Here is a 127,595-nt window from a genome sequence, read left to right as displayed (position 1 = left end):
CTCCAGTGAAGTACTTCAGGGATCTGTGCTTGGCCCTATGTTGTTTAACATGTCCATCAATATGCTTGTCAAATTCATGAAAGATGCAAAGTTAGGATATATATATTTAACATACTGGATGACCATCAAGATACAGAAGATCTTGACTAAACAATAGTCTTGAATCTAATAATCTGAAATTCAATAGGAATAAATTAAAAGTCTTACTGCTGCTGTTGTTCAGTTGTTTCCAACTGTGACCTCATTTGGGATTTTCATGGTAAACCTCTGATTTGCCATTTCCTTCTCCAGCTCATTTTACAGATAAGGAACTGAGGCAAACAGGGTTAAGTGACTTGTCCAGGGTCACACAGCTTGTGTCTGAGGCCAGATTTGAACTCATGAAGATGAGTCTTCTTGATTCCAAGCCCAATGCTCTACCCACTGTACCACCTACCTGCCTCTTGGCACACAGACACAAAAATCAACTTCACAAGTTGCTTATATGACATATCTAGGGATTTTAGTGAATTGCAAGCTCAATACAAGTCAGCAGTATAATGTGGCAGCCAAAAACTAAGGTAATCTTGAGCTATACCTAATAAAAAAGTTTCCAGGAAGAGGGAAGTGATAGTCTCACTCACTCACCATACTCTGTCTTCATTAGGCATTAACTGAAGCATTGCCTTCAGTTCTGGAAACTGGAATTTAAGGACAATGACAAGTTAGAGTGTCCAAAAGACAGGAATTGGGATGGTGAAAGGCCTTGAGCCAATACTGTATGAGAAACTTCTCACCGTTAGCCTACAGATGATTTATGGAGGACACAACAGCCATCACAGGAATTTGAAGGACTGTCATGTAGAGGAGGGATTAGATTTATTTTTTGGCCCCAGAGGGCAGAACCAGGAGCATCAGGAAGAAATTGCAAAGAGGCAAGGGGCAATTAGGCTTGTTTTCTGGGGGGAAAAAAACTTCCTAAGAATTAGAGCTGTCCAAAAGTATGATGGGCTACCTTGAGAGGTGGTGGATTTTCTCTCCTTGGAGGTCTTCAAGCAGAGACTTGACAACTACTTAGAAGATCTGTCATAGTGGAGATTGCTTTCCTGTGTGAGTCTGGCTAAATGGCCATTGAGGTCCCCACCAACTCTCATATTCTGTGATTCTGCTATTCTGTAAAAAAAAAAGCTTTGATCTGTTTTCTTTTATAAGGTGAGCAATTTTTTAAATAATAATAGTTAACATTTGCATTGCCCTTGCTATGTGCCAAGCTGTTTATAATATTTCATTTGATCCTCACATTGAGGCAAACAGAGATTAAGTGACTTGCCCAGGGTCACATAGCTTGTAAATATCTGAGGCTAGTTTGAATTCAGATCACCCTGACTCCAGGCCCAGAACTCTTATCTACTGCACCACCTAACTGTTCCATATGAAATATAGCCCTTCTTTTTTATTTTAATATTTTTAAAATAATTTTGAACTTGATAATCACTCATTCTCTTAATGGAGTACCAACACCAATTAAATCACACTGATCCTTGAAATACTGATATTTTCACTACTTGGACATGTCTAATTTACACAACTGGATGTTAGCTTTACCTGCTTCTGTTAGCTAAAACTTATACAATAAAGAGTGTTACATCAAGGTAGAATTAGAATGTAAATTAAATGAACACCTGTTCAAAGCTCATTTAAGAATCTGACACCTGACAAAGGTAGTTTAATGGGTATTTTAATGATCCTTCCATAAACATTTTATGAATTCTATCCCCGCACTGCTGAACCACAGGAAAGCAAGGTGCCTGTATAACATTATCTTGACCCCTCACCAAAATGTCTCCATTATTAGAGTCACAATGTAATGCTATATTCTCTGCTTTTATATAAAGTCAATATGAGAACCATCTGGTTGAAGAGTCTCTCTGTATAACTTGTAAAACTATGTTGAAGATACTATCCACCAAATTCTTGAATATCTTTTATACATAAAAGAATCACAGGACAAATCCCTACCTTAGTTCCAGGAAAAATTCTTCTATAGACAAATTCATATGTTTTCTATTTTCAGAAAGTAAAAATCTCATTACCCCAATATTTCCCTTTTTATTTTTCCTGCCAGAAAGTCAGATGTGGTCATCCATTCAATTAAAGGGCCTCAAAACATCTATTCCTTTGATTTCCTTCAGGAAGTCCCTCTTGTATTTTGTCATTTTGTTTTATCTGGTTTCTTTAAGCTACTTCAAGTTCTTTTGGGGACTGATGAAATAGAATCCAGAAATTGAGTACAAGTCAAATACACAAATACACACACACACACAATCATAATCACAGCATTTAAGAACTAGAAGGGACCTTAATCCTACTATTAAGATACTATTATTAAGTTTCGCGTACAACACAACAATTAGCAACCCCATTTACAATAATGGACATAAAAGATTGCTCTAAGTAGCAACACTTTCCATGAATGGGATTTTTAAAGTAAATCAGAGACAAACCTTTTTTTCCTGGAAAGATGATGGCAAAGATGACAGATTATTTTAAACTCTGTAAGCTTTAATATATGTTGAATTATATGAAGAGGGCAGACACTGACCTGTCCAAGTCCCAAAATACTGCAATGAGGGGGGGAAACTTTGCAATTTGAGAGTTCAGTTTACAACAAAGGAAATACTTTTTCCACACAGGACATGGGAATCATGTGAGTCATTAGCCTCGATGTGCTAAAGCCTAATAATACAGATTCAGGGAGTTCTAGAATTGTAAACTAGATGGGACCTTCAAGCTTATCTAACCACCCCATTTTATTGATGAGGAGACTGAAATCCAGAAAGATTCGATAATCTGCTTGATATCACATAGCAAGTTCATTGCACAGGCAGAACTACTATTTCTTCCAAACCTTCTTTTCTCTATTAAGACATCACCATCATCTTTCCAGCTATCCTTGAAGTCATCTTTGATTCTTCTCTCTCCCCCTATATCTAATTAGCTGCCAACTCCTGTCAATTCTTCCACTACATCCCCTTTCCCTCTACTCAATTTCTATCTACTCTAAAGCAGGTTTCATTATTTCTCTCCATGACTACTGCAATAGCTTTTTAACCATGCTTCTAGTGTCAACATCCATCATTCTTGTTTCTGCCAAAATAATAGTCCTAAAGCAGATTAAGTCAATTCTTACAAAAACAAACAACTTCAGTGTTTCCCTATCACCAGAGTAAAATACAATCTCTTCAGCCACATTCAGCCCTCCAATCTGGCTCCAATCTACCTTTCCAGATTTATTTCATATTACTCCCCTCTACATATTCTGCATTCCAACAAAATTAGACTACTTGTTATTCCCAGAATTCAACATTCCCTTTCCACCTTTCTGTTTTCATATGGCCTGAGAGTCTCCCTTGCCTGACAGCATACTCTCCTCACCTCAACATCTTAGAATCCTTAGCTTCCTTCAAGGTTTGGTTACAGTGTCACGGACAAAGTCTTTCCTGATTGCCCACAGCTGCCAATGCTGCCTTCCTCCTCAAACTGTCTTGTATTTATACTTTCTACATATATATATATATATATATATATATATATATATATATTCCCCAATAGAATATAAGCTTCTTAAGGGCAGATGTTTTCCATTTTTTTTCATTTGCAACCCCAGTGCCTAGAAGTGCCATTGCATAAAGCAGTAATTTAATGTTTGTTTAATTTCCACTACTTCACGCCCTCAAAAGGTTAAGATTAACTTGTGACAGAGTCATACCAGAAATTAGGGTGTTTTAGGATACACCTTAACATCCTGATAGTTAGCTTTGAAGTTGATATTAAGAATGACAAACAACCTTACAAAAGACTTTTATGTGCCACTATCAGCCAGAATCTCTGGCCAGCTGAATCTAACCCAATTTGGCAAACTTGCTTATGTAGACAATGTATAAAACATTTTGTTCCAGAAACAAAGAAGTGAAATGTTTTGCACATGAATTGCATGACTAGTGCCAACTGGGCCTCCTGAATCTGAGTCTTATGCTCTACATCATGCTGCTTCTCTCAAGACTCCCCTTTGTACATTCTAGGGTCCAGCTAAACTGACCTTTTTGCTTTCCTAAAACACAATTTTCTATCTGGGGAAACCCATGACAGAAACCATAAACAGACCCATGCATTTGCACTGGCTGTCCCTCCTCACTTCTCATGAAATCTCCACTTCCCATCAAAGCCCAAGTACTACTTTTTATATGAAGCCTCTCCAAACTAGTAGAGCCTTCCCTCTTCACCTGTTTCTGAGAATCCCTTACTTGATTCAAGGCTCAGTTCAACCACAATCTCTAACACTAAATCCCTTTCTGATTGCAAATACTAGTGCTCTTCCTTCTTAAACTTCATGTTTGTTATTTACTCTGTATATCCTTCATGTTACACATCGTCTCCCTCAATAAACACATTGTGCCACACTGGCACAATGACATCAGTCAAATCAGAATTTCTATATTGCTCTTCCATAAATTAAAATTACTTTTCTTAAGAGTTGTTTAGAAGTAACTCAAAAATATTGTTATAAATCAAAGGAGAGCTTTAGACTTATCATAAGGAAAGGTCAAATACTCAAGTATCTAAACAGTCCTGTGTAAAGACAACAAGATTCACTATCGATGAGCACTTGGCCAATATGGCTGTCTGAATGAAGGCAGACAGCCTAACTTCCACATGTCTACTACTGAGACAGAAACTTGAAATTTGCACCAGACCAAAGAAATCCAGTAAGAACCTACATTAACTATACAAAAAGTCAGTCAGAAGTCCAGGAATTATAGGAAAGGGCACCTACCACCAAAAAAGCTAGTACCAATGTAAGCAAACAAGTCAGTGGCCTCTCACATAGCCAGACATGAGCCAGATACATAAAGCCTGCAACGCTGTGTCTGGAGACAGCTAGAGTTGAAGGTAAGGTTCTCACTAGAAAGGCCCAGGATGGTCAGAAATCCTGAGTTCTAAGAAAATGAATCTTCAAAGCCTCAGGAAGTAAAAGCTACCAATGGCAGGACTAAGAGGAAGACAGCCCAGACACTCCAAGATCCCCAGCACTCTCTCCTGAGATGCCAAAGGTGGCCCTGAAGATTCAGAGCTCTGAACCTCAAAAGATTCAGGGGGACCTAAAGGAAAGGGAGGTGGAAGTCAGTGCAGGAACCCAGGGACCCATGGACTGACCACACCACTCAAAAGCACTGAAGACAAAATATGGTCATGGAATAAAGCCCCAATTGAGCAACTAAAGCTGGAAAGCTCTGAGAAAAACAAAGACAACATCAACTAGCATGAAGTTAGTAACTCAGTAACTCTGTAACAACCGCAAAGAAAGACTCAAAGGGAAAAAATCTTGATTTCCTACAAAGACCACACAAATACCTTAAAGAAATAGAGATAGAAGTGAAATAAAAACTCTGGAGAAAAAAATGTAAAAATGAATAGCTTAGAAAAGAAAGTAAGGGGCTAGGTGGCACAGTGGATAGAGCACCAGCCCTGAAGTCTGGAGGACCTGAGTTCAAATCCGGCCTCAGACCAAACACTTGACACTTACTAGCTGTGTGACCCTGGGTAAGTCACTTAATCCCAACTGCCTAAAAAAAAAAAAAAAAAGTGGTCAACTTTACCTAAAAGATTCTCTGAAAACTTGGGGAAAAAAAAAGCATAAATGAGTAACTCCACAAGAGAGACACTCTGGAACAAGAACAGTAAAAGAAAACAAAATGCAAGGCATCTAATTTTCAAAACTGACCCAAGATAACAGATCAAGGAGAGATCATTTAAAAATAATTAGATTCCTAAAAACATGGAAAAAAAGGTCTGGATATTATATTTCAAGAAATCATAAATGAATACTACTACCCAGATCTATCAGAATCAGACGGCAAAATGAAGATAAAACCTACAGATGATCTCCCCAAAATTCCAGAAATGTCATAGCCAAAAGCCAAGTTTCCTGTATCAAAGAAAAACAGTACTGCCAGAAACCAAAAAGGGACAGTTCAAATATCAAGGCATCACAGTCAGGTTCACACAAGACTTTACAACTTCTACTAAAAACAGGAGGTGGTCTTGGAATACAATATCCCTAAAAGCAAAAGTTTACAATGAAGAATAATGTACCCTTAAATGCTGAGCATAATTCTACAGGAAAAACAATGGATCTTTAATGAAATAGAAGACTTTCAAGCATTTCTGAGCTAAAGACCAAACCTGAGTAGAAATTCTGAAATACAAACCCAAGTCAAGAGAAATAGAGAAAGGTAAATTAATTTCATTAAAAGTGGCCATAGCTAAGAGCATCAGCCTCTTGAGTTCAAAGCCTGGCCTCAGATACATTACACTCATTAGCTACCTGACGCTGGGCAAGTAACTTAACCTCAATTGCCTCACCAAAAAAAAAAAAAGTGGCCATATGATATGTTAACATTCTAATAAGGAAGAAGAAACAAGTGTCCCTTCAGAACTTGACGTCCTTACTGTCTTCAAAGGCTATTTTTAAGGAGTTAAATAAGAAAAAGAGAGGCTCTAGGGGTGGAATGTTCTGAGGGTTTTAAGAGGAGAAAGGGGAGGGTAAAAAGGAATAGTGTAGAAAAGAGGGTGAAGGGATAGAACTTCTCATATTAGAACTGCATTAAAGTATAGAAACATGAAGGGGGTTGGGAAGCAGACATCAGAAGAATCTCTTACCCTTAAAGGAAGGTTAGCAAAAGAGTTTGAGGTAATGGACTTGAAGTGCAGAAAAAGACACTTTTTTTCTTTTTTGGACAAGGTCACCATATGGATTCATCCCTTTGCTTGGTTAATGCTTATTTGAGTTTTTTTTTCTTTCCTTTCTTTCTTGGGTTTTAATGAGGGCGTGGGAGGTAGCATCAGTGAAAAGAAGGTCACTGAAACATTTTTTTTTAATGCATAGAAAGAAAAGAAGTTCAGATGGAAGCACTCAAAAGCAGGATAATTTTTAAAGTAATATGGAATTTATAATGTACTACTTATTCAGTTTCATATACAATCCTCTTTGTTTTGCTATATGGTAATGGTTTTTTGTGTAAGTTCAGAATAAAAAAAGATTTTTTAAAAAATTCACCATAAACAACAACTGGGAAAATGAGCATGTCTCTAGATGGAAACCTGTATAGTATTAGGGTGATTTATTCTTCAGTGAACATTCTCCTTCTGCCCTGAGACCTCCATCTACAATACTGAAAAGGAAAGCACAAGCCTGGAGGGTAGAGAATAAAAAAAAGAGAACAGAAAATGTTTTGGCAAATGAGTGGCCATGAGGTAACTAGATTCACAGGAAAAATGTTGTAGAGAAAGAATTGGTCATAATTATACCCAACATCTTTATAGCATATACCACATGTAAGGCACTATCCTAAGCACTTTTCAATTATTTTCTCATTTGATCCTCACAACTATTATTGTCCCTATTTTACAGAGGAAATAACTGAGTAAACAGAGCTGAAGTGACAAATCCAGGGTTACATAGCTATTAAATGTCTGAGGTCAAATTTGAACTCAGATCTTCCTGATTTTAGGCCCAGTACTCTATCCCCTATGCCATGTGCTGACTATGTGCTCAAGATCTTACAACTGTGTAATCTAGGATAAATCATTTAAGTTCTATGAATTTATTTCTAGATCTATAAAATGGGAATAACACATGTACCTCAGAGGTTATAGGATAGTGCTCTGTAAGCCTTAAAATACTATGTAAATCTAGATTATTACTATAACAAACTGCTTCTGATTATTCTGACTGGCTATTTAGCATCTAGGTTTATAGTGGATATGAAATGTCATTCTATGTTCAAAGTGGGAGAAACATTTGAAAACTTTTAAATTACAAAATCATTTAATAAAACATATTTAGGACTCAGGGACAATAGACAGTAAATTCTAAAAGGAGAAGTGAAAATGACTACTCTGCATGGGTCACTGGTGTTAATAAGTTTAAGAAAATGCATTAAAATACAACCCAACATAAAATTATACCTCTGGAATTCACATATTCCTTTCCCATAATGCCAGAATCAGATACTTTGTTAAGACTGTAGTTGAAATTAACTGACTCACAAAAATTCTATTTTCTTTTTAAAAGCTTTTTTGTTTATAATAGATACACCATTTATTTACAGCTTAAGAAGTCCCCTTTTCTATCACACAAAGTCAAAACAATTTAAAACTATCAGTTAAATTCATAATCTGACTTACCTCTCCTTTGGAGATCATCTTTCCTGTCTTAAACAGGTATTAAAAATAAAGTGTAACATTTAAAAGGAAATACAAAGTCCCTGCTAGAGCATGACCGTTCTGAAGTACAGCACAAGCCAATGAGCAGAGCTAATACAAGTTAAAAGAATGGACAGGAGCTTCATGTAGCAAAGGTTTTAAAATCATATACACTCATGTCAAGAAAATAAAACCCTACATGTGATTTAAATGAGCAAGGCCAGAATTTCATGTGTTGAAAAGTAACAGAATAGTAAGGTAAACTTTCATCTGTCTCAGATAAAAAATTTACACCAAATCTCTTAGTTATAAAAGTGATTATTTACTTCAAATACTTTTGAAATGCTATGATTTCATCAATAAAGACATTCACTCCACCAATGCAGATCAAAACCTTCTCCACACCTTCATGAGCTTATGCAGCCAAAAAACTTAATCACAGCCAATACTCTGATGATGAACCCCTCTGACAGAAGCTTAAATAGTCATTAGATGACAGCCATACAATCAAGCTTTGGACATCTCAAAGACTTGGCAACTCAGTAGAACTTGACAAAGCTTACACTCTCCTACCATAACCTTCAAGAATTAGGGTCATCATCTATGCCCTGATGAGGTAGAGGGAAAACTTAGTGGAATCCTATGACTCATCACAAAGTGGTTAGTAAGGTATAAAGAAGGCAACATGGTTTAAAAGGTAAAGGTGTCTAGAATGATTTGCTATTCTAACTTAAGATAAACTGAATAATCTCTAAAGAAAAGCACTGTGTAGATGCAGAAAATCAGACAGTTTGTTAAGAGTATACATTATTAGCCAGTAAACATTAAGTATGCCTAATTCTTTAAGTCTAAAAGTATTGTATTAGTTAATCCCTCTATCCTAACATATCACAAAGTAACACTAAGATTTAAAAGGCTCAAATCATGACACAGGAATGCTCCTTTCTGGTTAATCTCAAACAAGCAAAACACTGAGATACAAGGAGAAAGAAATCAGTGCTAGGTGAATTTTGAAGATGATCATTACAATGAGTCAACATACGAATATTTGGAAGAAAGTGAAAGAAATAAAATCCTAACAATTTTATTTCTGAGAACAAGAGAATTTTTGAAAAACCTAACTCAATAAAATGCTTTGCCGCAATAATCACATGAGCAAAACATAAAATCTTCAAATTTAAATTTATTAAGACATTCAGCTATGTCTGTCAGTCTACATCCAAATTTGCTACTAAAAATAAAATAATGTCACATCTCACATTAGGAATACCAACTCTGAAAAACACTTTTTTGAGCCAAGCCTATTGTATAAATAAATGACTAGTTTCTTTTCATATCAAAATTCACATAAAAAATTGCCAATCCCCCCCACCCCAGTTCTACCAGAAGCCATGATGAATGTAAAAATTTAAATATGACACAACCTTGTCAAAGAAAAGGTGCAAAGTCTATCAACAGCTTTAAAAGTGGCATTTGCAGCATTTGATCATACAATTATGTACTCATTCCCAAAGTGCAAATATTGCCAGAATTTAACACTGTTTTGATTTCAGTTGCAAGAATTAAACATTACACAGGATTGAAAAGTACACATAGGGCCTTTATCTGTTCCCTAAAGCTCATCCCACTTTGAGCCCCTAAACTATGGAGGACTCCAAAGTGTTCATTAGTGCTTCAGTTTACTTCACACAGGCAACACAGTATACAGTATATTAACAAAAGTTTCATATACATCAAAATATTAATGACTCCATCATAAAGTTCAAGAGTCACAGATTACATGAATGCAAACTGCAATGCCCACATGCCCACCCCGCCCCCACAAACACCTAAAGCACATATGATGTATTAGCGTGCTTCAATTTTTCAATACAATCAACGCTTTTTACATCTTTGATTTTGCTTCAGTGCTATACAAAATTCAATAATCACCTGACTGAGTTCCATTTAACTGAGAAAAAAAGGGGACAGGAAGAAGGGCAAATAACTCTCTGATACTCTGGGAAAAGATTAATCTTTCCCATATAAAGTTAAATGTCCATTCAGCTTCTTCCCATGCTGTCTTTATGATTTTATTTTCCTTTTCTTAGCCCTCAGAAAATACTCAAATATCTATCTGATTTATCTCCTCAAATTCAGTTTCTCAAGTAGCTGAGGTTGATTTTCCTTGGCAAACTTCCACAAAATATCAGCATGGGACATATAGATACTTTTTGTTTATTATAGATTGCCAAAACTCTTTCTCAATGCCTAGGGTTTGTAAAAGTAGGCGGTCTCTACTGAGAAAAGATTATCTTGGATTCCTGGAATGTCTCTGTTTGCTATATAACCATCACATGTTCCTAAAATCTAGACATGACTTCTGTCTTGAATTAAATCATCTTCTAAGACTCCAGGTTGTTCTTCTGTCTTCATATCTTCTTGGTTGACCACAATAGCACACATCTCAACATGGGGGTTTGGAAGATGTGCCTGGGTTTCAAAAGTCCCTTCCTGGTGACCTATCACTCTGGTCACTTGCTCATTACTGTCTCTAGGGTCTTCTTTCAAACCAGCCCCTCCACAGTGCTCTTGAACTGAGGGGTCAGTTCCTTCTTGAACCACAATATTTTGCTCTGTTCCAGGGTGTGGCTGTGGAGCTGGTTCTGGTCCTAATCCTGGAGGATGGGAGGAATTCTTAAGGTGGCAGTGGCACAAAGGGCAAGTCTCTTGTACATACAACCATTTCTTAAGGCAACCTGCATGGAAGAAATGGCTGCATGGCGTTATCACAGCAGATTTCATGTCCTAAATGAGAAGGAAAGAAGAGGTTAGATAATTGCCCATAGTTTATAAGTCTTTAGTGCTACTTCAAAGTTTCTTTGATCCCAATTTTCCCTTTCCATATCATTAAAATGAATTAGAATGTGGAGTACCAGGGCTTGGGATAGGATACTTATGTAAGTAATCTTTTTACCACCAGAGGGCCCTCCACACCAATAAAAGAGCTGCATAGAGTAATTTTACATGTACACAGAAACAAAAATGAATGGAACAAAAATGTTTTTAAAAGCTTTCTAAAATGACTTGTCTTAACCTACAACTGAATGGTTAAATAATTTCAGTAGTATCACATCAATAAAATTATACTTTTAAAAATCAGAAATTTCAAAAATATCTCCATACCTCCATTACAGTACTGAGAATAGACTTATAATGATGGATTTTTTTCCATGGGGATAAAATCATCTATAAGGAATTTGCTTATAACTACAATCATAACAGTAGAATATTAGGAGAAAAAGTGGTAGATCTGTGGGATTTCATGAGAACTATAGCATGCCATGTAGTAGTTTTCAAGGCTCCGTCTACATACAAAGCCATTTAGTCTAGATTAATTCTTTTGGAAGAAAGTATTGAAGATATAAAATGAAAATCTGTAGCAATCTATGTTGTTAAGTAGTTGCCAATTGATCTTTTTTGTAAATATAAGAGAAATATAATAAATATTTTTTAAAAGTGCTAGAACTACTCCAAGCAATCTTCTATACCAAGAGCTGGTAACACTTGGGAGTTACTTGCAAGCAGAAAGTCATACAATGAAAGCAGCAAATAGGAAGCTTAAGCTTTTTTTGTGTTATCAGCAGTTGATTTGAATCTCTCAACAAAAGAAATATTAAAATGACAAGCAAGGAAAGGGGGAAACTAAACAGTTCTAATGAAATGTCAAGAACTTCTAGGGAGGGCTTCTGAAGCCAAAGGACCATATCTTTTTAACATATATTTTCCTAAATATGTGCAGAAGGTAATAATGTTTGCTGTATGATATTGCAACTTATTTCCTGTAACTAAGAAAGTTAAAAGTAGAACTACTTGAATTAAAATCTCTGATTTATAACTTTTTGTACATTCCCTATCACCTTCTCCCCCAACCATAACTAGTAACACACAAAACATTTTGAAAAAAACAATTTTAGAAACATATTCAAGTTCTAGGAGGCATGTTGTTTCTATTTATCATAAGAAAAAACTGAATGACCAACACACCTTAATTATATTTAAAAACAACTTTGGGGAAAAAAGGCATATGCTATGTATGCCTGTTTCCACCTCCTCCTCTTTATGCTACTAGCAGCCTAGAAAGAACAAAATAATTTAGACTATAAGCCATTCTCAACCGGTGACCTTAACTATTGTCCCCAGTGCAATGTCATGTGTGTATAAAGTACTCTGTTGTATATGTGGCTAAGTTGTAAGTCCATTTTCCATTGCAAAGTTGATTGCAACATTAACTTTAATTTATCTACAGCAGGAGCCAGCAACTTACAGCACATATGCCAAAGATGGCAAACAAGCCAATTTTCACTGGCATGCAAGTTGACTGCTAGCATCATGCACTTCCCTGAAGGGAGAAAAGTTAGGCGGGGAAAAACTTGTGAGTCACCAACTACCCACTAGGAGGATCAGCAGTTGGCATGTTCTCATCAACCTCCCTCTGATGAAATCACATATCTCCTCACCCCCCAACACGCCAGAAGGAAAGGGGGGTCAGAACCTTGGCAAACACCATTTTTCCAAAGTTCCCAATCCCTGATCTATAGTATATGCACTCATGAGTGAATATAATATACATCTGACCTGTTTTTCCTTCATTTGTGGGTGCACAACAAGTATCGAAAACAATAACAACAACGTATTAGTATCACAGTGGCCAAATGTTAAACTTCTAAATATTTTTAAAAAGACAAAGTATTTCCTAAAAGTTGTTTAAGGTGCTTAAAGTCATTTAGTTGCTTAGGAGATATTCATTTCTTCTTGGGAATTTAAATTAAATGGATTTTAATATAAACCTGAAGAGTAATTATACCACATTTCCCCAACCACTTAGATTTTTATGTTGCGCTGGGTACCTGATAACAGATGGCACAAATATCATTGTGTTTCTCTAGCTGCTCTTTTGTAGCAATGGGCAACGATTTTATTTTATTCACAGCATCCCTGCGGAGAAGAAAGCTCTTCCACCCCAGCTGGGCCCGAAGCCACACATTGTAGTAGGAATGAATAAAGATGATCATGGAGCCCATCACAGTCCATTCTCCAAAGATGGTCTCTGAAACACCATATGCTACAACACAGAGTGCCACAAGAAATTCCAGCAGACGGTAAGTGCCATTCACATAGTAGATGACATCATCCATGTTATCCACTGGCTCTTTTCTGAATTCTTCAACCATAAACAACACATAAATAAAAAGTGTACCCAGAACCTGAAAGCACAAAGTTTAAAGGCTGAAAAATTTTGTTCACAAAATACAAAAAAGAAGCAAGAATCATTCTTATTGTTTGTAGGTTGTCACATTTCATCTTTGACAGGGAAAGCTAGATTACTTAAAATGAGTGCTGCTCTTGATATTTAATTATTTATGTTAAAATTATACAAGGAAAAATGTGCAGCTTATTAACATCTGAAACTTACTAGTGTATTATCATTTTCTCAACTGTCTTTTTGTTTCTTACTAAATACAAAGGCTTTGGATACTTAGGAGAATAGTAAGATAACAGGAAAAATTGGCAGGCAAAAATTCAAACAAAAGTTTCAATTTCCACAGACCTTCAAAACAAGAAAAATAACTCCAAATTCTCTAAAGGAAGTCTTTTCAATTAATTTTAGTTTGAGTGATATGGGGGTTGTACCAATTAATCAACCAATTAGTACTTATTGAGTTAGTGTAATGTGTGTTTAGTATAGTAAAGAATACAGTTACAGAAAAAGGTATGAAGGGCCAGCTACCAAAAAAAACTTACTAATCCACAGTTGGGATAACAAAAAAAAAAACAATACCATTATTAGACAACCTAATGAATCATTAAAGTGCCACATTTTGCCAGAAAAACTGCAAGTAGAGTATTCTGAGATGAAGAGCAAGGAAGGCTAAATTATGGGCTTGTGATAATACTGAAAGCCACAAGTACAGATAAGCTCTTTAAAGTAGAGTATAGAGTGATTACTACACAAGGACTGAACCTCAGGAAAAACACACAGGGTAGGAATGACAAAGAATCCAGTGAAGAAAATGGAGAAGTAACGTTCACAGGGTTGAGAAAAGAAGCAGGTTAATGTAGTATTTACAGAAGCCCAGGGAGAAGACAGAATTCAATGGAATTAAAACATTACAGAAGTAAAGGAGAATGAGATGAAATAAAAGATTTGTTTCAACAAGAAAGTAGTCACTAGTAGTAACCTTTGACAAAGACAGGTGTTTCAGTGGAGTATTAGGGATGTAAAATCAGAGCACATATTTATCAATTTTTAAGGTAAATTTACTCTCTTAGAATGATGAATCAATTTAACCATTTTAGAAAGCAATTTGGAATTATACAAGAAAATTTACAAGGCTACTCATAATTTCTTATTCAATAAGATACTTTTTAAAAGTAAATGTCTGTCTTTTAAACACATTCAAAGCAAAAAGTTAGTGACAACCCATCCAGTTATTGAAGAATGGCTAAACAAATAATGAAATTTTAATATTCAAGAATATTATTGTATCATAAAGAACGACAAATGTAAAAAATTGAAAGAAATAAGGGAAGACTGGCATGAAGTGATGTAGTTAAGAAAACAAATGTAAAAGAATAATACAACACAATGACTACAGTCACGTAAATGAAGACAACATTAAACTAGCAAGACTATCTTGTCCAAATACAATGGATAATGCTGATACTGACAAAGTTAAAGGACAAACCCTTCTCATTCCTTATTACTAAAGTATATTACTAAATTACTTAAGAATACTTGTTATACCTACTACCACTGTCTTATGCTTCTTTTCCTAACTGTTTTCAGGAAATATACTGTGTTAATGGCTTGTGTATTTGTTTAGACTTATCACCTCCTATGTCAAAACAAAATTTAACATAAAAGATTATAAGAAGTTTTGGAAGGAGTGGGTGGTAAGGAAAAGAAAAAAGGTTGTAGGAAGAGACCATTTGTCTGAAATGTTTCACAATGAAATACATTTGATGATACATTTCATATACATAAATATTACAGTGTACTAGAAACTGTCTTTCAATAAATATGGATCTTTGTGCCACAAGAAGGCTACTAAAAAAGTATGTAAAACAATTACTAAACTATAAACTCAGAAGCTTAAAAGATAGTGTTTTTTTAAATAAAAACTGTTAATAATCATAAACTATTACATCAAGTAATAAATACATACAAAAAGGCAAATAGCAGTTTGTCATTATCTAGATTTAAAAAAAAATCTATGGCAAATTCAAGAGCTGACATCTTATAATAAAAGGCAATAATAAGGGTTCTTAAGTTTTTGATAGACTGATTTGGTCCTCTGTATTTATAACTCATTCATATTGGACTGACTTTAAAAAAAATAATCATGAAAATGCTTACATGCAAAAAAAATAATAAAATGATAAATTGTCAAAATGGCAAAATTATGTGGCCATTTGAGACATAACAAACTACCAGGTAAAAACATTACAGTAAGCATCTACTCATGAAAAACAAAATCCATAGAGCTGTTGGAGCTTTGGGAAAGGTTCAAAGAACAGCAATTTGGCTGATGTAAAGCATATGCAAAGGAAGAAAATCTTAGTAGGGCAGTAAATCTTAAGCTTGCAGCAATGAAAACTGTTAACCAAAAAAAAAAAAAGAAAATCACAAGTCCATGAGACATGCATTGCAACTGGATTTATTACAAGAGAAATGAACATGTATGTAGAACTCCAAGTGCAAGGAGTTACAAATAGAAGCTTGCATATTTATGACATTGCAACAAAGGGAAGAGGAGGGACAGAAATTTCCTCTGAAGTGGGAGTGGCTTGGGAGGAGCAAAAGAGCAGTAGGGGTAGGGAAAGGACTAATCCCCCTCTCCCCACAGGAAGGGGAAGACAAAGAGGGATGGCAAAAGTAGTATTCTTTTCCCTTGGGAACTGCTAGACCACAAATGGTCTGTAGTCCCAGCTGCACAAGCAGTTTCTCAGTCTAGTGTAGACTGACTGGTGCCTGTCTTGACTCCCAAGGACACACAGGGAGTCCAGTGTGGAATGCAAACAATATATTGTCAGCTCAAGCAGGACTTGACACGTTCAGGGTCTCTTGCATACTCCGGGTCCAGCCTGGAAAATATAGCAACTAAAGAAGACAAATTCAGGAGGTTCCTTAACAAAACAGACCTTTCTACAAGCAGTTTTTGGACTCTTTTTTTTTTAAAGTAACCTAGGTCATTTCTAACTACCTAACATTCAAATTCTAATCATCTTTTCTTCTATTCTTATAGATTCTGTGCTGGGAAAGGGAAGACACAAAAAGGAAGGAAACCAAACTGTGAGAACATTAAAAAAAAAAAAGGATTAGTGACTTTCAAAAAACAAAAAATCATAAGAGTGTTACACTATCTTCTTGACAAAGATACGGAAAATCTTAGAAGTGAAATTGCAGATGAAGATCGTGCATTCCACTTCCTCTCTGCCAAGCCAAACTAATCTTCAAGCATGAAGGTTATCTTATTTTAGCCTCTCCATGGCATTATTGATTCCCACATATATGGGTCTGATCTCTTCCTCTAGTTCTTCAATGATAGCTAGAAATTCTGCATATTTGCTTTGGGATATCTGGCTACCGCTCCCTGTACTGAGTGTAATCTAGAGATGGAGGTCAATTTATCACTGATCAACCACTAGTATTGGATGGATGCCACCATTCTGGCAGTAGGAAAGCAGAAGCTCCCAGTGGGGTTTAGGGGAGCTCCTGGCACATAAGTGTTCAAACTGAGCTTCAAAGATGTCTTAAAAGGTTGCATTTAATAAAATATATTAATGTTATTAGCCTAGAAGCACAAAATGCTTAAAAATTAACAATGTTTCTAATTACAAATTAGAAATGTCTTTTTGCAATATTATATTTGTTGCTGACATCTTGAAAAAAATCAATTAAAAAAACACTGAAAACATTGATTTTTCCAAGGGTATCTATTTCTCAAGTCATTTTACATGGTAGCTCTGTATCATGCCATTTAGAAAAATAGAAATGGGAGTAGAGGAGGAAACTAAGGGGGAGAGGAGAGATACTCAAGAAGAATACAATGGCACTAGAACCAGAACACTAACATCATATATCCCGATTATTGTAATCAAATGACTAAAATGCAAAAGAATGTAACTTACATGATAACTATACCATCTACAATAATTAACCCAAAGGAAATTCATTCCTTCATTCCTTCATCCCAAAAGAGAAAAAAATCAAGTAAAATGTCACATGAATTTATTCTTGGGCTTACCTGAAGAGAAGTGAGGATGCTACTGGAGATAATGATGAGAAGCCAAAAATCCATGTGGAAAAATTGGCATATCATGTAAGCCATATAAGCAGGGAACACTAGTAAAAATAAACAAAGGCTGACAGCACGGAAGTGTTTCCATAAGCTCCTACAGAAAAATAAATATACATTTTTTGGTAAGATACCTGCCATCGAGTATTTCACAATTTATCAATAGTAACTATAATGTAATATAACATTTGCATAATACTTGTCCTTCTGACTTTCTTGTTTCTATCATTGTAATGGCTGGTATTTCACACTCATTTTTTTTATTCTTTTCCCTCTCCCACATCTAAAAATCACTGAATGCTCTACATTTTCTATTTGTACTATCTCACCTCATGTTTTATTCCCTTTCCCACTGCCAATACTGAGAATGGGCTTTTGTCGCTTTAAACCTAGATTATTATAATGCTCTTCTAATTTATTGGTAACATTTTTATCTATAATGCCCTCCCTCCAATTTGATCAGCACACTGCTGCTAGATAATTTTCATAATATAAATTTTTTTACATTATCATGCCTCCCCCAAATAGTTTAGTGGATCTCCATTTGCCTTTAACTTACCACAGGCAATGCATCTATTATATGAATTCAAGCCACATTTCCTATTTTTCTGTTCTCCTCAACATTAAATCTCTATTTTGGCTAGGGTAGTATATTTACCAAATATGATGTACATATTCCTCCTTCCTAAAATGTGCTTTTTGCTACACATCCAGATGTTTTAAAATCTAGCCAAGTTCCACATCCTTAAAAATCAAGCCTATAGTAATCTCTGTGTATAACTCACCTGACACTTATTGCATTGTACTACATTATTTACTATGTCTTATCTTGCTAACTATAGTGTATATTCCTTAGCTTCAGGGAATGACACAATCACAAATTTCAAGTTGGAAGGGACCTGAGAGGTCACTGAATTACTATTCATTCTTTGTACTTTAAACATGAGGAAAGGAAGACTAAGAGAATTTAATTGACATGCCCATGATCACAAAGTTAGTTAATATCTGCGGCAGGATCTGAACTCAGGTCTTCCTAACTCCAAGCCCAACACTCTATCCCCTGTACCACCTTTGTATTATACGTAATATAGCATATCACATCAACTGAAGTGTCCTGAGAAAGACATGGAAGTTCTGCCCTTTATCATGAAAAGTGGAAAGGAGGTATGTAACTAGACAATTAAACAGAGCCTTGCTTATGATTCAATTTGTTTGAGGATCTCAGGCCAAGTGTCTGTTTCCATTAGGATTTGATAATAAGTGCTAATCACCGATCAAGGCAAGCCAGCTTCATATCATAAAAAAAAAAAAACAAAAAAAAAAAACCACCAGAGTAATTCAATATGAAACTGAGCCTTGCTCAGGAACTGCCAGCATAATTAATAGCAGTTTAACTACCAGAGCTACCAACAAAGGACTGAGGATCTTTCTTCTTACAAGTACAGGGTTGGGGGAGAGGGAGGGGAAGGAATTGTTTAGGGATTTGCAGAAAATATAAATAACTATTTCTGCCAGTACCAAATAACAGCTATATAAGCAAGATGATATTCATTCCTAGAGAATATATGGTGAAATTCAATTCAATTTAATGAACATTTATTATGTGCCAACTACACAAATGGCCTCAAGTTAGGTACTCTGGACACAAAAATGAAAAAGATCTCTCCTATTAAGAAGCTAACATTCGGCTCTGATTCTTAAAATCTAGCCACTGCTTAGATTCTTATAATCTAGCCACTGCTTACCCATGTTTAGACTCCTTAAGAGTCTGCCCAATACGATGGATGTCCTAACAAACCTTTGTCTTGGGCTGAAAGAAGGCTTGGGTCGAATTCTTTCGGGCAGGACCCATTGTGATTTTGCGGTCCCAGGACCCCTGAAGCCCTAAACCGCATCATTTTGGTAGCCTGTACGGGGAACTGCCTCACCCCAAGTTTTTCTCCAGCCAAGACTGGAAGATATGTAAGTCTCCCCCCTCCCCTCCTTTCTTGCTCTGCAGTTGGGGTTGCTCTCTAAGCACCAAGGCTTGGAGGTGCTTTTCTGGCAGACAGTTATGAGGCTGTCTCACACTCAGCCTGACGCTCTCAGGCTCTCGGTCCACTGGGTTGGTTCAAGGCCATGGACCTGGGTACACCTTCCGCAGCATAGAGGACTAGGAAATGTATCTGTTAATTCCCTCAGCGCTAGGGAATTAGAGAAAACTGCAGTTGCTTTTTGGTTCTCTGAGGCTTACTTACTCCCTTCCCTCTACACCGCTGAATTCTCCTTCATGGAGGTTACAGGGGAAAGTTAGAACAGCTAAAAATATCTTGGCATATTCTGGAGGTTTTGTGGAGTTTTGAAACACCTTTCATTTGCCCTCCCCCACCTGGGAAAGGAAGGGGGGGGGCAGCAGCTACAGTGTAGGCCCCCCCTGGCAATGAATGGCCTAGGGCCCTAGGGCAACCTTTGCCTGGAAGCATCACCCAGGTTCAGCACATCCTGCTCAAGGTAAAGAAGCTGGCCTCTTAATTTGGGTAAGCATGCTCTTTTAAATCTGTAGTTTTAACTGTTAAGGAGGAGATGTTGATACACTGTGTAAAGTAATTTGAAAGTGCATTTAACAAAACTGAAGTCACCTGATTGGTAATGGGTTTGTATCAAGTTTCAAATTGGTGAACTTTCTGTATCAGTTATGTACGGCTTGCTGAGAATTTGCAAGTGTATAGAAATCTCTAATGATTGGCTTTTTACATTAGGATAAATTTAAAAACTTAAAGTTTTTCCTAAGCTTAGTAAAACTTGCTGTTTGAGGTAAAAGCTCATAGAATTTTATTTTGAGTTGTCTGATAGGTCATAATCCATCAATAATCAATAATCCACCATCTGAGAGAAATGCCACAAGCTACTCAGAGAAGGTGATACTGGTGGGAAGTCAGCTTGGGGAAAAGCTGAGAGGACAATTTTAGCCTCAGTCTAAGATTGGATCCTCCTGGCTCAGTTTCCCCATTATGTTCCTTTGAAAGGGAATATTACCCACCGGGCTATTCCTGAGTCTGGCCATGAGGTGGATTTGATACTGCATGGTTGGAAAACTGAATCCAAACAGAGCTAAGGATGTTTTATCCTCTCAAAGTTGGGCCCTAAATCTAGCCCCTGCTTTATATCTTGGCCCTGCAGTTTTTTTCTGTCAGATTTATGTCTTCCAGACTATGGGCCATTCACCTACAGTTGGTAGCAAACAGCAAGTACCAGCCAATTTCCCCCCATAGCTCCCTGGACGCAGCTTGTGCTCGGTTCCAGTCAACCTCCTCTTTGGGACCCCCTCGAGGCAGAGACAGCTCTATGCCCCTTGCCAGCAAGAAGCAGTTTCAGAAGCTGAGACCTTCACCCCTTACTCCAAAAGAATTTCGGTCCCATTTGTTTGAGGGGGGGAATGATGGGGTTGGGATCTGGGCCCCAGAAAGGAAACACCCTGACCTTTCCCACATGGCCAAATCTCTGGCATTCCCCTGAGGCTATAATCCCATCAACTGGCCTTTCTTTTTGGACCTCCCTATGGCCCCAGGCCATTTCTCCATTCTCCCTTGGCCACGTGGTCCAGGTCCCTGGCATTCTATTACCTCACAGACTACTTGGCCGCTCCTAGATCCCTCCCATAGTCTTTCTGTATATAAGGTCCATCTTGTCTCCATTAAGATGCTCTGATTCTTAAAATCTAGCCACTGCTTACTCATGTTTAGACTCCTTAAGAGTCTGCCCAATATGATGGATGTTCTAATAAACCTTGTCTTTGGCTGGAAAAAAAAAAAGAAGCTAACATTCTTGAGCAGGGAGGGAGAAGGGGTAACGATATAAACACACATAAGTAAATGTAAAGTACATTAAAAAATACAAAGTAATTTTAAAGATGGAAACAAAATTAACATTGGGGGATACAGTCAGAAACAGAAAAGGTGGAACTTGAGCAATGTCTTGAAGCAAGCTAAGGATTTTAAGAGACAGAAGTGATGAAGGCATATATTTCAGATATGGAGGGTAGCCTGTACAAAGATAGGGTCAGGAGACAAAATGTCAAGGTCAAGGAACAGTCAGTAGTCCAGGTGGACTCAAACAGAGGTCTCGTAAAGGATACTAATAAGAAAAAAAGATTGCAAAGGGTCCTGACAGATTGTGGTAGGCTTTGAAGCTAGGCTGAGGCTCCTACTTACCTTCATCTTAGAGGTAAAAGGAAACCACTGAAGATTTTTGTGCCCTAAGATAACCATATTCAACTTGTACTGCAGGAAGATTATTTTGGCAGCTGTATGGAGGCTGGACTGGAGAGAGGAAAGACTAGAAGCAGGAAGATCAATTAGGAGGCTACTGTAATAGTCCACAGAAGAGGGCTGGACTAGAGATTTATGTGGGAAAATGGGAATTTTTCCATGGCAAGACATTTTGTGTAGGTACAACTGACAATACTTGGGAGTTAACTACATACTGGAAGTGAGGGAGAAGGAAGTCATGGTTGACTCTATGGTTGTGAACCTGGGTGGAAGGATGATGTTGTCTTCAATAGAAATGGTGAAGTCTAGAGAAGGGAGAGGTTTAGAGGAAAATAGGAGTAGTTCTCTTTTGGAAATCCTGAGTTTAAGATGTAGATAGTCATCAGGATATGGAGGTAAAGATGTCCACAGGGCAGTTAATAATGCAGAAGTGAAGTTCAGGAGACACATTGGGTGGATATATAGATTTGAAAATCTCTTCATTGAGATAATTACTAAACTCCTCAGAACCAGTAAGAGAGAAGACAGCAGTGCCAGCAAAGCTGAGGTTAGTGCCTTAAAGGATGACAACACTTAATGAAAGGAGGAGGATCTCAATCTATCCAAGGAAACTAAGACAGAATGGTCAGGCAGGAAGAAGGAGAACTAAGTGTCAAAGAAGACAAGGGAGGAAAAAAGTCTCCAGAAAGCAGGGTATTCAACATTACTGAAAGCTGTAGGGATGGCTTATTAAAATAAGAAATGAAAAGGCCACTGGATTTAGCAGCTAAGAACTTTTGTAAGGCTGAAGAGAGTAATTTCAGTAGATTTGTGGATAAAAAGCCATATTACAAAAGATTGGAAAGTAAACAGGAGATGAAGAGATGGAGTTTAGATGACCTTTACTAAGAGTCTGGCTGTGAAAAAGAGGAGAGATACAGATAGATGAAAGTTTAAGTAGAGGCCTGGGCCAAGTAAAGGTTCTTTAAGGATGGGGATAATAAGCTCTATTTATTCAGGTTATTGAAGAAAAGGAAGTTTTTCTTAAAGGAATGCAAAGAACTTCAAGTAAGAAATGAAGAAAAAGGACCTGAAGAGCTTTAGGGGAATCCTAACTTTTGTTAAAAGATTAGTCAGTTGGAGAATGTCACATTAAAAAAGTAAAGAAAGGACTATTGAACTTTTAGAGTTAAGTAATACAGATGAACTTTTTTCTGTAGAGGCGAGTTAATACTCTCAAGAATAAGGAACTTCTTGAGCTATAAAGAATGAAGTGATGAATTCATAGGTGTCATAGGAAAGAGGCCACTCAGGAACGACCAAAAAAGAAGAAAGACATACTGCAGACTCGTTGCTGAAGGGTACTGAATTGGCTATTTATCATTATGAAACAAACAGAGAGGTCGACTATCTTCCCAAAGGATGTACCTGGGAATGTGACAAAGAGACCTACAAAATTTGTCTAACCTAAGGACTTCCCTCTGATGATTTATATGAGGACAAATAGCACAATAAGGAACCTAGAAAACACTGCTAAGAAATTTGAATTTCAAAGCAAAACACGCAAAACATTATAAGTGGCATTTTTCACCATTTCAGTCAAAGGAAGGGCTTTAGAAGAAAAGAGCAGATTTTCTAAATGCTTAGGCTGGTTAAAAGGATAGTACTGAGATCAGGATTTGAATTTCCAGACCTCAGCTAAAAATATAGGTACAATAAGGCTCACAGTCAGGATGAAGTATAACAAAGGCTGATAAGAATTTATTTATCTGGAAACTTATCAATCTTTACACTGAAAAGGAAGTGGGAGAAGGAGAGAAAATTTCCTCTTCCCCTCCTCTCATCTATCTATATCCCTGAAGCTAAATAACAGAATAATTACATGTAGAAATTCATAGGAAGCAAAAATCTAAGAAAGGAGCCATTAATAAAACCTATGGCATCAGACAGCTAGCTACACACAAATGCACAAAGTAAGCAATAATGCAAATAAGCAAGACTAAATATTATTATGCCAGGGATAAGACAAATCTGTCAACACAGATAAAACTGAGAACGGATACAATGGGATATATGACTGGAATATAGCTCTGAAAGAGTATAACTTATTTAAAAGTCAAGTCAACAGGCATTTATTAAGCACTCATTATGTGCCCACCACTTAATGCTTAATAAACGCTTGGTTTTTCTTTTCTTTTCATATATATTTTTCAGAAAAAATCCAGAAAGGATCAAAAGAACAATTACCAAGGAAGTAGATACCTAAAGCAAAGGCTAGAAGGTGGGAAAAACAGGATGCTTCAGGTAAGTTTAAGAGCCTCATTAATCACCTTGTTTCAAAAGGAATAAAGTAAACGCATCTCTTTCAATATAGCTTCTCCACTGGCACTGTAAGGGCTAGGGATGAGGGAGTCCCCTAGTCACAGAAGACATGTACTTAGCTTACTAGAAGGACTTGTCTCTGCTGAGTCTTTTAAGGATTATGGTCCCCAACCCTCAATTTTGTGACATGGTTTTTTGTTTCACTCCTTGGAATTAGTCAATGCTGCATATAATTGTGTTGAACCTTTACAATGATCACCGAATCCACACTACCCCGTACCCCACTGCCATTTACACGCAACTGGAAAATAAGGATAGGCTAGTGGTGAACATTTAGAACTTTGTGTTATCTGAATTACCTGTCAAATGATATTAGCTAATACACTCACTAGATTTACACATTAAGGAAATTAAATAAAGAATACTGCAAAAACACAGTAAGATTGAAGTTTGCCCATTTCTGCTCAGGAAGGTCCTTGTGCCCCTTTGTTCCCAAGCTTCACAATCTTCTCCCAATTTCTGTTCTAGTTGAGTAGTGACACTATTGTTTCCTCTCCTTCTGGTCTTCCTTCTGATCTACAGAAGTAGAACTTCCAGAGCCTTCTCCCACTCAGATGTCATTTTTTTATATACCATTTCAAAGAGCTTTAATGATGCTTGCTGGAGAGTTGGTGCTTCCAGTCTGATGTTTTCTCTTGTTTCACTATCTCTGCGAGCTAAGACCACTCTCATTTTAGAGATTTCTTCTTTTAGTTTGTCACACTCATTGGCTGGAAGTTGGTCTTTGAATTCTTCTATCTTTGTTTCAGTATCATGAATAATCCTATCCCTTCTGCCATACTGATAGCTTCTTTCTACACATTCTTTCTTTCTCCTGTCTTCCTTGGCATACTTCTCTGCATTCTTAACCATATTCTCAATATCATCTTCGCTTAACCCACTAGAAGACTGGAACACAATTTGTTGTTCACATCCTCTGCCTTCAACTTTTTCAGAAACACATATAATCCCAATACCATCAATGTCAAATGTAGCTTAAATTTGTGGAACTCCATGCAGAGGTGGTGGAATTCCAATCAAAGAAAACTATCCAAGAATCTTATTGTCCACAGTGTCAGTCTCAATCTCTTTCTCTCTCTCTCTCTCTGTATCTATTTATCTATCTGGCACACACTTTAATTTCCACTTGTGTCTGTCCATCAGCAGCTATAGAAAACACCTAGTTCTTCTTAGTTGGAACAGTTGTGTTCCTTTTGATAAGTTCGATGAAGACACCTCCTAATGTCTCAATGCCAGAGAAAGGGGATTGACCAGGTGCCATTTGGCAACTCCATTACCTATAACCAAGTTCTGGGTTATAGTTCTAGAGCAGGAAGGAGTGCTTGTAGTTGTGAGGGCACAAGGGCCCTAGTTCTAGGGCAGAGAGTAGTGTTTCTAATCAGCTGCAAAGGAGAAGGGGCTCTACCTGGCTGGGTATGAGTCAAAGTTTCAGGAAGAAGAGGAGTTGTGATCATCAGCGAGTAAAAGCACTATTTGGGGAAGGACTAGACACAGACCAGAAGAACAGTGACCACACCTCTCCCCAGATCACCACCACCCCGGAAGCACTGAAAACTTACAGACTCTCAGAACTAAATGTGACAATAGCACAGCAAAAAAGCCTGAAGCTTGGAAAAGTGACCTCACCTACCTTACCCAAGTGGGCTTAGAGCCCAACTTTAACATAAAATCCAAAGTTAAGAATAGGCTAGAAAAATAAGCAAAAACAAATAAAGAATCTGACCATAAAAAGCTACTGTGGTGACAGGGAAGATCAAGACACAAACTTGGTAAAAGACAATATGAAAACATATACAAGCAAAGCTTAAAATCAAAATATAGATTGGACATGAGCCCAAAGAAGAATTTCTAGAAGAGGTAAATAAAGAGATAAAAAAGAGCAAAAATATTATCTTAAAAATAAAATAAGAACAGTAGAGGAAACAGTAGAGGAACAGTTTGGGGAAAGAAATGAGAGCAATGCAAAAAAAAAATCATGAAAAGAAAATTAATAGCAGCACACCCACAAAAAACCTGTAAAAAAAATAACACAGAATTGGCCAAATGGTAAAAGAAGTGCAAAGTGTCACTGAAGCAAAGAACTCCTTAAAAAAACAGAATTGGTCAAATGGAAAAAGAAGTACAAAATCTCACTGAAAGAAACAGTTTCTTAAAAATTAGAATTGGTCAAGTGGATGAGTTCATAAGACATCAAGAAACAATAAAGTCAGAAATATCTCATTAGAAAAACAAGTGACCTGGAAAATAGATAAAGGAGTGATAATTTAAGGATTATTAGACTACCTGAAAGTTATGATTAAAAAAAAAAAGAGCCCAGACATCAAATATTTTTAAGAAATTATCAAGCTGTCATCTTAGAACCAGAGGGCAAAATAGAAACTAGAAGAATCCACCAATCATCTCCTGGGAGAGATATCAAAATGAAAACTTCCAGATTATAGGAAGCTCCCAAATTCCAGACCTCCCATGTCAAGAAAAAAATACTGCAAGCAGGAAAAAAAAAATTAAAGCCAAATCAAATTGCCACAGAAGCCACAGTCAGAATCACAAAAGATTTAACAGCTACCATGACAGAGGAGCAGAGGGTTTAGTATATGATATTTGAAAAGGCAAAGAACCTAGGATTACAACCAAGAATAGCCTATCCAGGAGTTGTGAACTGATCAACCATTCTGGAGAGCAATTTGGAACTATGCTTAAAAGGCTATGAAATTGTGTATACCCTTTGATCAAGCAATACCACTACTAGGTCTATATCCCAAACAGATCATAAAAAAAAGGGAAAAGGACCTACATGTACAAAAATATTTATAGCAGCTCTTTTTGTGGTGGCAGAGAATTGGAAATTAAAGGGATGCCCATCAATTGGGGAACAGCTGAACACGTTGTGTATGCATGTAATGGAATACTACTGTGCTATAAGAAATGATGAGCAGGAAGATTTCAGAAAAAACTAAGAAGACTTACATGAATTTATGCTGAGCGAAGTGAGCAGAACCAGGAGAACACTATACACAGTTAACAGCAACACTGTGCAAAGACCAACTATTATAGACTTAGCTCTTCTCAGCAATACAATGATCCAAGACAATTCTAAAAGACTCATGACAGAAAATGCTATGCACATACAGAGAAAGAACTATGGAATATGAAAGCAGATCAAAGCATATTATTTTCACTTTTTTGTTGTTTTTGTTTTTTGTTTGTTCTTTCTCATGGTTTTTCCTTTTTATTCTGATTTTTCTCCCACAACATGACTAATGTCGAAATATATTTAATGTGATTGTACACATATAACCTATATCAGATTGTATGCTGTCTTGGAGGGGGGAGAAAATTTTGGAAATAAAAATCTTATAAAAGTGAATGCTAAAAACTATCTTTACATGTAACTGGAAAAAAATAAAATACAAAAAAAAATTAAAAAAAAATAACCTACCCAGCAAAACAAAGTATAATTTCTACATTGGAAAAAATGGACATGTAATGAAAGAGGCCTTTCAGACATTCTAATGAAAAGAAAATCCAATATTGAAAAGCAAGATTCAAAAGAAAGGCATAAAAAGGTAAACATGAGTGAAAAATCATGAGAAATTTAATAAGGTTAAACTGTTTACATTCCCAAATGGAAGATGATACTGTAACCCCAAAACTTTATAATCACTTGGGCAGTTAGGAGTCTATTTAAACAGAGGGCATGGGTATAAATCTATTATGTTAGGATGATATCAAAAGAAAAAGGAAGGTTGAAAAACGAAGTTGTACTGGGAAAAGCAGGAAAGGAGAGGAAGAAAGTGGAAAATTATCTCACATAAAAGAGGTACACACAGAAGAGTTTTTACAATGGAAGGGAAAATGGGGAAAGTTGGGTATAGAAATCTGTCCATCCAACAGTGAAGTAGGAGGGAAAGGAGCTAAAAGAAAGGGTATCAGGTGATAAGAGGGAGAACAGATTAAGGGAGGTAGTAATCAAAAGCAAAATAGCCTTTTGAGGAGAGAAAGAGAGGATGGGCAGGAAGAATGACTTGAACAAAGTAGGATGGAAGGAAATACTCATCAAGCATAATTGTAAATGTGAATTGAATGAACTCATCCAAAAGATGGAAGCAGATAGTAGAATGGATTAGAAACCAGAATCCAACAATATGCTCTTTAGAAGAAACATACTTGAAACAGAAAGACATACACAGAATTAAAATAAGGGGCTGGAGCAGAATCTATTATACTTCAGCTGAAGTAAAAAAGGCAGGGAAAGGGATCATCAGAGAAACTATATTTTGCTAAAAGATACCAAAGACAATGAAGTAATATCAATGCTAAACATATGTGCACCAAATGGCATAGCATTCAAATTCTTAAAGGAAAAGTCAAATGAATTACAGGAAGAAAGAGATAGTAAAAACTATACTAGTGGGGGACCTCAATTTACCCCCTCAGAACTACATTAACTTAACCATAAAATAAATAAGAAATGAGTTGAATAATTTTAGAAAAGTTAGATATAACAGACATCTGGAGAAAATGTATTGGGTATAGAAAGAGCCCAGGTGAATTACCCTCCAGAGTACCGAAAGAACTAGTAGATGTGACCACTAAGCCATTTCCAGTGAATTTTGAAAAAACTCAGAAAATGAGAAAGATAACAAAGACCTAAAGTAAATATGTGATTGCAACTTAGGGAAAAAATAGAGAAAAAAGTAGGGTCTACAAAAGATATACAAAAATGATCTTGACTTCAATTCCTGGTAAAATTCTCCATGTTATAAAGGGACAGTTAGCAAAAAGACAGCATGGTTTCATCAAAAACTGGAAATTCTAAGTTAAACCTCTTACTTTTTTTCAGGTGACTAAATTAGTAGATTAAGGTATATTAAAGACATAGTTTACTGAGATTTAACACATCAAACAAAGTGCCTCACACTATTCTTATGGAGAAGATGGAGATATGCAAGACAAACATTAGTACCACTAGGTAAACTTGAAACTGTCTAAACGGCCAGAATGAAAGAATTGTCATGAATGATTTGATGTCAACTTGGAAAGGAGAATGGCCCAAGGATATATGTTTGATGCTGTGTTATTCAACATTTTGTTCAATGACTTGGAAAAAGGTATAGATGTCATGCTTATCAACTTTTCAGATGATACAAAAGGCTAGAAGGAATAGCTGGTTGATACAGTGTATGTCAGGATTCAAAAACATAGCAAATGGCTAAAACACTGGATCCTTTAAAAAGTGGCATTTGATAAGGAAAAATGTATAATCTTACATATGTTCTTTTAAAAAATATCAATTTCACAGGTATAATATAAAGGTTCCCAGGGAAAACCTTGGCTAGACAATAATTCACCTGAAAAAGATCAGGGTTTTTAGTGGACCACAAGCTGAAAACAAATCAGCAGTATAAAACAGCAGTCACAAAAGGCTATATTTTTAAAATGCATAGTAATAGAGGGGTGGAGACATGATAGCATATTACATAAGGCCCTTCTCAGACCATATCTGGAAAAATGGTTTTAGCTCTGGACACAGTGTAAGATCGATATGGACAAGCATGAGATGTCCAAAGGACAGCTGAAACAGTGAAGAACATCTCAGTACATATCACATGAGCATCAGTGGAAGGAAGGAATTTTTATTGTGGAAAAGAGAAAATTTACAGCATATATAATTACTGTCTTCAAGAATCTGAAAGGCTTTCACACAGAAGAGGGAAAAATTTCATTCAACTTGGTCCCAGACAAGAGATCAGTGGATGGATCTTGCAAAGAGGAAGATTTAGCTTGAGATAAGAAGAAATTTCTAATCATTACAGCTGTACAAAAGGGGAATGTACAACTTGAAACGGTAATGAATTCCCCCTAACTTAATGTTTTCAACTGAAGCAAAGGTCACCATAATGGCTTCCTTTTTAGGTATGATTGAATTAGATAGCGTCTGAGGCCACCTCCAAATTTGAGATCTTATGATTCTGTAGTATATACTAAATAAAATTTATAAACCTAATTGTTTATAATTTCTAAAATAAGTTTTATTAATGCCTCTTGTTTGTACACCTTACTCATTTCTGGATATATCCAACACAACTCTCAGAATTGAACCCTTCTAACAACAAGAACAATAAAAATCAGTCAATCTACAAGCATTTATTAAGCACTTGCTATGTCAAGCACTATGCTAAGTGCTAGGGACACAAATAAAAAGTACAGACAATCTCCACAGTCAATTAGCTCACATTTTTTATGGATGACACATTTATAATTCAGAATATACAAGATAAAGACAGAATAGATGGAAGATAACCTTACAAAAAATGGCACTAGAAGCAGAAAGATCAGGAATGGTCTCCTAGAGGAGATAGTACCTTAACTGAGTCTTAAAGGAAGTCAGGGATTCTAAGAGTCAGAGAGGTTGGGAATGAGAACATTCAAGGCAAAGGAAAGTGAGCAATGCAAAGTCAAGGAGAAGGAGGATGGAATGTTGTGTTTGCGGAAAAAGCAAGTAGCCCAGTACTGGCTGCATCATATAGTATATAGAGTCAGTAGAGTATAAAAAGACTGGAAAAGTAGAAAAGGCCGGATTGTAAAGAACTTTAAATCCCAAACAAAAGATTTTATATCTGACTCTGGAAATAAAAGAGAACCACTGTTACTGAGTTAAGGAAGGGACACGGTCAGACTCAAGTTTTAGGAAAATCTTTTGGCAGCTGGACCTGGAATGAGGAGGGATTTAAGCCAGATCAATTAGAAAGTTATTGTAATAGTCCAGGTGAGAGTTTGAACTAGGGTAATGCCTGTGTTACGCAAAAGATTTTAAAAATAAAGTAATTACAAAATTTGACAACTGCTTGGCTATGTGTTCTGAGCAAGAGAACCGAGGATGTCACCAAGCTTGTAAACCTGGGGATGGTAGTGACCTCAATAATAATAGAGGAATTTGAAGAAGGAAGAGTTTGAGGGCAAAATCATAAGTTTTAGACATTCTGAGCTTAAGACGACTCCAGGATAAATAGTTTGAAATAACCAACAGGCAACTAGTGATGCAAGACCAGAACTCAGGAGAGAGACTAGGAAGATTTGGGAATCATCAGAGATACTTGAAACAATAAAAGTCAATGAGCTCACCAAGTGAGAGAGGATAAACAGAAAAGATAAGAAGGCCCAGGACAGAGCACCAGAGAATAATAAGTCAGTGGTTATGACATAAAGATCCAGCTACACAGACTATGGAGCACTAGGGAATCATGAACAAGGAACGAGGAACCAGGAGAGAGCAGAGTCAGAAAAACCAAGAAAAGAAAAGAATACCCAGAAGAAGGCAACCACAAAGTCAAATGCTACAAAGAGGTGAAAAAGAATGAAGACTGAGGTCATTAGATTTAGTAATTAAGAGAAAATTGGTAACTGGAGAATAGCTTCAGATGAATGATGAGATGAGAAGCTACACTGTGAAGGGTTTAGAAAAGTGTTAAGACTAGATGGGGGTACTGATAGTAGATGGCTTTTTCAAGGAATTTGTTTGAGAAGGGCATAAGATTTTGGACAGCTGGTGGAAATAGTAGGATCTAGTACAGATTTTTAAGGATGGGAGAGATTTGTGTGTGTGCAGCAGGGAAACAGTAAGTAGGTAAAGACAGGGGAGAAAAGGATGGTTGGGAGAGGTGATAAGAATGATGCAGGCAATTTGTGGAACACAGGAGTGGATGGGATCAAGGATATATGTAGAGCAGTTGTGTCCAACTCAAATAGAAATAGATTCCTATAGGCTACACATAATGACTTAGAAAACCATAAACTGTGCTGTATTTTTATTATTTTGCTAAACATTTCCCAATTACATTTTAATCTAGTTCCCTGCAGCCAGAGATGGATGCCTCAGAAGGAATACCTTTGTCAGGGACTGAAGTAAAGGAGTTGGCAGGGGATGGATGGGGTCAGAAGAAGTGAGGAGTAAAGAAGAAGGAGTTCTCAGAGAATGGCCTCAATTTGTTCCTTGAAGTAAGGAGCAAGTTACTTAGCAGAGAGGGTGAGGGAAAGGAGTATCACAGAAAATTTGAGGATAAAAAAGTTTAAATAGCTGCTGTGTTGAGTGGAATGAGGAATTAATTAGGGAGTAAATTTCTTTATGTGATCATAATCATAATGTGAAAAGGTGTTCCTTTTGCTTATCCATGCTGATCCCTCTACATGTACCCTTCGTCGTATCCTGTGCTCTCCAACAAATTGCCCACACCACTATTTTTTCCCTTTTCTCTCTCCCTCTATCCACTATTTTTCTCTTGTCCCCCCCTTACCCTCCCCCACTCTTCTCCCCTCTATTTTTTTTCATCTTCTCTCTTTGTCTCCTGGCTACTTAACTGCTGCATAAAAACATGAGCAAAATTGAGGCCATTCTCCAAAAGCTCCTTCTCCTCTCCTCATCTCACATAACTCAGATGCCTTTTGCTACTCTCTCTTCTTTCACCCAACTCACAGGAAGAGGTAGCCCTTCTCCTTCCATAGCAAACCCCTCTACATGCACAGGTGATCACATTCCATCCCATCTTCTCCAGGAGACTGCCTCCTCTATCATCCTGCTCTCTCACTAATCTTCAACATCTCCCTGTAGGCTGTTTCCCTACTGCCTACAAACATGCTCATATCTCCCCAATCTTCAGAAAACAAAATCCTTACTTGATCCATTGATTCCTGCTAACTATCCTGGAATATCTCTCCTCCCTTTCATGACAAAACTCCTCAAAAATGCTAACTATAATTAGTATTTTGCTTCCAACTCACTTTCTTCTTTACTCTCTACAGTCTGGCTTCCTACTCTCTCCAATGTTACCAATGTTATCTTAATTGCCATTATCTAATAGCCTTTTCTCCATCCTCACACTTCTTGACTTTTCTTCAGCCTTTGACACTGTCAATCACCCTCTTCTTGATACTTTATTCTTTTTTAGGTTTTTGCAACATTGCTCTCTCCTGGTTTTCCTCCTACCTGTATGACTGCTCCTTCTCAGTTTCCTTAATTGGATCTTCACCCAAGTCATGCCCACCAAACATGACTGCTCCTCCCCACTCAAAGCTCTATCCTGGGTCTTCTTCTCTTTTTCTTCTATACCATTTTGCTTAATGGTCTCCTTAGCGCCCATGGACTCAAATTTCTATACTAATGATTCTCAAATCTACTTATCCAGCCATAACCTCTCTTGACTTTAAGTCTCTCACCTCCAACTGCCTATCAGACATCCTGAAATGGATGTCTCGTAGACATTTCAAACAACATGTCCAAAACTGAACTCATTATCTTTTCCCCAAAACCCTGACCTCTTCTAAGCTTCCCAATTACTGCTGAGGGTACCACCATCCTCCCAGTCACCCAGGCTCACAATGGAGATGTCATCCTCAACTTCTCGTTCTCCTTCACCACCAATATCCAATCAGTTGCCAAGTCCCTGTTGTTATAAGATAAATATACAACCCCTTTTCCTCTCTAACACAGAAAGCACCCTAGTGCAGAACCTCATTACTTCACTCCTGAGCTACTGAAACAGCCCACTGGTCAGTCTCTCTGCCTCAAACCTTCCCTCATTCCAATCCAACCTCTAAGCTGTCAAAGTAATCTTCCCTAAGCACAGGCCTGATTACGTCACCTTATACTCAAACAACTCCACTGCCTCTCTATCACCTCCAGGATCAAATATAAAATTATTTGGCTTTTAAAGGCCTTTCCAGTTTTTGTACACCTTACTCATCCCTTTGTACTCTACAATCCACTAACGCTGGCATCCTTGGTGTTCCTCACATATGATACATGATCTCTAAATTCCATACATTTTCACAAGTTGTACCCCGATAATTGGAATTCTCTCCCTCCTCTGTCTTATGGATTCCCTGACTTCTTTCAAATCCCAGCTAAAATCAGACCTTCTGCAGGAAGCATTTCCCAATCCCCCTTAATGCTAATGTGTTCCTTTTCAGATTATCACAAATTTATCCTATCTTGATCTTGTTTGTACAGTTGTTTTCATGTTGTCTCCCTCATTAGACAGTAAGTTCCTTGATAGGAGGGACTTTTGTTTTGGCCATTCTTTGTATCTCCACAACTTAGTACAATGTTTGGCACATAGCAAAGTGCTTAATAAATGCTTATTGATTTGACTACTGTGGGCCCAGTTGGCATTAGCTAGTATAATTTGTAATGGACCACTCAGCAGAGTTTTATGATTTCCTACAGTTCTTTTCAATAGTAAGTGAGTAAGAACAAAAGAAGAGGATAGTGGGAGTGACCTAGGGTTGGAGTTTGGCAAGGTGTGATTGGTAGTAAGGCAAAAGAACAAGGGAATTTAAGAGAAGAGGAAAGAATAGGGTTTAACTTGTTCACAAAGAGTTCATGCCTGGGAAAGGAGAAGAGTATAGCCTGAGCAGAGACAATGGCCTAGGAAAGTACTGAGGGATGGAGGGATTATAGATTACAATAAGCATAAAGAGCAGGCTTCAAAGGCAGTGGAAGAAATGGAAAGATAAAAGATTATGATCAGATGACAGAAATTTAGAGTTCTGGAAATTGGAAATAGAACACTTGCGGGTGAAAGCAAGATTAAGGGAATGAACATCCCTGTGTGTGGCTGAGAAAAAATGGAGAAGGTAATGGGAACTGAGTAGAATGAGGAATTAGGAGGCTAAAGTATTACATAAAGAATAAATCATACTTCCTTTTATCTCAACTTTCTTGTCTATAATGCCATACTCTTTTTTTCCCCCAAGAAGCAATGGATACACATCTGACCACACACACAACATTCTGCCCTCATAATCTCTGCCAAGGGAAAAGATTCATTATTTGTCCATTCGTGGAACAATTATCATTATTTCACTGGTATTTTTCAAAGTACTTCTCATCTATTTAATTAGATTATTTACATAATATCACTCTCATTTAGATGTAGAAGCTGAGGCAGCCAGGAGATTAAGTGACCTAAGAAAGTTAGTGATGAAGCTGAGAACAGAAAATCTAGATCTCCAAATTAACCTCTCCAGGTTTTTTCCCATTAGAATCAAGCAAGGTACAGAAAGTCTTTTGACCATTAGAAAACATGAAAATAGTCTGGCATTATGGACAATAAAGTTTAGAGTTAAAGGGTAATTTTTTTTGTCTTTATGTTACAACATTCCAATATATGGTGGATGCTATTTAACATAAATTAAGACTACTTTCTTATCTGTCAATCCAGGATTGTCTGGGTTTTAATTGCTTTCTGGATAAATACATAAAGGTCATCAGTTCTAAGAACAGAACATTAAAAAACTTTTGCTATGCACTAGATGAGGGTGAGTGTGAATTTTTCAGGTTTTCAAAAAAGTAATACCATGATTTTATATGTGGGGCCTTACCAACTAAAAAGGTTTATTTAAAAAAAAAAAAAAATCATAGCAACTTAAGAAATTATGGTGGCCACAAATCTAATCATTCAAAATTAAGTTGCTATGAACTTTAAATTGAATTTCACTTACACAATATCCAAACTAAAGAAAGAAATACAAAATGGTAGCACAACAAGTGGCCTTAGGGTCAGAAGACTTGGGTTCAAATTCTGCTTGGATAGGTATTAGCTATGTAACTTTGGGCTAGTCACATAAAATCTCAATGCTCCATGCAACTTTCTTAGACTATAAATTACAAAGCAGATGCTGATCTGCACAGATAAGAATTTCCTCATTGTGAGTTTCCTACACCAATGAAATTGTAAGTCTAGAGACTAGACCAAAAGAATAACAAAATAAAAAAACTTAATGTTTATAAAGTACTTGTAAAATTGTATTAAAAGGTCACTGCTACAACAAGAACCTAAATTAATCTCAGATCACTTATCAAGTCACAAATATTTACTGGCTGCAATAAGTAACTAAATTAATCTCAAGTCACTTATCAAATAATAAATATTTACTGAAAACACATATGACCCGACCAGTGTTAAATGCCTTAGGAAATACTAGCGAACTAATGCCAAAGTACCTAGACGTTCTGATAACTACAATTAACAAAGATTAGAGCTAAGCATTTTGTTAATTGTTTACTTCTCTTGGTTTTTGCTTCTTTATAACCACAGAGGACACAAAGAAACAACTATTAAGACTGAAGCTCTGTTACAGGATTCAAACATAATAAATTTTTAAAAATAAGTTGAAGACTAAAAAATGGAAAGCTTTTCAACTTTTTCTCCTTGTTCCAAATCTAATACATACATGTTATGAAAACTTGTAATAAACTGAAGAAGTGAACTACGGACATAAAAAAAGGTTTTGGCCAACTATAAAAGAATCTAGATGCTAAAGTGGAAGTTCTCTCCAAGATTATATTATATTAACAATAAACCAGGTTCAGGATTCTCTTTAAGGTAAATACTTTTTAAAAGCAGTTATATTTTAATGGAAAATGCTGATTTAAATATTTCTTTGTAACATTATGTATAAGGGAAAGAGTAAGGACGTTCCTGATTTTGACTCTAAGGACACAAAAAACTGACATCTGTCACAGCTCTCAGAGTTCCTAAGTGGCTACTTCCCTTCACATCTTACCTCCTAATCTTATCAGCCCTCAAAATCAAAACTCAAAAAGCTATGTTTATGATTATCAAAATATCTGAAATTGACTCAAGGATAAGTGTATTACTAAGTAATTATTTGGGGATTATTTTTAAAAAAACAAACTTGTCCTTCAAAATAATGCTTTCTACAGTTCCTTTCCTTTATAATGCAATAATAAATTCCTATAATTCTATAGCCAATGACTATATAAACCGTCTCAAAAATATATATTTAAATAAAGGTTGTATGAAGACTTCATTTTAAGCTATCCTTCCTTGAACTGCTCTGTAGCAATCTTACATTATTACTACATGAACCCAACTATTTTCTTGCTGAATTAAACAATAATTTAGTAAAAAAAATTTTTGTTGTTGTTGTTTTTGTGCTGTAAAATCTCTATGACAAAGGCAGGCAAGGAAGGGGCCTATCTCCTCATTTTATTTCATCTGGTCTTCAATAGAAGTGCCAAGTACCCAAGATTACAAGCAAAATATAGCTTGAATAACCTTTAACCCACAACTACTTAAATGGCAAAAAATACCATTATCCCCAATCTATCTTTCCTAATATTTGCCTCTTTCTGTCTGTCTGTCTCCTCTCTTATTTCACGAATTCTCATCCCCTCCTCTAATCCTGTTTCTCTCTTACTTGGTAAAAATGGAGAACTATATTTTTTATTTGTATTTATTTACTGACTGCTTTATTTCCTGTTCTTCATTTTAGTGGATAAGTAAAACATTTTGTATATTCCTTTAAATTAAATTGCCTCTTATTTATGTGACTTTTGATAATTATTATTACTTATTTCTTTTGGATAGGTCAGTGGTCCTAAGCTACTTTTAAAAGGGCTATTTTAAAAAGGCAGAAGAGGGGGGGAAATGAGCAACATAAGAAAGCCACAAAAGATGAAGAGAAATACAAAATATGTCCTACCTTTTATTTTTCAACCTTTTTTAAAAGAAAACATCAATTTTTATCTCAGATTGTTCCCTAAGTAATAAGACTAAATTTATGCTAAAACAACAACAACAACAGTTTTAAAACAAAACATTTTCAAGGTTATTTCTTACTTGTCTCTTGATGCTCCCAGTGCCAAAACAATGGGATCTGCAATTTCTAACATAGACTGAAGGATAGAAGCTACCACAATGAAAAGTATAATACTAAGCAGGAATGCCCGATGAACAACTTGCAGTTCTATCAGACCGGTCTGCACTGCCAGAATTAAGAGTGTAACTCCCTCTGTCATCCCCCTGTATTGTTTGTTTGGGAGAAAATAAAAATAAAAAGAATTTTAGTTTATTTCCATTAAGTGGAGAAATACTAAACAGATATTTAGATAACATGCTAGTGAACACAGATATGTCAATAAATTCCAACTAGCCCAACTTAAAATTAAAGTACAAATAATATATTAGTTTGCTACTTCTTTTTGCAAAGAGGACAAAAACACTATACTGTTTAGCACTCCAATTTTACTCCATGAATAAAATAAAATAAAATTTATTAGTTTAAAAATCAGTTCAGTGCTCTGTCTGATCTTCTTTGTGTTACATTACATACACATGCCTGTATTTTGCACATTTAAAAACAACTCTATCTGAGTATAAAATACATACACACACACACAGAGTTAGGTAAGAAAACCTATATCACTTGTGAGGATGGAGAGAAATACGATATCAATCTCCTCTATATAGATAGATATAAATACAGATATATCCATCCTCCCAAGTGACACAGAAGGTTTTCACTCATAAGCCCCAACTCACACAGTATCCAATGATATCAAAGCAATTTGTTAAGATTTAAGGCATTTGGGTTCTCATTGTGCCATGGTAATAAATATTGTTATTTCAGGAAAACTGTGATTTCTTAATACTTTTTGCTATACGTAAAAACATTTTTAAAAGTCAATCTTCTTTCCTTCTAAATTCCATCAATAATTTCCAATAAACTAAATAAAGCCATAATTTTTAAATTTGATAATCATTTCTAAGAGCTTAAATGTCTAAGCTATAAGATATTTGTTTCTACATACATGCTCTGATTTTCTCTAAGAGTACTAAACTCACCGATTCATAGCAGGATCATTCATGAAGGCCCGATAGCCCTGCAAGTAAAACTTGCAGAGTGTCAAAACACCCAAGGCAACAAAAGAGACTGTGAATACCAAGCCCAAAAGTGAGTATGGAGTACTACAGCATTCAGCAATACTGGAAGAAAGAAGAAAATAAAAAGTTTAAGAAATACAAATACTTAAGTCATAATGAAAAGTAATGGATCTGAAATGACCCCCTAAACAAGCTACTCAATCTCCTTTGTGCTAAAACGGTCCAAACCAAAACATCGTGTAGGATGAACTTGTCACTTTGGTATTTAATTCACCCTCCAATTATCCAAATTTTTATCTAGCCAAGGTATTGGCATACACCCAGTACACATGTGAGCATCTATACAAGAGGGATGAACTTTAATGACATAAAAAATGATCTAATTTAATTTTGCACAGATAATATATTTAACATAGAACTCTCACTTGGTTGAAAATTTCTTTACATGAACTAATATGGATTAGAATAGAAAATACCTAGTTTCCTGTTGGGACTCAAAATATGTCTATATTACATTGGATTATAATTTATATTATAATGTATCTTATTTAATGTATCTTATTCTGTTAGTGCTTGATAAGAAACACTATCCTGAAGGGTTCATTTATTACTTTAGGTACGAGACCAACTTAGAAATGATTTGGAGTTTTATCAAAATTTTTATCAAAACATTAAAGAATAAACACTGTCTGTCAAGATAAACTTTTTGAAGTGAGCCCAAACTTGAATCAGTAATGCAAAAAAGCCTCTTAAAACTTTCAGAAGATCAACACTACTTGATTTTCTGTTTATGGATGCTGGATGTTGCTAAGTGTGATCTAATTGTTTCTGGATGAATTAATGATTGGAATAGCTTGAGGAAAAAACTAGTTAGTTTACTTATAAAATTTCTCATAAGAAAAAAGAATTGTGATGAAGTGTACTGAAAGTCTTGCTGACTACAAACAAAAAATATACATTGTAGCTTTAAGGAACCAAAAAAGGAACTGGAGGAATTAATAAAGTTTCTCTGTTCCCTCTCCTTAACAAGAAATATTTTCCCCTGTATACAGTCACTTATTTTACAGAAAACATGCTTTTAAAAAAAAAAATCACAGAGCACTGTCAAAACATGTAGTTTTAACTTTTATGTTTTGGTATATGGAAAGTAAAAAACGAAGAACTTAAGTATTAACAGAAAACATGATGACTTTCTTGGTCAATACGTGAATGATGACTTAATGAACATAGAAGGATAACTTCTCTAGAAGGGATGGCCTTTGAGTCAGGGAACCTGGGTTTGAATATCAGCTCTGAGGCTTAACGAAGTCTATATTAGATTACTTCCTCTCTCTGGGCCTCCATTTTCTCATCTGTGAAATGGGACTAATATTCCTACTTAATCTATATGGCAAAAAGAAAAATATTTTACAAAAGTAAGCTATTACTATTTTCAAAGTTTTCTTTAAAAAACTTCCTAGTAGATATAAGCTTTTTGAGGGGTTGGGGCTGGCTATTGTTTTGTCTTCATATCTCTAGCACCTAGCACAGTACATATAGTAGGCGCTTAATAAATAAGGAATATGTTATTAATGAAGAAAGCTCAGGTTTTGGCATAAGGAAGGTCAAAGAATCCTGTCCACAGCCACTTTCTGGCTGCATGACCCTGAGCAACCCAATTAACATCTCTACGCTTTAGATTCCTCTATGATTTAGATTTTTAAAATTGGGATAACAAAAGCATCTACCTTTTTGTCAGCATCAAATGAGCACAATACGTAAAGTGCTTTGCAAGCTTTAAAGCTATATAAATGTCAGGTATAATTGTTTGTTGAACTGAACTGAAATACCAAGTTCTCTGAATGACTGTTCAATTAAATGGAGAATACATCATTCTCTCTCAAATACCCTAACCAGTTCGTTCCTCAACCTACTCTCCTCCCATAAGCAGCTTCTCCTCTACCCCACCTTAACCATACATAACGACCCTTAATCTTACTATCACCCACAAATGTACCACCTCCATATACAAAAATTCTGAAATCCCCTATCCAACCATGCCTTTTGCCTCTCTCTGCCTTCCCTTACATAATCATATTCTTAATCCTCACCGTGGAACCCATCCCTTGATCCCTCAATTCCTTCCCAGGCCCTCTCCTCAGCACTAGCCACTCTCTCCTCTTGTACCTATCTAGACTCTTTAGTGAACAAATTCAATTCTACATTGTGCTCCTCTCTTGAATCCATAGCCCCATTATAAAATCACCAATTATGCCCAACCAAGCCCCACCATTCACCACCTTCATATCTACATATGTGCTACTGAACAAAGGTGGAGAAAATTACGCAATTGTTCTGACTGGATCCGCTACAAATTTATGTTACATAACCTCAACTGGCCTTCATTGCTGCTAGGCAATCCTACTATACCACCCTAATCAACTCACTATTCCACTCTTCAGGGAGGCTCTTCCAAACCTTTTCAACCCTCCTAAGGCCTCCATGGCTCTCCCTCCCTCCTCTCTCTTAGCTGACAATCTTGTCTCATATTTTGGAGAAAAACTGAGGCCATTTGCCATGAACTCCCTCTTCTCCCCTCTTCTTTATCTCCCATCACTCAGATGCCTTCCTCCCCTTTCTCCTCCTTCACCCCTCTTTTTACATGAAGCGGGTTTACTCTTCTACCCTCATCATCCCATGCCTAGATCATTACAACAGCCTGCTGGTAGGTCTACCCAAGTCTCTCCCCACTCCAATCTTTCCTCCATTTATCCATTAAAGTGATTTTCCTAAAATGCAGGTCTGATCATGTCACTACCACCACCCCCACTCAATGAACTCCAGTGCCTTCCTAATGCCTCCAGGAGCAAATACAAAACACTCTGTATGGCATTCAAAGCCCTTGATAATCTAGCCCCCTCCCACCTTTCCAGTCTTTTTGTACCTTACTCCCCCATTTGTACTCTTTGATCCAGTGACACTGACCTCCTGGCTGTTCCACAAACAAGACCATTCATTTCTCAGTTCTGGACATTTTCTCTGGTTGTCCCCCATGCCTGGAACACTCTCCCTCTTCTGCCCCAACTACTGACTTCCCTGGCTTCCTTTAAGTCCCAACCAAAATCCCGCTTTCTACAGGAAGCCATACCTAACTACTCTTTTTCATCTGTTCAATTTTTATTTTTTTTTTTTATTTTTTTCTCTTCATTTTTTGGATTAGATTTAAAGTTTTGGTCTCCCTCCCTCTCCCTCCCCACCCTGCACTAAATAACGCCACCATTTGATTTAGATTTATAAATATATATAAAACCATACTATGCATACTTTTATTTATCAGTTCTTTCTCTGAAGGTATATAGCATTTATTTTCCTTCCTAGGTCCTTTATAGTTGATTTGAGTACTTACAGTACTCAGAATAACTTGGTTGTTCACAATCATTCTTTGAATAATATGATTATTACTGTATACAACATTCTTTTGGTTCTGCTCTCTTCACTTATCATTATATCATAAAAATTTTCCCATGTTTTTCTAAAATCAACCAGTTCATCACTTCTTACAGTACAGTAGTATTCCACCTAACAACTCTTAATTCCAAAGCTTTCTCTCTTTTAACTATTTCCTACTTGTCCTGAATATAGCTTATTTTGTATCTATTTGTTTACATGTTGTCTCTCCCCCATTAGGTTGTAAGCAGATGTTGATGGCACAGACTATCTTTTGCTTCTTTTTGTATCCCTAGCACTTAACAGAGTGCCTGGTACACAGTAGCATGTAATGTTTATTGAAATAAATAGCAATCTAGAGTAGTCTTCTTTATTGCTAAATAACTAAATGATTTTTTGTGGAAGGTAGTGGATATACCAAACATCAAATTATAAAAGGAAAAAAATGAAATTGATTGTCTTAGGAGACGGGAAATGACTCATTACCAAATTAACTATGTATGTATAATCAGACCTCAGACTTGGTAGATCAATGATCAAAATAGAAAATTAGAAGAAAAATGAGAAGACATGACATACAACTAGAACAACTCCATCTTAACCTACTTATTCAAACTACTGAAAACAAAAATAAGGAAAGAAGATGAAGTAACAAATAATGACATGGACTGTTCTATTTCTTACAGAAAGTGATCTCAAATGAGAAAACTACCCTAATGAAATGTCCAAGTGAGACTAGAAATAGCCTCAAATAGAAAACATCCTTGCCAAGCAGAGACATATTAACAGCCAATGACAATATAAGCTCATTTGCAAAGCATTACAGAAGAGGGTGGTGACAAAAATAATGATAAAAAAGAAAGGCTACATGTACACCAAAATATTTATAGCAGTACTTTTTGTAGCAAAGAACTAAAACAAATATCCACAGATTATAGAATGGTTAAATTTTGCTAAATTAATATAATGGCATGTTACTATTGCCACCTCTACAAAACCCTTCATAAGATTAATCTACACACATATTGGGAGCATTCTTGACAGAAATATGAGAACGAAACTGGCAAATCCTCACAAGTGATACTCTACTGCAAACCACAACTTAGGATGACACAGATAACTGAAAGGTGAAGAGAATAAAAAGCTTATTATTTTGCTTATGTTTATTATTTACTATATGTTTATTTGTTGAAAAAAGTATTTAAGAACAAAATGCAAACTTAAAAGCACTACTCCAATAGGATGTCTCTTATTCAAACATTAACATGCAGAACTGCTTGAATTTTGATCAACACGCTCTGAGTGTTAACATATCAAGTAAAACATGAAAAGGGAGATGTATCCTTGCCAAAAATGTTTGTCAAGCAGAGTCAAAATTGCAAAGGGATTACCTATAAACAGTAATTTTACACACACTCCTGTTTCTGTATAACAATGCAATTTCAAGTTCTAAGATAATAGTTTCCTAAATTAGATTCACAACTATTCAAAAAATTACACAATTAACACAGGAAAAACAAGTAGATTATAGATTTAGAGGTGGAAAAAATCTTAGAGGTCAAATAGCCCAATTCTTTTGTTTTACAAATAAAGAGGTTTAGGCTCAAAAGAGGTTAAGCACACTGCTGAAGGTCACACATAATACGTGGAAGAGTTAGTGCTCAAATCCAGTCCTTTGACTCTGAATTCAAGAATCTTTATATGAGGCAGCTAGGTGGCACAGTGGATAAAGCACCAGCCCTGGAGTCAAGAGGACTTTAGTTCAAATGTGGCCTCAGACACATAACACTTACTAGCTGTGGGACTCTGCGCAAATCATTTAAACCCAATTGCCTTACAAAAAAAATAACAAAAATAAAAATAATTTTTATAACATAAACTCATATATGCTTATTGTCTACACTATGACCACTGAACCGGTTCATTAGGACATATATGTATAGAAGACATACTGTAGATGGACAATAAGAATAGCTCCAAAATGAACAATGAGAAGGATAGATTGGAATGAATCTGTGAAATTGTGCCCCATTTTTAACTTCAGGCTTCTCCCTGAAATAAAGCTCCATCTTTTTAATTCTAATAGTCTTCCAACAGCAAAGTGGAGTAGTAGATAGTGCATGCTAGACGCTGAGTCAGGAAGGTGTGGGTCCAACTAGGAGAGTAATTTATACAGTGACAATAACATTAAAGAGAAAAACAACTTTGAAACATTCATTGTCTCCAGGCAATTCCCTAAGACTACAAGCTGCAAAGTAGGTACAGATTTGCAATGGTACACTAAAGTTTCTCATCAGGAGTTGCCTACACCAATGACATTGGTGTCCAAAATCCAAAGTTTCTTCCAGTAAATCCATGATTAGAGTCATGAACACTACAAAACTTCCAAATAATCAAAATTGCAGGTGATATTCGGTGTGTATAAAAAAGCTATAACATATAACCAATGACACACAAGAAATAGTGTAAAAGATACAACTAAATAGATACATAACTAGAAAAGCTGTTGGGCCAGTCACGGAGTGAAACTGAGGCATCTGCTAATTTTCAGGTTTGTTGGATGATCCATAGATCCATTAGAGAGATCTTCTGTAGAAGAGATTTATAAAAGTATCATGGACGGGAATCATAAAGGATGAGAAGATACGGATAGGTTGCAATCTGCACTATTAGAAACAGTACTCACATCATTAAGATCATGGATTCATTGAAGTAAATACAAAGTCTTTCTACTTGATAAAAAATATAACTGTTTAAGTATATAATGAGGGATGGTAGACAAAAAAACAGCTGTTATTTTAAAAAAGGAAAAAAGGAAAGAAAAAAATTCTGTAGGTTTAAGTGGTTAGAATCCTCAATTCTAGTCAGTAATTCAAGTGTGATATGGCACCAAAGCAGATACTGTGATCGTAGGTTGTATAAAAAAGGCAATGAAAAAGTGTTTAGAATGATGGAGTTTCCTCTGTATTATTGCCCTGGTCAGGTCATATTTGAAATACTACAATCAATCTAAGAAACATATCTTAAGATGAACACTGACAAACTAGTATTTTTTTGTGACAAGAGCAATCAAATAGCAAGGGGACTGATGATCACACTATGTACAATCTACGAAGGAATTGTTAATGTTAAACCTGCAGAAGAGAATACTAAAAAGGGAAGTATGACAGTTGTCTTCAATTATTTAAAGAACTACCATGTGAAAGAAGAATTAGCACTCTTCTACTTGGCCACAAAACCAGGAATGACAGACTACAGTTGGAAATCACAAAGGCAGCATGGTAGAGTCCATAGAAAGCTGGCCTCAAAGTCAGAAGGTCCTAGGCCAAAATTCCAGCTCCAACACTTATTGGCAAGTCACTTAACTTCTCAGTGCTTGAGAAAAAGCTCTCTAAGTCTATAAAAGCTATAGAGAAGATAGTGGCCTATACCAGTAGAGGGAGCTTCCTTATCCGGGAGTTCTCCGTGCCAATGAAATTACAGATCTAGTCCCTATCATTATCATATAGAAGAGGGATCAGACTTGTTTTGCTTGGTCCCAGAGGGTAGAATTTGGAGCAATAGGTAAGTTATAGAGGTGACAAATTTTGGCTTAATGCAAGGAAAAATTTCTTAGTAATTACGGCTAACCAAAAGTAGGAGACGCTATCTTCAGACATACGGAGTCTCTTATCGGTCTCCACTGATTGACAGATACATCCACATACAAAGGTTAGATAAGCACTTGTAAAGATGCTATAAAGGGAATTCTTACTCAGGTATAGATTAGTCTATATGACTTCTATGTCTAAAATTTTTCATCACCTGGTGGTCAATCTTCTGGAAAAAGTTTCACAAAGTTAGACTGGCCTTTGGATGTCAGGCAAATATTTCATTACTGTCTTTACGCTAAGCCTTTTTAGGTAACACTTTCCAGAATTTGTATTCTTCTCACATCACTGTAGAGCACCAAAGGTTGCCTCCATTCAAACAAGAAGAATCAGCATAGAACTTTAAGAGGAGGGAAGTTAAATAAGCTATTAAAGTTTGCTTATCTTGATAGTCTATTCACTGCACGTATATGAAATCTAGTTATCAAAAAGCCAAAATCATTGTTTCTTTTCAGAAAATAAAACTTCACAAGATCATTGAAGTGTTATTCAATGAAAATTACTTTATTATGACATGGTACAATAAGCATTTCAACTTTTTCCATAATTCTAGCACTGATGGACTTCTTCAAATCATTGTTTGATTTTTTTTAAACAAATTTTTATTTATTTCTTTTGTATCTGTATTACTCCCCTCACCCCTCCCACAGTGCCATCCCTTAAAAGAAAGGAGGGGAAGAGTTCATAATGAAAAAATATAACATTATATGCAGTTCCACACCCACACTCTCCCCGATCTCTGCAAAGAGAGGGCACATGGAAAGTAGGTGTTTTTCCATATCTCTTCTTTAGAGCCAAGTATCATACATAGTCTTCTAACCCTACTTTTTGGTTCTTTTATTTTGTTCAAAGAAGGGAAATTTATTTTTAAGGTCCCTTTTAAGGATAATTTCTCCTGATTTAAATATGAATACATTTTGGAATGTTTTACTTTTTCCTATTTCATATGAATGAAAACAGATTTGATAATTTATGATATTCAATCAATCAACAAGCATTTAAAAAGTAACTACTACATGTCAGGCCCTGAAGATACAAAAATAATAAATTTTAAAAATAATCCCAATTTGCAAGGAGCTAAAATTCTAATGGGCAGCTAGGTGTCACAGCAGATAAGAGTCCAGGCCTGAAGTCAGGAAGACTCATCTTTATGAGTTCAAATGTGGTTTCAGACACTTACTAGTTCTGTGACTCTGGGCAAATCACTTAACCCTGTTTGCCTCAGTTTCCTCATCTGTGAGGTGAAGAAGGAAATGGAAAACCACTCTAGCATCTCTGCCAAGAAAACCCTATATGGGGTCACAAAGAGTAAAACGTGACTGAAATGACTAAACAACAAAACAAAAATTCTAATGGGGAAGACAAAAAATACATAAATATATACAGAATGACTATCAAGAGAACAAATGGAAACAGAAATAAAGTTGTTAGATAACAAGGTATTTTGGGAAAGAAAGCACTAGCAGTTAGGGGAAATCAACAAAGGATTCTTCTGAAAAGTGATGCATGAACTAAGCCTTGAAGGAAAAAAAAGTATTTACAAGGTGGCAGTGAGAACAGAAAATGTTTCAGGCCAAGAGGGTAGTGAATGCAAAGAAAAACAACTGGGAGGTAGAGGATCCTATACGAGGAGAGAGAGAAGGCCAGTCTGTCTGGATCACAGAATATTAGAGAATGAAGCTAGAAAAACAGGCTGGGGTCAGTTAGCTTTAAAAGCTAAACAAAGGGGTTTACATTTTATCCTTGAGGCAATAAGGAGCCACTGAAATTGATTTAGTAGAAAAGAGACTTTGGCAGCAAAATATAGGATGGATTTAAGCAGAAAGGAAATGGAGAAGGTATCTATACCTTCTTATCTATAAAAAAAAAAGCTATCTATAGTCATATGAAAAAATGCTCTAAATCACTACTGATTAGAGAAATGCAAATTAAAACAACTCTGAGGTACCACATCACACCTATTAGACTGGCTAACATGACAAAACAGGAAAATGATAAATGCTGGAGAAGATGTGGGGAAATTGAAACACTAATGCATTGCTGGTGGAATTGTGAAATGATCCAACCATTTTGGAGAGCAATTTTGAACTATGCCAAAAGGGCTATAAAAATGTGCATACCCTTTGACCCAGCAATAGCACTTCTAGGGGTGTATTCCTAAGAGATCATACAAATGGGAAAAGGACCCACATACACAAAAATATTGATAGCAGCTCTTTCTGTGGGGGCAAAGAACTGGAAATTGTGGGGATGCCCATCAATTGGGGAACAGCTAAACAAGTTGTGGTACATGAATGTAATGGAATACTATCATGCTATAAGAAATGATGAGCAAATGGACTGCAGAAAAACCTGGAAAGACTTGTATGGTCTGATGCTGAGTTAAGAGAGCAGAACCAAGAGAACGTTGTACACAGTAACAGCCACGCTGCGTGATGACTAACTTTGACAGACTTAGCTCTTCTCAGCAATGCAAGGATCTAAGACATCTCCAAAAGTCTTATGATAGAAAATGCTGTCTACATCCAAAGAAACAACTATGGAGTTTGAATGCAGATCGAAGCACACTATTTGTTCTTTTTTTTTCTTCTATTTTGTTTTGTTTCTTCTTTATTGTGGCTCCTCCTATCGGTTCTAATTCTTCTTTACAATATGACTAATGTGAAAATATGTGTAATAGGAATGTATACACAGAGCCTATATCAGAAAATATAAAGACAATTTAAAACTCAAAGGTTTATGGAAGTGACTGTTGAAAACTAAAAATAAATCAAAAAAAAAAAAGGTTGTTGGATTAATCTAAATGAGAGGTGATAAGGACCTAAACTAAGGTATAGCTGTGTGTGTATGTGTGTTTGTGTGTGTGTGAGCATGCACGCACTTATTATATGCCAAGCACTGTGTTAAGCGTTAGGGACACAAAAGCAAGCAATATAGTTCCTGCCTCAAAGAGTTTATATTCTAATGTGGAAAGACTAAACATATAAATGGGGATTGGGAAAAGGACTAGTGAGTATGCACCGAGCAACATCGTTTGGAAATGACCAGCAAGTGGAGCAGTGGCCTGGTTCCAGAGCAAGACAAGGCAAAAGCTCACTTATCAGAACCCCAAGGTCCTACAGTCAGAGTCCAAGTTCTACTAGTTGGGGAATAAGGAGGATGGCCAGAATGCAGACTACATGGTTTGAAAATGGCCAGGAAAAAAAGAAATGATTGGATGGGAGAGACCTGGGTTCAAGTCCCATTTCTGACATATATAGGCTAGGTGATTCTGGATAAGTCAGTGCTCTAGACAATTCTCTAAGACTTTTAAGTTGAAGGTAAGTTGCTGAACTGCATTGGTGGAAGGAGCTTCTACACCTGGGATTTCCCTATACGAATGAAATCAAAAGTCTAGTTCTTATCTCTTCTGAAACTTAACTATAAGTTATACTACAATATGTATTTTTGTGTCTGTCATAGTAAGAGGCACACAGTGGGCACTCAGATATTTGATGAATAAAAAGTCATTTACTTTCTAAGCATTAACTGGAATCACACTTGGTCTTTATTATAAGTTACAAATTACAATTTGTTCATCTGCACACACTTGGATCCTCACCTGTCCATTAAACTGATTATGGGCCAAAGGAAAAAACAAATGTCTGCTAGATTCTGGGTATCTTTATGTTGGGAGTTCACAATCCAGCATACAAGAAATAAAGGTAGGATGGGTAAAACCAAGTGAGAAGTAACTGGTTTGGAGAAAGAAAACAAGTGACATTTAGGAAAAAAATTTTTCCCAAACCAAATTTTACCAATAATGTTTGACATTTCTTTGGATCAAATATTTAATAGATATATGCATTGTTTCATTAACCATGAGATAAGCCAATTTGGTTTTCTCAACTAAGAAAAAATATTTGTTTTTCTTAAATTAGTTCAATCTGAATAATAAAAACATTTTAAAATTTGCTAAAATTATCCCAGTATGAAAATCATGTTAAACTTATTTCTATAACGTATTCAGTATACTACAGAGCCTACAATTCACCTGTTATACCAGGACTAGGCATAAAATGTAAAAGCCAAATACTAACACAACTCTATTACGTGAAACACATGCTGGAATGAAGAATAACATCAAAGTTTCACCATCCTATGTTAGGATTGTGTGTTCCTATGGGAAATGGTATCATGTTTCTGCTAATTACCTTGTCAGAAAAAGGAAAAGAAGCCTCTCCCGTGATGCAGGCTGATCTCGTGTGCTGAAATAAGAATAAATCTGAAGAGCAAATAAGACAAGCCAGAAGACCATGAAAAGAACGGGGACAACCAGCTGATTCCATAAGGACATTCCCAAAGCCAAAAGGCCATATACTTCCACTACCTAAATACAGAAATAATATAAGTCCAATTAATTTGTGAAATCATTTTATATTCAGACAAAATAACAATTATAGTGATTATGAAATTACATTTCAAGAGAGAAGATTCTAAAGAAACTTATTTTGATTCAGAGAAAAATAAGCATAGCTTTTCTTTCACTGCAAGACTGCTCTGATTAACATTTAATTCTTTAATAAAAATTAAAGGAACCCAACAATTATAAAATATCAGATTTCTTAGTTTTACAACTACTACTACCTCACACACTGGTATAATCTAACTCATAACCAAAAACAATATTTCAATAAACAAAAATGACTTTTCTGATCAGTTATAAAGATACTATGACAATATTTTAATTTTAATAAATATCTATACATAATGACACTTACTTTAAAACTTCCTATGATCTCCTTTATCACCTAACATAGTGCTTAATAAATTTAATTTGCTTTTTGTTTCACAATAGTAGATTGTAGAGTTTAAAAAATAGATTGCAAGCCATTATAAAAATAATATGGCTTCAAAAAGGGTATCACTCCTTTTGTAAAAGCTGGTGCTGATCTATGAACAATTTTTAGACATTAACTTATAATTAAATTATAGAATCTTAAAATAAACTCATTTCAAAAGCTGGATATGGGTTAAAATATAAAATAAGCTATTCAATTCACAACAGTTCATACAAAACATCACTTATATCTTTTATTACTACTTTACTCAAGCCAAGTATTTTCATTGAAATTTCCACTTAACTTCTCTGGGTTTCAGTTTCCTCCTTTGCACAATAAAAATTTTACACTACCTGATTTCTAAGAGTTCTTCAAACTCTAAAAGCCTATGATTCTATTCCTAACATTATCTTACCCTTATCAAAATAAGATCACTCAAAAATTACACGATTTCAACTTTTCTTCTATCCAACTTTTTCAGGATATAATTATCATAATCTCATACCTAAATCAATTTATTTCTAACCACTGTTTTAATATCACCCACACTGTAGTGGTGCAAAGTATCCAACAGCAACCAAAAAGAAAGTTAATTCAACATTTGAAAATGGAGATTTAAGTCCTTATGGTTTTCAAGTATGCAATGAAATGGAATAATTTTACCAAAGCAAATCCTAAGGAAAAATGTGTATCTCAAACCAATTAAGTATTATTGTCTTTGATTACAGTAAATTACAGAACAAAACACATTAATAATATAATCTTTTCTGGTAAGATAAATTGTACCCACGATTTATAAGAATTTAAAATGAAGTATTATTCATGAAGAAATGTTACACTGAATCAGCTTTTGTGAATAAGCAAAATCACAAATTCCATTTTCCGTGTTAAAGTATTTCAAAATCATTAATTTTCTTGGTTTCTAGGATAAGCTATTGCTGATAATTATGATGACAGGGAACTGAATCTCACAAGGCTATATATGGAATTAATGAAATTTGTTCAGAGCTATAAATGAAATTTACTAGTGTGCAGATCCTACAAAGCTCGTAGTAATTACTCTAGCTAAAATGCAGTTTCCAACAAGCCAATGTTACTCTCAAAGTATAAACTAACTACTTTTATAAATACATAGGACACCTTTCCTTTTCATGGTGGATATAATCTAAATGGGAATCATGACTACTATGATATACCAAAGGAATAACAGAACAAATAGGCCTAGATTCTTGGGGACTATTTAAGGAGGAGGCCTAGAATAGATACTTCACCATTTCCTATCTGACTACTCACCTGGATTTCATCACTTTCTCTAGAAACTCATCTTACTTGCAAGATCACATCAACTCAAACTCTTATCTCCTTAGTACCCTATCCCCCTTGGGGTAGACAGCGGACATCAGAGAGCTCCTTTCAGAATCTCTATTTAAGGAGTGGGGCCCAGGATAGATACTTTATCATTTCCCACTTGGTTTCAGGACTTCATCATGCCCACAAGCTGGGTATGCCCCTCCTCCCATTCCTGCTCTTCAGCTTCTTTTTATGTGCTGTCATCCCCCATTGGACTGTGAGCTCTCTGAGGGTGGGAACTGTCTCTTGCCTTTCTTTGTATTCCTAGAACTTAGCTCAGTGCTTGGCACAGTGAGTGCTTAATAAATGTTTATTGACTAAATAGGAAAAAATTCTCTAATCCACAATTGTTCAGCAAATCTGATTCCTCTATGCCCTCTGCTCTCTAGCACTCTTATCTCTCTACTTTCATCCTATGAGTCAAACCACAGGAGGTCTTGTATTTTATAATGTGTTCTCTAAAAAAGGTACCACTTAAGGGATGTAGGGAGAATTATTTCTTCTTCCACGTCAGTGCTTTAGGAAGCCTCAGTCTCTCAGAGACATGATTTCAAACCATAAATATAAGGGTCTGTGATCCAAGCTGAGAGTAGAAGGGCAAGACATGATATAGTGAATGTTTTTACAGCTGTCAGGGAAGGATTTGCATACCATAAATTCGGAACAATGTAAATAAAGAGGGCTTCATGTATCTTTATGTAGTGGTTACACATGCACATACATATACACCTACACAAAATCAATAAATAATACATAGTAACCACATAGGCCACTTTTTAGCACTCAACTTTGTACTCATGACAATTCTGAGATGATAAAATTGAGATATAGTGGATTTGTTGGCTAGGTTAATTTCTTAAATATTTAATTTACTATATTTCTGAGATGCTGATACATGTTTACCATTTTCAAAAACATGATTTTAAAATATCAGCTAGATGGTCAGCCTCTCTAATTTCTATTATTTGTACTTAAATTAATCTGCTTGGGATCAAAACACTAAAGGGAGGCATTCTAACATATAATGAGAACTATATTACATTAAGAATATATATAGCTGCAAGGATCTAAGACATGTCCAAAGGTCTCATCATGGAAAATGCTATCCACATCCAAAGAAAGAACTATGGAGTTTGAATACAGATTGAAGCATACTATTTGCTATTTTTTTCCTTCTGTTTTGTTTTGTTTCCTCTTTCTGATGGTTCGTCCTATTGGTTCTAATTCTTCCTTACAACATTACTAATGTGAAAATTATGTTTAATAGTAATGTATATGTATAGCCTATATCAGATTCCGTGCCATCTTGGGGAAGAGAGGGAAGGAGGAGGAGAAAAATTTAAAATTCAAAAGCTTATGGAAGTGATTGTTGATAAATCAACAAAAATTAATTAAAAAATTTTTAACAAAGAATATATATTAGCAAAAGTTTGACTCAAATTAAGAGACTAAGTAAAACAATTAATATGTAGCCTTGGTTTTCACCTATCAATTATCAATTGAAATAAATTACCGTGAGAGAAAAATTTATCCATGGTCATTTCACTTCTAGTAGAATAACCAAAGTTGAGGAAAACAATCAGGCTTTGGCCATCAAGTATCCAACACTTCACGCAAATCCCCACCAGAATTCTAATTAAGCTTTAAATCATTACCATAATTACACCAAGTAATGTTATCGCTAAGACAGATTTGGCTCAAAAAATTTATGAAATGATGATAAATGGTAAATTAAATGCCAAGTGTATTTTGTGCTTCAGTAGTTTTCAACCAAGTATTCCTAAATGTGTTCCTTACCTGGACCAATTCCCTGTATGCAGATTTAGCAAGATTATATGGGACCAAAAGGTTGGATGCAAGAAAATAGAGAACTTCTAATCCAGTAAAAATCATTGCAAACTTGTTAATGACAACAATAGTCTCCAGTGGAACAAGGCAGAGTCGTGCCAGAAGAGGAAGCATGTGAGCAGAAAAGAGCCATATCTGTTTAGTTTTCATCACACATGAGCACAATGTACACACCACCAACTGACCTAAAGGGGAAAATAAGATGCTAAAATTATTATCATTTAATAAAAGTGAGCTCAAAGAAAACATTCAACCTAATACTCTACCAAGATAATGCCTTAATAATAAAACCTAGAGTAATTAATGCTGTTTGCATTCAGTCTCTAGGTTTATATTTATGTGCTTCAAATGTCAATCTTTTGGGACAGTAATTCCATCTTCACATTATCTATGAATTTTGTATCCATCTGTCCTCTGTGAGTTCTTTTTTAAGCACTATTAATTTCCATTGATTTTCATAACATCATTCCAAGCTGAAGTCAAGGATATTAGTGGAAAAAAATTTTTGCAACATCTAATTCAATATTATAATGCCACTGCTAGTTTATTTTTATAGCTGATTTCAGATGTACTCAACGTTTTATGGGTAAAATTGTAGAGTTCACATTTTATGGGTAAAATTGTAGAGTTAAGAGATAAAGCATCTCAAGATAACCCAATAAAAGTGAGCTAGGAAAAAAATTCATATGTCCAAGTTTCAAGTCTGAGTTATAGTATTATTAGATTGTGCTGCCTCCCCAAATGCCTCAAGTCATGAAGGTTAAGTTTACATTCCAGTAGAATTTTAAGTTCCTTGAAGGCACGGCCTATTTTCTTTTTATATCCCCAGAATCTACATACCTTACAATAATACATACTAAGCACTTAATACATGCTGAATTTATATAACTTTAAAAAAATTATGGATGATTTTAATTTAGTTTTAAAAAAAATTTTTTTTAAATTCTAGTCTATTTCACAATGCCATGGAAATTATCTGGGTTCCTAAAGATTATACTAGGGTGGACTAAGTGTCTTATCAAGTAGAAAAGGCCTCAAGGCCATGGTTAGTAATTCTATGTCTGTTGTCTAAAGATAAGCCTACCTAAATTCATAAGGCTTGCTAGAAAATTAGTGGCCACTAGGTGAGTTTTTGGCCACACCAGCTCTGGGGGATTAACCAAAAAATTATAGAGGGTTGAAATCTACGTTAGTGGAGGAAGTGCTCATAATAATAAAATCACAGCTCCTCAAAGTGTTGAAGCATTTTTCTACAAATACTGATTTTTTTATCCCTAAGCATTTTTTTAAAATCCAGTTATTCTGAAAAAAGTATGTGGCCTTATGTGTATAATGAGTTTGTTCTAGGTTTTTATGATCAGTAATCAAATTAATAGTCTGATCTTTCTGAGAAAATGCTAAATAGAAGCATTCCTAGAAACTAGAAGAAATGAAGTGCTACAAAAATATACTTTAGGACTAAGACCTAGTCATTTGCACCCCAAGTATCTATTACTTTTATGCTCTTAAAACAATGGACTACCTGTTGTACATTCGAGCTTCCCTGTACAGCATGATGTAAACTTCCTGCAAGCACAGAAAATTCCCCTAAGTCTATGCCAGCATCATGTGGTGATGAGACCCAGGGTTACTGGTTTTAATTGTCTTCTTTCATCGATGAGCATGACTCACATATTATACTCTTTTGGAGAAGTATAATTTGTTATGTAGGAGAAGACAGGAGCTACAATACTAACAGAATTCCTTGCCCAAGGTCTAAGAGAATAGCTTTTTATTTTCTGATGTATGTATACACTCAAACTGATTGTTCTAAACACTGAACAAAAATTACATAACATTATTAGCTTTCAATTTTATAATATCACCTATTAAAATCATATCCAAGAACCTTATAATAATATTTGATGTTTTAAAATTAGTTAATGTACTAGCTGTGTGACCCTAGGCAAGTCACTTAACCCCAACTGCCTCACCAAAAACAAAAAAAAATTTTTTTTTTTAAATAAAATTAATGTTCCCTTAAAGTTTACATCAGTGACAGGGGAAGAGAGTCACTTTTTTAAAGAGAGGGTGAAACAACTTTGTAGGTATTTTAAAAGACATGGACTTTTCCACCCATATTGCTCTATTTTGTTAATAAGCATTTACTAAACACACCTATATGCAAACCACTGAAGTAATCAATATAGAAAATTCAGAGTAATGTTATTAACTTCTTTGGATTATGCTAAATTAAAATCTTAACATATTAGACATACTAGGACTTATTTTTGCAAAACATTTCCATGAGTTTGAAGAATTCATAAGAACTAATTCAGTGTTTTAAAAGTTTATGATAATTACCTATATCAGTCTGAAGCAAACTGATTGCAAATAATACACAGACTTAAACCTAGAGTTACAATTCAGTCCATTAAGGTAAACTGTTTTATTTAAAAATTAATCTTCCTTCTCCATTCTCACCAGCGAGAAGACATGCAGAAAAAATGCTTTGATATATTTTATAAAAATACATATTTTATACATAAAATAGCTTAAATTTCATATATACAAAACTATAGTTTTATCTTGTAATTTTCAAATATATAAATAAAATGAAGACTTTTCCAAGCACAGTAATGACAGGCAATAATAGTGCTTTATTTCTACAGCACTCATTACAAAGGGCTTTTTTTACACACTTTCATTTGATCCTCACAACTGCTACGTAAAGAAGATAGAGAGGTCTTATAATCCTTAATTTTACAAATGAGGAAACAGAAATTCACAGAAGTAACTTCTATATAGTCATAGGAACAGCTAGTTTAGTTATGCCAGGCCTAGTTTATTCTAGCACTTTTTATTACCCCATGCTGTGATCTCCCGACAATCTATAAAAACTAATATAAAGCTTTAAAGTCTACAAAGAACATTATCTATCTCATGTGAGTCTCACAAAAGCTCTATAAGGTAGTTACTGTAAGTATTAAGTTAAATAACTTGCTCATGGTCACACAGCATCACGGGTAGAATCCGAATACAGGTCTTCCTGACTCCAAATCTGGCACTCTACCTACTCTGACATGCTGTCTCCTCCCTCCTAATCATTAGCCTGGCACAGAGGTGGAGAACCTGTAGGCCTTGAGGCCATGTGTAGCCCTTTAGGTCCTTAAGTGCAACCCTCTGACTTCATCCAAACTTCACAGAACAAATCCCCTTAAACTTGGACTCAGTCGAAAGGCCACACACAAGGACCTAGAAGGCCACATGTGGCCTCACCACAGGTTCCATACCCCTGACCTAGCTCATCTCACCTAGAAATAAAGAAACCTTAAAATACAAAGGCTAAAATAGCTCATTAAAATCAAGAACCCATCTTCTCCAGAGAGAAAAGATTCCTAATGCACATTTTTAATGTTCACACCTCCCTAAGTAAGTTCTTATACATCATCTTACCTGTTTTTGCTAATTACACTTACCTATTAGGGCTGTGGTGAAACGATTCATGGACAAAGGCTCTAAGTACATTGGTCCTTCATAGGCTGACTCCAGTTCACTTCTAACATAATCCCTAAAATGTCCAAATAATAAAATTTTATTTTTATGTACATTCCAAGAATAGGAAGAAGGGAAGAGAACTTCATAGCTTAGACAGATAATTTCCCTACAAACTTAGATTATGCTAGTGAAATTCTTTTTCCCTATTAGGAAGAGCATTCCAAGCTCATATTGGTATGATCAGCCAGAGTCAAAAACACTATAACTTGACTCTAACACAGTGAAGTCATTTTGGTCCACTTCAAGAACAAAGCACAACAACCAATCAACCAATTAATAAGATTGCACAAGAACACATTTTTTGGAAATGACATTTCCTTCTTGCATTCCCCCATACCTACCACCCACATGATATAATGGAGCTTAATTTTATTGTTTCAGGGAGCAGAAGCAGGAAAAGAGGGAGTTATCTTGCAGGTAGCTCACAATGTCCCAGTAGATATTTTATTTCCCCCTCACAGATTTTGTACAATAAAATGTCACTAAAGAAACTTGTCTTCTTATACTGCTTTGTGGATTACTGATAGTAATAACGATGATGATGATGATGATGAAGATGAAGATGATAATGATAATAAGCCTTCCCTTCCTACTCTCTTCTTAGTACCCTAGCCCCCAACCCCCAAAAAATTTCTTTTTCTCAAAGTCTTCCTTTGTTTCTGCCTCTCTTCCATTCTTTATTATTTACATATCAAAGTAACCACACAGATCAAATCTGCATATAACAAGAAAACACTTGTTTCATCAAAAATTGGTTGGTTTGAGAGTATTTTTGCAGATTTAAAGAATTCTGATCAAGGAAATCACCAAAATTCCAAATGGTGAAGTACCCTATCGTGACAGAGAGGTGACTGACTCAAGAAGCAGAATGAGACACACATTTTTGATCACAGCCAAATGGTTGTCTGTTTTACTTAATTATATGTATTTGTTGCAAGGGTTTTGTTTTCCTTTTTTCCAATAGGGGAGAAAGATAGAGAGGAAAAGGGATAGGGATTCCCCACTATTGAAAAAGAAAATAAAAGGAAAGACCAAAAGGAAACACAGATAAGCAGGACCACTTTGAAAATTACATGTTGAATGTACTACATACTTCAAAAGAAAAATAGATTTTACATAACAGAGATTCACAATTTCATATATAATTATCTCCTCTTCAATAACACATATGGAAAAATTCATTTGATATTTAGTTCAGAATTTTAAAAAATTAAAGAGTATTCAGCCCACTTTAATATAAAAGTAGTTATAAAACAAAGGATCAGTTCAGAACTGAAAATTATATTTAAATATACATGTTTTATTTACTTTTAATACAAAAAATCTAGGTCATTTTATTTTGTACCTTATGGATTAGACAAACCTAAAAAGCAGGAAAATCTTAAGAAGATGAGATTTAATAATTTTTCCTTTCAAAAAACAATCTGTTGTATCCAAGCTTCCTGTGGGGGGAAGTATCTCTTTCACTTCCTACCAGTTATTAGATAGCCTTCCTACTCCTAGGTACTCTAGAGCAGATGTATCAAACACAAACAGAAAGTAAGCACTACTCCACACATAAGAATCCCTACCACCACACTGACTTAGTTCTGTTATATTTTTATTTATTGTTAAATGTTTCCCAGTTGGGAGTATATTGTGTAGTATAACACATGTGCTTTACAGGATGCAGTTTGACACCACTGCTCTCTAGAGCAGTACTACTACTACTACTACTACTACTACTAACACTACTACTACTACTACTACTGCTACTACAGCAGTACTACAGGGCTTGGCATCAAACTCTAATAGAAAAGATGCTAGCAGGCCTCATATAGCTTAAAAAACCACAAATTAGCATTACTGATATATGGAGGCAGGTAGGTGGTTCAACAAATAGAGCAGTGGATTGACCAGAGTTCAAATCCAGCCTCCAACACTCACTAGCTGTGTGACCCTGGGCAAGTCACTTTTAACGTCTGTTTTCCTTTATTGACTGGAGAAGGAAATGGCAAACCACTCCATTATCTTTGCCAAGAAAACTCCATACAGAAAAGGACCTATCTGTATAAAAATATTTACAGTAGCTCTTTTTGTGGTGGCAAAGAATTGGAAATTGAGAGGATATCCATCAATTGGGGAATGGCTGAACAAGGAGTGGCATATGATTGTAATGGAATACTGATTGTGCTATAAGATATGATGAGCAGAATGATTTCAGAAAAACCTAGTATGACTTACATGAACTGAAAATGAAGTGAGCAGAACCAGGAGAAAATGCACACAGTAACAGCAATATTGTGATCCAAGACATTGGTCCATGATCCAAGACAATTCCAAAGGATTCATGATGAAAAATGCTATATATCTCCAGAGAAAGAATTGATGAAGTCTGAACGCAAAATGAAGCATACTATTTTTCACTTGATTTTTTTTCATGGGTTTTTTTGGGGGTGTCTCTGTTTTCTTCCACAACATGACTAATATGGAAATGTTTTGCATGATCACACATGTATAACCTATCAAAGTTTTTGCTTTCTCATTGAGGGGGAATGGGAGGGAGAGAATATGGAACTCAAAATTTTAAAGAACAGAATATTAATTGTTTTTACATGTAACTGGGGAGAAAATATTATTTAAAAAAAAAGAGAAAGGTCTGAAAGGAAGAAAGAAAACCCAATACAGGGTTACAAAGAGTTGGACACCTCTGTTCTTGGGCTCTTAGGCAGACCAATCTTTGAACACTCCTTAATACATTCATATAGTAGGTACATTTTCAATTAATTTACTTCCTATTAGGAAATGAAATGATACTCATTTCAGCATAATAAAACAAAGACTGGGCCCTTATGTGATCACTTGCTGGCTTGTTGTCAAAAAATAGATTTTTTTTTTAAGTGGAAAGCAGTTTTGGAGATCTTGCTTTTTCAAATACTCTAAAAGATCTATGATTACATTGGTATGGGGTTAATCTCTCCACCAATACAAATCAATTCTTCTTGATCATCTTCCTGAGTTTCTGTGTCTCCCTCTTATTATATTATTATTATATTATTATCTTCTCCCTTTATATCATCACATTTGGTGATCTCATCAGTTCCCATGGATTCCCACATCAACAACAGCCTTTTGGACATCTCAAACTGGATGTCCAGTAATGAATTCATCTTTCCCCTCAAACCTTCCCCCTTTCTGTTGAAAACACTAATATTTTCCAAGTCACTCACCCATGCAATCTAAGTGCTTCACTCACACCTGGACTATTACAATAGGCTGCTGACCAGTTTCCATGCCTGGAGTCTCTCCCCACACCACACTATCCTCTACTCTATCCTCTGATGTTCCTAAAAACTCAGATCTGAATGTTAATCCCCTACTCAATAAACTCCAGTGGTTCTTTATTATCTCCACAATCAAATATAAAATCCTATTTGGATTTTAAAGTCCTTCAAAACCTGATCCCTTCCTACCTTTCCACTTTTTTTATACTTGACTCTCTTCCTCACTCTCTATGATTCAGCAACAACTAGTTTCCTTGCTGTTCCTCTATTAGGACATACCATATCTTCATTCCTTGATTATCTTCCACTTATACTCTATAGATCTTAACTGTTGTCATAGTTATTCACACACTGTCTTCCCCATTTGAATGTGAGCTTCCTGATATCAAGTACTATGTGTCTGCCTTTCTTTATATCCCCAATGTTTAACACAGTACCTGGCACACAATGAGCACGTAATAAATGTTTGGTGACTGACCTAAAGCCTTTCTACTTTTTCTTACAGAATTTGTACACCATTGGCAAAACCTTGAAGAACACAAAGCCACTTTTGAACCATGATGAGCATCAGAGAAACACTTTAGTGGAAGTTAGGGACATGAAAAGTAACAAATCCAACAATGATTATGCCCAGGGGATGTAATGTAGCAATTTTCTTCTATTCATTTATCCATTCAGTCAACAAACATTTATTAATTGCCTACAATTTTATCTGCTACAATGATGACCATTTCTGATGCTTAAATCTAACAAAAATGAGTTTGTTATTCTCAATCACAAAAAAAAATGAAAGTTCTTAAAGTTGCAAATGGGATGAAACAATTCTATATGTATAATTTATACATATAATCTATTTGGCTTTATCTTCTGTAATTAGGCTTTCATCTCAATACAGAAACACAAATGTAAAATATAACTAATGTTTTATTTACTTTTTATAAAATCTTGATAAATGCTCCTATGAATAAGTTTACAAAAATCAATATTCATTTCATTAAGATAGCTACTAGTGAACTTATTTTTCTTTCTGGAGATCCTAAATATTCAATAAAAAGGGGAAAAGAGGACTGAAACAAAGATTAGGTCCTTAACTAAAGACTTAATTCCTGTGTCTTATTTCAGTCAGATAGACACAACAGTACTACCTTCTTAACCAACCCCTACTGTCCTGCCACCATGGACAAAACAGAGCACAATAAAAACAACAGAGGCTTGTTTTACTGAAGCTATGTTTTACAGCATAATCTAAAGGACTGCTTGAAATAATTTAAGCTAAGAATAAGAGAATCTGGGGCTATAATTCTCCAATTCTATTTTTCATAAAGTTCAGTCTTTTTAAGAAGCAAGAACTGATGAGATGTTCCAAGAGCACATTACAAACTTTTAATTCAGAAGCCTTGCATAATGACATTTATTATTAGGCTTATCAGAGGAAAATCACTCTTACACCCTACTCAACCGAATAACAAACAATAGCTTTTTCCTTCCAAATCTCTTCATTTGGGCAATCTGGAGAAAGCAAGCAATGCTGAGCATTAACAACAACAACAACAACAACGACGACCAAAAACAAACAAAAAAAAACAAACAAAAAAAACCTTTTTACAACCTCGTCACCTAGTCACAAGTATCCATGACAGCTAATTCTCTCTTCTGATTTTAAGCTGTTTCTGAATGTGTTAGATATACTGAAATTGTTTTCTTCAAAATAATCTGCAAGAAAGAGAAATGACTAAAGAAAGGAGGACAATGTAATATGGTGAAAAGAGAACTGGATTTGGAGTCAGAGGACCTAAGCTCAAATTCCACCTCTGTGATTGGGCAAGCAAACGAACCTCTCTGGTCCTCAATTTCCTCATGTATAAAACGAGGGGATTAGAATGAATGACTCCTAAATTCTCTTCCAACTCATAATAAATATAAGTCCTATAATATCACATGATTTTATAATGAATATCCTTTCTTTCAAAGCTCTGCTCAAGTGACACCTCCTACAAACGACCTTGCTTAATTCCCGTTACCAGTGATTCCAAAATTGCTCTGTATATTCTTAGTATATACTCTGTATTTATTTATATAGGTGAATGTTTATCAGAATGTAAAATTCTTAAGTGCTATTACTTGGGGGTTTTTTGTTGTTGTTTTTTGTCTTTGGCTCTACAGTATATAAGTACAAGGCTTATCAGCATGTAGTAGGTACTTACAAGTGCTTGCTGATTTTTACTAGTGCTTGCCCAAAAATTTATTTTGTATTTGCTTATACATACACTTTGTGTTTATCTGTTTGCACAATTTCCTCCCCCAACAGAACGTCTGAATGCTGCCCCCCCCATTCTGAGGGAAGGAAAGTTTTTTTTTATCTTTCTTTTTATTCCTGGTACCTACTACAGGGTGAGGGCTTTCTTATCTATTTGGCACTAAATGGGTATAGACTAATGATCTTACACCAAATGCCACAATAAGTTCAAAATGCTTATAGAATCTGAATTTAAAAGCTCACCTCACAAAAAATTAGAAGACAACAAGATCAGATATTTTTATAGTACAAAAAAGGAGAATGCTTATCCAAACCATGACAGAAGATAAAAACAGAAAATACCTATTTCATGAAATTGAAAAGTCTTTGCACCCAAATAAATAAATAAATAAATAAATAAATGCAGCTCAGATAAGAAGGAAAGTCATGGATAAGGGAAAAAATATTTGCATCAAATGTTTCTGATAAAACTCTCACACCCAAGATACAAAGGGAATACAATATGTTAAAACCAAGAGCCATGTCACCAATGAATGTGGTCAAAGAATGTAAACCAATCTTTCTCAAAAGAACTTCAAACTATTAACAACAATATGACAGACTGCTCTAAATCAGGAATACGAGAAATGCAAATAAAAACTATGCTAGGTTTTACCTCACACACTGAAAATCAGTCAAGATGATAAAAAGATAAGAACAGGCAATACTGGCAGGGTTACAAGACAGGCACATTAATGATACATTGTTAGTATAACTAACCCCAATTCTGGAAAGCAATTGGGAATTATAAAAAAAAAAAAAAAACCTGAATAAAATATCCATACTCTTTGACACAGAGATCTCAGTGCCACACAAATCCCAGAAAGAGGTATTCACAGTAGCACTTTTTTGCAGCAGCAAGAAACAGGAAGCCAAGAACATACTCACTGATTAGATGGATAAATACATTCTAAAAGGAAACATGACCTTAATATTAAAGATCTTATTATTTTTAAAAAGAGAATAGAAGCAGATCACATACCTCTTACATCTCTGGGTAGGAGATTTATTTGCAGCCAAACAAGGAATAGAGGCATTTACAAAAAGCAAACAATAACTCTGACAACATGAAACTGAAAAACTTCTGCATAGACAGAATTAATGCACTTAGGAAAAGAAGGGAAGCAGTTAAGTGAAAGGAAAAGTTTTTACATTAAATATGTGCCTGGTACACAGTAAGTGCTATATAAATGTGAGTGGTTATTATAATAATAAAAATAAATATCAAAATAAGAATAATTTTGGCTGAATGTTGAGGTTGGAAGAATTTCTTGTAATTGAGGAACTAGAAGAGACTGACATAGAGGTAGTGACCAAGGCTTTTTCAAGGATTTTAGCACAAATGAGAGGTGAGATATAGGATGATAGCTAAGCAGGGGTGAAGTGAAGGTTTTTTTAAGAACAGGGAAATAAATGTGATGTACCAACACAAGGTATCATAAGAATGTTTGGGTTTTGTTTTGTTTTTTTAAAGAAGAAAGAACAAGTGGGGTCAAAACTCTTGTATTTCTTACAATGAACCCTAACTTTTCAAAAATTTTAGCTCTTGGGGGCAGCTTGGTGGAGCACCAGTCCTGGAGACAGGAGGACTTGAGTTCAAATGTGGCCTTAGACTCTTACTAGCTGTGTGACTATGGCCAAGTCACTTAACCTCAATTGCCTCACAAAAAAAAAAAAAAAAAAAAAAATTAGCTCTTGTAGAGGTAGATGCCAAGTATAAATTATTGTATTTTTCAAAGACCAAATGCTCCATCCTTAATATTTTACAGATATATTCTATTAATAATTAAATGCTACATCTGATTTGAAGCATATTTTTGCTTAAAATAAAAATAAACTTTTGCCCCTCTCCAAAAAGAAAAAGGGTCTTTTTAAACATTAGAAAAATAAACCCATAGAGTAAAGCACTGAAACCTCAAATAAAAAATGACTGTCAAAAAATATTTATTTTCCTCTAGTACTACCTTATTCTCAGTTTCTCATTCTCCAAAAGCATAATGTTTGCCCCTCTCTGGAAAAGTATGAATAATACATAACTACATGACATAAATGTTGTGGCTGTCATGATTTCAATCATCACTAAAATCCTATTTTTACATGAAAGCTAAACATCTGGAGGAAAAGGCTGCGTTATTGTTTTTGCTAACTGTGATTTTAACACATTTCACTACTTCATTGGATCCAGGATCTCAAAGGCTGTCCATTTACGGAGCACAAACTCTGAGAGGTTCTATAATAGGTTTCAAGTACAGTTCCAAAGGCAGGCTTTCCAGAGGACCAGTCTAGTTCTAAGAGGTTTATTACCAATAGGCTGGCCACTTAAGTGATGAGTTTTCTGGACACTAAGACCTATGAAACATTTTAGCATAAAAACAGTCTTTAATTTAATAAAACAGAACATTTATCTTTACTGACAGGCAACTACTCCGTGCTCTAAGTTCAAATAGATATTCTTCCTAGATTTGCCGATATTTTGTATACTGTAAAAAATTCTATTAAATTATGAAACAATAGTATCCTGATCAAGTGGAATATATTAAACAATCATTCCACATGGTCATGCATATATAGACTGCTATAGCTTTCAAGGTGATTTCCAATAATGACTACCTACAGGTCCATCACTATCAATTATGTTCCTATTACTCTATCCTGAGTGATAAAGAAAAATGGGAAAATAAGAGTTTTCTTAAGTATTTATACGTAACATGTCTATGTTATGCCCTTCATCAAGAGAGGAAAAAATTCCCCAATATTTCTATAAGCATTAGAACATTATCTGTTTTATACAAGCAAACTCATTCTACCTAATTTTATTAAGATGGTTAGAGGGCCATAAATCTAAAGATAAAATAGACAGAATTAACCCAACCTACTCATTTTACAAATAAGGAAGTAGAGGTCCAGCAAGGTGAAATGATTCACTCAGGGTCTCGAAGGTTGCAAGCATCAGAGGTGAGATTTGAACTCTGGTCCTGAGTTAGTGCTAGTTAGTTAGGTCCTGATTCCTGAGTTAGTGCTCTTTCTACTTACTACCATACTGTCTCCTTATAAAATAGTAATACTATTTCACCATAAAGTAGGAACAAAATTTGAGTATAATTTTAATTATTAACCCTGTACAGGGCTTTTAATTTAGAAAGTAATTCTCCTATTTCTCTCTCTCTCTCTCTCTCTCTCACACACACACACACACACACACTTTTTTACACATTCTCTCAAAAGCATTTATTTTTTCCAACAAACCAACTGAGTTCCAACACAAATGAAATCATTTGTGGATCCCCACAAAGTATTTTATTTCTAAGAATAAACTTCAAAAATTTAAGCTATATATATCAAAAATGAAATTGCATTCTTACCTGGAGATCTGATGGCCAGCATAAAGCAATAATGCAGTAAGAAAGTAGAGGTAAAGCTGAACCAAATGCTGTCTAGGTAAGGTAAGGAGCACAACACTTAAGATATAACCTGTAGGAGAAATAAAAATAAAAGCTCAAGCAAAATGTAATATTAATTCACTCTTAGTTTAATTTAACATTATTTTAAAGTAACGAAGTCTTCTTAAAGTGTTAAAGTCAAAACTCCGAGTTTTCTTAAGTCATTGCTAATGTTTCCATCAAGGGGAAAAAAGTATATGGCCATTCTATCACTGTGTTACTTACATACCTACGTATCATTTCCCAATTGATTAATGGTTAAAGAATAGGAACAGGAATTTTCAAAGGAAGAAATCCATACTATCAACAACCATATGAAAAAAATGTTCCAAACTGCTAAAAATTAAAGAATGCAAATTAAAGCAACTTTAAGCAATTTAAGCAATCTCACACCCACTACATCGGCAAAGCTGACCAAAAAAGGAAAATAACACTTTTTAGAGGGGTGGAAGGAAAACAGGCACATTAATAATCTTCTTGATGGAACTGTCAACTGCTCCAGTCATTCTGTAAAGTAATTTAAAATTATGCCCCCAAAGCTACTAAATTGTACATACCCTTTGACCCGGCAATATCCCTAATCAGGCCTATACTACTCCAAAGAGATCAAAGAAAGAGAAAAGACTAAAGATTTTATATTTTAAACTCAAAAAAGAAACTTTCACTTGATCTTTCTATCCCTGCTAACTACTGTCCTATTTCTATCCTGCTCTTTGTAGCTAAACTCCTCAAAAAGGTCTATAATAGGTGCTTCCACTTTCTCTCCTCTCACTCTCATCTTAACTTTACAATCTTGCTTCCCACCTTATCATTCTGCTGAAACTGCTCTTTCTCTCTCTCTCTCTAAAGTCACTAATGATGTCTTAGTTGCTAAATCCAAAAGGCCTTTTCTCAATTCTCATTCTCTTTGACCTCTTGGCAGACTTGAACACTATCCTACCTATCTGACCACTCTGTTTCCTTTGCTGGATCCTCCCCCCCAATCACAACTTTTCACCATAGGTGTTTCTCAGGATTCTAACCTGGACAGGCTTCTCTTCTTCCATACTACTCCACTTGGTGATCTCTCAGATTCCACGGATTAAATTACCATCGTGATGATGATGATTCTCAGATCTACCTATCCTGCCCCAATCTCTCTGCTGATTTCCAATTTCATATCTTCAACAGACTTTCAGATATCTCCAACTAGATATCCAGGAGACATCTTAAACTCAACATAACCAAAACTGAACTCACTAGCTTTTCCCCTTAACTACCCTGCCTCCTATTACTGTAGAGGACCACACCATCCTCCTAGTGACTATTGGCCTATAACTCTGACTGAATCCAAACTTCACAGAATAAATCCTTTGGATTCAACCAAAGGGTCACACTTAAGGACCTCGAGGCCACAGGTTCCCTACCCTAGTCCCTCAGGCTCACAACCTAGGTGTCAACTTTTGACTCCTCACTATCCCTCACCTCCCATATCCAATCTGCTACTGACTGGATTTCACCAATCTGTGATTTCCCCTTTCTAACATCTCTTAACCCCTTCTCTCCTCTGACACTGCCACCGCTCTGGTGCAGGTCCTCATCCTCTCATGCCTAGATTATTGCAATAGCCTGGTGGTGGGTGTCTGCCTTCTTCAAGTCTCTCCTTGCTCCAATCTATCCTCTATTCAGCCACTAAAATGATCTTTCTTAAGCTTAGGTTTCTTGAAATGCCAAATGAGATATCCCAAAGGCATCTCAAACTCAATATATCTAAAAGAGAACTCATTATCTTTCTCCCAAAATGAACTGCTCCTTCAAACTTCCCCAAATCTGTCAAGGTCAAATAAGCCTTCTAGCCACCCAGGTTGTTACCTCAGTTTCATTCTTGACTCTTTGCTCTCATCCACCCCACATATACACTCAGTTGCCAAATCTCATTGTTCAACCCCACACAATAGTGTGGGGATTAAACCATAGGCTTCTCTTCATTCACATAACCACCATCCTAATTCTGGCTCTCACTGCATCACTACCAGATTTGAGCAAGAGACTCTTAATTTCTCAGATTCTAGTATCTTCCCACTCCAATTCACACTACACACAACTGCCAAAGTGATTTTCAGAAAGTACAAATCTGATCATACCAGTCTCACACTATTAATTCTACTGGCCTATAATTTCCTGGAGGAAATACAAACTCTTTTGCTTTATATTTAAAGCTTGTCATAATCTGGCCTCAAACTCCCTTCTCAACTTTATTACACAATGTTCTCCTTCATAACATCTCCAGTCCATCCAAACTGGCCTTATTTCCTTAATCCTCACATACAACAATAATCTTCTGACTTCCAGTCTTTGCAGAGACTGCCCACCCCCATTACTGAAATGCACACCCTCCTCAATCTGCTTCTTAAAATCTCTAATTTCCTTTAAGACTCAGCTAAAGTGCCATCATTGGCATGAAGTCTTTCCTGAGCCCCACATCTGCTAATGCCTTCACCCCAAGATTACTTCACACATATTTCATACATATTGTGTGTGTGGTCTCTCTTCTGTTAGAATTTAAGTTTAGTCATTTAACAAGCATTTTTTAAGTGTTTACTAGTACTAATATTTATATAGTAGTTACTATGTGCTAGATACTGTGCTAAACATTTTATAATTATTATCTCATTTGATAATATTTTATTTGATCCTTACAACCCTGGGAGGTAGGTGTTATTATCATTCCCATTTTACAGATGAAGAAAACTGAGGCAAATGGGTTAACTGACTTGCCCAGTGTCATACAGCTAGTAAGTGCCTGAGGCCAAATTTGATCTCAAGTCTTCCTGAATCCAGATTCAAAGCTCTATCCACTGCACCACCTAGCTGCCAGGCAATGCTTCAGGAATTGTGCTAAGCACAAAGAAAGGCAAAAACATACTCCCCATTATAGGTGCTAAGGTCAAAGGTATTCATTACCAGAGAATTATCCATCAAAGACAGAAAGGAAGGCAAAAAACAGTCCTGGCTCTTTGCTCCCTGCTGGGGATAGGAGTGGAAAGTGAACAACTAAGCTCCTCCCCCTAAACTGTCTCCCTTAAGGAACTACTCGTCTATTTTCATGTTTTCAAATATTTTTCTAAGATAACTGACAAAATCTATACTCATACTAACTCATAATGCTCCCTCACCATGGATGTTTCCTCTTCTCTTCTCCCTCTACAACTTTGTCTTGGTAACATTATAATCTCTATACCAATGAGTCCCAGACCAATATATCCAGACCCAGTCTCTCCCCTGAGCTTCAGTCCCATTCCACTAATTATCTATTGGACATTTCAAACTGGATGTCTCAGAAACATCCTAAACTCAACAAGTCTAAAACATAATTCATTATCTTTCTCCCTCAGTACTTTCCTTCTCTCCCAACCCTCTCTATTTCTGTCAATTATTCTTCCAGATCCAAAACCTCAGCCTTATCTTCCATTTGTCTCATCCCATGTAACCAACTGCCAAACCTTGCTGTTTTTATTTTCACAACATCTTTAACATCTGACTACTTTTCTCCACTCACACAGCTACCACCTCAGTTATCTCCCACCTATATTATTTAAATGCTTCCTCACTGGTTTCTTTGCCTTAAGTCTCTCACAATCACAGTCCATCCTACACACTGCTGCCAAAGCAAATTTCTTTAAGTAAAGATCTGACCATGTTACTCTCCTACTCAATCAACACCTACTGCCTCTAGAATAATTTATAAATGCCTGTTTAGTTTTTAAAGCTGTACACAACCTGACACCAACCTATCTTTCCAGCATCACTGGACATTATACCTCTTCCTTCACTCTAAGATCCAGCCAAACTGGCCTTCTCTGTTCCTCATACGATACTCCATTTTGAGGCTCCATGCCTCTGCACTGGTTGTTCCATATGCCTGTAATGCACTCCCTTCTTACCTCCACCTCAATCTTTAAAATGCAGCTTAAGCACTATCTTTTTCATGAAGCCTTTTGTGATTCTCCCAACTCTAGTGTCTTCCCTCCCAAACTATTTCACATTTAACTACTTTGTATACATTTGGTTTTATTCATTTTATATTTATGCTGTATATATTTTTATATGTACTTGTTTTGGGGATTTCACTCTTTGTGCCTGTATAAGTACAAAGTACCTAGTGCATTAATCTTATGACATCTTTGGATTTCACCTAATGTTATTATACATTTTATTCTATTAACAGACACATTTGAAAACTGGTTGTTTAATAAAACTGACTTGGGGATTTAGGATGGTAGAATGCTACACAGGAAGTATAACACAAAGTAGAAGTAATGGGAGCAAAGGAGAGACCCAGATAAAGTGAGCTAGAAATGTATGAACAGTGAGAGAATGTTTTCACAGTTTAGAGGATCAGGGAAACCTTCACGGAAAAATGGTACATAGGTTAAGCCTTGAAGGAAGATTGTTGTTCAGGCATTTTTCAGTGGTGTCCAACTCTTCATGGTGCCATTTGGGTTTTTTGTTTTGTGCTTTTTTTTTTCTGGCAATGATACTGGAGTGATTTGCCACTTCTTTCTTCAGCTCATTTTACAGATGAGAAACTAAAGAGTTCAATGACTTGCTCAGAGTCACACAGCTAGTAAGTATCTGAGGCCAGATTTGAACTCAGTATCCACTCAACTACCCGTCCCTGTTCATTGTTGGAATCCTTCAGGCTGCAAACTTCCAAGCATCTCAATTCTAGAACAGTGTCATTACTTGCCAATTCCTGGCAACTCACTGCTTGCAACTTGAGATATGGGAAAACAGATACATCTGACTTACCATTCCCTAAAAAGAAAAGAAAAAAAAAATCCACAGCACTTTCTCTGAGTCACTAAGCTACTCTAATATGGAGATAACAAAGAACTTACTCATTCCATCCATCACCTTGAAGACATGAAGAAGAAAGATTGGTGTAAGCTGAGTATGCCCAAAGTCAGCCTTAAGTGTCTTTGGCATACTGTAAGTCCTTAATAAATATTTTTTTATCTATTCTCACAGGATCATCTCTATACTCTCTTCCTCCTCCTGTCAATCACTGCATATGCCTGGCAATTGAGACTTGGTTATAAAATTGTCCCTCAAGCAACTGAGATCCAATGGTATACTTTACCTAGAATCCTACCTTTCCCTAATGTACACTCCAATACCACTCAAGTAAAGTCTAAAGGTTTTCTCATGTGGGTTTAAAAGCACCAGTAATGAAGGCCTTTTAACTTTTAACATTACAGACCTTTTTGGAAGCCTCCAAGTCCCAAAACTACTTCAATAAATGAGAGAGGGAGGGGCAGCTAGGTGGCGCTGTGGATAGAGCACCGCCTCTGGAGTCAGGAGGACCTGAATTCAAAGTTGGCTTCAGACACTTGACACTAGCTGTGTGACCCTAGGCAAGTCACTTAATCCCAACTGCCTTACAAAATAAAAAATTTAAATAAATGAGAGAGGGGTGACAAGGTCTGACTCATAATTTAGGCATATTATTTTGACAGCTATATTTGCAGGACTGGAATGAAGAGCAAAGATAAATCGGGAGGCTATTAGAGTAGTACAGGCAAATAATTATAAGGGGCTGAAGTAAGACCACAAGATCATAGATCTAAATCTGCAAAGGACCTCAGAGATGATTTAGTCCAACTCCCTCTATGATGACCCAGAAAAGTTAATTGACTTGCATAAGGTCACACTGGCGATCCTGACAGTTGGGATGATTTTTCCCTGGTACCATGATGCCCCATATGATAACAAAACAAGCAGTCATTAACAAGTGTTTCTTAAACATTTATTGTATACACCAGGCATGTGTGCTAGGTAAGTTCTGGGGATACAAGGAAAGGAAAATCACTGTCCTTGTCCTCAAGAAGCTCACATTCTAATGGCAAAGACAACATGTAAATAACCCGGGATAAAAAAGATATATACTTAGTACACAGAAACTGCTCTAGCATTTGCCCTGAAGGAGAGACAGGAGGCAGCAAATGCTACTTCAGCCACCACCTGTTCTTTAACTTTAGTAGAAACAGCTCAGAACCCTGAGTCCAAGGGCCCTGAGAATGGCACAGCCTAGTTCACACAAAGAAAGGAATCAAACATACTTACTACCACCCATCAACTTGCCAGATGTCACTGACAGTCTGGTTAAGCCCAAAAGCTAATGAACAGCAGCAACCACCAGACCACCATCCTTACTTCCAGCCTGACCACACAACCAAAGTCTAGGGGAAAATCTCATACATCCTGAAATTTCACCTGCAGGTATTATAAAAGCTCCCTTCTCAATAGCCACAGTTACTGAATACTTAGCAAAGAAAGTTGTTACCAAAGTCCTTGGCATTATCAAATAGTTCAACATCAGAAATCAATATTTTATTCATGGAAATGACATTACAGAATCTGTCACTACCATATCTGCTTTGCCAGTGTATCCTAAAGACCACAGGGAATTTTTATCTGACTTGAAGCTGTAATCACCTACATATGAAGTCTTTCCCTATTAGAATAGGAACTCCTTGAGAGTAGGAACTATATTTTCTATTTGTATTCTGGGTACTTAACACAGCGATTTTCATATCACAATCACTTAATAAATGTTTTTCACTCATTCATTCATAGAAGGTATCTCAAGACACATAAAGAGTAGATGGAAGACATGAGAAGGGCTGAGAAAGGCCTTGTAAAGATGATGGAATTTGAGCTGACTCTTGAAGGAAGTCAGAGAAGCTAATAAGATGAAGTGAGGAAGACGAGTACTCTAGGCATGGTTAATAGCCAATGCAGAAAAATGGAATCTGAAGATGGACTGTCCTATGAGAGGAACAGTGTGTGTGGAAGGCTACAAGAAGACTGGAAAGGTACGAAGTAGGTTGTGAAGGACTTTAAATGCCAAACAGAAGAATTTACGGCTATTCCTGGAACCACCGAAGTTTAATAAGTAAAGGATAATATGGTCAGATATGCACTTTAAGAAAATCACTTTGGCAGCTGAATGGGAAATGGATTGGAGCGGAGGGAGATGTGAAACAGGGAAACCAACCAGAAGGTTATTGTGATAGTTCAAAAGTGAAGTAATGAGGGCATGCACCAGGATGGTGGCAGCATGAATGATGAAAAGGGACATATACAGAGATGTGGAGATAGAAAAAAGATTGACAACAGAACAAAAAGAGAAAAGCTTTATGTTTAATGCTATACTAATCAAAATACAGTAGGCTACCTCTGAAGATAACATAAATAAGATTCATATGAAAGGGCAGTCAAGATTGTAAAGGGAAATAATGAGGAGAAAAAAAGGAGGAAAAATGATTTACTTGCCCAGACAAATCTGGAATTATACTATAAAACCAATCATCAAACATATGTGCCAGGCATTGTATCAAATTCTGTACAACTATCTCATTTGGTCTTCACAACAACCCTGTCGGGTAGGGTTATTATTATCCCCATTTTACAGATGAGGAAACTGAGGTAGAAAGCGCTTAAGTGACCTGCCCAGGGTCATACAACTAGTAAATGTCTGAGGCTGGGTTTGGACTCATTTCATAAAAACAGGAATGCAGATTTCTTTAAGTCCCAACTAAAATCCCACCCTCTACAGGAAACCTTCCCCAACCCCTCTCAATTCCAGTGCCTTCCCTCTGTTAACTACTTCCTATTTATCCTGTATATAGAATGCTTTATATATATTTGTTTGCATGGTGTCAGTTTCCCCTCCCCCCATTAGATTGTAAGCACCATGAAGGCAGGAGCTATCTTTTGCCTCTTTTTGTATCCCCAGAGCTTAGCATAGTACCTGGCACATAGTGGGCATTTAATAAATGTTTACTGAACTGAATTTAATTGATTAAATTAAAATTAATTAATTAATTAATCTCATATTCAATAAACCTAAGAGCACAAATCACTGAGGATGAAGTTCATTATTCAACAAAAACTGCTTGGAAACAAAATCCAATCAACATACAATTACTAAGCTCCTGCTAAGTTACAGGCACTGTGACAGGCACTGAGGATGTAAAAACAAAAATGAAACAGTCCTTGCCCCCAAAAGCTTATATTCAATCAGAAAAAATAATGTGTACATAGGTGAGTACATATAGAATATATACAAAATAAATACAAAGTAGTTTTAATAGGAAAGGAAATAGAAACTAAAGAAATCAGGAAAGGCTTCATGTAGAAGGGTGGTACTTAAAACTGAGGAAGGAGAGGGGAAGAGAGGGAGATGGGGGGGCGGGGAAGAGTGCTCTAGGAGGAGCTTTAGGGAAGCCCAAGTTAGGGGATACACTATGGATAATGATTTGGCAAAGAAGGCTAAAGAATGGCCAGATGAGTAAACAGATAAATGAGAGACAGCATTGTCCCAAAATTCGAGTAAAGACAGAATATCATGGGAAGACAGGCAATAGCATCAAATGCTTCATAGAAGTTAAGGATGAGGATTGAGAAACATGGGAATAAACAAGGCTCTTGTAGCATACAATTCAATAAATTCAAAACATTTTAATGACCTATGTATTAAATCATAACAAAAATGAAAAGGATGGAAAACTATCTCTTTTGCAACGGTAGACAGGGAAAATTCTTAGACAAATATGATCATTTAAAAATAAAATGGCTTAATACAAGAAAAAGCAAGGTATGTAGAATAAGTAAAGAGAGACATGAAAAAATTGTTTCATTGAACATTTCTGATTAAGGTCTGACATCCACATTTTATTGACACATTTAAAAGACTCTTAAAAGTCAATTTGCAATCTTCAATAGGGTCAAAGGATGGGAATAGACAATTCTCAAAAGAAGTAGTATAAACTACCAAGAATGATTTGAAAAAGTGTTCAAAATCATAATAATCACAGAAATAAGATATATAACAACTATGAGATAAAATATGATAAGCAGAAAGAGTAAGTTCTAACCCTTGACTGCTACTTTCATGTCCTTGAATAAACACTTCATCTCCAAAAGGCTTCATGATGGAAAATGCTATCCACATCCAAAGAAAGAACTATGAGATTTGAATGCAGATCGAAGCATACTATTTGCTCTTTTTTTTCTTCTGTTGTGTTTTGTTTCCTCTTTCTGGTGGTTCCTCCTATTGTTTCTAATTCTTACTGACAACATCACTAATGTGAAAATGCTTAATAGGAATATATATGTATAGCCTATATCAGATTGCACACCACCTTGGGGAGGGAGGTGGGAAGGAAGGAGGAGAAAAATTTAAAACCCAAAAGCTTATGGAAATGATTGCTGATAAATCAAAATAAATTAATTTAAAAAAAAAAAGAAATTGGGCAGAAGAGAAAAACTATGAGCCATATATCAAACTCATTGAGGAAAGAAGAGTAGCCTAGGGGTCTGTAGACAGCAGCTACCAGGATTTTAACTTTAATTAGAAGCATGAACCTCAAAGGAAGAGAGGTTACTGAATGATGAAGAGAGAGAGAGGCCCTGGAAGCAGCAATGGGGAACTAGGAATATTCCAACTCCCTTGCCTTCATCAGTGAGGTGAAAATAAGTATTCAATATTGTACTAGAAATGCTAACTATAGCAATAAGACAAAAAAAAATAGATGGAATAAGAACAAAGGATGAACAACTACAACACCAGTTCTAGGAAAAACTTTTGATTAGAAACCAATTATTTTCCAATTGAGGCAATGAGGAAACAAAACTATTCACTTTTTGCAAATGATATGATGATTTACTTAGAGAACCCTAGAGACTAAAGAACTAGTCCAAATAATTAACAAAGTCAGCAAAGTTGTAGGATATAAAATATACCCCCACAAATCATCAGCATTACTACATAGTATCAATAAAAGAGGAGAAATTCCATTCAAAATAACTGTAGGCAACACAAAATACTTGGGAGTCTACATGCCAAGACACACTAAGGAATTATATGAACACAAATAAAGACAGATCTAAATAAGTGGAGAATAATAAAGACAAATAAAGACTCTTCACACAAATAAAGACAGATTTAAATACCAGGAGAAATATCAATTGATCGTGGGTAGACCAAGTCAATATAATAAAAGTTACAATACTACCTACTTATTCAGAGCCACACCAAACTACCAAAAAATTAAATTACAGAGCTAGGAAAAAACAGTAACAAAATTCACCTGAAGGAACAAAAGAATATCAACGGACTTTGAAGAGGTAGTTGTTCAATGGTTTGTGGTTTGACTCTTTGTCAAAGGTAGTGTTTGGTAGTGTTTGACTCTTTGTGACCCCATTTGGGTTTTTTTTTTTGGCAACGATAGAGGAGTGGTTTGCCATTTCCTTCTCCAGCTCCTTTTACAGACGAGGAGCTGAGTGAGGCAAACAGGGTTAAATGACTTGCCCAGGGTCATATAGCTAGTGCACATCTGAGCCCAAATTTGAACTCAGGTCTTTCCAACTCCAGAGCCAGCATTCTATCTACTGCACCACCCCACCTAAAGAAGAGATCTCTACAAACAAGGAGAGAGGGATAGTATGAGCAGCTGATACCTGAACTTTGTTCTCATCTGAACTGGTCAAAGGAGGAAGGAATACACACACAGAGCTGGGTAGAGAAATATGTTTCACTCAACAGGAAAACATGAGAAAACAAGTAAAAGGGAGAAGAGGGGCAAAAGAGAAAAAGTATATTAAAGAAGGGATCAGTCCTAAGCAAAACAAACTTGAAGTATTTATAGCTCTTTCTGTGGTGGCAAAGAGTTGGAAACTGAAGGGGTACCCATCAACAGGGGAATGGCTGAACAAGCATATGAATGTGATGGTACTGTAACAAATGATAATGGTATGGTTTCAGAGAAACCTAGAGAGACTTGTAAGAACCAATACCTAGTAAAGTGAGCAGAACCAGAACAATTAATATAATGACAACAATATAATAAAGACAAACAGCTCTGAAAGGCTTAGAACCCTGATCAGTGTAATGAACAACAATGATTCTAGAGGACTAATGATAAAGTATTCTACCCACTTCTTGGTAAAAAGTGAAGGATTCAGTGCAGAATGAGATTTTCTTTAAGAATATGGCCAATGCAGATATTTGTTTTGTTTGACTTTACAAATTTGTAACAAAAGTTGTTTTTCCTTCTTCCTCTTTTTCTTTCTCAACTGGAGGGAAGATGGGAGGGAATAAAAAGGAGAACTCTTTACTGATTAAAACAAAAATGTAATTTAAAAAAAAAAAAGAAATCAATCAGAGGATCACAGATCTAGAATTGGAAGGGACCTTGGAGACCATCTAATTCAACCTTCTCCTTTTATAAATGAGGAACTGCAGGCCCAGAGAAATTAAGTGACTTGTTCAGAATCACAAAAGCAAATGGGATGGGTATTTGAACCCACGTCCATTAACTTAAAATCAATTGCTCTCTCCACTGAAACTCTTCAGTGGCTGCCCACTGCCTACAAAATAGAATTTAAATTCTCCATGCTGACATTCTAATCTAGTTTCAATCTACCCTCTATAACTTTATCTTTCCTCTCCTTCAGGTATTATAAGTTCCAAATTCTCTATGCCAGGCTGTTTTCAAATCCTTTCCATATTTTGTCTGATAACTCATATTGTACCCAGTGTTTGGAAAAGCCTTCCCTTTCATCTCCACTTGAAAACCCTCATTTCCTTAAGAGTCCAATTTCTGACCACCTTCACCCAACCCCAAAATAAAATCACTTTCTCTCCTCAAATTTCTCCTAACATCGTGCAAGCCTCTTCTCTTCCCCTATCACTAAGTTGTATTACACTTGTGAACCTGTCTTATGTCTGCCCTCTCCTCCATTAGAATACTCTTAGAGGGTGCCGCTAGGCGGCACAGTGGAGAGAGCACTGGCCCTGGAGTCAAGAGAGCCTGAATTCAAATCTGTACTCAGACACTTGACACTTACTAGCTGGGTGACCCTGGGCAAGTCACTTAACCCAATTGCCTAGCCAAAAAGAAAAAATTCTTGAGGGACTATTTTTCATCTTTGTAACTTTAGTGTCTAACACAATGCCCTGCACATAGCAGGTGCTCGAGAAATGTAATGAACATTTATTAACTGTAGAAGGACAAGATTTAAGAACTGAAGAACCCATCTGCATCAACTGACACAGTGCATTTTTTAGTATTTTTTTATTTTTTCCCCAGTTACATGTAAAAACAATTTTCAACATTTATTTTTAAAAACTTTAAATTCCAAATTTTCTCCTTTCCTAACTCTCCACACCAACCCCCCCCATGAGAAGGCAAGCAGTTCAATATAGGTTACATACATGTATAGTCATGCAAAACATATCCATAATAGTCATGTTGTAAAAGAAAACAGACAAAAAAACTCAGGAAAACTAAAGTAAAAAGAAAAATTATGCTTCTGTCTATATTCAGACACCATCAGTTCTTTCTCTGGGGATTAATGGCATTTTTCATCTCAGTCCTTCAGAGTCATCATGGATCGTTGTATTGCTGACTACAGCTAAGTCACTCACAGCTGATCATCTTACAATATTGCTATTACTTTGTACACAGTACATTTCACTTTGCATTAGCCCATGCAAGTCTTTCCAGGTTTTTCTGAAAGCATCCTGCTCATCACTTTTTATAGTACAACAGTATTCCACCATAATGACATACCACAACTTCTTTAGCCATTCTCCAATTGATGGGCATCACCTCAATTTCTAATTCTTTGCCCCCAGAAAAGAGTTGCTATAAATATTTTTATACATATCGGTCCTCTTCCTTTTTATCTCTTTTGGGATACAGACTTAGTAGTGGTATTGCTAGGTCAAAGGGTAAGCATGGTTTTATAGCCCGTTGGGCATAGTTTCAAATTTTTCTACAGAACAGTTAAATCAGTTCACAACTCTACCAACAATGCATTAATTTCTCATTTTTCCCACATCCCAACATTTGTCATTTACCTTTTCTGTCCTATCAGCCAATCTAACAGGTATGAGGCAATCAATACCTCAGAATTGTTTCAATTTACATTTCTTCAATTAATAGTGAGTTAATTTTTTCACATGACTATAAACAGCTCTGATTACTTCATCTGAAAACTGATCATACTTTTGATCATTTATCAACAATAGCTCTTATTTTTATAAATTTGACTCAGTTATCTGTATGTTTGAGAAATGAGGCCTTTATCAGAGAAATGCGTTTCAAAAATTTTTTTCACAGTTACTATTGCTAACTGCATTTCCTTCCATCCTATCCTCCCTCCCCGTTTATTCTATTCTCTCTCTCCTTTCACCCTGTCCCTCCTCAAAAGGGTTTTGCATCTGACTACCCCCTCCCTCAATCTGCCCTGGATTTTTTACACATACCTTTTCTCTTATTCCCTTCCCCTCCTACTTTCCTGTAGGGTTGGACAGATTTCTATACCCAAATGAGTGTGTGTGTCATTCCCTCTTTGAGCCAATTCTGATGAGAGTAAGGTTCACCCACTCCCCCTCACGTCCCCCGTCTTCCCCTCCACTGTAAAAGCTTTTTCTTGCCTCTTTTGTGTGAGATAATTTACCCCATCCTACCATTCCCTTTCTCATTCTCCCAGTACACTCCTCTCTCTCACCCCTTAATTTTATTTTTTAGATTTTATCCCTTCATAATCAACTCACACCTGTGCCCTCTATCTATATATACTCCTTCTAACTACCCTAACAATGAGACAGGTTTTATGAGTTACAAATATCATCTTCCCATGTAGGAATGTAAACAGTTTAACCTTATTAAGTCCCTTATGATTTCTCTTTCCTATTTACCTTTTTGTTTCTCTTGAGTCTTATATTTGAAAGTTGATTTTTCTATTCAGCTCTGGTCTTCTCATCAAAAATGCTTGAAAGTCCACTATCTCATTGAATGTCCATTTCCCCCCCTGATTATACTCTTTGCCAAGAAAACCCCATGACTGAAACATGACTGAAACAACTCAACATCACCATAATACAAGAATATCAGTAAAATAAACAATATAATAAATAAAATCCAAAAACAAAAAATATCACACATCATTAGAAGTAAAAATATTTTTCACAAAATAATTTGAAGCAAGAAATAAAAAGCCCTACTATTTATTATGGTAATTATTCAAAATCACATATTATTATTATATACAATGGAGAAAAACTAGAAAACTTCCCATTAAAAGCAGTTGTAAAAATTAAAGTCTGTGGTCTCTTAGCCCTCATTTGATGGTCTCAGAAATATTGGCAATACCAACAGGACATGAAGAGTCGAGGAAGTCAAGGAACATAAACAAAAAATCTTTCCATTTGAAGACCCAAGTCTTGAAATGCAGCAATAAACTTAAGTGAAGTAACAGGATATAAGATTCCTAGTAAAATTCTAGAAAGAAATAATTAATGAACATCTACAAAAGGAACAGTAATGATAAAGAGCCAGCATGGCTTCATTATGAACAGGTCATGCCAGAAAAACCTTATTTCCTTGTTTGATAGGATCAACAGAATGCTATACAGTTTACTTAGATTTTGACAAAGTTTTAACAAAGGATTTGATAAAATATTTCATAAATGAGCTTAGGTAATAATGCAACAATATTGATTAGGTATTTGTCAGGAAAAAGAAACCATTAATTGTTGAATGTCAATTTGGTATCTGGTCTCCAGTGAAGTGCCCATGGTTCTGTGCTTGGCCCTATAATGTTTAATATTTTTAAGGAATGCTTATTAAATTCATAAATGACAAAGCTAGGAGGCATAGTTAACACACAGAATGACAAAATCAGAATCCAAAATGGTCTTAATAGACTAGAGCATTGAGCTAAATCCAACAAAAGAAATTCAATAAAGATAAATGTGTAATCTTACATTTGGGTTCAAAAATTCAACTTCAGAAGTATAGGATGTGGGAAACAAAGTTAAAGAGCTACTTGTCTGAACAAGCTGCAGGGATTTTAATGAACTACAAACTTGACATGAGTCAGTAGCATGATACACTAACCAAAAAACATTAATGTCATTTGTGGCTATATTAAGAAAATCATAGCTTCTGGGAACAAGGAGGTGATAGACCTTCTGTACTCTACCCTGATCAAAGCACATATGGAAATATCTTCACTCTGGTCAACATAGTTCAGAAAGGCCAAAGAAACCTGTGCATTCAGAGGACAGCAAACCAGGATATTTAAGGGCCTTTAGTATCAGGCTCACAACAAAGGAGTCATCCTGGACTCCTCACTATCTCTCAACCTGCATATCTAATCTGCTGTCAAGGCCTGTCAATTTTACCTTTCCTATTGCCTCCAGGAGCATATACAAAATGCTCTGCTTGGCATTCAAAGCCCTTCATTACCTAGCCCCCTCCTACCTTTCAAGTCTTCTTACATCTTACTTCTGACACGTACCCTTCAATCCAGTGACAGTGACTTCCTGAATGTTTCACAAACAGGATACGAGGCTCCTGGCATTTTCTCTAGCTGTCCCCCATCCTTGGAACACTCTCTCTCCTCCATTGACTATTAACCTTCTTGGCTTCCTTTAAGTCCCAGTTAAAGTCTTACCTTCTACAGGATGCCTTCCCTAACCCCTCTTAATTCCAGTGCTTTCCCTCTTTTAATTATTTCCTAATAATACTATATATAGCTTGCTTTGCATATATTTGTTTGCCTGTTGCCTCCTCAATTGGATTTTAAGTTCCTTGTGCGCAAGGACTGTCTTTTGCCTCTTTCTGTATCTCTAGCACTTAGCACAGTGCCTGGCACGTAAGTAGGCACTTAATAAATATTTATTGACTTGAACAAGGACCAGTTGAAGGCAACTAGGGATGTTTAATCTGTAGGAAAAAGAAACATGATGTGCCTTCAGGTACTTCAACTGAAGAGCTGGCATATGAAAGAAGAACTAGTCTTTTTTATCTCTGGCCCCAGAAGCCAGAACCAAGAGAAAAGGGTAGAAGTTGCGAAGAGGCCAATTTAGGTTTCGTATCAGGAGAAAATTCCTAACTATTAGAATTGTCCAAGAGTGAAATGACCAACTTAGTAGGTAGGCAGTACATTCCAATCAGTCCCTTTCATGGATTCCTTTTATGCATGGGATGAACTAGGATGGCATCTGAGGTTCCTTATAACTATAAAATATTATGATTCTATGAATACAAAACCACAAAAATCAACTGCATTTCTATATGCCACCACCAAGAATTAAGAGAAACATCATAAAATACTCTTTATCATAACAGCAAAATGGACTTAAAAGTCAGGCATTAATTTATCAAGATATAGAAGAGACAACTATATAAAGACAACTTCAAAATTATTTTTTACAGAAATGAATAAATAAATAATCGATAAGTTACTGACTCCAAGTCCAGTGCCCTTATTCACTATACTCTGTCTTTCACATGACACTCCATTTCTACTCTCCATGCCTTTACACTGGCTATCCTACATGTTTGGAATGAACTCCCCTCCTTACCTCCACTTTGGAGAATCCCTCTCTTCCTTAAGATGCAACTTATCAAACTAAGACCTTTTAAAACCTTAGCTTATAAAGGCCAACTTCTCCCACCGCATCCAAGGGCCATCTGCAGTCATTCTATCTATATTTTGTCACTGGAGCCAGATGGCTGTGAATGAGAAAGTGAGGCTGGTAACTTTGCACAGCCCTCTCTCACTTAAATTCAATTCCCTTGCATGTCATGACATCACTTCCCTGATGTCAAGTCAAGAACAGAAGATGGACATAAGTACCATCTTTTGCAATGAAGCCTTTCCTGATTCCCTCAATTGCTAGTGCCTTCCTTCCCAAACTATCTTCTATTTAACTCTTTGTACATATTTATATTCACTGAAGTTTATGCTGTATGTATATTTTATATGCACTTATTGTCTCCTCCATTAGAAAGTAAGCTCATTAACATAGGTATCACTTAATTCTTTTTATTTGGATCCCCAGCAACTAATACAGTGCCTGGCACTTAAATATCTGTTGATTAATAATTTTAAAACAATTTTAACCTCAAATTCTCCTCCCTTTCCTCTACGCAGAATATTACTTATTCACCTAGTTTTCTCATCTTATTACTAAACAGCAATATTTTCAAAATAATATCAATCTGGTATATTTTAATAGTTAAAACAGTAACAAAAATATAGATTTATGCTGAACTACCTTTCAATAACTGGGGTTTTTTCCCCTTTTGGAATTTTCCTATTACATGCAATCTTATGGCCAATCTATAAAGTCACTACATCAGTATCTATATCTACAGATGTACACAGGCAGCGAGGTGAGGCAGTGGAATAAGCAGTGGAGTCTAGAAGACCTGAGTTCAAATATGACCTTAAATACTTTCTAGCTGTTTGACCCTGGGCAAATACTTATCCTGTCCACCTTAGTTTCCTCAACTATAAAATGAAGATAATCATACCTAACAGGGTTCCTGTGAAGATTAAATGAGATCACATCTGTAAAGCACTTGGTAACAGTGCCGATCACATAGTAAGTGCTTAATTAATGCTTGTTCCTTTCCCTTCTCACCTCCTCCCACTTCCACAACAAGCTGAACTAGAAATCAACAGAAATTGAGATGACCAAATTTGGAAAAATGTACAGCACTTTCTATGACCCTAAGCTGTTCTCTGCCACAAAATTGCTTTATTTTTTTAACAGTCTTTTGTTCCCTTCTTCTACCTCAGATCTTGATCTGTCAAGTCTCAGTCTTGCATTATTACCACTATTTGTGGCTTTCACTCCTACTCAGATGATGCTAACTGAAGCTGGAGAAAATTAGGAAGTCATTCTGACTGGATCCATTATAAATCTGTTACATAATCTCAACTGAGCCCTCAAGGTGGCAAGGCACTATCCTACTCACCACAATAGCTTTTCCAAACCTCTTCTTCCCTTCTCAAATATGCCATAGCTCCCTCTCTTCCCACCAGTTCAGCTGAGAAATCTGTCCCATTATTTCACTGAAAAAACTGAGGCCATTCAATGAGAGTTCCTTCTTCTCCCCTTCTTACCTCTCATTACTCAAATGCCTTATACAACCATCTCCTCCTTCACCTGTCTCACATGAAAAGGTGTCTCTCCTTGCTACAGTAAACCCTTCTACATGTACAAGTAATCCCATTCAAATCTGTCTTCTCCAGCAGACTGCCCCCTTTATCATCAGCATTCTCTCTTTTATCTTCAATCTCTCCCTATCTACTGGTTGTTCCCTGCTGTGTATAAATATGTCCAGGTGTCTCTCATCCTCAAAAGTCTTTCATTTGATCCATCCCCACTAGCAATCATCCCATTTTTCCTCCCTTTTGTGGCAAAACTCCTTGAGAAAGCTATCTACAAACAATGAAATATTACAATTTCCATTCTTCTTAACTCTAGTCTGGCTTCCAACCTCATCATTCTCCCATCATTCTCTAATGATCTTTTAATTGCTTAATCTAATAGCCTTTTCTGAATCCTCATCCTTCTTGACTCCTATGCACCCTTTGACACACTGTTGATCATGATCTCCTTGCTAGTGTCTTCTCCCTGTTTCCAGGACACTACTCTATCCTGGTTTTCCTCCAACCTGTTGCTCCTTTTCAGTCTCCTTTGCTGGATCTACAGCCAGGTCAAACTTTGGAACAACAGATATCCCCAGAGTTCTATCCTGGGCCTTCCTCTCTCCCCTCTCTGTACTATTTCTTTTTGTGATCTCATCATCTTCCATGAAATCAATTATCATCTCTAGGCTGATGATTCTCAGATCTACTCATCTAGTCCTAACTTTTCTCCTAAGCTCCAATCTCACATATGCAACTGCCAAATCCCAAACAGAAATCCCAAACAGAATGTCTCAAAAACATCTTAAACTCAACATTTCCAAAAGTGAGCTCATTATCTTTCCTCAAAAAACCTTCACCCCTTTTCACTTTCTGTTACTGTCAAAGACACCATCATCACTCCCGGTCACTCAGGCTCACAATCAAAGTTTCATCTTTGATTCCACATTTTATCATCCTCTATCTACAATCTGCCGCCAAGGCCTGTCACTTTAACCTTCCTAACATCTCTCATATGCCCCCTTCTCTCCTCTGACACTGCTACCACCCTGGTGCATGCCCTTAACACCCCATACCTGGACATATTTGCTTGTGGGTCTGCCTGTCTCAGATCTCCCTAATCCAGTGCACTCTCCACTCAACTGTCAAAGTAATCTTCTCAAAGTACAGGTTTAACCAAGTCAAGTCAATGCCCCCCCCACCATTTCAGTCTTCTTATATCTTACTCTCCATTACGTGTTCTGTAATCCATGATATTGACCTCCTTGCTGTTTCTTGCACAAGACATTCCATTTACCAGTTCTAAGCATTTTAACCAGCTCTCCTCCATACTTGTAATTGTGCCCCTCTCCATCTAAGCCTCCTGGCTTCCCTCAAGTCTCAGCTAAAACATCACCTTCTATTGTTCCTGATCCCCCTTAAACCTACTGCTTCCCCTCTGTAGATTATCTCCAGTTAATCCTATATATATCTTGTTTGTACACAGTTGTTTGCATACTGTCTCCCTCATTATACAGTGAGCTCCTTAAACTGTAGTCACTGAGTAAGCATTTATTAAGCACCTAATATGCCAAGTACTGTGCTAAGTGCTGGAATATCTTTTTGCTTTTCTTTGGATCCCCAACACTTAGCAAAGTGCCTGGCACTTAGTAAGCACTTTATTAATGCTTGTTGACTGACTGACCCATACTGTCCCAGTGATACTAAATGACGACAAATCATGGAACACCATCTCAAAAAAATAAAAATTGCAGCTTATCCCAAGAGCGTTAGAAAGACGCATGGTTTTAAGAAGGCATACTACTAATCATGACTTGCACCAAAGAAGTGACATAAAAGACATCATCAAAAATGTACAGATGCTCTGGACTGGACCAGACTCAGACCAATCCTCTGTTAATTTAGGCTTGCTACTGGAACAAAATAAGACACTTATAGGTCATTCAACAGTTAACAAAAAAAAATTTACTTATCCATAGCAGAAAGGTATTCAACAAGAATCAGTAATAGGGATATTTCCCTCTGCTAATTAAACTAAGCAAAGCTTCCTCGCCTTTCTTGCCCATAATAATCCACCAGCCAAACATTAGAGAGCCTGTGGATCTCTTCATGGCCACGTTGTACTCTAGGAATCAGGAAGTTGATGTCAACAGCCTGAAACTTTAGGGTCTTGCACCAACCAAGATTTGAGGATGATTTAAATGCCTTTAAAAAAACTACCCATACTCACATGGGGAAAGTGGACAGGATATTGCACTCCTAACACAAGGGATGAGCAGAAAAGAATATAGGCTGACTACAACCTGACTGAAGAATAACAGCTGAACAGCTCGAGTATTGTACCAGTATCCACGAAATAGCAAAAAAAACAGAGGAAGGCCTCCAAAACACTGGACAGATAATATGTGGAAAATATACAGAAAGATATGTACAAGAATTGCAAATGATAAGAAAGTTCTATACATGTTTCAGCCTGAACCACTGGAGGGAGTACTAACATTGACAAAATCACAGACACATCAAAGTAAAGTGTTTAAAAAATTTCAAAGCACCATAGTTATTATCATAATAAAGTCCCAAAACAACAAATAAGCACCACAGAGTTCCACTATCCAACTCCATAACAAAGTGGTTTGGAGTACTTTATTTAACTGATGCCCACTGTAGCTTTCTCTTAAAAAAGCAACATGCATTCAATATAACAAGTATCCCTCCAAGCATGAGTGACAAGCATACATCACACCATATACTTTTAACCAAGATTTCTTGGATTTTAGAAGATCATTAATACATTATCATCAAATCCCAGCTTATAACCCTGAGGTCCCACAATTAAATCATTCAGCCATACCACCAATTATAACTATGAAACTGCTCTCTTAAATGCTGTTTTGTCTATCATCAATTTTTTGCAGAACCATTTAATAAAGTTAGACAGGGCGTACCTATTGGCACATCTCTGGAAAATCTATATGGAAAAATTCTCCATGTCAAATACCATTTTTCCTCCAGTTTTTTAATGATATATATTCCTATAAACAGTATGACAAAAACTGGAATGAGTTTCTACTTCTTTCTTGCTTTTAACACTTTGCTCCAATCCAACCTAACTGCTTGCTTTGGTCTCCCGATCAGCAGGCTGCTACATGAAGAAATAAGAGTCAAAGCTGCTAAGTTAGGCAACAGACCCCCAAGTAGCCCCCCCGATTATACTTCTAGCACCATAATTTTAGAATCTTGGAATTAGATGGGACCTTATATGTCATTAATTCGAAGCTCCCACCCAATGAAGAAATCTTTTCCGTAACATCCCTATCAGATCCTTTATAATTTCTAAAGATCAAAAACTAGCTCCATCACAAAAAAAGCACATTCCATTTTTGGATAATTCTACTTGATAAAAAGTTCTTATTTAACATGAGTTTTAGCGTGCTTCCCTGTAACTTCAATTCTGTGGCCCCAATCCCCATCCCCTGAGCTATGAAGAACCAATCAATCTAAAGTATTAACCAGGTATCAGATCTTCAAACATTAAGACAGCTTTCATGTTTCCCCCTAAGTACTTTTATCAGCAAGCTAATCACTTCCATCATTCTTTATAGAACATGGCTATTAAACTCTTATCATCCAGGCTGCTATTCTTTGACCACATTCTAATTTACAAACATTTGCCTTAAAATATGGCACCCAGAACTGAACATAAAACTGAGAGAAAAAGCATATATTAAGCATTTACTATATGTAAAATGCTGGGGATAAAAAGAGAAAAGCGAGATGGTCCCTTCTCTCAAGGACTTTCATATCCTAATAGGAAAAAACAACACATATGGAAAATTTCAGCTACAAATCAGATAAAATAAGAAATCCCAATAGGCCTTCATGTGCAGCAACAAAGCCAATGGTAATGCATCTTTTTAAATGTCATTTCCATTAATAATGCCACATTGGTTTCTGATGTTGAACCATTTGATAGTGCCAAGGACTGTGGTAGCAAGTACTTTCTTTTTGAAGTTCCCAATACCTTTAGCTTGCTGAAAAAGAAGAGGCTGCAGCACCTGCAGAGGAAGTTGTCAAGTTGTATCTCCACAAGGTTTGCTTTCCAGGACTATGGCAGCTTCAGGGGCGAGGATAGAGGCAGGGTTGGTCTCAGGGGTACTGCTATTCCCTGAGCTCTAGGTCTTACCAGTCTATCTATCAGTAGCATGAATACAGTATGATGAATGTGCTGGCACTATTATCTCACTTGATCTGGACAATATACTTACATTAAACCTGAGACTATATTAGTTTGAGGTAGACTAGATGAAATGTTGCTTCATATAAGGGGGAAGACATCTAGGTCTCTTAAAAATGAAATGTTTAGTCTGATCCTTTTATCCTGCAACTTGATTATATAAGACCCTAATGTAATTATTATTTATTGATATTTTCAAAGCACTTAATTCAGTAAAGCAAAATACAGCCTTACAAGTTCTTGCCCAAATGGGTGCTTGCCATGAATTTGTTAACATCACAAAAGCTTCCTTGATAGATGTAACAACACAGAAATTTTTTTTAATTTCAATTTTTTTCAAGAGGATTTTTCAATAATCCTCTGATTATTTACATCAAGTGAGGCAGAAGACAGAAACAAGATCACTAAAATTATATGCCACTGTAGCAGAGTCTAAATCAGAGAGGATTCCCTATAAATGGTGAGGTCCTCCAGTCTGACAAGTACGCAGAGCTCTCCTAAATGAGATCCATAATCACTCAAAAGAATTCAACCTATCTACAAAGGAAAAACCAAATGGCTAGAAAATATGTATTGTCTAAACTATCAAATATTTAAGTCACAGCTTTGACATTTATCCCTATTAAATACAATTTTTTCTTTGTCTCAATCTCTTTTCTCCCTTCATTCCAACTTCCTTCCAACTCTTCAGGAGGTTAAAAAAAAAAGTACCCTATTATTCCTAGTTATAACCTTACTGCTCGCCTAGAAACTAGAACCTTTACCTTACCAAAGATATGCTCCTTAATAAGAACTGAAGGGATGTCCCAAAAGGCCCCCAAAAAACAGCAAAACAAAAATAAAAAATAAAACTTTTAATACAGAACTCAGGAAGCATCTAAAACTCAAAGGCAAATACAAACTGCCTCATTTATTTCCTCATATAAAAACTATTTAGCTGTGAAATTCCATATGCTGCTATTCAGTTGTGTCTGACTCACGATGACCGCGTGGACCACAGCGTGCCAATACTTTCCGTGGGGTTTTCTTGGCAAAGAAATTAGAGTGGTTTACCATTTCCTTCTCCTGTGGATTAAGGCAAACAGAGTTAAGTAACTTGCCCAAGGTCACATAGTTACTAAGTACCTGAAGCCATATCTGAACTCAGGTCTTTCTGACTCTAGGCCCAGCATTCTGTCCACTGAGCCACCTACCCACCTCCAAAGCAAACAGAGATTAAGTGACTTGCCCTGGGTCACACAGGTAATAAGTGCCTGAGGCTGGATTTGAACTCAGGTCTTCCTGATTTCAGGCCCAGTGTTCCATTCACTGAACCATCTAGTTGCCCTAAAATTCCATATACTGGGTCACTATAACTAAAAAGGAAAAAAAAAACCTATGAAGTATTTAGATATGGTAGTTAAAAAAAAAAAACCCACACCTGTTCAAGCTGACGATTTTGTGCAATCACTACAGAAGAGTACATAGCAATAGAACTGACTGTACTAAAAAAGCCTTGGTTCAGTTCTCAGTACTAACAAACCAGGACGTGACTGCACTACAAACCATAAATTTCTAAAATTACTTAACAGTTCTGGATGCAATCATTAACTGACTCTGAACTAAAACTTGGCAAACTCATCTGAAAAACTATAATGTAAAGTGAACACTAATCAAGCCTAAATCTGAAGTATAAAACTGTTTATACACAACGGGCTGGGATTTTGTTTTTGTTTTTTAACAAAAAGTCTGCTATAAGATGGGTTAGAATTAGAAGTTTAGAGCACAGGACATCAGAAATCACCCAGCCCAATCCCCTCATTTTATGAATGAGGGAAAAGATTAAGAGATGTAAAATGATTTTGTCCAAAGTTACCTGGATAGTTCACAGTAGAAGTGGAATAAAAGTCACATCTCCCCACTGCCATTCTAGTACCTTTTCTATAATACAATAATGCCTGCCATTAGTGACTTAAGTGAAACATAGAGTTTATAGTACCCGCTATAGTAACCAGAATGTTTAGCTCACAGTTCAAGAACTACGGAAACTCCATCATTAGTTGAAGATGAAACTCTAAAGGAAGAATCTGACTCATCCCCCCTTTACTATTTTGTTCATGTTCAAGCCATTTTAAAGGTTGAGATACTGTAGGTGTCAAACATTACATAGTTCTAAAATAATACACAATAAACAAGCTGGTTATAAGTGAGTGTAACATTAACAGTAGAATAGGTGACAAAAGACAGAGAAGAGGTGCTCATAACATAGTTCCCTAACTCCTTTATAGCTAAAGTATCTATAATTGTCAGTATTTTCTTGGTGTGTTAATTCATGTCTGCCCTCAATGGAACTGACAATCTAAGGAAAAAATTCAAAATGGATGCTTAATAAATTATTGACAAACTCAAAGATGATGCAATAAAACCCTTGCAGATAAAATAAATAACTTCTTAGTGACAGTGGGTCAGTAACATCATATTATAGGAAAGACTATATATCATCACTGAGCTAAGTATGAAGGCCAGTCTGGTGGAGGCAAATAAAAGCAAATCTGAAATAGTTTAATGAGTAGAATATTACTCTCGCCAGAGACAATTAGTACAGTCCAATCCCTGTACAATTCTGTTCTCTCCACTCAGGAAATACATCCCAAGCCACAGAACTCCATATTATATAGACCTAGCTATATAATTTATCTCTCCCTTAAAAAAGCACAATTTTGTTAAGAAAGGGGATTAAATGTTCTATAGCAGGTATCAAACTTGAAGCCTAGAGCCTCAACACTTCTGACTAAGGAAGGGGAGGGCCAGATTAAAATGTAGATGGGAAATGTTTAATAAAATAAATAAAAATACAATAAAACATAGGTAATGTTAAGTTGTAGTTTTCTAACTCAATATGCTGCCTGCAGGGATCCATTTCTATTTGAGTATGTCAACCCTGCTCTACAGAAACTCGTTACTAATGCTGAAAAACAACTCAAATTCATGTTCCACTGAAAGTAGGTATGAATAACCACCTTTATATATAAAGGATAATGCAGTCTTACTATCATTACTTATGAGTTATGTATGAGTTAAAGACCATTCACTGTTCCAAGTTATTATTTGACCCCAATTCTAATATTCTCTGAGTTTAATGTACAATACTATTTCTCATCTTAAGGTTTCTTTAACTTCTTCTAATTACTTTTACTACCATTATCACTTCATAACAATTAAGGTTCCAGAACTCGGCTGAGTTGGGGTTTTTTCCCCCTCCTCATATGGGGATTTTTATTATGGTGCTATTTCACATAATACTACCATCACATTTATTTGAAGGGAATGTTTTCTTTTGAATTAATGTGGGTATTTTTGCTCTGTATCTTATGGGACTCTGAAATACACAAACAAATGGGAAAATTTATTTTCGGCAAAAAAAAGAAAATCCTTCATTTTTAGTGACAATCAGAGGAAATAAGGTATATTAATGGAAAATATTGTCTTCAATTTACCTAAACCCTGCTAAAATATGTAATTTATTCTCCCATTTCCAGTTTAATACCCCCTAAAATAAAAATACACAACTCATCTGTATTAACAAAACAGGCAGACTGCATTATTAAAAGCATTCTTCTATGACTACACCAGCCACACCAAAGTGACCAAATCATGTCAACAATTTACACACATTCAAAGAGTCCATTTGAAGGCTAAAAAAAAAAAAAAAAGAAGAAAACACTTACCCACATAATGCATATTAAGAGCCAAATACTTATACTGGAAGAGAGGGTTATTATTGAGGCTACTTCTTTGGATCTGCTGGAAAAAAGAGCTGACATCCCATCTGTACAAGACATCCAAAAGCATGATGCTTGGGACCCTCAGGGCCACATTTAACACTGCCTCCAATTTCTCTCTTGCAGCCATATTTTTCTTTTTCAGTAGAGTCAGGACAAACCTAAAATTCGTAAAAGATAATACACAAAGAAAAATAAGTCAGTATAACTTTAAGATGTGGAGTTGTATATATGTATATATATCCCTTAATGAATATTATACATGTTTGTTAAAAAACAAAACTGTTTTTAGAGATTCACAATATAAACTAGCTTCCAATGTGACTTTTCTTTCAACATTTTCTATTCTGACTAAATTTGTGATTCAAAACTGTTCAAAAGCCCACTGGTTCTAAACCTAACTTGTAATAAAAAATGCAATGAATGACATGCTCTCATATTCCTACATAATCATTTCAGATTCATTTGGATACTGAAACAGTTGCTAATTCAAAAATTATTTTAATACACAAAAATTAAGCTGCCCAATAAAGGGCTATTATAACAGTTATTTTTTGTTTAGCTCTTCCAACAGCTCCTTCTACAACCAATTTTCAAGGTCTAACTTATGGCTATAGAATTCATGAATAAAAAAAACAAAAAATAATGCTCTTTACAATGTTGTTTCTTTGCACTATTAAAATTTTTTTTAGTTTTATATCTGTTTTTTATTTAAATCTCTGAAGTCTCTACAATCAGAATGGAAAAATAACATTCCTGTTAAACAATTTTCCTCCATGCAGACACACTAATGGCACAAGGTAAGTCAGATGTATGTCTTCAAGTTCTCATAACATAAAATCCTACCTCTGTTTCTTTTGTGTAGGTGGGGGAAGAGTGAAAAAAGTTAAAGTTATAAAAGGTATGAAGAGTTGCAGAAAAATGAACGGCTTTTTGTAGAGAGGAAATAATGAAAATATAAATAAAAATAGATGAGTCCTTTTTTTTTTTAAAATAGATGAGTCCTTTTTTTTTTTTTTTTTAGGCAATTGAGATGAAGTGACTTGCCCAGGGTCACACAGCTAATAAGTGTCAAATGTTTGGTCAGAGGCCACATTTGAACTCATGACTTCAGGGCTGGCGCTCTATCCACTGTGCAACAAGCAACACTGTTTTTAAAAGAAACAATATATAACTTTAAGTGGAAGAAATATTTCAAATGTTCCAACCTCCTGCAACTTCACTGAAGGAATTAGAGAAAGGGGAAGGGGGTGAAGAAAGGAAGAAATGACTAAAACTAATATAAACAAAGAGGAAATTTTAAAAACAAAGTCTAGGACTGTCAACTCTAGTAGTACATCTTAGATAGTTTTGGGGAGAATCTTTAACACATTTGTAGCTTTGGAAGTAACTCCAGAGTTTACAGAGCAAATGGAAACATTTCTGAGGAAAATTATAGAGCAACAGATTGCAATGCTATGGTAAATATTTGTCAGTAATTCCAACACATGGCCTAATTTTCAGAGTTTACTCAGTTTAAACAGAACTAAAGTTGGTATACAATTAATGAAACTTTCTTTGCTGGTTATATTATACTGTGTCCAGGGATGCAGAACTATTAATTACTATAGATTCATGTTACCAATAATGCAATACTGAATATTGCTGTCCTAATTATTTTAAATGTATAGGAAGGTTCCTTAATGAATTACCAGCCCTCCTTTCCTATGCCCCAATAAGGTGTAAATGACACACTAATAGCAACGAAGCAAAGTCAAACAATTGTGATTCAAATCAAAAAGCAGAAGAAAATAAAAACTAAAGCAGCCCCTAAATACTCCTTAATTAAGGACCTCAACTGGACTTCTCAAAACTACTAGTGGTAGATTTTACCTACTATACAATATTTCTACATATATGCAGATGTCAAAGCTATCTGTGATACTTAAAAACAGATGAAGAAAAAACTCCTTACTCTAGTAGCTAGCCAAAATGGAAACTGAATAGCATGCACCATGAGATTTAATTTCAGAATGCAATAGATTTTCTTATTAACATAGGAAGTCAGAGCAAAAATCACTATATATAGAAGCATAAATATATAATGCTATTTCTAGATATCTCTGTATTAAAATTGAAAATTACAAAAGTTTTTTTCCATATTCTAGAATATCTTATAATTTTTTAAAAAAGGATCAGAAATAGATGACAATTAGTACTGCTTGAAGGTTATCAATGACCTGCCTATGTTTATTTCAGTGTCATCTCCAATTTGCTAAGGGAATCATAGAATCATAGAACTAGAGTTAGAAGGTACTTCAGGGTCCATCTAGTCCAACTCCTTTATTTTACAGATGAGGAATTTGAGGCTCAAGGAGATAAAGTGGCTTGCCCAAGATCACTCAGGTAGTTAAGGATCCGAAGTGGGATTTAAACTCAGGTTCCTCTGACTTCAGAGCCGATGCTCTTAATACTGTACTGAAAATTTGTCTATTTTCAGCATTTTACTGTTATCACCTACTCATTTTTAGTTAACTCACTTTGGCTTTAACAATTTAATCATATAAGGTATTGTTATTAGTTAATGTCATAGCATAATTAAATACAAAAAATTTTTGTTTCATTGCAATTATTATCTATTGAGGAAAAAAATCAGAAATCAAGAATTTAATGCTCAAGAAATAATGAAGTCTTCCCTCTCCCAACCGTACAGAAGATTACCCTTACTACAGAAGGTCAACTCAGAATTTGATCTCTTATTATTATCACTATTACTATTATCACTACCTATAGTAGGTAGAACAAGCAAACTATCAGTCTTCAAAATTACAGATTTTGTCAAAATTATTGACAAAATAAAAAAGCAATGTCCAGGAGAGAAAATAAGACTAATTGTACACTGATGACGTAAATGTCATAAATACATTAAGAATAATATTGGATAGAGCACTGGATGCCCATTTTATAATACACCTATCACATAGTAAATGTCTCCTGGTCTTTGAGAGGGTTGTCTCAAAGTTTCATGAACAAGAATGTGGAAAAAAGCAAACTACATCCACACAAAGGCAAGTAAAAAATTACCCAGAAAGTAGTATAAAAAGATTAAGAAAAAATGATTTATTCAGAACTCTACCAAATTTAAGTCTCCAATTTCTTTTCCCACCTACTTCACAAATGCTTGCTGATTCTACCATAGTTTCAGCCATGCTGACTCCAAATTCTGTGCAATTTGGTTTGCCATTTGAGGCATGTACAATTGTAAATCACGGCATTTACTCTTTCTACGGGGGACGACTCAGCTCTCAAAAGGTAGTTTGTTTTTAAGTACGTCGCCTAAAATTAGAATATGCTTTCACAAGACGCCATGATTATACTATAGTACTCTAAAAATCCATATTTTCCACATGTCACAGAATCATAGGGCGAAGCTCTAAAGTTACAAAAAACCTCAGAGGTCATCTAGTCCAACTTCATCATCATAAAAATGAGGAAACTGAGGTCCAGGGTTGTTAATCAACTAGTCCAAGCTATGTTTAGCCAAAAGGATAATTACCATTCCCCTTCTGACTTTCCAGACTTGGACCTATGCCAAAGCTACATTCTCACACTGGAGCTTTCCTAAGTGTCTAGAGCTTCTTTACCCTGAAACATCCAACCCTGTTGTCTTCCATCCTGGAACATCCCTCTACCATAGCAGTTTGCTTCTCCCTTCTCCCACTGGTGAGTTTCTGCTGAGACCTCCATTTTGAGGAAGGGCCTAGGACAGCCAACCTTCATTCCCCACAGGGTTGTACTTTTGACTCTCTCCTCTTCCCACCCTACACCCTCACTTTCCCCCACTTTTAGCTCCCTTTTGCATGTTTTCTTCCCCCATTAAAATGTAAGCTCCTGGAAGGCATATATTTTCTTTTTTACTTGTACTTCAATCCTTACCCCTTAGTACAGAGCCTGGCATATAAGTGCTTAAGAAAAGCTAGATATCTGTTGCCTCCCTACATAGCAGGCTTTTTAAATTGATTCTTTTTTTCTTTTAATAATAGTCTTTATTCAAATAACTAGACATAAACACTAAAGAATGAATCAATCCCAAAGAATATTATTTTTAAAAATCTAGGGTACTTTCCCTACTAACCCTTATGAATAACTGCTTAATCTAACTCTTTATTTTTACATTTAAAATCTAAAATCTCTAAAACCTCTAAAATCTGGCTACCTGTGTAGACTTATTTCCTATTATTCTCCAGATACTCAATGTTCCAACCAAACTAGTCTATTCACTGTTCCTTGAACTTAACATTCCATCTCTAGCTTCCCTGCTTTTACCCTAGCATTCTCCACCCCTCTAATATGGTTCCCCTTGGCCTCTCAGAATTTTAAGCTTTCTTGAAGGGCTCTGCTTATGTGCTACCTCAGAAGTAAATCTCTTACAGATCCCCCCTGATCATTAGTGTTTACTTCTCAAATCATCTGGTATTTTCTTATCAATTTATGTTGCTACTTCCAGTAGAATAAGGACAGACTTTCCTCTTTACTTTTGTTCTTGTATCCCCAGGGCCTAGCACAAAAGTTTGAGAACAGCAGTCAACAAACAAATGAATTGTTGAACTGAACTGGATATGTCTGTTAATGATAAGTTATCCTAATCAAATATTGTGTAGTATATTCATATTACCAAGTTATATATATTCTAAGCCTACAGCTAAAAACAAGTTTTAAATGATTCTAGGGTTTTCAAAACAAACTAAAATCAACTTTATATTTAAGTGATTACTAAGGTTGGAGAACCTAAGTCCTCCAGTCAAAATCTCCCAAATCATAAGTGAGGGCTACTTCTTCCTTCCTGAGTAAAGTGTTATCATTATCTTTTTCTTTCTGAAATGGCTTTAAACCGAAGTAATCTTTCAACTATAACGAGTGCAAGATATGCTGAGTATAATTTAACTCACTGAGAAGTACAGTAAAACTTTCTAAAAACAAAACATTGAAATATTTCCACAATGAGCTAGAGGGCTATAGACCAAAGCAAATTAAAAAAATAAAATAAAAAGAATATAGGGACCAGTAAAACAAAAGCCAAAAGCACAGATCCCTGTCCTATCAAACTTAGGTAGACTTTTTTTGGATCTCTTGGAATTTCCTCTTTAAAGTGAAAAATAAAACCCTATGAATGTAGTCTTCTAAAATGTATATCTTCTGCAAGAAATATTAAACAATTTTGTGATCCAAAGAGATATTTTACATTATAAAACAACCAAAGGATCAAGATTTTTTTAAATATCAAAATATACAACAAACAGTAACCAAGAATAGGATTCCTAAACTACTTTAAATGTGTTTCATATACTTTTAGTAAATGAGGTAGTCATTACTGCTTATAAATACCTCGACTGCTTCCATAAAAATACAAATAATTTAGCACAACCTAACAACACCTAACATTTCTCAGGTACAAATCATGATGTCATACAGTTCCAGGGGAAAGGGAGGTGAGGGGAAATAAGTATTTATATAAGCAGCTATTATGTGCCAAGCCCTATGCTAAGCACTATGCAAATATTATCTCATTTGATTTGAGAAATGAGGATGAGAGACCTGGGAACAGATTGTATTTTCTTGACTAGATATTTATTTTGAAATGTCATATGTTTCTTCAATAAAAATTTAGGTTTTATTAAATCATTAAGCTGTTTAATTAAAAGTTATAACTTCAATACTCATTTTTGCTATGTAAAAAAACTTGCAAGGAGAAAATACAAATGAGACTACAGATAACACGACTGTAAACCACAGTCATAAAGAACTTAGGTCTTTCCAAGTCCACACCTATGTAGTAACAGTAACTGACTTGTTGTTACAAAGTCAATTGTTTTCATATATTATCTCCTCTTCATGCCTTTTCCCCATCCAATCATTAGAAGTCCATCTACCTACAAAGTAAACCCCTTAAGAAGCAGTTTTTATTCTTCTGTTCATCTGTCAAAACATTTTACCCTGTAAATCCTATTCAAATCAGGGGGAAAATTTTTCCTTTTTTTAAAAAAAAAAAAAAACCAAAGGCTGTTAAGTCAACTTGGCGGCAAATCTAAAGGCGCCAGAACAGGCTCACATCTTGCATAAACTTCTGCACATGCTTTAAATATAGCTGGTCTGCCTCACTCCTACTCTTAGCTTGCTAACTTAGGAAGTACCTGAACACATCAGCTACTAGCAATTCTATCGCTTTTCATAATCTCTTCCAAAATGATTTTTAAAAATGATTCTACTTCTGAGCTGCAGGATTATTTTTTTTTTAACTCTAGGAGACACACAGGAAATAGAAACATTGCTATCTCTGCCATTGAGCCATCATCCTGGGTCACGACTGCAGCGCCAAGAACTCATCTTTTGGGTTTGAGTCAAGATTCACTTTTGGCACCAAACTCCGTACAGTATTATAAAGAGAAAGATGCAAATACAATCCCCTCCTTCCCTTTCAAACCAAACTAGTTTCCTGTTTACAACCGGATTGCGAAACTAAACCAACCATTAATCTTTGATGCCAAAACACTGCAAAGCCCCCTTCCTCTTCCCACACCTCCCTCTAGGCTCGCTGATCTCAGATGCGTTTGAACTCCAGTAACCCCTAGCAAAGCTAGAGCTGCAAAAGAGGCGGCGCAGCCGCCTCGGGCTGGGGGATTACGCACGGTAAACCTGGGCGAGGAGAGGAAGCGCTGGAACCCCACCTCCCATGGCCAACCTAGAGCCTTCCCAACCGCACACCCCAAACTCTCCTTTCTCCAGCTGCAGTAAAGGGTTTTAGGGGGGAGGTCTGACTAAAAAATTCAACTGTCTCCTCCCCACCTCCATCGTCCTCTTCCCCTCTCTGGAGAAGGGTATATCTTTCCTGATGGGAAGGCGAGAGGCCCTTGGTGGGAAAAGCACAGAGTAGAAGAGGAATCGAGTAAAGATCGGTTTGAGTGGGTTTAGAGGGGGGGGCCAGTGAAGAGTGAGTTTAAAAAAAAAGATACCCCCATCCAGATGAAAGGAGTTCGGGGAGGGGAGAGTGCGAGGAGGGCTGCGAAGGGGCCAAGTCCCCATTAGAAAGCCCCCCTCGCCTGCCCCTCTCCCCCTCCCCAAATCCCAACCCTCAGAGAGAGATGGGAGGGGGCGGCGCGGGGGTCAGGGCCGCTGATTGCCGGACGAGGCCTGAGGCCGGAGGCAGAGCCGTGCGGGGCTGGAGGCGGTTCGGAAAGGGATGCGGGATGGAGGGAGCTGGGCCGGGGAAGGAGGATGAGGGGAAGGAGGCAGGCGAGACGGGGGGCGGCTCGCGGACGCGGGGGGAGGGGAGAAGATGCTAAAGAAAGTGATGGGGGGAGGGGGCGAAGGAGGGCCCCGGGTCGGGGGGGGGAGACCGCAGGGATTTCCGAGGGAGGGGGCAGGGGAGAAAGGGGGATGGGCAGCAGGATAGGGGGGCGGCTGGGCTTCGGTCACCTCAGGGCCGCAGCCTCGGGGGAGAGGGGGCGGCAACGGCGACGCCGCCCGGCGGGCTCTCGGGCTCCCTCCCCGGGTCTCGGTCGGTCAGTGTAGGAGGAGGCGGCGGCGGCGGGTCCGGGCTCGGTTCAAAGAGGCGGCTCCTCGCCCGGCCTCGGCTGTTCCCTCTTGGGCCGCGGCATGAGCCCGGTGGTCACCATCCTCCGCTCCCGCGGGTGCCTCTGACCCCGCACTCCCGGGCCGGGCCCATCAGCAGGCGGCCGCGGCCATAGCCGGTGCCTCCCGGCGCGTCGGCTCCTCCGCTCACTCGCTCCCTCCCGTTTTCCCCCCTCCCCCTACCCCTCCCCCTCAAGGGCTCTGCGGCGGCGGCGGCGGCGGCTCCCGCCTCCTTCCCTCCCTCCTGACTCCGACTGCGCCTGCGCGCTGGCAAGGCAGGCCCCCGACGAGCCCCTCCCCCACACCCCTCTGCTCCCAGGAGTCCTCGTCCCCCCGCCCGAGTCCCTTCTCCCTTCCCCCCCCCTCCACCGCTGGGCACAACTGGCTCCTGTGCTCCCACCCACGGTGTTGCTACAGGTCTATGAACAACCCCCTGATACACAAGCCCGGATGCGTAGCGCATTTGTGGAGTTGTGAAGCACACAACAATGACACGTGGACACAATTCCCCACTCCCCCCCTTCTCCCTCCCCCGCGTCCCCCGCCCCGCACCCACATCGCGGGGACTGGCGCACATTGACATGGGCTCGCCTGCGTTCCTGAACCCGACACATAACGCGTACACACACTCATGCAAAAAAGCAGCGACTTGAGCTACATGAAAGGTCTGTTAGGAGAATATTTTTTTATTTTCTGCCTTTGTTGCGGTTCATTAATTTCTGAGGGGAACAGGATCACGGGATTCTTTGAGGGGGAAAAAAAAACCAACAACTTCTATTTGGTTGCAGCTCATCGATCACTCATTCTTGCCATGAACTCACCACTTATTCCTCCGAGAATCCGGCTTTAGTTAAAATGGAATAGTAACGCCTGGATGTTGTCTTTAGGTTCTCTCTGTAGTTTAGCCTGAAACAAACTGAGGTTTAGGTATTAATTGATAATGATGATGATGATGCTAGTGCTAAAAGTTTTTCACTAACCCCATTTTTCAGCTAGCAAAGAAAATGAAAGTTTCAATCTTGTTCACAGAACTTAAGAGTTGGAAAATAACTGTTTTAATTTTTTTCATCTTTGGTTAATCCCTAGAGAGATGAAAGAAAGAAAAAGAAAGGAAGGAAAGAAGACAACAAGAAAAAACAAAATTTAAAAAAAAAACCTTTTCTCTGCCTTTGAGTTAGGTAGGTTTTACAAAAATTTCTACTTTTATCCGGTATGGGTGTGATAACCTACATATTATTCGAAGAAGTCAATAAAGTGAATTTCAAAAAATCTTTATTTCAGAAACATGACCCACTTGGTATTTCAGAAATTATGAGTGGTGTGGTATAGATTCAGACCCAGTAAAAAAGGGTATATGGGGAGTTCATCAATGTGTAGAACTCCTAGTGTTGAAATTCCCTCAGCTAACAAGGGCAATTTAGAGAACTGCTTGGAAAACTAAGTACTTACCCCAAGCCACATAAATAGTATTTGTCAGAGACAGACTGTGAACCCAGGTCTTCCTGACTAGGAGCTAACCCTCTCTCCACTTAGAACACTCTGCCTTAATAAATAGGATCATAAATCCAGAGCTGAAAGGGACTTTGGCTGTTGTTTAGTCCACATAAGGAAATAATAAAAAAAGTTAAATAATTTTCCCAGGGACATATAGGTCAAAGTCGAGATTCAGACTCAGGGCCTGTGACTCTAAGTTCATGACTATGAAAAAATCTAAATTTGCCTTGCTTATTGATTCTCCTGTATAGGTGATTTAAATTTCAGGGAACTTCTGAAGTTATAAGTGAGACATAGTGTACATTGATTGACTTGTTTTAGGAGTTTGAAGCTATTTTGTTAAAATTTCAGATCTTCAACTTCTCTTTTTTAAAATGGCTATCCCATAGTCGTCAATATTCCATTACTCCAATAGAGGGAGAGAACCATGCTCACCTAGTCTAGCTAAAATTACTGCCTCAGACACTAATTGTGTGACCCTGGGTAAGCTACTTACTGCCTAGTTTCCTCATATGTCTCTCTCACCTCCCCTATCCAATCTGTTGTCAAGTCTTGTTGATACTTTACTAACCTCTCTCATATATGTACCATTCTCTCCCCTGACAAAGCCACATCCCTGGTACAGGCCTTCATCACCTCACACCTTGGCTAATGCAATAACCTGCTAGTTGGTCTCTGCCCTAGTCTTTCCCCACAATAGCCAGTCATTCGTTCAGCTTTCAAAGTGACCTTCCTAAAGGGCAAGTCTGACTGTGCCATCTTCCAACTCAAATAACCCGAACACCTCTAGGATCAAATACAAAATCTTGGATTTGGCATTCAAAACCCTTCATAATACCCATACACACACACACTCTCTCTCTCTCTCTCTCTCTTTCTCTCTCTCTCTCTCTTCCAATCTTCTATACCTCACATCTCTGTGATCTAGTGACACTGGCTTCCTTGCTGTTCCTCAAACAAGATACTTCATCTCACAATTCCTGGCTTTCTATTGCTGTCCACACTTAAAATTCCTAATTTTATATTGCTGTCCACACTTAAAATGCCCTCTCCAAAAATGCATCCCCACCTCTTCTCTTCCTTCGCTTCTTTCATATTTCAGCTAAAATCCCACCTTCCACAAGAAGCCTTTTCAGCTCCCCTCCTTAATTCTGGTGCCTCCCCTTTGTTGATTACCTCCGATTTATCTTGTATATGTCTTGTTTGTACATAGTTGTTTGCATGTTGTCTCCCCTCTTAGACAGTTGGAAAAAAGGAATTGTCTTTTGCCCTTTTTTGTATTCCCAGGGCTTAGCACAGTGCCTGACACTTAGACAATTAATAAAAGTTTATTGACTAGACTAAAATGAGGGTAACAATAGCACGTATCTCTCAGGCTTGTCGTGAGGATCAAGTGAGGTGATAATTGTAAAGGGCTTTGCAAACCTTAACATACCACATAAATACTATTATTATGTGCATTTCTAGGTCTCAGTTTTCTTATCTGTAAAATGGGGGGAGGGAGGAGAGGTTGGACTAGAAGACTTCTGAGGTCTGTCCCAAATAAATCTTATGACCAGTAACATCCCAGTCTGGTAGGTAGTCTATCAAGCCATATGTTCAACCAAGTAGAAATATCTCATGGCAGATAGGCTCCACCAGAAAAAAAACAGCAAGATAAAAAGTATAATCTTTTTGGGTACACTCTTTTATGACAACTTTAGTACTCTGCTGAGAAAATGAAATGGCACAAAAGACAACTATATAAGACACATAATCCACATTACTCTGTATTTCAGTTGGATTTACTCTTTCCTACTAAACCAGAGAGGCAGTTTTATAAAATACTGCTGAACTACTATTGTTGAACATCTTTCTAAATGTTTAAGGGGTTAACTCCCACCTCATAGAAAGTACTTCATAAATTGTAAACTTTTTAAGAAAAAAAAAATACATCAGAGCCCTATAACTCCCACTGTCATAAAACTGCTGTTGTAAAACATGAAAAGGTCATGTGCCTTTTTCTCCTTTCATTTTCATAGCTGCTATCCATAAATATAAAATGCTGAAGTTCAAAACAGCAAGCAAGGAAAATTACCCTGCAGTGTGTAATGAAAGGGTTACTACTATTACATTGCTGCCAGTCCAGTTATTCAAAGACTCCTTATCTTCAGGAAGAGATAACCAACTCAAACTATTAAAAAAAAAAACCAGAAAGAAAAAAAAAAGGATGAAAAACAAAAACTGAATGGGAGAGAGGGTATAGAACTTGGCATGAAAGGGTACGATCTTAATTTCTCAGATATTTTGATGACTGCCATACCCACTGACCAATATGTTATAAAGAAAAGCATGAAGAAGAAAATTTTCCTTGTTGGTAATTCCTCAATAAAGTTCTAGGAAGTGAAAGAAAGCTAAGACATATATCTAAAATAAAATACCCCAAGGTGCTATATGGAGAGAAGAGAAAGGTTAAAGGGCAAATGCTTTCAGGCTTCAAAGCTTATCACCCCACACACTAAATGGTTGTAAAATCAAGCTGTAAATTGCAGCAATGTTTAGAGAAAGTGTATTTGTTTCAGCAAATCAAGCCTCATTCAGAAAGGCCAGTTACTGCTTTCCATACAAAACTGACTATTGCTAATGGCACATCACAGAGAAATAGTCCTTTGTAGCAAATTCTGTCTGAGATAATTGATCTTTAGTCTGTAGCAAATTCTTTCTGAGATAATTGATCTTTAGTCTTTTATGCCCTGTCATTTGACTCTGGCAGTATTTCATATAGCAGACTTCTTGTGGTACATCATATAATGGAGTCAGATTGTTGAGAGAACTTGGATATGTGACCTTGAGGATTTGGGGAAAAGGCCAATTTTTCTTCAGTCAGCAAATATTTACTGAGTGCCTACTGTATGCAAAGCATTGCACTAATCAATCCAATTCTAATATAGTAATGAGACTCATTAGAGGCAGCCTGGCATAAGAGATAGAAGGCCAGCCTTGGAGACCAGAAGAACTAGATTGATATTGTACAACAGGCACATGTTATCAGTGTAACCATGAACAAGTCACTTAACACTTAACAACTCTATAAAACTGGAAATTACAGAAAAGGGTCTGGTCTATATTGATAGAGTGTTTCCTTTTTAACTCATAGATTTAGAATAACAAAGGACATCAAAGATCAGATGAGGAAACAGGCCAGGGAAGTTAAGTCATTTGCCCATGGTCACTCAGACCATGTAAGCAACAGAAGATAAAATTTGAATTTGTGTTTTGATTCCAAATCCAACTATCTTTCCACTGTACCATGTGGCCTCTCTTCATTGAGAGTTTTCTTTCCAAATGAGATCATAGGTCTGGACAAAAAAAAATTTTTTTTCATATAGATTTTAAACCTGCAAGAGACCTGAGAGCTCATCTCCGACCCTTCATTCTATTAGTGAGGAAACATGTCCCAATGGTTCAAGTGTTTTGTCCGGGAGTCACACAGCTACGAAGTAGCAAAGCCAGGACATTAACCTAAGTTTTCTGACTCTAAATTCAATATCCTTTGCATTGTTCAATGTACTTCTATTTATTTTTGGACAATACCCCTGAATGTTTTATTTTGAAATTCTTCAGGTTATTTTCTGGGGTTTTTTTCTTAGAATAAAAACTTGTATGAAAAATAACTAGCATCTACATAGTACTTTACATGTTATTTCATGTGGTTCTGCCCCTATTGCAAACATTTATGACTTTAACACATAATTTAACTTAATTTCAGCTCAATGAATTGAATGAATTTTATGAATCAAATGAAATGAAATGAATTCAATTTATTAATTCAATTCAAATATTTGAAGCCTTTTCTGTGTATCAGACCCATTATATAGGCACTGTGGTGTACAATCCAAACTATAGTTTTATTTCTGTGATGTACCATTGACAATCTCTGTTCTACTCAAGATAGAGATTATGTAACAACTTCCTAGTAATATTCAAAAATAACCTACTTTGGGAAATATATGTCAATCACATTTCCATTACTTTTTAACTGCACCAGAAAATAAAATCTTCTTTAGAAAATTCTCTAATACAGAGGAATCAAACATGTGGCCCACAACACTCCTGAATGCAACCTGAACCATATTAAAAGGTAGTTCCTATCTGATTTGAATATGTTGACATATTAATAATAATGTAAAGTCACATGTGGACCATAGTTATCTTTATGGTTTAGTGACCCTCATTTCTGTCTGTTTGACACCACTGCTCTAATGGATTTCCTTTTTCCTACCCTATCTTGTTCCTTAAAATTTTCATGCAGATACACTAAAAATGATTAATAGCTGAGTCTATTATCTGTGTATATTAAACTACATAGCACAGCATCATATACAGAGTTCTCAATATCTATCAGCAGCATGTACTTTTACTTGTGAAAATATTTTTCTTTTTTAATTCTGTTAACAGAATAGTTGAAAAGTGTTGGATCAAATAATAGGAGAAATTAGGTATAACTGAATGGTTGAAAAGTGATGGAACAAATAATAGGAGAAGCTAGGTATGTTACAAGAAACTGTCCAGTTTTGAAAATGTATGCCCCAAGACTGTTTTGGTGTGCAGAATACATGTAATTGACAAAACAGGTCTGTCCATATGCATGGTTGAAAGCAAAAAGAGTGTTATATATGATACTGAACTCTCTGTTATACACAACTAGCTTTTCTTTTTAAATACAGTACATAATGTAATAAATTCAACATAAAACTTTTAAAGCTGCCCTGTTTATCTGTGAGTCTTTCTGGCCTTCTTTCCATTTTCCTCTTTACATTTTTTTTTAGTGACCCTTTCCTTTTTTCTTTTCTTCTCTTTTTACATTTTTCTTCTTTTTTTCCTATCTTTATCCTTCCCTCCCCTCTGAAACTCAAATTGAAAAAAAAAACAGAAAAAAAAACTTTTAACAAAAATAAGTAATAAAGCAAAACAAATCCCCATATCAGTTGTGTCTGAAAATAAAGGACTTTTTCTTAAGTAGCATCAGCAGCTTCTACTCTTTTGCTCAGTTTCAAGCCCGCTTTCAATATCTCAATGCAGTTCCTCAATTCTGCACTACATTGAAAACTTCTTTGATTTGCCATGGACAACAAAAACCAGAGATGGTCAGCTGTGCCAAAGTGAGCTTTTCAGATATGACTTCATATAACTGAACTGCAACCTGCCCATTGCCAAACCAGGAATACGTGTGCCCCCAAAGTCTTTGGAAAGCATGTAAGGAAGAAGGGAGAAAAGGAACTCAAGGGGTTTTCCCATTTATAAATAAAGGGGATCAATAATCTTTCCAATTTCCTTCTCTAAAATTTAATGAGTCATCAATTCAAGGTAGATGCAGTAATGAGGAGAGGTTGCTCAAGCAGATGTGACACTGTCCAGAATCAAAGTTTTTATGGCCTTCTCTCTTTTCTGTAATGTATCAGTTTTCATTGTTACCAAACCACGATCATAAAACAATAGAACAACGAGTATCATTTCAGGCACCTTCTCAGGCAGATCTCTTTGAAATCTTTACATGATGCTATAATAACAAGAAAAATAGACATGGGCCCCTGTTTTCAGAAGAGTGTTTTAAAAAGCAATCTTAATTATTCTCTAATAGAATGGACTCAAACCTAAATCAGGCAATCATGAATATTTATGGGATACCTCCACTGTACAGATTTTCCCATAGGGAAAAAAAAGACACTTTCCATCATCTTATTAGAATAAATACATCTAAAACAACTGAAGACCATGTTTGTTAAAAAACAAAATCAACAAATACAAAATCATGTAGAATGATATAGAGAAAAGAAGGCCTAGGAATTCTAGACCTACCTTTGTGACCAAGCAGCTACATGACCTTACTTTCCTCTCTGGGCCTCTATTTTAGTAAATAATCCCACAATTTCCTTCCAGCTTTAAAAGTACTATGATACTACTATAATTTTTTACTATAGTACAAAATTATGTAGTGCCAAGCATACTTACTATAACTACATATTATATATAATATGTGTGTTTATATGTTTTTATATGTATGTATGTATATACATATATAAACACACATACACGATATACACGTGTATGTGTATGTATGTATAACTATAAATTGAAGAACAATGGATGATCTACATTGGTAGAAGGAACTTCTACCCTTCCCCCTCTACCTTGGCCACTTATCCAGGACCAGAGACCAACCTGAAAACTTTTCCATGGGTTAGAATGAGTCTAGGGATAGAATTGACCTAATTGGTGACTGTAGAATGAGTATATAAAACTTGCCTTACCCTTTTAAAACCACAAAGGTTTCAGGACTCCATTCATCTATGCTTTGATCACCAAGTAGGACTATGGACTTGTCTTCTACTCTACCTATTCCTCACACCAATCTTTCTGTTTCTTGCTCTAGAAATGCCAATCAAAACAGCATTACCATTGCTTCTATAAAAGGTATGACAATTTGCTGCCTTATGATTCTTTCTGTAGAGGTTCCTTTCCCTGGTCACCTGGGTTTCCCAGTGCCCTCATACCCATTCATGTCAGTCTTATCCCACTCTATCCTCTCTTTACATGGAGCTCTTTGGAACTTTATTCTCTTGTTCACAAACTGCCCCTAATGCTAAACATGTACCATTACTCGGGGGAACTAGTTTGTATTTTTTCTTCTTCAGTTGCTTCAGTCATGTCTGACTCTTTGTGGCTCCATTTGGGGTTTTCTTGGTAGGGATACTGGAGTGATTTGCCATTTCCTTCTCCAGCTTATTTTACAGATGAAGAAACTGAGGCCAACAGGGTTATATGACTTGCCCAGGCTCACATAACCAATAAGTGTCTGAGGCCAGATTTGAACTCAGGAAGAGGAGTCTTCCTGACTCCAGGCCCAGTGCTCTATCCACTGTGCCACCTATATTTCATGTTTAACTTCCTTGGTTTTTGTAAAGATAAAGTGAGATAATATTTGTAAAAAGTGCTTAGCTCAGTACCTGTAATATAATATGTACCTTATAAATGCTTGTTTCATATTTCCCTTTGCTTCCTTTCCCTTTCCTCCCTCCTACAGAATGTAAGCTCATTTAGGAAAGAGACTTTTGTTTTTCTCTGTGTCCCTACACTTAGCACAGAGTTTTGAACATAAGAACTTAATAAAAATAAATGTTTGTTGTTGAACTGTTCTTGAGAATTTCAAATACCAATTTAAATTGCTCAGATTTACTAAAATAGATTGTTGTTTTGTCTTTCATTCTTGAAAAGGACCATGACTTCTGAGAGATGGTGCCACGACATGGAAATGGTGCCATGAATTGGATTTTAGTGAGGGAGGGCTGTGTAAGGTCACCAGCCCCACTTTCTCCTCCAGAGCCATCTGGATCCAGTGGCAAGATATAGATCAGGGCAACTGGAGATGCCCCTCCCTCCTTAAAGCTGGGTAAGAAATGAGGCAAGGAATGGCCTCTATTACTTAGTTATCTATATATATATATATATATATGTATGTATGTATGTATGTATGAGGGGAAGACCTTGAAGGTTTCTGGTGAAACAGAAACTATTGCTGTTTACATTCACTCTGAGCCAATCAGGGCCCAAACATTGACCAAGTGGGGTTTGGCCTGGGACCCATTGTTAGCCAATCAATGAGAGCCAGAGTGATTTGAGTTTAAGGCAGGTTCTATAAGAAAGAAATCTAGTATATAAACCCCTTGTGAGGTTTCAGCAATCAAAAGTTTACTTTCCTTTTAAGGCTGGGTAAGAAAGGAGGCAAAGAATGGTCTCCATTACCTAGTCAAAAAACAAACAATATGGGAGGGAGAGACCTTCAGGGTTTCTGGCCTAAACAGAAATTACATTCATTCTGAGCCAATCAGGGCCCAAACAATGATCAGTGGCTTGGCCTGGGACCTATTGTTGGCCAATCAATGAGCTCCAGATTCCTTAAGAAAGAAATCTAGCTGTAAACCCCAGGATATCTTGTGAGGTTTCTGTAATCAAAAATGTATATTCCTTTGGGTAGAGCAACCCCAGGTAAAGGTATGATACTTTATGTGGATGGGGGAAGGAAGGAGAGAAGAAAGGGAGGGAGGAAGGGAGACAGTTGTGTTGCCCAACTGTTCCACTTTGGTCCCCAGTGGGGTAACTCTTACTCACAGAGGTTGTTGTTTGTCCTTCTTTCTCTAAGAAAACCATGGCAACTGGGAATTGATGCTATGACATGCAAGAGAATTGGATTTAAGTGAGGGAGGGCTGTGCAAAGTCACCAGTCTCATTTTCTCCTCCAGAGTCATCTGGGTCCAGTGACAGGTTATACATCAGAAAGACTGGAGGTAGCACTGGATGCAGTGTCTCAGCATGACTGAGGCAAGCCCATCCAGTGATTTAGGATGGGTAAGAAATGAGGCAAAAAATGTCCTCTATTAACCAGTCAAAAGAAAAATAGATAGGTATTATGGCTAAATGATGATTCTTGAGCTTGAGAACTGTGTTGATGAGGTCTCGAAGTTTAGAGGTGCTGGAACCCCAAACCCGTGGGTCCTGACTGAAAGAATTCGACCCAAGCCTTCTTTCAGCCAAAGACAAGGTTTATTAAAGAATCTGAGCACCTTAATGGAGACAAGGTGGACTTTATATATACAAAGACAGGGAGGGATCTAGGAGTGGCCAAGTTGTCCTGGGGGGTTAAGGGGGGGCGCCACTGTGAGGTAATAGAATGCCAGAGACCTGGACCAAGTGGCCAAGGGAGAATGGAGCCTAGCTAGGATTAAGGGTGGGAAGTGACCAGGGGATTTGGGGAGGTAAAGCAATGGAGGGCTAGGCTAGGTTAAGAGTAATAGAATTGGGAGATTGGGCCGTAGCCACTATGAAAGGCTAATTGATGGGATTATTGCCTCAGGCAATCGCCAGAGATTTGGCCATGTGAGAAAGACCAGAGTTTTTCCTTTCTGGGGTCTGATCCCAACCCCATCAGTGTGATGAAAATGGTGTTTAAGGAAAATTACTATAGAAGTTGTATGTATGTTGGATGTTTCTGGGTGGAAAACTTTTTTTTTTTGGGTGGAAAACTTAACTAGCAGTCCACCGCAGTAACCCAGAAGGAATTTCATTGATGCAGATCTCAACCAAATTAGTGAGTTTGGAAATGATGGCAGTGAGAGATAATAAAGGAAAAAATCTGATAGACTGAATATAAGGGCAAAGGAAAGATCAGAACTGACCATAATTGTATCCTGTTTTCTCCCCAGGATGAAGAAATCTCTTTAAAAGCATATTACCTTATTAGGTCACTAATGTACTGTTGGTAGAGTTGTGAACTGATCCAACCATTTTGGAGAGTAATCTGAAACTATGCCCAAAGGACTATAAAACTGTGTATGTCCCTTGACCCAGCAATACCACTACTAGATCTGTATCCCAAAGACATCAAAGAAAAGGGAAAAGGACTCATTTATACAAAAATATTTATAGTGGCTCTTTTTGTAGTGGCAAAGAATTGGAAAACCAGGGATGCCTATCAATTAGGGAATGGCTGAACAAGCTATGGTATGTGATTGTGATGGAATGCTATTGTAGTATAAGAAATGATAGGTAGGATGGTTTCAGAAAAACCTGAGAAGATTAATATAAAATCATGCAAAGTGAAGTGAGCAAAACCAGAATACTATACACAGGAATAGCAACACTGTGAGGATAATCAACTGTGAAAGACTTAACTACTCTGATCAAGACAATGATCCAAGACAATTCCAAAGAACCCACGATGAAAAATGCTATTCATCTCCAGAGAGAGAACTGATGAACTCTGAATACAGATTAAAGTATAGTTTATTTTTAATTTTCTTTATTTTTATTGTTTTCTTTTGTTTGTGTTTTCTTTTGCAACATGGCTAATATGGAAATGTGTTTTGCATGGGCTCATGTATAATCAAAATCAAATTGCTTGCTTGCCTTCTCAAGGAAGGGGGAGGGGCTAGAGGGAGAAAATTTGGAACTCAAAAAATTTTTTTAAATGATTGTTGAATTTTTGTGCATGTAATTGTGAAATATTTAATGAAAGAAATAAAATTATTTTTAAAAATAAAATTATATGTCTACCTATATCTAGCATATATCTAATATCTATCTCTATCTATCATCTATCTATATGCAAGTTAGAGCTTCCAAGAGGCAGAGGTAGGAGGGTGTACATTTAGAGACCATCTCTTCAATGCTGTGGAAATGAGGTGTGGAAAACCTTCAAAGGAAGTAGCTAGCAGACCAGTTTAAATGGAATGAAAGGTGCATGGAGGTAGTAATATTAAATAAAACCCGAAAGATAGATGGGAGCCAAATTGTGGAAGGCTTTGGATGCCAGGCTGGGAATTTTGTGTTTAATCCTAAAAACAATAGGAAAACATTCAATATTTTTGAGGAGATGACATAGTCACACTTGTGTTTTATAGTTATCAATTTAGCAATTGTGTGGGGGACAGATTATACAGGAGAAAGACTTAAATCAGGGACACCAATTAGGAGGCTATTGCAAATTTAGATGAAGGCTTGATGAGATGTTAACTAAGGTAGGGTCTGTGAGTAAACAGAAGAGGTTTCATATAAGAGATGTCATGGAGAGAGAAACAATGAAATCTGGTAATTGTTTAGCTAGAGAAGGTAAGAGAGAAGTAAAAATCAAGTATGACTCCAAGGACAAGAACATGTTTTTATTGTACACACTACATGTTTACTTATTGCTTCAGAATTAAAATTTCTTCAACTTCCACTTTAATTTTGCTGTTGTTCAGTAGTTCAGTCTTGTCCAATTCTTTAGTCCCCCATGGACCACAGCACACCAGGTTCTTCAGTCCTCCACTGTCTCCTGAAGTCTGTCCAAGCTCATATTCATTGCTTCTAAAGTGTTCATGGGATTTTCTTGGCAAGGATACTGGAATGGTTTGCCATTTCCTTCTCCAGTGACCTTTTGTCAGAATTCTGCACTATGACCTATCCATCTTGGGTAACCCTGCATGGCCTAGCCTAGCTCATACTTTCATCTACTTTGAAATCTGATTGCATTAGCACAAATAAACCTTCTTGCTAACTCATAGCACAATCCTTCTATGATTAAGTTAAAGGAAATTCATCATTTTGTACCCAACCTATCCATGTACTTAGTTATGGTGGTCCTCAAATGAAAGACCTATGGTCTGTCACTGGGTTTGTACTGAAAACATCTCCAGCATAGCAAAACCTACCAAAGCTTACATTCCTCTGGTATTGTCTGTAAACAAGTGTTTATCTTATTTTATTTTAATAATTTATTTTGATTTATCAACAATCACTTCCATAAGCTTTTGAGTTTTAAATTTTTCTCCCACTCTCCCCACCTCCCTCCCCAGATGGCACACAATATGACATAGGCCATACATATACATTCCTATTAAATATATTTTCACATTAGTGATGTTGTAAGGAAGAATTAGAACTAATAGGAGGAACCACCAGAAAGAAGAAATAAAACACAACAGAAGAAAAAAAAAAGAGCAAATAGTATGCTTCGATCTGCATTCAAACTCCATGGTTCTTTCTTTGGATGTGGATAGCATTTTCCACATGAGGCCTTTGGAGATGTCTTAGATCCTTGTATTACTGAGAAGGGTTAAGTCTATCAATATTAGTCATCGCACAATGTGGCTGTTACTGTGTACAGCATTCTCCTGGTTCTGCTCACTTCACTCAGCATCAGACCACACAAGTATTTCCAGATTTTTCTGAAGTCTGCCAGCTCATCATTTCTTCTAGCACAATAGTATTCCACTATATTCATATACCACAACTTGTTCAGCCATTCCCCAATTGATGGGCATCCTCTCAATTTCCAATTCTTTGCCCCCACAAAAAGAGCTGCTATAAATATTTTTGTACATGTGTGTCCTTTTCCTATTTGTATGATCTCTTTGGGATACAGCCCTACTGTAAGCAAACTGGGAGAGCAAAGAACAGTTTGCCTATCAGATTTAAGGAGAACAGAAGAATCCATGAGCAAACAGGAGACAGAGAACATTACAAAACGCAAAATAGATAACTTTGGTTAAATTGAAAAGTTTTTGCATAAACAAAGCCAATGCAACCAAGATTAGAAGGAAAGTAGAAAATTGGGAAAGAATTTTTACAACCAGGGTGTCTGATAAGGGCTTCATTTCTAAAATATATAGAGAATTAAGTCAAATTTATAAGAATACAAGTCATTCCCCAGTTGATAAATGGTCAAAGGATACGAATAGGCAGTTCTCAGATGAAGAAATTAAAGCCATCTATAGTCAAATGAAAGAAATGTTCTAAATCACGATTGATTAGAGAAATGCAAATCAGAACAACTCTGAGGTACCACATCAAATCTATCACATTGGCCAACATGACAAAGCAGGACAATGATAAATGCTGGAGAAGATGTGGGAAAATTGGAACATTAATGCATTGTTGGTGGAGTTGTGAAATGATCCAACCATTTTGGACAGCAATTTGGAACTATGCCCAAAGGGCTATAAAAATGTGCATACCCTTTGACCCAGCAACAATGGTTTATTAAGCACTTACTATGTGCTAAGCATTGGGGATACAAAGAAAGGCAAAAACAACATCCCTGTCCTCAAGGAAATTACATTCTAAGAGGAGGCAACATGTAATTAACTATGTACATGTGAGCTATATACAGATATTTGTACATATAAGATATGTACATATCTTGTGTGTACCTTACACATCTTATGACATATCTTGTATGCACATGTATATTTTACATGTGTATCTCTCTAGATAAATCTTGTATGATTGTGAACCTGAGTGCCTGGAAGGATGGTGGAATTACAGGGACCAGGTTCATCTTCATACCACCAACAGAAGATTTTAGTGCTATCCACACTTGGGACACTGTGTGTTTAATATGCTTGAAACATCTTCCTTAAAATAAATAAATAAATATAAGAATTATTTATTCTAGCTACACTAGCTACCAAAAGCCATAAAGCAAGTAAGTTACAGAGACAGAATAAGAAGTCTTTGCCTAAAAAGTGTTCTAATATACTTGCTACAGTAGAAAATTAAATAATTAACTTCTAAACCTTTTACTCCCTGGCTATTTGACTAATTTGACTATTAGGCTATGCTGCCTTACCTATATATAACTGCTGATGATTATTTTAAAATAATACTCTGAATAGAGTACCTGAATATTTCCAGAGGAAGCAGGTCTTTTGAATCATCAGGAATTTTGCAAGAGCTTGAGAGGCACAAACCATATTTACACACCATAGGGGTGAATCATTCTTTCCACTGATAATCGTATCTCCTATAAACACACCAAAGTACAGTGCTCACTGACTAAAAGAATAACAGCAGAAGTCATAAGAAAAGGAATATCGTGATGGAGACTTTTCTTTAAAGTGGAGATGTGGTTGTTTCTGTGTGTGCTTCCTTCCTTCCCTTTCTTCCTTCATTGCTTCTGAGGGCACAGGTTGCATCCATTTTTATGATCTTCATAATGTGTACCACACTGTGCTTGCATAATAAATATACGGGGATGGTGATAAATAATTATACTAAGGACATGAGAAACTGGAACTATGTATTTACAGACTGATCTAAAAAGGGTCCTGTAGCATAATAATCAATCACTCAGGAATGAAAACTGAAAAAAAAAAATGAAAGGAAAAGGGTGCCTTAACGGCTTTCTCGTTGCCAAAAAAAAAAAAAAATAGAGTTAAAACAGAGAAAAAAAGGTGAAAAGGGGTATTAGACTTGAACACTTGAACATGGAATCTATTTCTTAAAAGTTCAAAATACTAGGATTTACAAGCCCTAACAGGAGAAAATAATCTTGCATCCAACAACTGCTCTTCCTACCTAAAAGGGGGGAGGAGAAGGGGAAGGAAATGGGGACATGGACTAAGTTTTGTATAGTTCGAAACCAGCTAATGTCAGGCTCTTTACTTTTGTCTTTTCAACTGTTTGGCCCTGTTCTGTGTCAATGCTAATGATAATCTATATGTGTCAGTACAATATAAGTTTCTTGGGTGGAGAGCAGGTACTATTTTGTTTCTTTTTTGTATCTTCAGTGCCTAATACAGATATGACATCTAGTAAAAAATAATTAATAAATGTTTGTTGAATTGACAAAATCCAGGCAATTTGCATTTGTTCAGCAAAATAATCTTTTCCTTCACAAAATGGCATTGAGTACTAATAATGGTTACTCTCTGAAAATGTAAAGTCCTATTGAGAAAGCATCTGATCAAAAGTGTTCTTTGTTATATCTTGGTACATAGTATACACTGTGTTAAATTCTTTAAGGTGTTATTTTTTAATTGAAAACTAATTTTCTTCAGTCTCAACATGTTCTTGGAATATCTGCCTGACTGTTTTTCTAATACTCTTTAAAACAACAACAACAACAACAAAAACCCCTTTATTTGGACTTTCACATATCTTATTTAAGGCAATGGCTCTTCTCCAACCATTGCTACCCTAATTCTGCAGAATCCACAATTATGGAGAAGCTTTTCAAATTTTTAATTAGATAGTCCCACGTAAGCAATTCTTTAGAACTCAACAGAGCTTTTGTTTCTGAGAAAATTCTTCCTGATTGAGAGTTTGAAATTCAGTTATTATTTAATTCAGTCAAACCAAGAGGTAAAAATGGTAATGGAATTCAGAATTCTGAACTATAATAAGGTAGAACTTTAAAAGGCTCTTGAAATGCTTGACAAGTAAAGCAGGAACACTTAAAACACATAGGACAGGAAACAAAATTGTGAAATGTTCTATATGTAATTTGCTTTAAAGTAATATGCTTTTTTTACATCTAAATTTTATTTTATTTTTCTCAATTACATAAACAAAAATTTTTAACATTCATTTTTTAAAATTTTGCGTTCCACATTCTCTTCCTCTCTCCCCACCTTCCTCCTTGAGAAAATAAGCAATTTGATATGAATTGTATGTGTGTAGTTATACAAAACATTTCCATATTAGCCATGTTGCAAAAGAAAACATAGATCAAAAAAAAAGCCAAGAAAAATAAAGAAAGTTAAAAAAAAAGAATGTTTCAATTTGCATTCAGACTCCATTATTTCTCTGAAGGCAAATGGCATCTGCTGAAAATAACTAAGATACACAATTGATCATTGTACAATATTGCTGTTTCTGTGTACAATGTTCTCCCAGTTCCGGTCATTTCACTTTGTATTAGTTCATGTAAATCTTCCTGGGTTTTTCTGAAACTATCCTGCTTGTCATTTCTTGTTGCACAATAGTATTCCACCACAATCATATGCCACAACTTGTTTGCATTTTCTAATTCTTTGCCATCACAAAAAGAGCTGCTATAAATATTTTTGTATAAATAGGTCCTTCTCCCTTTTCTCTGATCTCTTTGGGATACAGACCTAGTAGTGGTATTGCTAGGTCAAAGGATACATAGTTTTATAGTCCTCTGGGCTTGGTTCCAAACTTATTCTCCAGAATGGTTGGACTAGTTCACAACCCCACCAATAGTGCATTAGTATCTCAATTTTTCCACATCCCCTCCAGCATTTGTCATTTTCCTCTTCTGTCATGTTAGCCAATCTGATAGGTGTAAGGTAATATGTCACAGTTGTTTTAATTTTCATTTTTCTAATAAATAGTGATTTAGAACATTTTTTCATGTGACTGATAACTTTGACTTCTTCTGAAAACTGCCTGTTTATCTCTTTTGACCACTGATCCATCGCAGAATTGTTCTTATTTTTATAAATTCAACTCAGTTCCCTATATATGTGAGAAATTAGTTCTTTTAAAGAGAAACTTGCTAGAAAAAAAATTGTTGCATTGTCTGCTTTTCCTTCTAATTTTGGTTGCATTATTTTTGTTTGTGCAAAATCTTTTTAATTTCATGTAATCAAAATTATCTATTTTACTTCCTGTAATCTCCTTTATCTCTGGTTAGATCATAAACTCTTCCCTTATCCACAGATCTGATAGGTACATTTTCCCACGCTCTTCTAATTTACTTATGATATCATTCTTTAGTCTAAATTATTTATCCATTTTGACCTTTTCTTGGTATACAGTGTGAGATGTTGGTCTATGCCCAGTTTCTACCAAACTGCTTTCCAATTTTCAGCAATTTTTGTCAAATGCTGAGTTCTTACCCCAAAAGCTTAGATCTTTGGGCTTTGTAAAAAACTAGGTTACCATGGTCATTTACTACTGCGTATTATGTACCTACTCCCTTCCACTGATCCACCACTATTTCTTAACCAGTACCAGATTGTTTTGACAATTACTGCTTTACAATATAGTTTGAAATCTGGAATTGCTAGGCCACCTTGCTTACCATTTTTTCATTGATTCTCTTAATATTCTTCACTTTTTGTTCTTTCAGATGAATTTTGTTAATATTTTTCCTAGCTCTATAAAATAATTTTTGGTGGTTTGGTACAGCACTGGACAAATAAATTAACTTAAATAGGACAGCCATTTTTATTATACTGACTAGGCCTACCTCTGAGCAATTGATATTTTTTCATTTGTTTAGATCTGACTTTATTTGTGTGAAAAGTGTTTTGTAATTATGTTTCCTGGTTTTGTCTTGCCAGGCAGATTCCCAAGTATTTTATATTATCTACAGATATTTTAAATGGAATTTCTCTATCTCTTCCTGATGTGTTTTGTTGGTAATATATAGAAATGCTGGTGATTCATGTGGGTTTATTTTATATACTGCAACTTTGCTGAAGTTGTTAACTGTTTTAACTTTTTTCAGTTGATTCTCCTGAATTCTCTAAGTATACCATCATATCATCTGCAAAGAGTGATAGTTTTGTTTCCTCATTGCCCATATTTATTCCTTTAATTTTTTTCTTGCTTTATTGCTATAGCTAATATTTCTAGTACAACATTGAAAAATATGATGATAATGGGTATCCTTTCTTCCCTCCTGATTTTATTGGAAAGAATTCAAATTTATTCTCATTACAAATAATGCTTGCTGATAGTTTTAGATAGATACTACTTAACGTTTTAAGAAAGGCTCTATCAAATCCTATGCTTTCTAGTGTTTTTATTTGGAATGGGTGCTGCATTTTGTCAAAGACCATTTCTCTATCTATTGATCTATCTATTGATATGATCATTTAATTTTTGTTATTGTTATTGATAAGGTCAATTATGTTGATAGTTTCCCTAATATTGAACTAGCCCTGCATTCCTGGTATAAATCCCATCTGGTCATAGTATATGATCTTTGTGATATATTGCTATACTCTCCTTAATGGTATTTTATTTATGGCCTCCAGGCCATCAACTCTCTTCCCAACTTGCCAAGACAACCCCAAATGCTATAAACATGGCTCTAACTCCAATGCCCTCTTAGTTCAGGTTCGGGTTTGATATGGGGTTGAAAAGAGGCACTCATGAGTCATTGAACAAAGGAGTTTTACTTTCTTCAAATACAGCAAGAACACAGTGGCACTTAACTTCTCTGGCCCTGGATCCTCTCACCTCTCTCTGGAAACATATCTAGTCAGTAGCTCTTCAGGGTATGGTGACTTACATGGTTTCAAGAGAGTCTAAAAACAAAATCCCTAGTCAGTGGAGCAATCACTGCCAGTCCTTTGACAACATGCTTATCTCCCACGTTTGGCTGCTGCCTAGGGATCAGCTTTTCCTTCCCATAGGTATTAATTAATTCTCTGAGTTACTCTCCACCAATATTCTTCCTCTCTCCCCTTCCTTATTCCTTCCTAGAAATTTTATAGCATGTGCTGTTGGCCTCTAGACCTTCCTTACATCTGGTAGTGGTGAGTGTCAATGCACTGCAGGAATGACTCTTGGAGTTGGTCATTCCTGTCAGAATCCAATCAAACCTCTCAGATGAATAACAGGATGAGTCTGGATCACTAGTACCTTCCACTTTAGCTTATGAGCTGTTGACCAAGGCTGAGAGTACTTTTCTTGGTAGCTGAACCTCCCTAGACATGGTAGTATAGGCTGGATCACTGAAGCTTCAGCAGTATGGAAGCCCTTTCATTTTAGGTCCATGAGTTGCTGACCAGGGCTGGGACCAGGACCCTTGGCAGCTGCACCTTTGCAGAAAAGATCTCTTTCTTTCACCAGAGAGAGCAAGGGCTGAGAATTGAAACCTATGCCCTAGTAATTAGGAGCTCTTTCCCCCCCAGCCCCCACCCCAGGTCTATATAAGTCACTGTCCAGGTAGGACTAGAACCTCAGCAGCTGTTTCAGAGGCAAGACTTGCTGCCTTCATTGGAGAGAGCAAGGGCTGAGAGGCTGAAATCCATGACTCAATGACAGGGAATTCCCTTTTTATAGTGTTCCTTAGATCCATGAACCACAGCCCAGGGCTAATACTGTGACTCCTAATAAAACAAAAGTAGCCAAGATCAGAAGGAAAGCAGAAAATTGGGAAAACATTTTTATAGACAGTTTCTCAGATAAAGGATTCATATCTTATATATACATACATATATATGTATATATGTATATATATACACATATATATATATATCAACTTTGTCAAATCGATAATAATATGAGTCATTCCCCAACTGATAAATGGTCAAAGGTAATGAACAGGCAGTTTTCCAATGAACAAATCAAAATAATTTATAGTCATATGAAAAAATGTGCTAAATTATTTTTTATTAGCAAAATACAAATTAAAACAACCTTGAGATATCATTTTATACCTACCAGATTGGCTAAAATGATTGAAGGGGAAAACAAAAAATGTTGGAAGGGATGTGGAAAAGTTGGGACACTAATTCATTGTTGGTGGAATTGTGAACTGATCCAACCATTCTGGAGCACAATCTGGAGTTATGCCCAGAGTTATTAAACTGCCTGTATCCTTTGACCCAGCAATACTGCTACTAGGTCTATTTCCAAACATGATTAGGGAAAAAGGAAAAGAACTTTTATGTTTTAAATAGTATTTTTTCCCCTGTTATATGTCAAGAACATTTTTTTTTAAGGCAATTGGGGTTAAATGACTTGCCCAGGGTCACATAGCTAGTAAGTGACAAGTGTTTGGTCTGAGGGCATATTTGAACTCAGGTCCTCCTGACTTTAGGGCCGGTGCTCTATCCACTGCGCCACCTAGCTGCCCCACAAGAACATTTTTAGCATTCAATTTTACAATATTTTGAGTTCCAGATTTTTCTTCCTCCCTCCCTTCCCTCCCCTCTTCTGAAAATGGTAGGCAGTTTGATATAGTTTATACACGCACTATCATGCAAAATATTTCCCTATTAGTCACAATTGTGAAAGAAGAAACAAATCAAAAGAGGGGAAAAACACAAGAAAGAATAAAGTAAGTGAAAAAAATATGCTTCAATCTTAATTCAGAGTCCATCAGTTTTTTATCTGGACATGGATAGCATTTTCCTTCGTACTTTGTACTTGTCTTGGATCACTGTGTTGCTGAGAAGAGCTGAGTCATTCATAGTTGATCATCACACAATGTTGCTGATACTGTGTACCATGTTAGAGCCATGTTTATAACATTTGGGGTTGTCTTGGCGAGTTGGGAAGAGAGTTGATGGCCTGGAGGCTCATATCATGGTTAAATTGGGGAAAGAACTCTGCAAATATCAAGAAAGACAGCATTTGATCAGATGGAGGGACATTGCTTGGCTCCCTGCTGCCAGGGCCCTCCTGATATAGTATGGTGAGTCCTTTCTGTGGGAGCAGTAGGTTCCCTCGCAGGCCAACTGATTAGCTCAGAGAATACTGGACTAGGCTGCCCCAAAGGGGTGGGGGGGCCTCTGGGAGCAGTGGTAAAGAAAGCACTAGGACTAGCACACAGAAGCTGGATTGCCAATGTAGTCAAACAGAAAGAAAACTAGGCCAGATAATTCAGCAGCTAAAGACAGAGCTCTTGTTTTTCAGGGACCATGCAAGGAAAGTAGGGGGAAGACTAATGGAGCTGGTAATTGTGCAAATGAAGAGATTTCGCCTGATGGGAATGAGGCCCAAGAAGCTCCATTCAGGAGCCCATCCTATTGTGGTCTCTGACCCAAATGTCCCTGAATCTTCCAGAGATACAAGCCAAGAGAATAGAGGAGAGCAGATTTGGACAGAAACTTGAGACAGATAAGCACTCGGCTTATCCTATCATTGCTCCCAAGAGGAGGGTTTGGTTAACTCCTTACTTTCAGGGAGGGGACAGCTAGGTGGTACAGGGGGTAGAGCACTAGGCCTGCAATCAGGAAGACTCGTCATGAGTTCAAATCCTGCTTCTGACACTTTGCCACAGACCCTGGGCAAATCACTTAACCCTGTTTGCCCCTAACCCTGTTAGCATTTATAAATAAATCTAAGCACTATTTTGAAAGAAGAAAATTGATAAGGAATAATTTAGGCAGCTGGGTGATGGAGTGGGATAGCATGCAGGCCCTAGAGTCAGAAGGACCTGGGTTCAAAACCTCAGACACTTACTAGCTTGTGAGACCCTGGGCAAGTTATTTAATCCAGTTTGCCTCAATTCCTCATCTGTAAAATGAGCTGCATTAAGGAAATGGCAAACTACTCCTGTATCTTTGCCAAGAAAACCTCAAATGGGGATCACAAAGAGTTGAACATGACTGAAATGACTCAACAACAACTCTAGTGTAGTACCACAGGGATCTATGTTTGGGTCTGTTATTAGGGGCAGCTAGGTGGTGCAGTGGATAGAGCTCTGGGCCTTTAGTCAGGAAGACTCATTTTTATGAGTTCAAATATGGCCTCTGACACTTACTCAGCTGTGTGACCCTGGATAGGTCACCTAACCCTGTTGGCTTCTGTTTCCTCATCTATAAAATGAACTTGAGAAGAAAATGGCAAATCACTCCAGGATCCCTGCTGGATACTGAGTCACAAAGACTTTAACACAACTGAAAAACAACTGAGCAAAGAGTGGGCAACCTTCTCTACCTCTTAGCTGAGCTGGATACAGAAGAAATTCAAACAGAACTCCTGAGGAGTACCTGGAACAATGGCTCCTGAGGGTGTTATCTAATGGAGTCAAGGCTGAAAGGCTATCTGTTTTGGTCTCCCATTGTCTGGAGGGAGCTCTCCAAGGATTTACTTTCACAGGACCAACTAAATTTGTTACAGCTCTGGAAGCAGAGGGGGTATACTTTCTATCCCTTTTTAGGTGACTAATAATGAAGAGTTATCCATACCTAGCCTTGAAAAGATGAATTCTCCTCACAGCTAGCTCAAAGTTGGGGATCTTCAAGGGAGGGATTGAAGTTCCTAAAGGAAATGAGTTTAATTGATTGAATTTATGTACTCCTCCAAGATCTTCTACACCCTATACCCAGTTAATCTCTGGATCAATTAGATCATGCCTTCCGGGTGGAGCTCCACCTGAATGGCTTCAGACTTAAGCTCTGGGTTTCCCTTACCACACAATAATAAAGGTGTGACCTGATCAATTAGTGAAATTTGAGCAAGATGTTTGGAAAGCTGTACTGCTGTCATTACAAATAGGCACTCTGGAAATGGAGGGTGGGGAGGGAAGGAGTCACAGAACCCATCTGTCACCCTGCTAGGTGGGCAGAGGGAGATGATACTATTCTCATGAAGGAGTTTTGGGTGTGACTCCTGAAACATGGGGTTGATAAGAAAGCAATTGATGACCAGCCCATTAGGGTGCTGGTAAAACTATATTGGGAAATTAAGCATAAGGGTATTAGGGGCCCTTCAGGTCCACTCTGACTTGAGGTATCCTCCAAAACCCCTGCCCCATTTGGATCATTCATGGGAGGTTGCAGAGGGCAGACTCTGGAGGGAAACGGTGCTATGGGCTCAGCACTTGTTCCAAGCCTTTCAATCAATCAAAAAAGATCTATTAATCATCTACTATGTGTCAGGCATTGTGCTAAGGGATACAAAAAGAGACTGAAGACAGTTCTTTCCTTCAAGAAGCTTACAGTCTAATGGGGGAGACAACATGCAAACAAATACATACAAAGGAAGCTATAAACAGGACAGGGGATTCCAGGCACAGTCTGAAATAAGCTACTGACACTTGCTTTTCCACAATCAACAAAGCAAGCTCACAGACTTATTAGACTCTTTAGGTTTTCAAAAGCCCACATTCCATGATCACCCAGATAGCTTATATCACAGGCAGAATTTCAATCCAGGTCTTTCTTAATTCTAAGTCTGAAGATTTAGTCACTGTACCCTCTGCTTTTTTTGGATTCAGTTTCCTCAACCGTAAAATGGGGTCAGACAAAAAGACCTTCAAGGTCCTTGTCAATTCTAAATCTTACAGTAATCCCGTACTCTTCAGCTACATTACTAAGAGATGACACCATATTTCAAGAACAAAGTCCACTTTAGAAATGCTGACATCTTGCTGCTCTTTTGTTCTTGCAACTGACGAATTTTTCACACAGCCATTGTGGGAAACAATGTAGCTCTACAGGAAAAACCGATTACAGAGGCAAAGAGAAATTCTAAACTTGTGAAACCACCTATTCTTTCTTCAAGAATGCAAAAATGTCTTTTTTTTTTTGGTTTGCTTTTGGAAAGGAAGCATAGGAATTAGGAACTAGCAAACATAATAACTTGGCCAAACTTTCTGATTCTCCGTCTTTGCAAAAGTTTAGGATTGAGGCTTCTCACAGTGAAAAAAGTCTACCTCATTGTGACTCTTTCATTATAAATAGTTCTTATAGCTTTTTGCCAGTTCTGTCAGTGTGTCTTCAATGAACATTCAGAATCCTGCTCTAACATCATAGCCAAAGGAAGAGAACTTTCAAGGAAAACACTTCTTTTGAGTTGCTGTAGACAAATGACATTTTAAAAGCACAGTATGCTGAAGACACAGACACAAGGGCTGGTATAGGCAAGCAGTGACCTTCCCTATAGAATGGAATTTCTTGGGCCAAAGTCCTTTTTTACATTTTACTCTTTTAGCATTTTAATCAGACAAAAATAGACTATACGTAGAGGAATTAGTGCCTATTTAGGCAGAATTTTCAGAAAGTCCTCTGGCTGGCATGGGGTCAGGGAAAAGGATAGTACGTTTAAACAATTAACATAAATGTCTTCATTAAAAATGGTTGAATGAACGATTTTCATGATAGATTGCCAACTTTTTAATCTTGAAATTGCATTATACATGGTATAGCCCTATTAACCAAAATCAGGGTTGAATGATACATTTCTCACCAATGGTTGGTTTCAGTTCATAGATTTAAAAAAAAAAGACACACACACACACATACACACACACAAACACACCCACACACCCCAATCCCAAAACAACAGTGTATAAGGCAGTTGACAGTAGTGAAGCAATGACTGTGATTTGCTTAAAGATTCTTCAATAAGATTTCCTCTTTGAGTAAACATTTCTCTGAACCACACATGGCAGCTTTCTTTACAAACACAAAGTATCTTCATAATCTAATTTCCCTGTCTTCGTTCCTGTTACTCAGTTGAGTAAAAACACATACATTTAGCTTCACATATGTATTTTTATTTATTTTTTTTTTTGAAAAGCAGTTGGGGTTAAGTGACTTGCCCAGAATCACACAGCTAGTATCAAGTGATCAAGTATTCTGAGGTCACATTTGAACTCAGGGCTTCCTGACTCCAGAACTGGTGCTCTATCCACTGCACTGCCTAGCTGCCCCTTGTAGGTATTTATTTTTAAGAGATTTTAAAATGATTGGCAGTTGTATTAATGTTAGAAAGTTTGTGTTAAATGAGTTAGCATAGGAACCTGGTACTCCAGAGTTTTGAAGTAATCTGCTTTAAACTAATTTTCTTTTTTTCCCCCAGATGTCTTATGAAAACTGATCAGAAGGAAAATAGTATTCTTAGGGTCCTTTTCTGCAGAAATCCTTAGGTATTTGGGTTGCCTGACTTCCAGGCATTTATTCTTACACCCGATGCCGAGAAAATATATCTTTAAAATTAGGCAGCCTCAGGATGAGATCCCTTGAGTCTTAGGCAGGAAGTATATACCCTGTAGAGAGCATAATGGTCAGCCTTTGGGATCTCCCTGGTTGAGGGGATTTTGAATAAAGTAGGTAATTAAACTTCTGTTCAGCCTCTGAACTTTAAATACCCTATTAAAGATGAATAAACAAACAAAAACCCACTTCCCTTATGCTTTCTACAAATTAAATGTGATGGTAATAAACAATTTCAGAATGTTTGGAGAGCAGTTGTATAACAGGAATGGGCCAGAAGGAACTGACACTCTCCCCCTAGTCCTCTTTTTCTCTTCTCTCCCCACCTACCCAATAACATTATGCTAAAGAGACTCTGTAAAGGATCTGTTTCTATATGAGAGTGCTGGAGAGGGGATCAAGCACAGACCTAGAGGTAGTAACAGGGCAGACAGGAGTTGGTGTATGGCAGAGACACTGATGCATGTAGTCCTGTAGAAAGACCTGCTCTGAAATGATGGGCTGCATCCATGTAGCACTCTGGAGACAAACAGCACTGGCACCAGGTGGGCATGCTGAACTGTCAGTGGAGTATTGAAGGAGACAGAAGGATCTGAGGGATTATGGAGAGAGTTTCTACCAGCTGTAGACAACTTAGTAGGTGGCATTGTGGATAGAGTGTAGGCCTAGAGTCAGGCAGACTTATCTTCCCAAGTTCAAATCTGGCCTCAAATACTTATTGGGCAAGTCACTTAACCCTGTTTGCCTCAGTTCCTCATCTGAAAAATGAGCTGGAGAAGGAAATGGCAAACCACTCCAGTATCTTTGCCAAGAAAACCCCAAATAGTGCCATGAAGAGTTGAAAATGACTCAGTAACAACACCTGAGTTTCCTCACAGGGAAACAAAAACCCATGTAATGTGAAGGATTTAGAGTAGATAATGACTAAGGACCCTTTCAGTTCTAAAATGTCTTTATTCTATGAGAGATATAAAGGAATACCCTCAAAGAAGGATGCTAGTGGGGCAAGTAAAAATTCCAAGAGACAAAGCTTTGGGTAATAAAAATTAACTTATTAATTAGGCTAGTCAATAATAAACAAATTGATGATCCACAGCTTCATTAAGTAACCAAAGACTGAGACACACGGTCTTGGATCATCTTAAATACCTCGTTTTCCTGACAGCACATTATAGGGCCCTCCCCTGACCAGAAAAAGGCAACTCTAATCAGTAGACACTTAATGAAGAAGTGGGGGTAAGAGCTCTCAGCCCCCCTACATTATTGAGGGAGGGAGGTCAGCTGAGAAAGGAGGCTTGGTAACGACTTTTGAGCTTCCTTTAGCAATCTGGGCACGATGATCAAGTTCTCTCCTTCATAAACCCGGCCACCCCATACCCTAACGAAGGGACCAAGGACACATGAATCTGTATTGGTAGCATCGACCAGCTCAATTTGGCCTATTTTTACAGAATAAACAAAAGACAGAGTCCCATTTGGGTGGGCCCCAACCCAAATTAACATCAGGTGCTTTGGGGGCTAGGAACAGATTGCTTTCCTCAGCTAACATGGGAGAGGTCTCTTTTGAGCTAGGCTAAGAGGTGGAGAGAGATTTAAACCGAAAAGGGAATATTGCAGATAAAGATTAAAAATCAAATGATACAGCATTAAATTAATTTTCCTCACTAATGAGGGATAGCTACTGAACAAAAGAGCTATAGATTACTCTAATCTCATTGTAACAAAGGATATAATCTGGTTGTTAATGTTAAAATTGGAGATAGAACAATGCAATCAAGTTTAGAGAGATCAAAAGGACTAAGAAATTACTAATAGGGAAATTTAATTTCATACAAAATATAAAACATTTAACATGTTAGACCAGTGAGTCAAATTGAAATTACTATGGAATCACTTTGTATAGGCAGCTGTGTGTGGTTTCAACTCCTGGAAATAAGATCCCCTTCCAGGATTAGCTCATCATTTCTAATCTCACCACGCTGCAACTACAAACTCAAGACTTGAATACCACCTTCCCCGGGAGGACTGGAAGGTAGAGTA

The 127,595-nt window shown here is 36.6% G+C and overlaps 2 protein-coding genes across 2 annotated transcripts; one reads left to right on the top strand and one right to left on the bottom strand.

Annotated features, from left to right (window-relative positions):
- Positions 1-9,407: 9,407 nt before the first annotated feature.
- On the bottom strand, positions 9,408-100,033 carry RNF145 (ring finger protein 145). The gene is made up of 11 exons (XM_027841906.1): positions 99,961-100,033; positions 92,455-92,669; positions 66,433-66,541; positions 57,433-57,524; positions 53,924-54,159; positions 50,150-50,325; positions 38,842-38,982; positions 37,837-38,019; positions 17,535-17,682; positions 13,134-13,490; positions 9,408-11,031 (listed from the first exon to the last, which is right to left on the bottom strand). Exons 2-11 carry the CDS (start codon positions 92,636-92,638, stop codon positions 10,594-10,596), a joined length of 2,064 nt encoding a protein of 687 aa, XP_027697707.1. The 5' UTR covers positions 92,639-92,669; positions 99,961-100,033; the 3' UTR covers positions 9,408-10,593.
- Positions 99,377-100,593, top strand: LOC114027619 (heavy metal-associated isoprenylated plant protein 33-like). Its single transcript, XM_027841692.1, has 5 exons — positions 99,377-99,398; positions 99,508-99,802; positions 99,887-100,175; positions 100,217-100,486; positions 100,534-100,593. Exons 1-5 carry the CDS (start codon positions 99,377-99,379, stop codon positions 100,591-100,593), a joined length of 936 nt encoding a protein of 311 aa, XP_027697493.1.
- Positions 100,594-127,595: the final 27,002 nt, after the last annotated feature.

This window comes from Vombatus ursinus, unplaced genomic scaffold (assembly GCF_900497805.2).
Source record: "Vombatus ursinus unplaced genomic scaffold, bare-nosed wombat genome assembly UNPS02014863.1, whole genome shotgun sequence".
Lineage (NCBI taxonomy): Eukaryota > Metazoa > Chordata > Mammalia > Diprotodontia > Vombatidae > Vombatus > Vombatus ursinus.
Note: the sequence above shows the minus strand (reverse complement) of the source record. Positions and strands in the feature narration are given on the sequence as shown.

What these genes read in the sequence shown, in the direction of transcription:
- RNF145 (XM_027841906.1), bottom strand. Translation starts at nt 92,638, where the DNA reads ATGGCTGCAAGAGAGAAATTGGAGGCAGTGTTAAATGTGGCCCTGAGG. An exon ending in CTGGGAGCATCAAGAGACAA is followed by an intron (nt 17,683 to 37,836) that starts GTAAGAAATAAC and finishes ATTTTTCTGTAG; the next exon opens with GAGCTTATGGAAACACTTCC. An exon ending in TTTGTGCCATCTGTTATCAG is followed by an intron (nt 11,032 to 13,133) that starts GTACCCAGCGCA and finishes CTTCTCATTTAG; the next exon opens with GACATGAAATCTGCTGTGAT.
- LOC114027619 (XM_027841692.1), top strand. Translation starts at nt 99,377, where the DNA reads ATGGGAAGGCGAGAGGCCCTTG. An exon ending in GGGAAGGCGAGAGGCCCTTG is followed by an intron (nt 99,399 to 99,507) that starts GTGGGAAAAGCA and finishes ACCCCCATCCAG; the next exon opens with ATGAAAGGAGTTCGGGGAGG. An exon ending in ACCATCCTCCGCTCCCGCGG is followed by an intron (nt 100,176 to 100,216) that starts GTGCCTCTGACC and finishes GCCCATCAGCAG; the next exon opens with GCGGCCGCGGCCATAGCCGG.